Source organism: Delphinapterus leucas, chromosome 12, assembly GCF_059928025.1.
Source record: "Delphinapterus leucas isolate spDelLeu-1000000601 "Yukka" chromosome 12, BTC_Dleu_Yukka2, whole genome shotgun sequence".
In the NCBI taxonomy this organism is placed as follows: domain Eukaryota; kingdom Metazoa; phylum Chordata; class Mammalia; order Artiodactyla; family Monodontidae; genus Delphinapterus; species Delphinapterus leucas.
Window position 1 is genome coordinate 88,467,836 of NC_143140.1, and position 121,896 is coordinate 88,589,731.

Consider the following 121,896-nt stretch of genomic DNA (forward strand, 5'->3'; position numbering starts at 1 on the left):
ATCCTAAAAAAAGAGGAATGTGATTGTTTTTGAATTTGGGTATCCTAACCAGTCCAGGGTGAGCGATTCAAGTTCTGTGAAGTCAATTTCTGGCCGGTGATGACACGCGGAGAAAAGAAGGATGGTTGGTTGATTGAAGAAGAAACAGAAAAACAAGTGATTTCCCTCGAGAGCAAGATAACATGATGGTGATGGGTTGTTATTTCCCCGGGAGCGGGCATTTCCTTTTGGAGACCAGAGGAATAAGAAGATCAGCTTCGCATCACCCCGGTCGGTGATGCTTGGTGGGGGAGACGGGACTCCTGCCTTCGGTCTGGGAGGTCAAGAAATCAAGCGTCGTGCTTCTGGTGCTGGAGCGGGTGGTGCACCCAACTGCGTGTTTCCTCCACCTCCTTCCGCTTCTCTGACCCCAGTCACCTCCAGTGCAGGCGAAGTGCAGAGGGACAAGCATGCAAACTCACTTCAATGCCTGGATAATAAACTGAATTGAGAAAAACCTCAGCTATTAGTGCAAGCCTTGCAGAGAATGCAGGGACGAAGGCCTGGATGGGAGCCGATGGGCAAACACAGCAATTGCTATGGAAGGACCGAGTGAAGACACCCAGTCTGGAGTGACCTTCCGCTGTGCCCACAGAGGACTGGAGACCCTGCATTTACACCTCACCTGACCTTCGGGGCTTTGCAACCATCAGTAAAAAGATGGCCACTCTCGGATACACGACCCAAAGGCCTGCATGAAACCATTGCTATTATGCTCATTTTCAAAGGGAAAATTCCCTCTCTAGAGTGGGGATCTTTACCAAATTGCTTAGTTACCAAGTATGTGTTTGTAGTTATATTTATAAACTCAGTCCTTCCCTCCCCTATTTCAATCACTAGAAACCCTGTCGGTTTACGTCCCAGACACGGCTTTGAGATCAGGCTGACAGAGGTGCTCCTGTCTTAGAGCTGCACAGGGAGGGCTGTTCCCCCAGCACACAGCCATTGCCTTGTTCAGAGGCCGAGCTAACTCGTCACAAGCTGTGCATCCATCGTCTCACTCCCTTCGCGTCCCCAGTAGACTTGTGTTGAGCACCTACCGCACCAGCCGTTCTGCTGTGTGCTGGGGACGCGCGGACAGCGTGCAGTAAAACTCGACGACACACGAGGCTCAACTCCAGGGACCTGACATATCCTCATTTCTGTAATCCTCACAACAGTCCTATGAAGAGGACATCGATGTTCCCATTTCACAGAAGAGCCAGTAGAGACACAGACCACTTTAAGTAACATGGCCAATGTCACAGTGTGACTCAGTGTTGGCACCGCGATCTGACCCAGGAATTCTGATGGCAGAGCTCCTGCACTGTAATAAGGCCTCACGATCCAGCAGCAGGACCAGGACACAACCGTAGGTCATTAGTGCGGGGCAGCAGGCTGGGTGACCTCCTAGAGGTGGACTCAGGGGACCGTGGGCCACAGGCGGGCCAACTTTACCTGGGGTCCTCTGCACTGAAGAAACGATGTCCCCAGTTTCTCTCACTGGCCTTTGAGCCCCAGAGCCATCATGACGACGTCTCAGATGGACCCAGGGCTTCAAGACAAACTTAAGACATGGAGTGGTGAGCCAATGAAAAGTGGCCTCCAGTCTGTGTGCTGTGTGGACATAAGCCTCAACGTGGCCACTGCGCCTGTGGGTGGGTTCAGTGCCTCCACAGCTTTCTTCCTGGTGCAGCAGAGGGGATGCGTCGTCTAGAACAAGTATCGTTTAAGGCCGCAGCCCTGGACACCTCGTTGCCCCCAAGGAGCTGCTAGGCCTGGCCCCCTTAGCAGCTGGAACTTTCTCACCTTACCCTGTTGCTGAGCTCTTGCTTCCAGCCCACCCTCTGGACCACAGCATCCGCTGCTGTGGACATGCACAGGCCTTCACTCACAGACAGTTATCGACACCCATCAGGTTCCAGGCACTGGTCCAGGCGCTGGCAATACTGCAGTGAACAAAACAGGAGAATAACTGCCTTCGTGGCGACAGCAGAGGACAGATAACAGAGAAAATGCCTAAGTAAAATATACCCCCTTGCTCTCCAAATCGGAACCGAGTTCCTATGTTCGAAGAATGTCAGTCAGACGCTGAGGAACGCTTGTGTGGAGTGTGATGATAAAGAGATGCAAAGCAGAGCAGGGTAAGGGGAATGCAGGGTAGGGGTGGGGCTGCAATTATAAATGGCCTGGAAAGGCTTCACTCAGAAGGGGTCTCTTGAGTAAAGGAGAGAGTGAGCCATGCAAATAACAGCAGCAAGAGTATTCTAGGCAGAGGGAACAGCCAGTGCAAAGGTCCTGAGGCAGAGGTGTGTGTGTCTGTCACGCCAAATGTTCCAAGGCTGTTGGAGAACCATCCAACTTTCTCCCCCTGAGCACGGTATCCTGGAGTCTGAGCGGCAAGCAGCAGGAGGGCTTTGCAGTCAAACAGAAGTGGGTCTGAAGTCTTGCTCTTCCACATACCAACCATGAACAAATGAACTTCAACAAATTCCTTCAACTTCCTGAGCCTTTTCCCAGTCTGCCAAATGAAAAGTTATAGAACAGAGCTGGGGCCAAATAAGGGGCAGTTACACATGTGCTTCAGGGGAAAGGAGAATCTCACTTTATCCCAGGCTACCATTTTCTGGGGCAGGGGGCGGTGTAGAGGCAGGATTCTAGAAGGGTACCTGGCTTCCTCATCATTCCCTTACCCACCTGGACACACCTACTGCCAGGGGTAATAATAATGACAAGAACCTCACCTACCGCCAGGGGAAGGATGTGCAGGCCACTAAGCATTGTCATGCCTGCTGTCTCACTGGGACATCTCAGCCACCTTCCAAGATTGGTGGAGGATCACCCTTGCTATGCTACTTGCACGTAAAGATGCTTGAAAGGCAGAGTAGGGAGGTGACTTGGCTAGTCAGTGACAGAACTGGGAAATCAAGGCCATAAGATGGGATTTATTTGAGGGCACCCAAACATGAGTGGCCCCGCCAAACACGGGCCCTGCTTTTATATAGTTCCTGCCCAGGCAAGAGCCACCACCCACCACCCGTTCCCTCCTGGGAATGAACAGAGACATAAGTATTGGGCCTCCAGGAATCAGAAAAGACCGCACTGGAAGAGGGTGGAGCCCCACCCTTAGCTGGAACAATTCCTCTATCTTGATTTAGATGGAAGAAAAATGGTTATGGGTTTTCAATGTTTGAAAAGTAATGAAGAAGAAACGGCTAGTGTCTTGGTCCATTCTGGCTGCTGTAACAAAATACCATGGACCAGGTGACTTATAAACACAAATTTACTTCTCACAGTTCTGGAGGCTGGAAGCCCAAAGTCAAGGTGCCAACAGATTCAGCATCTGGTGAGAGCCCACTTCCAGACAGCAGACTGCCGACTTCTCACTGTGTCCTACGTGAGGGAAGGAGCGAGGGAGCTCTCTGGGGTCTCTTTAGAAGGGCACTAATCCCATTTGTGAGGGGTCCACCCTCATGACTTAATCACCTCCCCCAGGCCCCACCTCCTAATACCATGATATTGGGGATTAGGTTTCAATATATGAATTTGGGGGGATGCAAACATTCAGACCAGTGGTGAGTGTAAATCACCATGTGGAGAATGTGAGGTGAGAAAGAAAGAGAGACAGTGGTAGCCAGAGATGGAGCAAAGCCCAAGGAGTTGGAGTGTGTTCACACCTGCGAGGGGACAGTGAGGGAGGGAGAAGGACCTGCAAACACTGGAAGGAGGGTGAAGCCCGAAGACATGGGCCTTTAAGGAGACAGTGACCTTTGTGACATAGGTCAGTTTTCTTTTTCATTTTTCTTTTATATATACTTAAAGTGTGTAAATTGACAACGTGATATACATATACATTGTGAAATAGTCGCTACAATCAAGCTAATGAACACATCCATTCCCTCACATGGTAACTGTGTGTGTGTGTGTGTGTGTATGTGTGTAGTAAGAACACTTAGGATCTACCCTCTTTGCAAATTTCAATTATACAGGACACTGTTGTAACCTATAGTCACCATGCTTTACATTAGATCTCCAGAACCCATTCATCCTGCATAAATGAAACTCGATACCCTTGACCAGAATCTTCCATTTCCCCTACCCCAGTCCCTGGTAACCACCACTCCACTCTCTGCTTCTACCAGTTCAGCTTTTGTAGATTTCACATATAAGTGAGATCATACAGTATTTGTCTTTCTGTGTCTGGCTCATTTCACTTAGTATTGATATAATGTCCTCCACGTCTACCCACATTGTTGCAAATAGCAAGATTTCTTTCTTTTCTGAGGCAGAATAATATTCCCTTGTACATATAGACTGCACTTTCTTTATCCATTCATCTTTCAGTGGACACTTGGGTTGTTTCTCTATCTTGGCTATTATGAATACCACTGCAATCAACACGGGAGTGCAGGTATCTCTTCAAGATCCAGATCAATTCTTTTGGATAAATATTCAGATGTGAGATGGCTGGATAATATGGTGGTTCTATTTTTAAAGTTTTAAGGAACCTCCATTCTGTTTTCCACAGTGGCTGCATCGGTTTACGAATCTCACCGACAGTGCTCAAGGGTTCCAGTTTCTCCTCATCCTTGACAACGCTTGTTGTCTTTTGTTTTTTTTAACAAGCTATCCTAACAGGTGTGAGGTGATATCTCACTGTGGTTTTGATTTGCATTTCCTTCATGATTATTGGTATTGAGCACCTTTTCATGGATATGTTGGCCATTGTTTGTCTTTTTTAGTAAAATAGGTCGGTTTTCAATGGGAACTGGGGAGGGTTTTTTTTTATTTTATTTATTTTTTATTGACATATAGTTGATTTACAATGTTGTGTCAATCTCTGCTGTACAGCAAAGTGACTCAGTTATACATATACATACATTCTTTTTTTATAGTCTTTTCCACTATGGTTTATCACAAGATATTGAATATAGTTCCCTGTGCTATATGTTAGGACCTTGTTGTTTATCCATGCTAAATGTAATAGTTTGCATCTACCAACCCCAAACTCCCAGTCCATCCCTTTCCCAGAACTGGGGAGTTTTAGAACCAAGTAGAACTTTAGAGTGAAGCCATCCAAGCCCTTCAAGGGCTGGAAGGAGCTAACGCACAGTAAGGATCTGGGCTGCCCAAGGTCACGGAGTAAGGGGGTGGCAGGCAGAGCTCTTTTTCCTCCAGGAGAGAACTGCTGTTCAAGTTTTCATTCTTGTGCTTCTGAAAATAAGCATCTGACTGCCAGTGGCAAGTTTCATGGGGTTGTATTTGGCTGATAACCTTATATCTCTGCGTCCAAAGCTGAGTTAGCCACGCACGGCTCACGACCAATCACTCCCCAGAGACCACGGCCAGTGACGTCTGCCAGGGGTCATCCCCACAATTAGTGTGGTTGCATTTCTTTGTCATTGACCTGGAAGAAAGAATGGAGAACACACCCGTCTAGCTTGATGGATGCTGCCAAGTGAGGCAGGGAAGTTAACATCTTGGAAGAGAGATGCGGAATTCAGTCACTAGGATGAGTTAAACAAATGTTTCGAAGGGGGAAAAATCCGAAAAAACAAAAAACAAGATGAAGTTCACCAGGAATGAAATTAAAAAATAGCACCACATATGCACAGAGGATAAAGATTCGACAGGTAGAGCTCAGGAGGAAGAAATGCAACTATGAAAAGACAGTTGTTTTCAAAAGTCAGAAAATGACTTTTCCATTACCATCAGTTTTGGTCTCAGACTAGAGATAGTATTATATCTAACTTAGATCTTTGCTCTTTTAATTGAGCTTAAAAGAGCCAGGAATAAGCAAAAAAATGAAAGGAGATGGGAAATATACCCTACATAGGAAAGGTAAAGAATAGAACAAAAATGTTTGAGGGCTATCACGACCATCCCACAATTCTCTAGAAAAAGATATCATGTGAACATATCAATAAATGAACATAATGTCTTAAACTACTGTTTTACAGTGTTCAAAGAATAAGTATTAAGGAAACTGGTTTGTCCTTCACTTTTTCAAAGAATTACTGAAGCCAGGAGCGGTGGAGTTCAGCTGGTCTACAGAGAAGAGCCTGTTGCCTGGAAGAGTTATCAAAATAGATAGTCAAGAGACCGTCAAGAAGAGATGCTGCAGAATTTCCTTCCCTGGAAACTGTTAAAAATAAAAGCACTTGGTTTACTGCTCATGTAAATTCACATCTGGAGAGCAATTTGGTTATTACATGTCTCAAAAGGCTTGTAAATATTCATATCCCTGACCCCAAAATTCCATGTGCAGGACTTTATCACAAAGGCTGAGTTGTAATTCCCACTCCTTTATTTAATGGTTCTGTGACACTGGATATCTCTGAGCCTGATGGATTTTCTTGATCCATTAAATGGACTAAAAATATCAAATCAAAAATTGGTTTGAGATAATCAGGGTATGTGCCTATGTATAACTGAATCACTTTGTTGTACAGCAGAAATTAACACAACATTGTAAATCAGCTACACTTCAATAAAATGAATTATTTAAAAATAATCAAAGCAATGCATGTCCTATGTTTAGCATAGTAACTAAAAAATAATAATGTTAACAAATGATAGTTGTTTACAAGGCTGTTCTTATATGCGTCCACTTAATTATGTAAAACTAGAAAATAATATTAATTGGATAATAGGTAATAAATATATATTGGTAAATCCATGCTATAACAACTGTTTAACTACTAAGATAACACCAGAAAAGACTTGAAAAGTGGGAAAAGTTCATGATATATTTATTTGTGTATTCTGGTACATTCTCAACATATGTAATTTATAAATCAATCTGAAAGCAATACCACAAAGTTTTCTCAGGGGTTATATCTGGGTGGTGCAATAACAAGTGAATTTTTTTATGTTTATGTTTTTCTATATTTTCTGAATAACCTACAATGAACACACATTACTTTTGCCATCAAAAATTACGAATTGGGGGCTTCCCTGGTGGCGCAGTGGTTGAGAGTCTGCCTGCCGGTGTAGGGGACACGGGTTCGAGCCCTGGTCTGGGAGGATCCCACATGCCGCTGAGCGACTGGGCCCGTGAGCCACAGCTGCTGAGCCTGCGCGTCTGGAGCCTGTGCTCCGCAACGGGAGGGGCCGCGACAGTGAGAGGCCCTCGCACTGCGATGAAGAGTGGCCATGCTCGCCGCAACTGGAGAAGGCCCTCACACAGAGACAAGACCCAACATAGTCAAAAATAAATAAATTAAAAAAAAAAAATTACGAAGTGAATGTTCTATTTTAAATTTAGGTTCTAGAATTATCTAGCTTTCATGTATTATTGAGCTAGCATAACTCTGTTTTGAAAATTCCCTAAATATTGTTCAAAATAATCTCTGGGAAGAGGTTCAAGTTGGAATTTAGAGTTCTGCTTCAGAGCATGGAAAGACCCCCAGCCATTAAGTCCCCACCAGTAGCTACTAGGCAAGTATCTGCGGGAGAGAGATGCTTCCCTAGGATTTAAAAATGAAGTGGAAAATCACTTCTTTTCTGTTTCAGAGAATAAGCCAGGAGCTTGGCATGAAGCAAAGTAGCTCAAAGGCCAACCCCATCGCTTCCTTCTTATCATTTGCATGACAGGGGGAACAAACGAGATTCTTAGACGAGTGGGCGGGGCCTCATAGGAGACCAGTTTTGTTAAGATGCGGATTAAGGTTACTTGGAATAATCAAGCATAGTGAATAAATCTCTTATAACTGAGCCGGGACAGGAGTCACCGGAAGTTGTAGGTCTCAGATCTATAGACTAAGACCAATCGAAGATTCGCTCTGAGATCAAATGTTAGACCAGTTTTAGATTCAATTCTTTATTAATTATTGGTTTTTAGTGAGAGCAATATAGAAGCTAAGTTAGGAGTTTATTTCTTTTTTAACAGCTTACTCCATAAGAATATATACTCTACTCTTTAATGTTTGTATTTTTTAAATATAGTTTTCATTTTGTAAGTATGGTTTGGAAAATTCATTTTGTAAGTATGGTTTGGTATGATCTAGATCTCAGAACAGACACGTATATTACATCTTAAGAGTTAGGAAGGCAGAAAGGGGCTCTGATGGCTGCTGCCCCCTGGTGGCAAGGTTCCAGTGCCGTAGAGAAGGGGCACCTGTGGAAGAGACCCAGGTGACAGATGCAGCTTCAAGTTTAGAAACATCAGATTCAGGAATTCACACATAGTAAGACACAGTATCGAAGGCAGCAGGAGTGCTGACACTACGGGGCCGCCCACCAGCCCCTGACTGCCAACCTCTGGACTTCTTCTACATGAGAGATAAAGACGGCTACCTTATTCAAACTTCTGCTGGGGAGAGGGCTTCTCCGCTGCTCCCAGTCAGACCTAATTCAAAGCAAACTCAACCTGACATAATAAGCCCTACAGCCTTGCAGGTGTAATCTTTAAGTTGGGGAAAATGTAGTGATGCAGGTTATGCTAATTGAGTCCACTCGGAGGGACTCCATCAGTGTCAGCAGTTAAAGAAAATACAAGACCGCAGGGTCTAGCTCCAGGCAGAAATTTCTAGCATGCTTTACAATGCACAGCATAAACTGATTTAGCTCAATCCTAAACTCACTCCCACGTCAAAATTCCCTCCCTTTAGGAGAGGTCCACATTCCTTTTGATCCTGGGTGAAATGCCTGTAGCTGTCCTCCAGCCCCGCCCATTTTCCAAGTGGGACAGTGAGGGAGGCACTGAAGACCCTCTCTCCAACCACAGTTCCTGTTCAAGATCAGCTCCGTTCCTGAGCCTTTGCTGGGACTTGTCCCCTGTCCGTCCCAGTTCCTGAAACATCATCGTCCTTCAGAAATGAAGTTGCCTGAAGACGGAAAAATGAATTAACGCTTTGTAACCGAATTCCCAGACAGTCACAAGGCCCAGATTAATCCTTTGCTGAGATTAGTGAGAGGGGTAAACTGAATATGGGTCCCCACTGTCCTCAGACCCACACGGCCTATTCACAGGGCATCAGGGTTCACGCCCTTCAGAATACACACTTGGGGCTCCCTGGGGTCACCAGTCAAACATTTCTGTCTAAAACACATCAGGGCCCATTTATTAGCTGTAGCAAAGCTCCTCATTTTTTCTTTAAAAACAAAAAATCAAAAACTCGACTCAGCATGATTTCCCACATTTATCAAGGGCCACTGGGGCCCTCGCCAGCCGACTTCTGAGTCACCTGGTGCCCTTCAGATTAGTAACAACACACTCTGATTATTCACACGCAAAATATTTTTAGAATACTGTGTAGCTGTTAGGGTGCTTGTAAACACAATGCGCCCCTGACCCCCTTCCCAGAAATAAGAAAACTCTAACCAATTAGACAGGACTTTCTCCTAAACAGCGTCTGCCCTGAATCCCTGCATCCTTCAAAACCTCCTAAGCATTCACCCTTCACCTCTCTCCAAGAGCAGGGCCCATGGACACATGATTTACATTCACTTCACCCTACTCCTAAAGTTCCCACCCAGGGCCTGATGCCTGCAAGGATGGGCCAGCCTGCCTGCAGCCAGGGAGCTCTCATCCCCCTGCTGCTGGAATAACACCTCCCTCTTCTATTTTTCCCATTTACAGAGAACCTCTCAGCCTTGTCCTGTCCTCCGTGCATTTGGAACTGGCTCTTCTTCGGCCCTGGCTCTCTTGTGCTTCCATGTGCTTTTCTCTGGCAGGTCTTTGATTGCGGAGCCACCTGCTTTTCCCACCTCTCCCTTCTCTGAACATCACTGGAACATCTCTCTAAGCAGATGTGGTTGTATGAGATAGACTGTGTTGAGGAAGTGGGAAGATCTCACATTTATTGAGCATTTATTATCTGCACATAGTACATTTTTTTGCCCCTAGTACATTTTCTCATGTAATACAGCCAATCAACGTGGTTTGTACTGATATTTCCATTTTATGAAAGAGAAAAACTGGGGCTTTGGGCTTCCCTGGTGGCGCAGTGGTTGAGAGTCCGCCTGCCCATGCAGGGGACACGGGTTCGCGCCCCGGTCCGGGAAGATCCCACATGCTGCGGAGCGGCTGGGCCCGTGAGCCATGGCCGCTGAGCCTGCGCATCCGGAGCCTGTGCTCTGCAACGGGAGAGGCCGCAACAGTGAGAGGCCCATGTACCGCAAAAAAAAAAAAAAAAAAAAACCTGGGGCTTTGAGTGGATAGGAAAATTTACCAAGATCATAGCATGTGCTAAAGTCGGCATTCAAATCCAGGGTTGTATGACTTCACAGCCTGTCTTTCCACTACAGTCTAAAATAGGATATCTCTAAAAAAAATAAATTAAATTAAATTAAATAAGACATCTCTGACAAATACATTAGAAATTATTACTATTTACCAGTTACCTAAAAATGCAATTCAATTAATTTTACTCTGGATCCATGGAATTAAGGCAGTGAGGGAAATAGTTTGTCTAATTTGGAAAAGAGAGAGAGTTGGGTTTTTGGAATTCTTTTAACTTGAAGTCCCTTAAGAGAGTAGCATGCCAATTTTCAGGACCAAGCTAAGAAAGAAGCATTTAAATCCTAATTTCATTTTAAAAGAATTAAGTGTTTTATTAAGGTCTAAAATAGAGCTTAAGACATAGAGTCCAAAGTTTAACTATCCTGAATTTAGGCAGACGCAATACAACCAAAAAGAATTTAAGTAATAATTGGGGGAAATATTTTGTAAATTTAATATATAAAATAAAGTTTGGCAGCAGAAAATTCCACTTCACATTTGTTATGCCAGCAGTGCCTTAGCTACATCCTTTTAAACTCATACTTTAGTTTCTAGAATTGCCAACTTCCTCCAATACCGATACTTAAGGGAAAGGAAAGGACATTTGCTTTCTAATATGCGCCTTCTTTGTTTAAAGGAAAGGAAAGAAGGAGGGTTAGCCTCGGTGAACATCTCTAAGATTCTTGTTACGTATGTGGAAAATGGACTGAAATTGTCAAGAAATTGATTTCTATAAAACTGGGAGGTCTCCAGGCAGGAGTGACTGTGGGTTTATTCTCAGCAGTTGAAGTCACTGGTTTATCCTTTTTATGAAATTTTTCATCTTCAGCTTTCAGTGCTGTTGCCAAGTTCCATGAGAAGATGCTTAAAGACATGTTACTGGGAGCAAAGGGCCCCTCTGTTGTATGAAAGTAATCTCCCCAGTCCCCGCCCCATAACGCCAAGGTCTTCAACAGACACATAAAATCCATAAATTCCATTTCCGTATGTGGCCTGGAATGCTTGTTGTCTTCACGCTATTGTATCTGCTATAAATATTTGTGTTCTGGAAAAGCAACCGCTTATAGCTCCATAGGGAGCATGAGCGACCCTCGGCCTTTTGTCTCTTCCCATTTGTCTCATCACCTCCACTTCCTTCTCTTCTGAGCAGCTTTAGGACTGCAGAAATCCGTAAGTGAGCACAGCTCCACTGTACCAGAGAAAATTCCAGTCCCAGCCCAAGGCCCAGAAGTGGGATACAGTGGGGTGCCCCTAGAGCTCAGGCTTTATCTCCTCAGCATCCCGGGCTACAGCCCGCCCACGTCCCACCGGAGGAGAGAGGCAGAGAAGGAAATTAGGGAGGTCTAACCTTTACTGGGAGTGGGCGGGGTGGGACTAACCATTAGTCCTGAGCCTCCAAAAACTCTAAATTCTGCTCAGCCTGCCTGCCTGACAGATTCCAAAATACTGTTGGCTGTTTCACCACACCAGGGTGCTCGTCTCACATCTTCTTAAGTAAATACAGATCAGTTTTGTCATGAAGTATCTTAAACATACAGAAAAGTAGAAAGGATAATATAACAAACACCCGTTCTGCTCACCCAGATTTTTAAAGCACTGAGGACACAGAAACGTCTGGGCAGGTGGACGTTCTAGGTCAGCTTTGCAAGTCAACCCTGCCCCTGATTCACTCCACTGTCTGTTTTGGGCCACCCAGGGGTTTGCATGGGATGTATCAGCTAAGGCGTGTAAAAAGCATATCTAATTCTTCGAGCTGACATCTGCTTTCACACCCAAAATATACCTGCAGCATCACCAGATGGAGGCCCTGAGGAAAGACTTCTTAGGCACGGATGCATCATAAATTGTGCTGACTTCAATGGTCACGATTATCCTAATTTGGAGCTGAAATAAATCCCCAGGCACAATCCAATGCAATTGTCTCATTTTACATATGGCAAAAAAAATGACCCTTGTTTTTCCAAAGAAGATGTACAGATGGCCAACAGGCACATGAAAAGATGCTCAACGTCACTAATTACTAGAGAAATGCAAATCAAAACCACAATGAGACATCACCTCACACCTGTCAGAATGGCTATCATCAAAAAGACAAGACATAACAAGTGTTGTCAAGGATGTGGAGAAAAGCGAACCCTTGTGCACTATTGGTAAGAATGTAAATTGGTGCAGACACTATGCAAAACAGTATGGAGGTTCCTCAAAAAAACTAAAGCTAGAACCGCCATAAAATCCAGGTATCCCACTCCTGGATATTTATCCAAAGAATACGATAAACGTTAATCCAAAAAGATATAGGCACCCCTATGTTCATTGCAGCCCTATTTACAATAGCCAAGATACAGAAGCAACATAAGTGCCCATCAGCAGATGAATGGGAAAAGAAGGTGTGGTCTGTCCATGCAATGGAATACTACTTAGCTATAAAAAGGATGAAATCTTGCCATTTGGGACCACATGGATGGACCTTGAGGGCATTATGCTAAGGGAAATTAGTCAGATGGAGAAAGACATACCGTATGATTTCATTCATATGTGGAATCTAAAAAACTAGTAAACAAAAACAAAATAAATGAACAAACCAAGCCGAACAAAAGCAAACACATTGATCTAGAGAACAGAGTTGTGGCTACCAGAGGGGAAGGGGCAGTCAGGTTGGGGGTGTCAAAATGGGTAAACGGGATCAACTTTACAGTGATGGATGGAAAGTAAATTATTGGCGGTGCACACGTTGTAGGATACACAGAAGTAGAACTATAATGTTGTACACATGAAACATATAATGTTATAAATCAGTGTTACCTCAGTTAAAAAAATGAGTCTCAAAGGGGTTAAGTAGTGTCCCCAGGGTCACACAAATACTTAATGGAATCAGGACTAGAAGCTCGTTCTCCAGGACCACTCAGTCTAAAGTTTTTCCTGTCATCACAAAATATTGCTTTCATGAAGAGTAAAGTGAAATCCATGTGTACTTGCTTTAACCATTGACAAAGCTAGTTCAAGGAGCAAACGTGGTATTGGCTGCCCTGCCTCTTTTTGCAATGTTTGCTTTCTTTCAACCAGGTTCCGGGGCCCCAAGCTCTCTCCTGATTGCCCAGAATCGGCCCTCTGCAGTTTGTCCTCTGGGCTTACCTCACTTACCCCTTCAGCACCATTCTGGTCTCCTTCCCTCTGCCCTTTTCTGTGCCTGGCTACTCTGAACAAGGAGCAATCCCTACCAATATTACACTGTTGGGTGGACGGCCCACTGGTGGTCTTCAACCCTCACTGCACTAACACACCCCCTACCACTTGACACCGAACCTCCTCCCCTACCATCATGGACCGGGACCAGCTGATTGGGCCTTCTCCTGTTCTCCTTCCCTTCACTATCATATAATGTAAAGGCAGTATCCAAAATGCAAAAACACACAAAAAGAAATCATATACTGTGATAGAGAAGGAAAAGACGGAGCTCAATCACTAATAGAATAACCTAACACTGGAAAATAAAGAATAGGCTATAATTCTCATTCTTCTCTTGAGCTTATTTCCAAGTGACTGAATCTCCTGTACGTTTGGTAAAGGCAGTGAAAGTGAATCTGGAGATACCAAGAAGACTTACACACCCACACTTTCATGTCAGGGAGAAAGAGACACCTGGACTTCTGGTTACCTGGGGTCTTGATACTCAACATGAATCCAGACTGCGTTTCCCAGGTGCCTCCTGACAGGCCCCTGCTCTGCTTTCACGGGCACGACCTCACTGCAGGATGATAACAGTGCCTGACTCCACGCAGCCTGGACGACGGGAGCAGAAAGCCATCTGCCCTTGGTATTCAGAGCTCCTCCATCAGCCGCCCCAGAGCTCTGGAGAGACCTGATCTCCTGCCGTCTCTGGCCTCAGGCAGCTGCCCACTGCTTTCAGATGGACTCATGGGTTGGAGTAGCTGAATGCAAACATCCCTTTAACTTTAACATCCTAAGACTCTCTGATTCCATTTTTTGCAGAGCTGGGGCCCCTGACATTCTCGGAGGCGTTTCCCTGAGTTGGGCCCACTAGGCCCTAGAGAATCCCTCACTGGCCCAAAGAATCCCTCTTTTCTTCTCCTCACCTTAGTTCCCAAATCCTGGCAGCTGGGCGAGAGAGGAGAAAACATGCATGTGTTTGTGAGGGGACCCCCATGAAAGGGACAGCTCGCCACCACTGACTAGAACATACTGGGGACCAGGCTGGTCGCTGGTCCTTTCTGAGTGCCGCAGAGACCCTCATCACTCCCTCAATCCTCTCCAGAGAGGCAGGTTCAGAGATTACGCCGCCTCCAGGCCCTTCCACGCCTGTGCAGCCTGACAAGTTACTTAACCTCTTGCAGACTCAGTGGAGTCTAAACGAAGGAGGACAGTTAAACTTAACTCACAGGGCTCTTTGCAAAGAGTAATGGAGAAAGTATGTGTAACTCTCCTAGCACAGTGCCTGGTACACAGGAAGCAAACAGTATGAGCTGCTATCATTCACCAGCGGGGTCACGGAAGCTGAGTAATCTTGGAAGTATTATTAGATGGGTCCAAAGCCATCTTGCCTAGAGTTTTCTCAGCTAAGCTGAAAACACTACCATCTATAAGGGTCCATTCAGCCTAATTCCCTTTCCAGAGCAGGCCCTCAGACTTGGGTTGTGTTTCACACAGTAGTTCCATAAATCTGGTGTAAAGCATCCTTCCCTTTCCTTTCCTATATTTTTCTTTTTCCAGCCCTTTGGATACTAAAGAGAGCCTCATCTAAAACTGACTTTTGTGATCCCAAAGCTCGTAATGACTTATATCAAAAGCTTTCCCCTCACCTTCTCTCGTGAACCGCAGCCTCCCTTCTGACAGCTCACTGGTCCTCGAGAGGCAGGGGGGCCTGTAAGTCATCTCAGGTATAGAAGCTAACGAGGGGCCACATCACCTGGCCCCAGTGACAGGCAAACAACTCCCACGATGAACATTTTACAGCTGAGCTGAAGAAATGTAGCTTCTGCTCTGGAAATGAATCTGATAAATGGGTTTTCTTACTAGGATTCTCACCAGCTACCCTGATGCTTCTTGTCATAAGACACATATTCAGTATCCATTGATCCTGAGTCAGTTAAATTCAAGGAATCCCAAAATAAGGTTGCTGAATCCTTGGGTGAAAAATGTACTTAGAGGCAGTGTCACATTTATGAAATAGAAATTCTATTTTCAAAATCATTTCAACTCAACACATATTTACTGAGTACCCTGTGTGCAAGGCTCGAAATAGGCATTTTCGTGTACATTTTCTTGTTTAATCCTCATACTCCCCCATAAGCAGATTTTCTTCTGTTTCAGTGAGTATTTCATGAAGGCAAAAGTGAACGGCAGTACAGGGCAGCACCAGAGGCAAAAAAAAAAAAGAAAAAACTGAATTGTTATCAGTTCAGTATAGCATTCATACCTTTCTCAACTTACGTGATCTATGGAAAAAAATGTTTCATTAGTGGCACTAATATTCCACATAGTTTTATGTAAAAACGTTTGATTAAAGTGGTTTTATTCTGAGCAGACAAATTTATGATAAGCCTTTAGTTACTATTTTATTTGCATTGTCTTTTAAGAAGGCAGATGGGTAGTAGAAACTGAGAGAGCTCCTGTGCGTCACCAAGATTTTCAGATTTTAATAGTCTGCTCAGTGTGACCAAGACACAGCAGGGCCCAGGAGGGGGTCTCACTGGAGTGACTGTTAGACACAACTGAAAGCAGGACACACACGAATCCCTCCATCCCTCCAGGGGGTCTGTGTGGAGGCTGACTGTGACCCTGGGGTGCCGATCTCAAGTGGCGACACCCAGTTGTGAAATCCTAGATAGACCGGGGGTGGGTGGACAGCTGCTGTCAATTAAAAACAGCCCAAGGAAATGATCGTTCTTATTGCTGGGTAATTTACAGCGCTCTCTCTGATCTTCTGCCCTGGGAACCATGTGCTTCAAGACATCTTGCACTGGGATGAGAACGCCCGGCTGCAATAAAGCCTTATTTGGGTTACTGTTTATTCAGATGACTGGAGGCCTCCCCAGCCTGGGTAAGTGGATTTCAGCAGGGTTTTGACAATGTTGGGAAAGCCGGTTCTCGGGTCTTGCCGTGTAAATAAAGACACATTTCTGTACCATCCAGTTGTGGGTTAGCCCCTTGGTAAATTGCTGACACTCCGCTGAACTCTTGGGGGCTCAGGATCCATCACTGGCTCCCCCTCCTTCCACCCAACAGCCTCATTTATTATTCATCCCTTTTATCGAGCTTTGCATCCACATATTGTGTATGCTAATTTTGGATATTAAGCTAAATAAGGCATCAGCAGAAGGCAAATCTCCTGGTACAGATGGACCAAATGAAAGATAATAATTTCTGTCTTTTGCAGGGATTAGGCCATTCCTTCCTGCCAACAGTGCTGTGGTGGAAAGCTGCCTGTGAATAAGTATGTATGTTTCAACTCACCTGGGGTGCTATTCCCGACATGTGGATGCAGCAGGGCCTGTGGCCTTTGGAGGGGGTGTCCAGGAGTGTGTCCTCCTCGGTGGCTGCCGAAGCAGAGGAAGGCAGTCCTTCCTGTGTCTGTGCACGTCTGGCGATCCTCCGCTTCCCAGTGGATTCTCCTGCGTATTTGCTGACAGCAGAAAATGGCAGTATTATTTCTCACTGTAAATGGCAATTTCAACTCCCTGGTTTCTAATCTGCCTCCTGAGAGTGCAGTCAGGCTCCCTTTAGGTGATCAACTCTGGGATTATGTTGATGCCTCAGGAAGAGGATAAGCCTTATTCCCTGCCCTGGAGGTCCTGTCTGAACTGTTGGTCAGTATCTTAATGTCTGGTGGCTTGACATCAAGGTCTGAGTCAGCCTGAAGTAACCACCATCTTCCATACAGACCTGAGCTAGTCCAACAGACCAGACATTGCATGTTTAACAAACGCCATCTTTTTCCAACTGATAAGTGCTTGCTCTTCAAGCACGTATCAGCCCAAGTGTTAACCTCCTCTGAGAAGCCTTCTTGGGCTCTCAGGCAAAGTCTGTCATTTGCTTCTCCACAATCCCATAGCACTGCACGTGTCATTAGCACGTATTGCTCTCTGTTGCAAAGTCTACATAATCAATTCTCTTCTAAAATATAAGATATTAAGAATGAGAGTCAGACTTCTTTATGTCTGTGCCCCAGGGCCTACATAAAGACTGGCACATTGCTTGTACTCAACTAATTAACGTTTAAGTGTAGGGGTTTTAAAACAGGGATGAATGGTTGGATCTTCTGGGGAAATTTTTCAAAATGCAGAGACTTTGGCCCTTCCCAAGACCTAATAGATCCAATCCCTGGAGCTGCATTTGGGTAATTGTGTTCTGGAGATGCCTCCTCAGACGAGTCAGATGCTGCCCGTGATTAAAAGCCTCTGCTCCTGAGATGCTGCTCCAGATTTCATGCGCTCACACTACTGACATCACTCGTGGTGTCTGGAAGCAGGAAGTCACCGTGAAGAACCCAGGTTCCAGAGCCAGAGGGATCTGGATTCAATTCGTAGCCTTAGTCTATGAGTCTATTGCCAACCAACCACGGGAACTTGGGCAAGTTCCTAAACCTCTCTGAGCCTTGACTCAAAGTTTGTAAAAATTAAATGAGACTATGCATAATACATAGTAGACACTCAAGCTGGTACTGATCGTGTCTGTAACAAATCAAAGTGTCGGGCACATTCTTTCCATTCAATCCTATCTATCATAATAATGATGATCTTCCGTATATTTGCAAAGCTTATTATTCTACTCACAAAATGTTCATGTCACTGATATCGTTTAAACATCTTAGTTACTCTGAGGAAAAAAAGGTAGAGAATGTCTCCTCTACTCACTTTATACATGAGGGAATTTCATTTAATGGAAGTGTAAAGATTAGTGTAACATTAGCTGTAAAGATTAGCGTTTCATTCGGGAGAATGAAAAGGTAGAGAAAGAAGACCTGATTACGATCAAATCAATGTAGACTTTTAAAGACTGTTATTTAGTATATGTGGAAACCTACTGGCCAGGTAATTCAAAGACATCTTTCACTAAGCGTCTTTATAAGGAGAAGGATGGTTGGTAAGAATGACTCATGTTTACTTTCATCCTTGCTTTGCAGGTAAGGAAATATTCACAGATGTTATAAGGATGTTCCTTCCATCTGTCAAGCCCATCATTTGGTCTGATGGGACTGATGCCTTACACTTCACAGAGAGCTAATAGGTAATGGCTCAAAGCAAAGAGATCACAGGGAGGACAGGCATCCAGGCTGTGCTTGTGCTGATCCTCCTTCATCTTCGGAAGCCACGCTTTCTAGAAGATACTTGGCAATAAAAAATAGAAGAATAAAGATTGGGAGAGTTTAGGAGAGGCATCAAGACTGAAAACAGAACTGAAATACTTCAGCTATCTTTGATAAAGACCAGAAATCTCAAAGCATAAAACATTTTCAAACTTGCAACTGAAATGGAAAAAAAAATGAACAGTAAGAAATGAAAGCATGCCCAAAGCATTGCCTCAGCTGTCTTGGTGTCCTCCTGAAACAGCGTTGAAAGTCTCTGTGCTGAGAGAAAAGCCGCATCTGGGTGCTTTGGAGGCGTCCCTAATGACCTCATGCTCCTTCACTGAGCTCATCTTGGATGGCTTCATGAATAAGCAAGTCATCTTTCATGTGCTGCTTTTAATATCTGTCCTTGTTTTCTGGCTTCTCTTGCATAACCTCCAGAATGATGTCAGTTCCAAACTTCCCTGAAAGACTATTTCTGGGGAGCTCTCATTTTGCCATTCTGATTGTTTATCAGTAGACTCTGCTGAAGTCACCCCTTCGGTGAGTTTTTCCATGTCATGCTCCTCACGGGTAGCTGTGATGGAGACTGGCTGGTTGATCTTCCAGCTGCGTCCCCTTCCCTCCTGGGCATCCAGCTACTCCATTTCCCAGCATTAGGGGCACCCATGTGACTGAGTTCCAGGCAAAGGATGTGGGCAGAATGATGGACCCTATTTCCATTCTGGCCCATGAAATCCTCCCAATGCAATATGAGTTCTGCTTCAGTCTTGTTGAGTTTGAGGTGCCAGTGAGACATCCAGAGCTGTGTGTTTGGAGTTCAGGAGAAAAGTCTGAACTTGAGATCAAATCATTGACAGAGATGTGATTGTCCAGAGGCTAGAGAATGGTACCTCCAGAAGACCACCAGCACTTAATAAGTAAGGCTACCCCAAAAAGCCAGCGATGTATTCTAAGAAGGAAAGAGAAAAAGAAGAACAAGGTGAACTTTTCATGGAAATGAAGGAAGAAGAGAGTTTCCAAGAGGTAGTAATCAATAGTGACAACTTTCACTGAAGGTTGAATAAAATGAGGGGAAAAAAGGGTCTGTTAGATTTGCCAGTGCCAAGGTCTTTGACAGCATTGCCAGCTTCTGGTGGGGGCTGGGGAGTGGGGGCTTGGGGGTGTAGAATACAGTCTTCAAGAGTTTGAGAACTGAAGGAGAAGACAGAGTGTAGACAGGAAGTGTAGGTTCTTGATGTTTATGAGGAAAGGAAGACAGAAGGAACATAGTACAGAGAAAGGTATTTTAGTGGGAAGACAAAGTAAACTGGAAAATTGATCTGCATTATCATCCCAATTTGTATGTGGTGAAAAGGGTGGATAAAGAGAGTGAGAAAGGGCACACATACAAAAAAATTCAAACAATAATATACAAAAATGTTAAAGGTGATTATCTTCTAGTGGTAAGTTGATTCATGGGTTTTATTTTCCTTCTTTGGACTTTTCTATATTTTCCAAGTTTTCTACAGTGACTACTGTATTACATTGGTACAAGTAACAGGTTTTGGTTTTGATTTTTAGTGACTCAAGCATGATTAAAAGCAAAGATCGAAGAGAAAGTGGTAAGAAGAAAAAGTGGGGAAGAAGAAGTTTGTGAAGCAAAATTGTGAGGGAGGTGGGAGAGCAGCAATTCAGCTTAGTGGAGAATGTTCTCGTCTGATACTTTATTTTCTCAAGGCTGTGTCTGAGGAAGAAACGGGAAGGCATGGGCTGAAGAGTTCAGAGCTGGGAATTGACAAGAACATGGAAACACGTGATCAGCACTCTACCACGCACCCACCACCAAGAATTAGTGCCTTCCTGCCAGCAGCTTCTGATCTAGATTGTCCTACCTTGTCTCCTGGACAGACTTCTTGGGGCAGTACTCCTCACTTGTTAGCTGTCCTCCTCCCTTCCTTCTACCAAAAAGTAATTTTCCTGTTCATCCCTATGTGGCCCTCCTCCAAGCTGACATTACCTAGCACTCCATGAATTAATTCACCATGTGAAGCTGACAGTGAATAATTACTAATACTATTCCTTCCTACTGATGAGAAGTTGCATTTTAATAGAAGACATTTAGAGCCACGTGTTTTAATCAAGAGGTGGGCATTTCCACCTCTGTGGTGCTTGGGCAAGAGAGCCTTTTTTTTATTCCAAAGGAAGGGGAATGGTGGTTCCAGTTTTCTCTAAACCCACCATCTAGGTAAAGGTGCAACTTGTTTCCAAGTGCGGACAGCCACACTGATAGGTGGATTCTAAATACTCATCTGTTACAGAACACTTTAACTAACGGAAAGACAAATAATTTCATAAGAAAAGAAGATTGTATCCATCACATGTGTCTTTCAAGGACCAGGATAAAATAAAGATCTTTTAAGAAAAACAAAACCTGAGAGAGTTTGCTAGCAGCAGAGCCTTACTAAAGGAAATCCTTAAGCATCTATTTCAGGAAAAAAGGATATTATTCCAGATAGAAAGAATGAGATACAGAAAGAAAAACAAAGAAAGGGGAACATATGTGGGTAAATCTGGAAAAACATTGATATATAAAATAAGAAGAATGAGATAATAATAATAATGTTCTTGGGGAGTAATTTAAAAAATAGAAATAAAATACAAAATAACAATACCACAATGTTAGAAAGAGTGATTGAAACTGAAGTATTTTAAGGGCTTCATGTTATCTGGAAAGAGGGTTTAGTGTTGATTAACTTTACATTTTGATAAATTATGTATATTAAGTTTCTATAGTAGCCATGAAAAGAATAGAAATAGAATGCATAACTCTTAAACTACCATAGAAAACAATGAAATGAGAAAAACTAACTGATCAATCCAAAATAAGAAAGGAGAGAGAAAGGAGAACATGGAAATGATAGAACAAGTAGAAATTACAAAATAATATAAAATATGGACGTTATAACACAAAATTTCAGTAATCACAATAAGTGTGAGCAGATTAATTTCTCCAGTTAAAGACAATAATTAACAGACTTTTTAAAAAGAAACACATTAAAAACAAATGGAGGGCTTCCCTGGTGGCGCAGTGGTTGAGAGTCCGCCTGCCGATGCAGGGGACACGGGTTTGTGCCCCAGTCCGGGAGGATCCCACATGCCGCGGAGCGGCTGGGCCCGTGAGCCATGGCCGCTGAGCCTGCGCGTCCGGAGCCTGCGCTCCGCAACGGGAGAGGCCACAACAGTGAGAGGCCCACATACTGCCAAAAAAAATGGATACAGAAACATTAAGAGGAAAAGGGTAAAAATATATATGCAGATGAATACCAGTCAAAAGAAAACTATTGTGGTTATGGAAATTTTAGGAAAAAAATGGACTTTAAAGCAAACAATGTTGCTATAGGTATTGGGACACTACTTAATGATAAAAGATTTAATTTGATAGTAAGTTAAAATAATTCTAAACTATTATGCACCTAATCACAAGGCCTCAAATACATAAAGCAAAAGTTGACAGAAAATATAAAAATAGATAACTCTACCACCATTGCAATAGATTTTCATATCATACTCTCAGAAATTATGAGTCCAAGCATTCAAAAAATCAGCAAAGACATAGAAGATGTGAAAATAAAACAATTAAAAAGTTTAACCTACTAAATGGATAGAAAATTGTACCTAATAGCTACTGAGAGTATTTATAAAAACTGACCATATAGTGCTGCATTATGCAAGTTTCAACACATTTAAAAGAATTGGTATCATACAGAACACATTTTATAACAATGCTATCAATAAAAATTACTAACAAGGGGCTTCCCTGGTGGCGCAGTGGTTGAGAGTCCGCCTGCCCATGCAGGGGACACGGGTTCATGCCCCGGTCCGGGAAGATCCCACATGCCGCGGAGCGGCTGGGCCCGTGAGCCATGGCCGCTGAGCCTGCGCGTCCGGAGCCTGTGCTCCGCAACGGGAGAGGCCACAGCGGTGAGAGGCCCGCATACCGCAAAAAAAAAAAAGTTACTAACAAGGACATCACTAAAACTGCCATATACTTGAAATTAAGAAACACTTCTAAGTAATTTATAGATCAAAAATAATCAGAATGAAAACTGAAAATATTTTAACTGAATGGTAATGAAAATACTTCATATCAAAGCTTTCAGGATGCAGCTAAAGCAGAACTTAAATGGAAATTCATGGCCTTAAACATTTAGATTAGTGAAAAAGAAAAGCCAAAAATTAATGATATAAGCATACATCTCCAGAAGCTAGAAAAAGAACTGCAAAATAAATTCAAATTCAGTAGAAAGAAGAAAACAAAGATAAGAAGAAAAATTATGAAACTAAAAAGAAATATACAAGAGAGAAGAACAAAGTAAGTCCTTTGGAAAGACTAATAAAATGGCAAACTTTGAATACAACAGATAAAGAAAAAAATAGAAATTACAAACACAATCAGGACATAAAACACATAACAGAATATTAGGAAGAAAGTTTAGGAACAAAGTTGTACAAATAAAATTTATAACATAAATGAAATAGTCAAATTTCTAGAAAAATATAACTTAACAAAACAGAGTTAAGAAAAAACGAAAAACCTTAATAGTCTAGTAAGCATTAATGAAATTCTAAGCATTAATCAACAGCTGTTTCCAGGAACAGATAATTTACATTTTTGTACAAACTATCCTAGAATTCAGAAAATACGGGAATGCCTCCTAAGTCATTTTGTGAGGTCGGTTTAACATAGATGAAAGAGAGAGGGAGAAAAAAGAGTGAGAGAGGATTAACAATATAGAGTGTGATTAAGAATAAGGTGTCTTACAGATGGCCAACAAATGCATGAAAAGATGCTCAACATCACTAATTATTAGAGAAATGCAAATCAAAACTACAATGAGGTATCACCTCACACCAGTCAGAATGGGCATCATCAGAAAATCTACAAACAACAAATGCTGGAGAGGGTGTGGAGAAAAGGGAACCCTCTTGACTGTTGGTGGGAATGTAAATTGTTACAGCCACTGTGGAGAACAGTATGGAGGTTCCTTAAAAAAACTAAAAATAGAATTACCATATACCCAGCAATCCCACTACTGGGCATATACCCTGAGAAAACCATAATTCAAAAAGAGTCATGTACCACAATGTTCATTGCAGCAGTATTTACAATAGCCAGGACATGGAAGCAACCTAAGTGTCCATTGACAGATGAATGGATAAAGAAGATGTGGCACGTATACACAATGGAATATTACTCAGCCATAAAAAGGAACGAAATTGAGTTATTTGTAGTGAGGTGGATGGACCTAGAATCTGTCATAGAGAGTGAAGTAAGTCAGAAAGAGAAGAACAAATACCGTATGCTAACACATATATGTGGAATTTTAAAAAGCGGTACTGACGAACCTAGGGGCTGGGCAGGAATAAAGATGCAGACGTGGAGAATGGACTTGAGGACATGGGGAGGGGTAAGGGTAAGCCGGGATGAAGTGAGAGAGTGGCATGGACACATATACACTACCAAATGTAAAACAGATAGCTAGTGGGAAGCAGCCGCATAGCACAGGGAGATCAGGTCAGTGCTTTGTGACCACCTAGAGCGGTGGGATAGGGAGGGCGGGAGGGAGGCTCAAGAGGGAGGGGATATGGAGATATATGTGTACATATGGCTGATTCACTTTGTTGTACAGCAGAAACTAACACAACATTGTAAAGCATTTATACTCCAATAAAGATGTGGAAAAAAAAGAAAGAATAAGGTGTCTGTCACAGATACAGAGAACACACTAGTGGTTACCAGTAGAGAGACAGAAAGGGGAGGGGCACACTAGGGGTAGGGGATTAAGAGGTACAAACTATTATGTATAAAATAAGCTACAAGGACATATTGTACAACACAGGAAATATATCCAATATTTTATTTTTTTTAATATTTATTTATTTATTTTGGCTGCACCAGGTCTTAGTTGTGGCATGCGGACTCATAGTTGCAGCATGTGGACTTCTTAGTTGCAGCATGCATGCAGGATCTAGTTCCCCGACCAGGGATCAAACCCGGGCCTCCTGCATTGGGAGCGCAGAGTCCCACTACTGCACCACCAGTGACAGCGACGTCCCTAGCCAATATTTTATAATAACTATAAATGAACTATAACCTTTAAAAATTGTGAATCACTATACTGTGCACCTGTAACTTATATAATATTGTACATCCACTATACTTGAAAGAAAGAAAGAGAGAGAGGGAAGGAGAGGGAGGGAGGGAGGGAGAGAGGGAAAGAGAGGGAGGGAGGAAGGGAGAAAGAGTAGGAAATAAAGATCCTTTATAAACTGTGCTTATTGAACAAACTGGAGTATTTGAAACTGTAGCTGTACCTGTTGTCCTCCCTCAGCAGTGATTTCAGCAAGAAATTTCAAACCCTAAAATTGGATGCAAATGTATGCAATTCCAAGGGGGACTGGAAAGTTGGAGGGTCCTCTGTTCCACTCAAGTTATCACTAAGACATCTGCTTTTCCCCTACATATGGCCCCCTGGCTCTTGGTGTCATATTTGGGACACAGTCATTTTTTTAACTCAGGCTCAGAATACCTGTCCTGTCTACTCCTACTTCTCCAAAATAAACTACTTCTTTCCTCAACCCTTTTCCTCTCTCTTGTTCTTGCTATTGTAGATATTAATGGCCTGCTACATGCAGCTTCTTAACCAATCCTACCAAAAACGCAAGTTACCTTAACCTCAAGGACAAAGAGAATTTAATTTTTTTAAATCCCCTAGGAGGGAGAAGAGAAATTTTTGTGTTCCATCCTCCTAGTGCATCAAAGGATGAAGAGAAAAATGAAACTGTTTCATTTCTTATGGACACAGTCCAGGCATTCATTTGCTATCACACTTCAATCGCAAATATTTATTGAAATCAGTGGTGTGGGAGCCACAGGGCAACTGTGCCCTCCTGCTGGTTGTGATGGGGCGACTGGGGAGGGCGTGCTGATCGAATGCTTGAGACGGGAGCACCTCTATCCTGTCACTGTGAAGGAAGCCTGGGAAGGCAAGTGGGCAAAGGATGGACTCCACAAAAATCACACTAAACAGAGTTGTGTAGACTTTGTTCCACTTAAAATGCACTGTTGACATTCTCTTATCATTAAAGAATATTCAATCTTACTTGTAATGGTGGCTTAGTCATCCGTACACGTACATAACCTCATTTTGACAAAACAAGCCCTTATTGTTAGATATTTGCTTTGTTTCTTATTTCTGGTTATTGTATGTAATGCTTCAGTGATCATCCTTGTAAAGAAATATGGCTTGTACCCTTGATATTCCATTTGGATGCATTCCTAGAGGTAAAATTGCCGGGCCAAAGGATGTAAAAGCCTTTTCTTTAAAAACACCGATAAACGTGACAAAAATGCCCTTCAAAGGCTTGTGTCAATTTACATTCCCACTATCACTAGAGCATGTTAGACCAAAATCTTCAAAGGCAGATGTCTTTGTGCTCACGAACCGCTCAACCGCAGTCTAACAAGATTTTCCTTGCAAGCATCTCTTAATCGGTTTTCACCACAGCATTACATGCTTTCAAATGCCAATGGTTTCTTCTTTTCCAGATGACAATACTCTGGGTAAACAATTTCTGAATTTGATAAATGGTAATCAACTGATATATACTGTGCATCTGAATTCAAATGAGTAATAAAAGCTAAGCTGTAAGTATCAAATACTTCATACCAGGCCTCGTTCTAAGCGCTATACGTGTGGATACATAAATCTTCACAGTTCAATCAAGTAGGTGCTACTACTTTTTGCAGATGAGACACAAACTATAAAACCTGACACCACACACCCCCCAAGATTTTTGTATTCTAGCTCGTAGGAAAACCCCTCAAAACACCTGACTGTCAAAGTTTCTTCTGTTCCCACTTTAGTCAGTCCCTTCCCAGGTGGGGGCTGTGATGTCCTCATCTCTAACTGAGCTCCCTTCTCCCGGCAGCCACCTGGTCCACACCATCCCGAGCATTGCCTTGGCCCCAGATCACTGGCCGCCTCACAGGGGTGATTTCCTGGAGACCGCTCTGCGCAGAATCGGGGTGAGGTCACCCACCGCCCTTGGCCTGAGGTTGTTTCCACGTCCGTGTCATCTTGGTGTTGGCACCTGTGGATATTTTTTCTCATTCGACTGGAGATTTTCCTGTTTCTTGGTATGATGAGTGATTTTCTACTGAATCCTGGAGATTTTGGGTATCATGTCACCGAGGGCATGTGATCTTGGAAATGCCTGAAGGTATTAAGCAGTGCCCATGCCACACTTCCCGTGGAAGACTGCTTTCAGATGTCACTGATTTACCATGGCTGTCACAGGGACAGACCTATCAATCTTCTCGCAAGATTTTCAAAGATGGAAGATCATAAGATAAAGATAGTTTGTTCTTTCCCTCCAATGGGTGTCAATTATTATAAGGAAAAGAATCTAAGAAAAAAGAACTTTAAATGCCCTCAAAATTATCAAGTTTGAAACACATTCCTCAAAGGAAAGAAAGCCTCCTGTTTCTTGTTTCCATACCTCCGACCTATAAAACGGAAAACGCAGAGTCTGCCAGACCTTTTGCTAAGAGTTATGTACTATGACAAAGCCAGTTGTCACTGCCCACATGAAGTCATCTGGGCCTGAGCATGTTAGGCGCCTGGCTTAGAAGGGCGTGTCATTCCTTGAGCTATGGAATATTGTTTTGGCAAAAAGCAACTGGCTGTCTGCTCTCACCCTTAGGAAACCATCCAATGCCTCCCCTCCTCCAGTTCATTGTAAGCACGCCTTCGCCTTAGAATCGCTCCCCTTGCCCTGGACATTCTCTGCCGAAACGTTCTTCTCCTGGGAGGGGGAGGGGTGCTCCTGATGGAGCAGAAAGGTGTCAAGGTGACTGGCCCCTGATGAAGTAGCCTCCGTCTGTGCAGCAAGATGCAGTAGGTCTACAGCCCCAGCTGGCAACCTTCAGAAGAGCCGTTGGTGAAAGGGATGAATACAAGGTGCTCTCAAGAGGGGCCAGGACTCCGAAGCCTTCCTCGAGCAGAAGGGCCTGTGTGCATCCTGCCAGCTCGTACTTTTTCAGCTAATTCTACTTGAGAGCAAACTTGCCAGAGAAAATGGAAAAGCACATCTTAGAGATAAATCAACATCAGTTCCAAGGTCCTGTTTCAATTGTTTTGCTTTGTGGTCTGCCCTTGGTCGTGATTGTATTGCAATGACCTACTGCTGCTCTCCTGGGCGCAAGGATGAGGTCTGCCCTCGAGAGTTAACTTTCCACCTGGGTCGTCTGTCATAAAGTAGGTCCCCTTTTAGAGAATCACAGACTTTTAGAGCTGGAAGGAATCTTCAAGATCAACTACTCCAACACACTGCTTTTATTGAGGAAAAGATGAGGCCCAGAGACATTAAGTCACTAGCACACACTTACACAGCAATGCAGTTGCAGAGGCAGGAATGGTGCAAGGGTCTCCAGAAGGTGCAGGATCCTTTCTACCTCAACATGGTAGATCCCTAGACTCTCTACAGTGTTTGGTTGAACCTATTTCAAATTTGGTTCCAAGTGTTTTCCTTTTAAATGGAGATACCTAAAAATAATTCAAACCTCTGTGTACCTTTCTAAATTTCTTTACTTCTTTGGAGCAAATAATAGACTACTTTAGAATTTAAGCCATCAAAATTTGAAGCATGCCTATCCTAACCCTATTCAACTGAACCAAAGGATTTCAGACTTTTGAGATATTTGGAACTGATTTCAGGTCAATTTCTGGTTTGAGTTTGGCATCATAAGCAAACATTTCACGCCTGTCCTCTCCTTTGACGTATTTGGAGCCTGGGATTTGTAGCCATAAACATTCACCCAGCATGTCGTCCTTATAACAAGCATCACGCTAACCATCATGGTAAAGATGGGATCAGTATGTTGGATATACTGAGGACATTCTAGGCCAATAACAGAAAGCCAAGAAAGCAGTTTCTAGATAGGACACATGCTCAACCTAATGTAGAACATTCTCAAATAACACACTGGATCTTGTACATTTTCCATAAAGCAATGATTGGTCCATACCTGTACTAACAGAAAGATAGCTTTCATGTTTCTTAAAAAAATATGTTCTTTAGATAAAGGGCAATTGCTCATTGAATAAAATCTTTCACTGAGTGTATATTTCGGAGACACTATTTGTCCCAGACTTGCTATCTAAGACATCAATGTCTGTAGTGGGATGAAGGATGCCCCCCCAAAGAGATGTCCACCCAGAACCTGTGAATGTGACCTTATTTGGTAAAAGGTTCCTTGCAGATGTGATTAAATGAAAGATCTCAAGCTGAAGAGACAATCACCAATTATCTGGATGGGTCCTCACTCCAATGATGTAGCCTTATGAGAGGAGAAGAAGACACAGACGTGAGGGAGAATACACAGAGGAGAAGCTGGTGGGAAGATGGTGGTGGAGGCTGGAGTCATGCTGCCACAAGTTAAGGAATGCTTGGAACCACCAGAAGCTAAGGGGCAAGGAAGAAATCCCCCCTAGAGGTCACAGGGAATGTGGCCCTGCAGATATCTTGATTTTGTCCCAGTGATACTGATTTCAGACTTCTGACCCCAGACCTGTGAGAGAATCAATTCCCTTGGCTTGTGGCCACATCACTCCAGTCTCTGCCTCATTGTCACATCATCTTCTCTGTGTGGATGTCTAATCTTCCTCTGCCCCTCTCTTACGAGTACACTTACGATGGCATTTAAGACTCACCCAGATAATCCAAGACAATGTCCTCATCTCAAGATTCTTAATCAATCACACCTGCAAAGACCCTTTTTCCATTTACAGGTTCAGGGATTAGGACCTAATATCTTGGGGGCGGGGGAGGGGCGGCAATTAATCTGTCTACCATAGCTCCCAAATCTCACCGGCTTAACACAGCAAAGACCAAGGTGGATAAGTACCTTCCTCCATCTTGTGGTATGCCACCTGGGACACTTGGCTGCCAAGGTCATAGCAGCAAGGAAAGAAAAGAGATAAGAAAGGATTCCAGGTTTTTAATTACCTTCACCTGAAATTGACTCACATCAATTCCACTCACAGTCCATTGGCCAGAACTAGTCATGAGGCCCCAACTTAACTGTAAGGAACGCTGATGAAACGGAGCAGGACCTTATGGTCCTTCCCCATCCCCGCCCCCATGTGCTCCGCCTGCCTTTTGTCTGTGGAAATACTTTAGCCAAGGAATAAGTTTTATCAGAGAAATGAGAAAATGCAGTAACAAAGGAAAACAGTCCAACAAGACTAAATAATAATCGTTTAGTCGTTAAGCAGTGTCAAGGACCATTAATTCCTCCTCAGGGGCTATAGATAATATTCTGAGCCACATCCTGTGAGCTGTCTTGTAGATACTGAAACGCCCACCAGGTGGAAGAAGTTAACTACATGATGACCAGGCTGTAGCCATGACATAAGCTGCCACAATTCCAAAAATTGGCCTCAAGGAAATGGGAACAAACCGATCCTGGAACTGAAGATTAACTCTACTTAAAACAGTCAAGATGACGCCCTTCAGAGCACCACATGACCAATTTCAGGATGATAGTCAGAGCTGACTGTGCTGTTTCTGCATGTAGCCCCCTCCTTCTGCCTATAAAAGCTCTTGGCCCATGATTGTCAGGGCAGGGGGGAGTCAGCCTCTGGACAGGCGTCTGCCCTCCCCCCACCCAGTTGCCAACATCCAAAATAAAGCAAACTTTCCTTTGCACCAACCTTGCCTCTTTACTGGCTTTTGAGGGGTGAGCAGGCAGACCCCACTTTCGGTTCCACTGACATATGTAAGGGGGCAAATGGATACTTGGTGGGCACTAACGGTCTTTGCAGCATGCTGAGGTCAGAAAATTATACAGAATTTGTGCCGTGGGAGATGCTACTGCTTCTCTCACCCAACACAGTTCACTGCTCCCTCCGCTACAGCAACCCCCTCCTTTGCAGAACTGCTCCTCCTTATGCCATGTGGTTCCGGTTTCAAAGGTGGCAACATTACCCAGTCTGTCCAACTAAAGTCTTAGTGTGGAATTTTCCATTTCCATGTTGGAAGTTGCACTAAAGTTGGTACAATGCAATTTTGACACTAAGTGCCCAGAGTCAGGTCAAATTTCATAGGTTAAGGGCACAGTCCTCTACAGATCACCCTCACTTCAGGCACCAGCTGCAAGTTGGGGGTCCCCAAGCCACCCATACTTCTGACCCTCTGCTACAAATACAGGGGTTCCCACCACCTCCTCAGGTTCGATAATTCACTAGGACAACTCGTAGAACTCAGGAAAACACTATACAGCTTTATTATAGCAAAAGGATACCAACCAAGGCCAGCCAAATGAAGAGACACATAGGGCGCTATCTCAGAAGGTTTCAAATGCAAAGCTCTTGTGTCCTTGGGATGTGTCAGTCTTCCAGGACCTTGACATGCTTACCAGAGTTTTTATTGGGGTTTCATTTTATAGGTATGTGATGGGGTCATTGGCTATATGATTGAACTCAATCTCCACCCTCTTTCCCCCACAGGAAGTTGGGCTGATATCACCTAGCTCATAGCCCCAACCCTCTAATGGCCCTTCTGGCACAGCCAGCCCCCATCTTAAAACTGTCTAGGGGCCAACCATGAGTCACTTCATTAGTATAAACTCAGGTGTGGTCCAAGAACCTACAGATGAATTAAAAAGACACTCCTATCACTCAGGAAATTCCAAGAGTTTTGAGACTTTCTTCCAGGAACCAGGGACAAAGGCCAGCCAAATTCATCATACAACAGCTGGGATGATAAAAGTCTGTAGCTGCTGCTACCAGGTCACCTGCTTTCCACTCATTCCCTCTGCCCACCCCTGTCATCTACCACACAGAGGAAAACTCCTGTAATAAGATAGAATAAAACCAACACAAAGAGGGAAGATGAGAGAGTGAGAGCAAGCCCTGACAACATAGTTTGATCTCATTGCAGCCCTGTCTTTCCCCCTTACAGGAGTCAGTAAATCTCAACTCTTACTTAAGCCACAAGGAGTTGAATTCCCATCACTTGAAACCCAAAGAAATTAATATCCCTTCAGGAACATACCATATGATTGAAGGGTGACATATACAAATGAAAATTTACATAATAATTTTCAACAGTTTAAAAATAATCATACCTTCATTTATGAGTAAGTACTGGAAGAGGAAGACAGAACTGTTCTTTCCAAGGAAGGTCCAGGAGCTATGACATTTACCTTTATTCTAATTCTCACTTTATTCAACAGGATGCCAGTACTTGAAATGGCAGGACAACATCACTATGAAGCATATTTAAAGGCAGGAGGAACACAAGGATCTTATTTTATACACCAAGGTGTTTCCCATCATCCTCAAGGGAGGGGAGTCTGTTGGAAGTACAGTGGAGTCATAAAATTCTGAAAATACATATTGCTTTTAAAAATATTGTGTATCTTTCAAAGTCGATTAAAAAGCATATATATTTCATTGAAAGAAAGGTGGAGAGCAACAATGACAAATCACACAAGCAACAACATCTTCCTCTTCCAAAACACTGGGAATCACTACTTTACACAATAGGGGTGTTTCTGAGAATCTCTGTGACGCTCCTTGATTTGGGTCCTGTTTCACCACTGATTACCATGATTATTTCAGATCGACAGGCTGCTGCATTCAAACTGGCAATCAGCTGCGTGTCATCTCCCCACCAGCCCTTGCTGGGCCAGTAAGTGAAGCAAAAGCGAGTACTGACCAGGCATCGCTCCTCCAGCAAGTATGTTTCGTGACCCCAGCAGAATCCTAAGTTCGTAGTGGGCGTGATGAGTGTCGACAGGCTGGCAGAGCCCCACTTTGAGCATGTCTCATCAACGTCACCCAGAAAGCCTCCTGCCATGAGGGTGAAGCTGTGGGCTTCAATGTGAATCGGCAAGGTTCTTGGAGACAGGCTCCACCTCCAGCATCAGACCATAGAGTCTGACGGGGAGCTTTGGTCCTAAGGATGTCCTTGAACCTGAGAAAGCTGGACAGGATCTGAAGCGCCTGGAGGGTGGGTGAGAGTGTGATCATTGACAGTTGACAGGCTCAGAGACTGACATTTAGTGTCTGGCGAAATTATCTGTTGAATGAATCCCGCCAACTACACGCTACGACATCCTTTGTAGTGCAAAGGATCCTTTTACTAAAATGACATCACCTCCATGGGTCTGTAATTTTGGTAAATTCTGAATCCTGGGAATAACATACCTCAAACCTGAACTTTCCATGATGACCAAGTGCTTCCAGTACTGTGGTTTAGAAAACTGGAACTTCAGAACGTACACCAACAGCACCTGGGAATGCCAGCCAAAAACAGTCTGCCCAGAGGTGGGACTGGCAGAGACTTGAGAAATGAGGATGGTAACTACCATTTATTTGTTCTCGGTACGTGCTGTGTTAAGAATTGTATAAATATTAATTCTCACAATGACCTAACGTGGTAAATATTGTTATCCTCATTTTATAGATGAGGAAACTGAGGCTCAGAGCTGTCATCTACTGATAAATAGTGGAACTAGGATGTGATTGCTTGTTCAGCTCCAAAACGCACATTCCAAACACCTACTCCCAGGTAGCCAACACTGCTAATTGCCCTCCAACTGCCATTACCCACCTCTTTAATACTTGCAGAACCCCAATTGTATACTAATTTTATATGAGCCAGCACCCCTTCTCCCCATGATTCAAGTAAAGTATCATTGGTCTAAGCCAGCGCTGTCCAAGAGAAATGAACGTGAGCCACAAATGCAAGCCACATATGTAATTTTAAATTTTTTAGCAGGCACACTGAAAGAAGTAATATAATAGAAACAATTAGTTTTTATAATCTGTTTTAACTAGCCCAATATATTCAAAATATTATCTTTTCAATATGTAATCAATTTTTAATTATAAATGGAATCCTATAAAACTATAAGGTCAATAAAGAAATGAAAACAAAGCACATGGATAAGAGTGATGCGGTGAGGAGGGTGCTGCCTCAGGGTGATCAGCACAAACTTCGAGCAGACACAGAAGGAAGTGAGGAATGAGCCATGTGAATTCTGGGATAAACCTCCGAAGTCGAGGGAAAACCAAGTGCAAAGATCGAAGGTGGGACTTCTGGGGTGGTGGGAGTCTGAGGAGTATCAGGAAGGCTGCTGGCATCTGAAAGAAGTAAATGAAGGGAAAGCATAAGGGCTGAAGTAGGAGAGATGGGGTCTGAATGAGGTAGGGCCTTCCAGGCTGCTGTAGAGATGCTGGCTTTTATTATTATTTATTTATTTAGGCTGCACCAGGTCTTCGTTGCTGCATGCGGGATCTAGTTCCCCAACCAGGGATCGAACCCAGGCCCCCTGCATTGGGAGCGCCTAGTTTTACCCACTGGACCACCAGGGAAGTCCCAGGATGCTGGCTTTCAATCTGAGCAAGATGAGAAGCCACTCGAGGGTTCTGAGAAGATAAATGGTATGATGTGTGACACCTTTTAACACTCTCATTACTAAAGTGGGGCAGGACTGAGCAGGGCAGGGTACAATCAGAGACCAATTAGGAAGCTCTCTAGCTAGGCAATATCCCAGGTGAGAACTGATCATAGCTTGAACTGGGGTGATGAGAAGCTGTCAGAATCCAGATATAATTTGAAGATTGTTAGTGTTTGGGAGATATCAGAGAAAGAGTGGAGAAGCCCAAGATTTGTGGGTAGAAGAAGTGAAAGAATAGAGTTGCCATTTACTGAGATGGGACAACTAGAGGAAGGGCAGGTTTGGGGCGAAGAAGAAATCAAGAACTCACTTTTGATGCATTAAGTTTGAGGTGCCAGTCAGACATTCCATAATCAAGCTGGATTTGTGGATTTACAAGGTGGATCTATGAGTCTGGATCTTGGTGGAGAGGTCCAACGTGGAGGTCTAATGGGGGAGTCATTAGCACATGAATGATGTTCAAAGCCATGAGACAGGATGAGATCACCAAGAAAGACAACAAACAGAGAAGAAAGGTTTGAGGACTGGCCCCAGGGTATTTCAATATTTGAAGTCCAGAAAACCAGAAGAATCCCAAAGAGAGACTGAGAATCAATGTCAGCGCTACAGGAGCGGAACAGGAGAAGCCAAGAAAAAAGTGTTTCAGGGCAAAAGGGCTGATCAAGTACATCAAATGCTGCTTATGAGTGAAGAAAGGAAGATTATCCACTGGGTCTGTCAGCACATCAGGAAGCTTGATAAAAGTAGTTTCCGTGGAGTAAAGGGCAGGAAGTCTGATTGTGCTCAGCATCGGGAAAATGGAACTCAAAACCACAGTGAGATATCACCTCATACCTGTTAGAATGGCTATTATCAAAAAGAGAAGAAATAATAAATGTCGGCGAGGATGTGGATAAAAGGGGACCCTTGTGCACTGTTGGTTGGTATGTAAATTGGTGCAGCCACTATGAAAAACAGTATGGAGATTTCTCAAAAAATTAAAAAGGACACCATCATATGACCCAGCAATTCCACTCCTGGGTATTTATCCAAAGAAAACAATAACTCAAAAAGATACATGCACCAAGAACCTACTGTAGAGCACAGGGAACTCTACTCAGTGCTCTGTGGTGACCTAAATGAGAAGGAAATCCAAAAAAGAGGGGATATATGTATGCATATAGCTGATTCACTTTGCTGTACAGTATAAACTAACACAATATTGTAAAGCAACTATACTCCAATTTAAAAAATTGTTAATGACCAAAAAAAAAATCTAACGTAACTTAAAAAAAAACAAAAAGATACATGCACCGCCCCCCCCATGTTCATTGCAGCACTATTTACAACAGCCAAGACATGGAAGAAACCTAAGTGTCCATCAGTGCATGAATGGATTGTTTTTATATGTGGTATATATATACAATGCAATATTAGCCATAAAAAAGAAAATCTTGCCATTTGCAACAAAATGGATGGACCTTGAGAGTGCTATGCTAAGTGACGTAAGTCAGACAGAGAAAGACAAATAGCGGATGATCTCATTTATGTGTGGAACCTAAGAAAAAACAAAACAAGAAAAGCCCAGGCTCATAGACAGAACAGATTCGTGGCTGCCAGAGGCAGGGGTGAGGGGGTGAGTGAAATGGGTGAAGGGAATCAAAGAGTACAAACTTCCAGTTATAAAATAAATGTCATGGGGATATAATGTCCAGCATGGTGACTACAGTTAATAATACTGTATTGTACACTTGAAAATTGTTAGAGAGTAAATCTTAGAAGTTCTCATCACAAGAAAAATATTTGTAGCTATGTGTGATGATGGAGGTTAACGAGATTTATTGTGGTGATCATTTATCAATATATACAAATATCGAATCATGTTGTACACCTGATACTAATATGATATTAAATGTCAGTATAGCTCAGTATTTTTTAAAACCTGATTGGGGAAGATTCAAAAAGAAAATTGAAGGAATAGAAAGAGAGTTAGTGAGTCGGGGTAACCATTTGAAGGAGTTTTTCTATAAAAAAAAATAAGAGGACTTCCCTGGTGGCGCAGTGGTTAAGAATCCTCCTGCCAATGCAGGGGTTCGAGCCCTGGTCCGGGAAGATCCCACATGCCACGGAGCAACTACGCCCGTGCGCCACAACTACTGAAGTCTGCACGCCTAGAGCCCGTGCTCCGCAACAAGAGAAGCCACCGCAATGAGAAGCCCGCGCACCGCAGCCAAGAGTAGCCCCCACTCGCCGCAACTAGAGAAAGCCCGCGTGCAGCAATGAAGACCCAACGCAAGCAAAAATAAATAAATTAAATAAGTAAATCTATTTTTTAAAAAGTCAATTGAATTTAAAAAAAATAAGAGAAACAATTCTTTTAGGGTAGAGGTTTCGGGGCTTTTTAAAAATATATTTATTTATTTGCACTGGGTCTTAGTTGCGGCAGGTGGGCTCCTTAGTTGCAGCTCGACAGCTCCATAGTTGTGGCATGCAAACTGTTAGTTGCAGCATGCATGTGGGATCTAGTTCCCTGACCAGGGATCAAACCCGGGCCCCCCACACTGGGAGCGTGGTGTCTTATCCACTGCACCACCGGGGAAGTCCCTGTTTCAGGGCTTTTGTATGTGTTTTTTTGTGTGTGTATCATTCAGTAGAGTGGAAATATGACTTTGAAGAAAGGGAAGAGTGAAAAAGACACAAGTGAAATTTTTAGATAGACATGATGGGGGAGCACCAGTACACAACTTGGAAGAGTGAGATTTAGGCAGGAACACAAACAGCTCACCCATGATCTCTCGTTATGTAAACGGATAAATTGTGCTGTTTAAAACATTTTATTTGATTTTTCTATCTACAGACTGAACAACATCCTAGTAGAAACATTTCACTAAGAGACCCTAAAGGATTTTACCGAGTGACTTATATGATCAGTAAAGACATGGACTTGGAAAACCAATAGACCAACAGGCAAAGCAGAGATTCAGGATCTTCAGAACAATGAGAGTCTCATCTGCCCTGGGAAGCCACCAGATTGAAGCCCAAAACAAGAGGGTTTCAAATGCTTTAAGAATGTATAATTTAACTCTGTTACCAATTTGTCCTACCCTAATGACTCTCAATAAAAACAAAGGGCTGAACCTCTCCCAGCAAGTACATTCATCCTGTTCTGAGGTCATTCCCCTTGAGTAAGAAGCTCCCTTGGAAGTGGGTGTGTTTTTTGGCAGGAGGCAGCAGGAAAGAGTCCCTCATTCATTTCAGTAGAAGTCCCCTGACTCCAACTTAAATTCAGTGGGGTTTCCCGGAGGTGGGAAAGGGAAGTCAGTTTTAAGGATAGAGAAATGAAATAGCGTAAGGGATGGGGACTCGGCGTTTCCAATGCAGGGGACACGAGTTCGATCCCTGGCCGGGGAACTAAGATCCCACGTGCCGCAGCGAAAAAAAAAAAAAAGAAGAAATGGCATAGGGAAATTAAGAGCTCTGCATCCACATTTCCAACGTGGAGGGTGGGGTTTCCCCACACAGCCAAGCGATGCTCCATAACACCAACTGGGTGTCCTACAATTCAGCTCCATTCTGACACCATCTACCTGGAGAGAGCATCAGATTCCACAGGTAAAGGGTTCAGTCCTACAAAACTGCCCTCCACTTCAGATGCCAAGCACTAGCCCAGGTTGCTACCCGTGCTTCTGACTGACTGGTTACAAACTGGAGGTTCGAACGATCCCCTCTAACTCAGGTTGCCAATCCAAGTCCAAGTTGTTACCTATACTTCTGAACAACTCGCTATAAGTCAGAGGTTCCCATGACCCACTTTTTGGGTTCTATTACTTGGCTAGAGTAGCTCAGGAAACTCAGGAAACCTATTTACTCCCTAGATTACCTGTTTATTACAAAGGGTATTAAAGGATATGAATCAACAGGCAGATGAAGAGATACGTAGGACAAGGTCCTGAACAAAGGTGCTTCTGTCATTGTAGAGCTTAGATCCTAGCCTGGTAGTACTTGGAAGCATTCTGTTTCCCCAGTCTGGAAGTTTGCTGAACCCCCTTCTTTTGGGGGTTTTATGGAGGCTTCATTACATAGGCATGCCTGATGAACTTATTGACCCTTGGTGACTGATTCAACCTCTAGTCCCTCTCCCCTCCCCGGAAATCAGCCCCACCTTCTAGTCAAGGCACTTTGGAAGACAGTTTGGTCATTTCTTAGAAAACTAAACATACGCTTACCATACAATCCAGCAATTGCACTTTTAAATATTTACCCAAATGAACTAAAAACTTATCTCCATAAAAAAACCCACACTTATATGTTCATAGCAACTTTATTCATAATTGTCAAAGCTTGGAAGCAACCAAGATGCCCCTCAGTAGGTGAATGGATAAATAAACTGTGGTATATCCAGGCAATGGAATATTATTCAGCACTGAAAAGAAATGAGCCATTAAGCCATGAAAAGACAGAGAAGAAACTTCAAAGCATATGACTAAGTGAAAAAAGGCAACTGAAAATGCTACCTAACTATATGATGTTCAGGAAAAGGCAAACAAGGTAACAGGTCAGTGGTTGCCAGGGATTGGTGGAGGCTGAACAGGCAGAACACAGAGGAACCACACTACACGATACTGTAATGGTGGATACGTGTCATTATACATTTGTCACAACCTGTAGAATGTATACAACACCAAGAGCGAAGCCCAATGTAAACTATGGACTTCGGTTAATGATAAGGTGTCGATTGTAACACGCATACCACTGGGCAGCTGGGGAGTGGTGATAGTTGGGGAAGCTCTGAGTTGAGGGGCAGTGGGTATATGGGAAACTATGCATTCTGCTCAATTTTGCTGTGAATCTAACACTACTCTAAAAAATAAAATCTATTAAATTAAAAAAAAAAAAAAGAAAATTTCAGTTTGCTTCAGTTCAGGGAAGTTTTCTTTTATTGTTAGTATAATAGTTGCCTCTCTTTTTTCTCTTTCTGCCCCTACTATTCACAATTCAAGGTTTTAGAATCTACCTTCCAAGTTTCTTACCATTTGCTGTCTATCTCTTTTTCTCTTTGCCCTAATATATCAAGACATTTCTTACCTTTGATTTTCTGGGATGCTAATTCAGATCTCCACGGTGACTTTCCTCTCCTTCAATTAATCTACTGAATTGTATTTAGTTAGGAAATTACGATTTTCAGCTCTGGGATGTCTTTTTTGTGCTATATTTAAATCTCCTTCCATGCCTTTTTTTTTAATTCAAATTGTTTTGTCTCTTCCAAGAGCTCTGTTTATTTTGCCTCATCTTCCTCTCTCTAGCGCAAGGTCTTTAGAGAGCTCTTGCTTTTCTTCAGTGGCTCCTGGTTTCACACACCACGATGGCACCTGCCTCAAAGGCAGAGGACTCTGGCCTGTGTGGTCAAGGTCACAGAAACAGAGGCTTTCGGTCCATGTCCAGCTTCAAGGGCAGGAAAGACCCAATCCACCCATTTGGTCGCCTCTTGGCCTCTTCAGGTCCAGGGAGCCCAGGCCTGCTCACAGAGAACTCACATCAACCTTCCCCCAGAGAATCCCGTAGAACCCAAAGTCCCCTTGCACCCAGCTCTCCACTAAGCCCAGCAGTTGCTTGCCTCAGAGGAAGCGCAAAGAGGCTAGAGCGGGGGCAGAGGGGAGGGGAGCTATGTTCACTGGGGAGGCTTCCCAGGGTCCCAGCATGAACCCTTAGACAAACCATGACTTCAAATACAAGTCCAGGCAGGAGCAGTTTCAGGAAGTCCCCCAGCCGTCGGGTGGCACACACTATTCTCTCTTTGTTGTTGATGGTATTTTGTTGTATCATGTTAGCCTTTCAGGGCCCTTTTCTTATAGATAAGCCAGTAGGTTCACATCCAAGTACTGCACGCCACGAGGCACCCCTCAGATCATCCTGTCCAGTGGAGTCAGCAGGCTCTCCAAATCCATATCCCTCAACTCTACGCTGTGCGTTTAGATTTTATCTTCAAAGTATCTCTCGGATCCACCCACCTCTCCTCATCTCTGCCTCTATGATCTTAATGCAAAAGCCACCATCATCTCACCTCTGTCCTGGTCCCTACACTGGCCTGCTAAATAGTCCCCTACAATTATTCTTTCTTCTTGCAACCCATCCTGTGGCCCTGATTAAAACTCTGCTACAGGGCTTCCCTGGTGGCGCAGTGGTTGGGAGTCCGCCTGCCGATGCAGGGGACGCGGGTTTGTGCCCCGGTCCGGGAGGATCCCACATGCCGCGGAGCGGCTGGGCCCGTGAGCCATGGCCGCTGAGCCTGCGCGTCCGGAGCCTGTGCTCCTCAACGGGAGAGGCCACAACAGTGAGAGGCCCGCGTACCGCAAAAAACAAAAAAAACAAAAGCACTGCTACAGCACTGTCCCCTTGTTGAGCTGGCCTGGAGTGAGGAAGGCGATGCCTGCCTGACGCCCACCTGGTGACACACCCTCATTCCTTCCTCCAAGCCCAACTCCCAGGGTTCCCAATGGCCTTTTCCTTCAGAACCACAGCCTAGGTCTAAACAGATACAACCATGCTTTAGCAGTATTTTACAATAACCAGGATATTTCCATTTAGACAGTATTCTATACACTAGTTCTGTGATCTTTATAAGGAAAGAAATATGTCAGGATTATGTGGGACTTATTTTCTAACTACTTTTTGCAATTATTCAACCTTCTTATCATGAGCATATGTTTTATAATTTTTTTTTAATGTGCACTAAGACAAGGAAGTGTATTGCCAAGGCGCCCCTCTCACCTGTGCGTTAAACATTACCCCATCTCCTCGTCTTTGGTTTGTTCCAGAAATCACACCTCCCACATCCCCACCCCCCACCATCTCTGCTTGAGCCTCACTTTCCTGCAGAACCTTCCTAACAGCTCTGCGCACGCTAACCCTGCCCCCCAGTCCTATGCTCTCATGACGCAGTGCGTGTCTCTTTGCCGCAGACACTGATTTGGGTCCTGTTGCGTTGACATGATGAATATCTACCATCCCTACAGACAGTGAGTTACAAGAAGGCATTATACTCCCACCACCAGGCACAGAAGAGGTAACTGGTCAAGATGTGTTGAATACGTGAAATAAAGATGAAACGCACATCTGAATAGTTCTCTGCAGTTTGCAAAGTGCTTTGGTACAGAGTATAACATGTGACCTTCACAGCTTCACTTTGAAGATGACATCAGCACCCCTTTCTACAGAGGACAGAACGGTTTTCTTTGATTTAGTTCTGTTTTACTCCCCTGTGACTCCCCTGTGGTTTTTTTTAAATGCTATTTTATTATTCCCACTCTAATCTTTATTATTTCTGTTCTTAATCTTTTTTGAATTTGCTCAATTGCTCTTTTCCTCACTTCTTAAGTTGAAATTCAGCTCACTGACTTATTAAACATTTTTAGGGACATTTAAAGCCAAAAGTTGCCCTCCATATATTGCCTTAGTTACATCCCACAAACTGGGGTAATGTTTTTGGTATTATTCAGTTCAAAATATTTAAATTCCCCATTATGATATTTTCTTCGATCTAGGAATCATTTAGAAGTACCTGTTTAATTTTTAAAATACTTATATCACAAAAACTTTTTTGGATATCTTTTTAGTTGTTGCTCTCAAAATTTTGCTGTATTTTGGTCACACTTTTTATTACTGATTCTTTAGGTTTTTTTTTTTTAATTTTATTTTTATTTTTTGCGGTACGCGGGCCTCTCACTGCTGTGGCCTCTCCCGTTGCAGAGCACAGGCTCCGGACGCTCAGGCTCAGCGGCCATGGCTCACAGGCCTAGCCACTCCGCGGCATGTGGGATCTTCCCGGACCGGGGCACGAACCCACGTTCCCTGCATCGGCAGGCGGACTCTCAACCACTGCGCCACCAGGGAAGCCCCTCTCTGGGTTTTTTGAGATTTCTTTTATGGTCAAGTATATGACCAATTACTTTTAAATGTCGCATGAGTGCTTAAAGCCTGGAGTTTACTTAGGGTGACCCACTTGGGTAGAGGGCTCTGGGACTTACAGTTTACCTGATATTCCTCTTGAGAAACAGGTTTATAAAAGGGGTTTTTTTTTTCTTCCTTTTTAAAATTTATTTTATTGAAGTATAGTTGATTTACAATGTTATATTAATTTCTACTGTACAGCAAAGTGACTCAATTATACATATATATACAGTCTTATTCATATTCTTTTCCATTATGGTTTATTATAGGATATTGAATATATTTCCTGTGCTATACAGTAGGACCTTGTTGTTTATCCATTCTATGTATAACAGTTTGCATCTGCTAACCCCAAACTCCCAATCCATCCCTCCCCTAGCCCCTCTCCCCCCTTGGCAACCACAAGTCTCTTCTCTGTGTCTGTGAGTCTGTTTCGTAGATAAGTTCATGTGTCATATTTTAGATTCCACATATAAGTGATATCATATGGTATTTGTCTTTCTCTTTCTGACATACTTCACTTAGTATGATAATCTCTAGGTCCATCTATGTTGCTTTCGCTTCCTTTCTAATAACACTGTAATAAAATGGAATAAGTGTTTCTGCTGATACTAGTACCTTGTTTGAGTCATTTGTGCCATCCGCTGTGTTAATTAGCTGCTTTACAAACATAATCTTAGTTCACTCTTACCATACCCTTAGAGGGTATATTTTTATTAATGTACTCATTTTACAGACGAGCATACATGGCACATAGAGGTTAATCAACTTTCCCAAGTCAACTCCGTGACAGAGCTTGTTCTCATCTGGGCTTCTACGACTCCCATATCTGTGCTTTTAAGTACAGCCTGCCGGACCATTCAAGGGAGTGAGCTGCCAGGTCTGCTGGGGCTGGCGCTGTGCGAATTAGGTAATCCCCTCACCTCCAGCTAAATGAATCTGAGCCCTTTTAGGCTGTGGACAGCTCAGAAAAAAAGATAACACATGATTCCAGCAGGGTCTGTTTTCCCCTGTTTGGTTTTACAACAGCAAATTATCTTCTCCTAATCATTTTCAGTTGGGATTAAATCAAGTTTCAATTGTTCATTAAAATCAGAAGGGCTTCCCCGGTGGCGCAGTGGTTGAGAGTCCGCCTGCCGATGCAGGGGACGCGGGTTCGTGCCCCGGTCCGGGAAGATCCCACATGCCGCGGAGTGGCTGGGCCCGTGAGCCATGGCCGCTGAGCCTGCGCGTCCGGAGCCTGTGCTCCGCAGCGGGAGAGGCCACAACAGTGAGAGGCCGACGTACCACAAAAAAAAAAAATCAGAAGCAGTGTGGGTGTTGGGATGAGAGCAGCTGGAGTGGACCTCACTGTCCCAGGTGTGACTCCTTCACCTTCCAAGCGAGGGGGACCCTTCCCCATCTGGGCCACAAGAGCAGTAACACGCATCGTCTCTGTTTTAAAATTTATACAAGCCAGGGTTGCATATAATGAAATATAGATATAATAATACCATTAAGATAGAAACAGGAAGCAAAGGAAAAGAGAAAAATCAGTACACCAAAAACCTGAGTTAATATGCTCACTTCACGTGAGTTTTCAAATTCACTATGAGCTTTCTGGTAACTTTGGCAAAAAAAAAAAATTAAATAAATAAATAAATAAATAATTGCATACATACATACATGTATATGTATATATGGTGGGTTCTGTAATTTGAAATAAATGAAAAAAGAATGCATACCAGTTCAACAAGAGAGACTTTTTTTCTGATAGATGATCACTAAGATCCCTTCTGGCTATGGATTTTACTTTTATATTATTTTTTTACGTCTTTACTGGAGTATAATTGCTTTACAATGTTGCGTTAGTTTCTGCTATACAACAAAGTGAATCAGCTATATGTACACATAGATCGCCATATCCCCTCCCTCTTGAGCTTCCCTCCCACCCTCCCTATCCCACCCCTCTAGGTCATCACAAAGCACTGAGCTGAGCTCCCTGTGCTATGCCTGGCTGTGGATTTTATAAGTGCTCAAAACAAATGAAATTATCTCTTTGCATTTGGTTAGACTTGTTCAGATTGCTTATCTATTATTGACTATAAACATCACCTAACACAGATATTAAACTAACCCATGTAGAAATAATCAGCCTTACAAATATCTAAGAAGCTCAAAGCAAAGCAACTATGAACCAAGGCTATATAGTGAAGGGTGGTGGTCAAAATTACAGGCTCCGTAGTCAGAAAGATCTGGGATTGTTATGAATATTAAATACATCTAAAGAGTTACTGTAGAGCCTGGTATATAGTCAGTTCTCCATAACCTATTATTTTTACGTAATGGTGCACTTACCTTTCGCTTTGGACATGCTGTAATACAACCCAGTGATCCCACCATCTGTCTCATAATCCACAGACTGAGCATACTTTAAACCCAGACTGCCTGGCTGCAAGCCTTGGCTCTACCATCTACCAGCTGTTTGTCCTCAGGCAAATTCTTAACCTCTCTGGGCCTCAATCTGGGCCTCAATTTCCTTACATGTGAGATGGAGATAGGAATGATATCTACCTCACAGGATTGCTATGGTGATTAAATGAGGAAATATATGTAAAGTACTGAAGGCAACGCCTGGCACGCCATAAGAGCCATGTAGATATTAGCGACTATTATGGTTATTTCCCAACAAAAAATAACATACATATCCAAAACACTATATATTTTGGAAGATCTTTCCTAAGGGAAAAAGAGCCAGGAATTGAGATGGGAACTTGAATGATATTTATGTTTTCAGTGGGGTTCTCGGTGGGCCAGATAAGATGCCCACATTCCAAAAGCTAAGAGTTTGTGTTCTGAAGGTGAAACTATTCCCATGTGTGAATAATTCTTGAAATAACCTTGGAATCCCATGTGAACATACAGAACTTTTTTCTGTCATTAATTCACAGAGACAATGCGGTCATGTGGAAATCAACTATTTTTTTCCAAATAATTTACCTGCCACAATTTAATCTAGAAGCTGGCCAGCTAGATAGCACTCATGTGGTTAGTGGTTAATCAATGAGATTTAATTTGCCACCTTCCCTAGAGCGGACCCACCCTACCCTGGAGACCACTGGAATGCAATGCAACCGTCAATACGTTTTTTAATCTTTCTGCCTCTGTTTCTCCTTCTATATAACTGAAGAGCCACTTACATGATGAAATGAGATCACACAGGAGTAAGATTCCTCCCAGCACAGTGCCTGGCCCTGAGCAGACCCTTGAGGGCTAGGTTTCCATCTCTTCCTTTTCCTCACAGGACGTGGCCTCTGTGGGGAACTGAGTCTTGAGCTGGTCGACCACCCTTGACCCAGTGAGGGTCTGCGGTCAGGGCGAGAGCTTAGGGGGCCGCAGGGCTTGACTAAGCTCAGACCCCTACAGACGCCTGAGTGGAGCGGCAGCCTGTCGGGTGGGTTTGTGGGACCCGGGAGGGCCCACGTGGAAGGCGGCAACAAGGGGGAAGATGGTCTGAGCCCCTCCCGGGAGGGTCTGCATCGCAGGGTGGGTGCGTGGGCAGTGAGGTGGGTCTGAGGCAGCAGAGGCTCCTCAGGGAAGTTCCGAAACGTCTAGTGACAAAATCGCCCATCCCACGGCATCCTTACTGTTGTTTCTAATTAATTCCATGAATCCGTCAGGGTCGCTGAGGTCACTTTGAAAGGAAGCGTGGAGAAGTGGGCGGATTTCCTCTCTCACTGTTGGGTGACTGATAAAGCAATCTTGTCTTGTTTTCTGGCATGGGACTCTGTGAATATTTAAAGAAAGAATAGAGACTTTTCATACAACCCAAGGCCTCTGTTTTCAGACTCCGGAACTCCCGGGAGGACGGTACCTCCACAGCTCTTTCCCATCCAAGTGAGAAAACAAGAACGCTGCTGGACGCAAGCCTCCAGGTTCCATGGAGGCGCTGACTTCATTCGTGATTTTTAAAGCATGATCTGAAAACTCCTCCGAAAATGGAGCTAACGGCCCATGTGTTCACCTTGGTCACTGGACGAAAACAGAAAAGGAGCCTCTTTCATTGAAATGAAATACTTTGAGCCTTGGGTGCTTCGCAGTATGGGAGCCCTGCTGTGGTGGATCCTGCAGCAAGAGCTGTGGTAACTCAAGAGACCCAGGAAATCACCAAAGTCAGGAGGAAACTCCAGCGAAGACGAAGGTGAAGCGTGGCCCAAGTACATTAGCTCCAGGCTGGGGGGACTTTCAAAAGCTGAGCAGGGCTGAGGCAGCTTTGCCTGAGTTCCCAGAACTTTCCTTACCCTCCTGGTCGGGGTACACAGCATAATTTGTGGGTCTGGAAAAAGACACATGCTCACGTCACAGTGAGAATTCCATTCAGAGCTACAGTAACCTCGCGATTGCTAAAAACAGGGCTCAAATCAAGCGAACCTACTCCTGTTGAAACCGCTATCTTCCAGCTGAAATATTCGTTTTTTCATGGTCGGTTTCTAATTCGTCATTACTTCTTCTCGAATTTATCATTCAAAATCACTTAAATCAGAAGTTTGATTTTGACCAATCAACAACTTCTAAAGGAAGTACGGTCTTCATCCTTCCCTTATTTTCCAAAAGCGCCATCACACATCCAACGTATCATTCAAGCAACAAATATGTATGCACGCATCTAGCACATTTCCTAGGAGACCAAGCCAAGAACAGAGTCATGTAAACAAGACACTAGCACACGAAAAGTTCAATAACAAGGCTAAACAATGAACACTGCATGTACAATGAGAAATCTATGTTTAATTCGGAAATAGTACTAAGATAAAGCCTGATTTCAGTGCAGAGAATCAGCAATGATGCCTGGAGTGGGCCGGAAGTCTTGTGAGAGAGATGAATATTGATTTGGGCCTTTAAAAATAAGGAGAAGTTGGAAAATCAGAGAGGCTAGAAGAAGACATTCCAGAACAGAAAAATTATGTAAATAAAGGCAAGAAATCTGAGCAGCGTTGATAAAGTTTCGTAAAGGAAAGTTTTGTAGCCTGATACCAGAACCAACCCGGGACGGAATTAATAGGGAGAATGTATCCCTACCTCCCCTCCTCTGCTGTTTTGCTGCTGCCCCAGGTTCTGGCACATGGGGCCAGCTACATAATGTGCAGAACCCAATGCAAAATGAAAATGCACAGCCCAGTGGGGTGGGGAAGTGAACCTCCCCTTCCCTTGGGCCCATCTCCCCAACGCACAAAAAATGGGAGACCCCCAAGGGATTGCAACCTCTGTGTGGGACATGCTGGGTACCTGGACCAGGAGTGGGTGAGAGGCCACTGCCTTGCCCTGTCTCAGATGCCATGGGGCCTGCACTTGACTCTGATCCTCCTGCACCTACAAACAGGCCCCGCCAGGAGTAGGAAATGGCAGCGGAAATGGAGCATGGACCTCCACCACCAACGCCCCAGGGCAGAGGGCGGCAGGGATCCCAGGCAGAGGTGTGGGGAAGGGGGAGTGGGGCAGGACCCAGGCCCCAGGAGGCTGGGTGCAGGCAGCTAAAAGCCCAGAAGAAGAAATTGCAGGACAGTCAGGCAATTGTGAAGGGTCAAGTTATGCTTTGAATGACAACATAGGTGATGAGTTCTAGTTATTCCCCTCCACCCCAGAGACCACCAGGACAGTGACTCTCTCAGCCTGGCTGACCCCATCCTGTCACTCTTTAGAAAAACCATCTACCAGCTAAGAGGTGATGAACAAAATCAAATCCTTTCATTCAACATCAAGTGATTCAATGTGCAAAGCCCAAAACAACTTTAAACCTCAGGTCTTCCTGTTGCAGTTTATGTAACTTTAAGAATTTTCCCATTTTTGCACCCCTCCTTTTATTTAGTCTACCGGGAAAAATGGTCAACTATCATATTTGCAACGAAAAGTCCTTAAGAGAATGAGTATCAATCTTTTTGAGCTCCTTCTGTCATATCCTTCAATTATTGGTGCATTGCTTAATTTTTAGATCATTTCATACCTTCCAAAAGAAATTCTGTTAATTTTTACTCACCACACCTGAGAACATTCTGGGTGATTCTAGCTAAAGATTTGTCAATTTTGTTTATCTTTTCAATGAACCAGCTCTAAATACCATTTCATTGATATTTTCTTTTGTCTTTTTAGTCTCTATTTCTTTTATTTCCGCCTTAGTTTTTGTTATTTCCTTCCTTCTACTAACTCTGGACTTTGTTCTTCCTCTTCTAGTTCCTTGAGGTGTAAAGTTAGGTTGTTATTGAAGATTTGTCTTGTCTCCTGATGGAAGCACTTATTGTTATGAACTTCCCTCTTTCTTTTATTTTTTAAATTTATTTTATTGAAGTATAGTTGATTTACCACATTGTGTTAATTTCTGCTATACGGCAAAGTGATTCAGTTATACATACATATATATATATATATACATTCCTTTTCATATTCTTTTCAATTATAGTTTATCACAGGATATTGAATATAGTTCCCTGTGCTATACGGTAGGACCTTGTTGTTTATCCATCCTATACATAATGGTTTGCATTTGCTAATCCCCAAACTCCCAATCCAACCCTCTCCTTTCCCCCAACCCTCGGCAACCACAAGTCTGATGAACTTCCCTCTTAGAACTGCTTTTGCTGCATTCCATAAGAGAATTCTAGAATTTCACTCTTTGTTTCAGTTGTCCAGAGAGAACCAGAGGCCCAGTAGCTTCCTGAAAGTGGGACAGGGCTTAAACACAAACAGAAAAGTCTTGGTTCGTGGGTTTGGGGTCACCTGACACAATTCCAGGAGGAGCATCTGGAAACACACCTGAAGTTCCACAGAGGACGATCCCTCTGTGAAAGGCTCAGAGGGGTGAGGGTCCCAGGGGGACAACACAGAATGCCATTCACCCATGAAAACTACATCTCAGGTTTCCACAGCAGAAATAAAACATATGTGGCATGCTAATCTTGCCCTGTTTTGTTGCAAAGACCTCTGACTGACCTTAAAAATACATAAAATAGACATGTTGGCCATCAGATGCATTATATTCCCGAATGAACCAAATACTCTACTGTCAATTATCTGATACAATCAGGCTGTTAGTCCTTCAGGCTTACAACACAAAGTTTCTCTTAAGGTAATTTGAAATCATACAGTACTTTCTTTGGCTGATTTTTCCCCCAACTTTTTATTTTGAAAAATTTCAAACGTAGAGTAAGATGACAGAATGGTACAATGAATACCCATACCCCCTTCACCTAGATGCACCAACAATTAACACTTTGTCATATTTGCTTGATCAAGCAGTATTTAACCTTAAAGGCACATGGGATGACCCTTGAGAAGGGTGAAAAGAACCTCACACAGACCAGGACACTCTGATGTCATGCCAAAATGTGACCTCCCAGTTGTTAGGTGTGTTGAGATGTCTTTGGACCTCTCCTTGGCTGAGGCTTGACTGCTCATTCTGGATTAAGAAACAGGGGAGATTAATTGAGGAAAAGCGTGAACCGTGCTTATGCAAATGTATTTGAGAAAATGTCAATAAATTCAGTAAATATAAAGTTTATTTTCGCTTACTGGTATCCATATTTAAAGCAAAACACTTTTTCAGCATTTGTATATATCATACATTCACTCACCAAATATATATGAAGCTCCCACTCTAGCTGTGCCCAGCACTGTTCTGGACACAGGACATGGCAACGTGGTGAGCTCAGACCTCACGACCTTCACCATAGAGGGACTGGGACCAATGACGAGCTAGTACAGGAATGCCACGTCGGGATATGTGATCTGGAGGAAATGAAGCAATACTCGGGGTGAGGTTAGTGACTCCAACTCATTCCTTCAGGGTCACAGGCCCAGTGAGTGGAAAGAGTCAGCAACCCTGTTCCAGAAACAAACAGGAGGAACAGAGGTGGGGGCAGGAGGTGAGACCAGAAATCATCAGGGCCAGATGTGTAAGGCCTCATTGCGCCTGGCAAAGAGCTTGGATTTCATCATAAATTCAGAGGAAAATCAAAAGAGGTTTTTATGCAGAGAAAGGGCACAATCTGACTTAAGTTGCAAAGGTTCCTCTGGCCGTTGTGCATAAAAAGTGATTATAGGACGTGTATTAGCTTCTTCAGCCTGCCATAGTAAAGCACCACAAACTGGGCGGCTTAAAACGACAGAAACTTATTGTCTCACAGCTCTGGAGGCTAGAAGTCCAAAATCAAGGTGTTGAGGGAATTCCCTGGCAGTCCAGTGGTTAGGGCTCCGTGCTTCCACTGCAGGGGGCACAGGTTCAATCCCTGGTCAGGGAACTAAAATCCCACATGCTGTGTGGCCGGAAAAAGAAAAAAGATCAAAGGTCTCGCTCCCTCCAAAGTCTCTAGGGGAGGAGGATTCCTTGCCTTTTCCAGCTCCTGGTGTCCCCAGGCAGCCCTGGGCTTGTGGCAGCATCGCTCCACTCTCCACCTCCATCCTCACATGGCTGTCTTCCCTGTGTGTGTGTGTTTCCATGTCTCTTCTCCTTATAAGAACACCAGTCAGATTGGATTAGGGCTCACCCTAAAGATTTCACCTTCAATTAACTGCACCTGCAAAAACCCTATTTCTAAATAAGGTCACATTTAAAATTTCCAGGGGGTAGGACTTCAACATACCTTTTAGGGCGATGCAGTTCAACCCATGGCAGGGGCACAGTAAAAAGCAGGGGACTGTCCGGGGCTCCTGCAGTGTACAGGTAGGAGGAGAGCAGCTGCGATGCCTGGGGAATGAAGAGGGGAAAAAGAGGTAAGATACAAGTTACCTTTTGTAAGTCTACCCACAAGACTAGTGGAGTGTGAGGGCAAAGAGCAATCAGGAGTGCCTTCTAGAATTTTGGATTACACAACTAGGAAGACAGTGGGGCCATTTATGAGATGAAAAAGTTAAGAGAAGGATCAAGTTTGGAGAACAAATCAATAGCTGTATTTGAAGCATGTTCAACTTGAGAGGCCTTTTAGATGCGCCCATGGACCTGTCAAAGAAGCACTTGAATCTACTTGTCTGGATCTCAGGGGAGAAGTCAGGACTAGAGCCCACGAGCCACAACCACTGAGCCTGCGCTCTAGAGCCCACGAGCCACAACCACTGAGCCTGCACTCTAGAGCTCATGAGCCACAACTACTGAAGCCCGTGCACCTAGAGCCTGTGCTCCGCAACAAGAGCAGCCACCGTAATGAGAAGCCCGCGCATGACAACGAAGAGTAGCCTCCGCTCGCCGCAACTAGAGAAAGCCCGTGCACAGCAACGAAGACCCAATACAGCCAAAAATAAACAAACAAACAAACATTTTTCAAAAATCCAAAATAATCCTATAAGAAAGGATCCAGCTCTGTTTTTTGATGTTTGACTGCTGACAGCTCTTTTTTTTTTTTTTTTTTTTTTTTTTTGCGGTACACGGGCCTCTCACTGTTGTGGCCTCTCTCGTTGCAGAGCACAGGCTCTGGACGCACAGGCTCAGCAGCCATGGCTCATGGGCCCAGCCACTCCGCGGCATCTAGGGATCCTCCCAGACCGGGGCACGAACTCATGTCTCCTGCATCGATCGGTAGGCGGACTCTCAACAACTGCGCCATCAGGGAAGCCCAACTACTGGCAGCTTTTAAGCCTCATCCCTCCTGCTGCCCCTTCCACCCACATCGAATAAAAAAGCCCGAGTGCTCCCTCTTTTGGTCCAGAGGGAGAGTCAGACCACAGAAGCCTTCTTCCATGCCCAGAACCAAGCCTGTCTCTCTTCCTTTCTCTCTCAAGACATTTTTGGACCAGCTTGGGAAGCCTATTCCGCCCTCCCCAAAAGCCTCGTTATGTGGGTAATAAACTTTTCATACACCCTCCTGGTGCGAGTCTGGCACCATCGGTCTCAACGTCAAAATCCGGTTTTGGGTGGGAGGGAGTCCGTCTCGCTTGTTCAAAGTGGCTAAAACAAAACCCAGGAATCAATCACAAACTATTGTTTAGAGAAGAAAAGAAACATTTAGCCCTCCAATAGAAAAGATAGAAAGCAGCTGGGAACACTAATGAAACAGTGTCCAATAAAATAGCTGAATCCACAAGACGGGAACCCCACAAGCCTGGGACCACTCAGACCCCGACCCCCTTTGCAGAGGGAACGCAGAGCCGTGCCGGCAAAGCTCGGATTAAGAGCTGGCTGGTAGCTAGCCGTGTTCCAATTCTACAAATCAAAATCTAAATTTGAAAGAGAAATGTTAGTAAATTATAGAAATTTGCCTTACGTGTTTAGGGGCCAGAGGATGGGTGGGGAGGCCCAAGAGATGGAGACAGGGTTATGAAGCACAGAGTATGAGGTACAAAAATCACATCCTCCCACTTGTGGAATAAGACGAATGATTTTACTACCTGGAAAGCATCTGTCGCTGTGGTTTTAATAATGTTTTTTCTAAACCACTTACAGTTTTCAGGCTAAGCTTTCTCAGAATCAGTAATCTCTAAACATGTGTAATATCTTGATTCTACACCCTGCTTTTTGTACTCGTTTGGAGGAAATATGCACCAGATTACAGAAAGGTTCATCCAGGCCAGGGGTGGGGAGAGGGGGTCTGGTATAAAGGTCTCCACGGAGAACATGAGAAAACACAGCCCTTGTGCTGGTGCAAAAAAGGGGGGGAGGGGCAATCAAGGAACTTTGAGTTATGCTGTAGGAAGGATGAGAGAGCTGAGTTCCAGCCCTGCTTTTCCACAACTGACCTTAGGAAACTCATTCAACATCTCACTTCCTCAATTTCTCCTCCATAAAGCAATGAGGTTCAAGTGGATGGTCTCTGAGGTCTGAAATCACTACAGTTCCGTAATTCATGGTCTCTAAGCCAAAAGCATCAGGCTTAAAAAATTACAAAGAGAGGAGACGTGGCCAGATTCAATCCCCTTCCAGCACGACTTTTTTTTTTTAACTTGTGAATCCATCTCAGTGAGATTCCAAGTCTCAGACCCTACAAGGTCCCCCAGTAAATCCTGGGGGACCAGCAGCCCCTGTTATTTCTGGGGCTGGAGTCGATGGGTGCCAGCCTCCCATCTCTGCCTCACACCCCTTTGGAAACCACACCAGTCATGAGGTGAATGGGAAATAACTCAGCCCTTCCAGCTCCTGCAGATGTTGTACGGGGTTTCTCCACAGGAGCTGCCAAGATGCTAAGCCCCTCTCTGTAGTTGCAAGTGGCTGCTCTCGAAGAGACCCAACCAGAGGAGGGATGCAGTGAGGCCAGCCCCAATGCACAGAGCAACCGTAGCCAAAGCTGACTTAAACCCACAGAATGTGGACCAGGAAAAGGCTTGTTTCCTCTCCGTTTTGAAGGCATGAGAGAAGCTCCTGAGAACCAAGGAGTCAAGTTCAGAATGCCCTGAAGAATCTATATTTTAATATTTTCTACATCACGCTGTTGACCAGCCAGCCGCCTGGCACATCTGTTTCTAGCTATGAAACCATTCGTGGAAAACACTCTAGCAAACGCTCTGCTCTCGCCTCTGCTTGAATCCCCGCCTCAGGTCACTCCTTCTCCTCCAGGACCCCAGAAAAACCAAGACAAATGTGGCTGCTCCGTGGTGAAGGTGAACTAGGTCCTATTGACTCAAGGTAAGACTCTGCAAAAGTCATCACTAATTTACATCTAAGCTGCATCCAGTTATTACCAGGAAATAGAGTCAGGCTTTGCCTCCTGACATGATGGCTTTTTCCCTCTTGTGCCAAATCACGAGCCGTGATCTTCCTCCTCGTGATGGATATATTGTTATGGAATTAGCTCCTCCCTCTTCCCTGAAAATGGAGAGATCTTCCCCCCCAGTTTTTAAGCCCTTTTACCCCTCATCTTGTCTACGAAGGTCTTCATCCACATGGAGAGGGTGGCGGGCCTGCGAAGCTGAGGGGCATCATGCCTGGCCAAAAGAAAGAGGACTTTCACTTTTGATTACAAGATACACCCACAGGATTAGTGTTGCCCTCATGCTATTTACATAATTCGAAGAGCCAATCAAATATGGAAGGTGCATTCAGTCTTTGGGGAACTAGGATTAAGAGTGAGAGATGTCCCTCTGGCTTAAGAAGAGCCCATGGTTAGCAGGCCACCTCTGATGAGAAGTTCCTAGTCCAGAAACACTGCCCCCCTGCACACACACACACACACACACACACACACTCTCACACACACAGCACTCAGGAGAACAAGCCCATGATTTGCACATGAATGACAGCATCAGGACCTTCGACAAATAACAACAGTTACTCCCGCTTGTCCTGGGCGTTGCCAGGTACTGTGCTGGCCATTCTCCTCTCTGGTCCCAGATTCTTCACCTTGGTCCCCTCTTTGCTGCCCCTCTTTCCCCAGCCCTAACACCCACATCCACAGTCCCCTCTGATAGGTGTCAGTGCATTTCCATTCAAAAAGATGGATAGAGTGACTGGGTATTCGTCATATTTGGACTACAAGTTTTCTAGGAAAATACTGGTCATAGGAAAATGTATCCCTAAAATCCCAAGAACAAAAAAATTGGTGAACAATACCATTTAGGCATGTGAATTAGTGAAAAATAAAATAAAATAAAATATGACACAAATGCGAATTCCCTGGAGGTCCAGGGCTTAGGACTTGGCGCTTTCACTGTCTAAGGTTCAATCCCTGGTCAGGGAACTAAGATCCTGCAAGCCATGCAGCACAGCCAATAAATAAATTAAATAATAAATAAATAAATAAAATATGACACAAATGAACATACCTATGAAACAGAAACAGACTCACAGACATAGAGAACGGGCTTGCCAAGGGTAGAGGGGAGGCTCAGGGGGAGGGAAGGATTGAGAGTTTGGGATTAGCAGGTGCAAAATACTGTATAGAGGGTGGATAAACAACAACCTCCTACTGCACAGCACAGGGAACTCGATTCAATATCCTGAGATAAACCGTAATGGAAAAGAATATGAAAAAGAATATATAGGTGTATAACTGAAGCACGTTGCTGTACACCAGAAACTAACAACATTGTAAACCAACTATACTTTAATAAAATTTTTTAAAATGTCTGACATGCCTTTTAAGTTCTGTGCTGTAGTACTAGGGTTAAAATTGACATAAGTGGTTTTTCTTTGTTTGTTTGTTTGTTTGTTTGTTTTTACGGTACATGGGCCTCTCACTGTTGTGACCTCTCCCATTGCGGAGCACAGGCTCCAGACGCGCAGGCTCAGCGGCCATGGCTCACGGGCCCAGCCGCTCCGCGGCATGTGGGATCTTTCCGGACCGGGGCACGAACCCGCGTCCCCTGCATCGGCAGGCGGACTCTCAACCACTGCGCCACCAGGGAAGCCCGACGTAAGTGTTTTGAATATTTCAAATGTTACTCCTTTTCTTCCTTCTGTCAGATCTCATCTGGCTTTCCAATCCCGATCACCCCTGATGGTACACACCTGATCCTGTCAAACAGGGTACCTTGGTCCTTTCTGGTGTAAGATTCAGTCTGTTTCACATTATAACTACCCCTTTCCAAATCCTTCCTCACATCCTATTTCTCCTCAGCTTCTCCCCAGTGATATCTCAGGCCTGACTTCATGACCGTGTGTGTGTGTGTGTGTGTGTGTGTGTGTGTGTGTGTGTGTTCAGTTGATGGAAAAGCCTGTTCTGGTCCTCATAGCTGCTATGCTGACATCTTGAGGACATGCTTCTGCATCTACTGCCAGGGTCTCAGAGTTTTTAACGCTCTGATGTGTATTGTGAAATCTAGCACTTGACAAAAGTGCTCATTGGCTGGGGCACTGCTGGTCCTGTGCATCAAGTGCTCTCCTCTTTAACGTGGCTAATAAGCCTCCTTGGAAGCCTGACATTGTTTTCAGAGTCATTAAAGACCATGCATGAAATATCAGCCTCTGGCAAAACTAACTCCAAATAGTTCCCTATTAATAAGTATGTGTAACAGTCCCACTGGCAAGGGATGACGCTGACCGCGTGTAAATGACTAACTGGTCTCAATGTAACTGCGACCTTGTGCAGCTGAGCCCTGAAGAACACGAGGTGCTTTCGAGCTGGAACACTTCAGAACTTAGAGACTGTCCTTGCTGTTGAATTATAAAGAGCTTGTCTCACTGGATTAATGTCCCCCGTGTTCCACACTCAAATGTAGTCTTAGCTAGAAACCTCGGCTTAGACACCCATTGCCCTGCAAGCCCAGAATGATCATCTATTGCCAAAAACCTGGTTGGGTTTTCCAGAAAGAGCCAATTTGCAGATTTGGGGATGCCTTATCTTCCTCTGATTGCCTCCTAGCTTCTTCCCCATTCTACTCCACCAGATCCTTCCAAGAAGGAGGAAGTGAAAGCTCTTACAGTCCAACAGAGCAAGCCTTCTGATGCCTTTCGCATCTCAGGTCTGCAGTAAATATTTGTGGCTGAGAAAGATGCTGAAAACTGCTGCCCTGGACTAATCTCAGCCTCATCAGAACCAGGTGAAGGAAAGGGAAGGGAAAGGGTACTAATTTTAATGTGTGCAAGCAGTGCTGGGCAGTAGCATAGTGTAACTTGTTTATTATCTCTGTGTTACAAATGAGAACGTGCAGGCTCAGAGAGGCTATTGAACGTGTGCATGATCACAGCAGTAGGAAGGCTATGATTTGAACTCATGTTTCTGACCCAGAAACTTGTGCTATTTCCACCAGATCCATTGCTCTGTGTGGTCCTTGACTACAAGGCAAATGAAAACAGAAGAGGTTTTTTAATAGACACCTTTATCAGACTGAAGAAGTTTCCTTCTCTTCCTAGTTAATTGACAGATTTTACCATAAATGGACATTGAATTTATCAAATGCTTTCTCTCAGTCTACTGAGATGAAACTATGTTTTGTTTTTGTGTGTATATGTGTTTTTTTAGTTTGTTAACATGGTGAATTACATAGATTGATTTCCAAATTTTATAACAACTTTGCATTCCTGGAATAAATTATTATATTCCTGGCCATAATATATAATTCTGTTTATATGTTTTAGGATACCATTTGCTAAAATTTTGTCAAGACTTTTTACAACTATTCTCATGGTAATATTCTTTCCTTATAGTGTCTTTTTGTCGTTTTATTACTGTTTACTATTTATTAAAAGGTAATGTCAAATAACATTGTAAATCAACTATACTTCAAAAAAATTGTTTAAAGAAACTTTTTTAAAAAGGTAAGGTTAGCCTCATAAGGTGACTTATGAAGGATTCCCTTTACTTCAATTGTCTGGAAGAGTTTAGGTAGAACTGATATAATTTTTTCTGCAAACGTTTGTTATGATTGATCAGTAGAGCATCTGGGCCTGTAGTTTTCTTTGTGGGAAGGTTTATAACTACAAATTCAATTTCTTTACTAGACTTAGGACTATTTAGGTCATCTATCTCTTTTTGAGTGAGCTTTGGTAGCTTGTATTTTTCAAGGACTGTATCCATTTCATCTAAGTTGTCAAATTTATTGGAATAAGATTGTTCAGAATAGTCCTTTATTATCCTTTAATATCTGTAGGGTCTGTAATGATGCCACATCTTTCATTTTTTTATATTGGCAATTTGTGTCTGCTCTCTTTTCTTCCTGATCAGTATAGCTAGGGTTTATCAATTTTATTGATTTTCTCAAAGAAGAAGGTTTTGGCTTATTAATATTCTCTATTAATCTTCAAGTTAATCTCATTAATTTCTATAGTTTCATTTCTTCTTCTTACTTTAAGTTTAGTTTGCTCTTTTGATTATTTGTTTGTTTCCTAAGTAGGAAGCTGAAATCATTGATTTGAGACCTTTCTTCTTTACTAATATAGGCATTTAGTGCCCTAAATTTCCCACTAAGTACTGAATTAGTGGCATGTCACAAATTTTTATATGCTGCATTTTAATTTTAGTTTAGTGGAAAGCACTTTCCAAATTTCTCTTTTGAATTCTTCTTTGTTCCCTGAGTTTTTTTTTATAAGTGTGTTGTTTAATTGCCAAACATCTGGGAATTTTCCAGAGATCTTTCTGTTATTGATATCTAATATAATTCCATTATGATCAGATGGCATATGTTGTATAATTAGAATTCTCTTCAATGTATTGAGACTTCTTTTATGGCCCCATATATGGTTGATCTTAGTAATTGTTCTATGTGCACTTGAAAAGAATGTCTACACTGTTGTGGTTATGTGAAATGTCAGTTAGGTCAAGTTGGTTAACGGTGTTGTTCAGGTCCTCTTCTATATCCTTGCCAACTTTTTTGTCTACTTGTTCTATTCATTACTGAGAGAAGGACATTGAAATCTCTGACATGATTGTAGCTTGGCTATTGATCTTTGTAGCTCTACCAGTTTTTGCACTATACATATTTAAGCTCTGCTATTAGGTGCATAAACATTTATGATTATAATGACCTCTTGATGAACTGACATCTATATCATTATGAAATGACCTTCTTTTTTTTAATTTACTTTGTTCTGAAATCTACTTTGTCTGATATTAATGTAGTCACCCCAGCTTTCTTTCAATTGGTGTTAGCATGATCTTTCTTCATAGCTTTACTTTTAACCTATTTGTAAATTTATAATTAAAGTGTGTTTCTTGCAGATAGCATAAAGTTGTGTCTCACTTTTTATCCAATCCAACAATCTATTCTACTTAATTGAAGTATGTATCAGTTTGCTGGGGCTGCTGTGACAAAGAACCACAAAGCAGGTGGCTTAATCAACAGAAATTTACTGCCTTACGATTTTGAAGGCTAGCAATCCAAAATCAAGGTCTCAGACAAGGTGGGCTCTTTCTGAAGGCTGTGAGGGAAGGATCTATTGTTTAATTTTGCATGGTTTCTATTTCTGTGCCTTCAATCTTTTCACTAAACTGTTCTTCTGTAACATCTAGTTTGTTGTCAGTCCCATCCAGTATATTTTTCATCTGAGACATTGTAGTTTTCATCTCTAGCAGCTCTACTGTAGTCTTTTTTATAACTTCCATGTCTCTAACTTTCAAACATCTATATAGAAAACAGCAATATTCATAATATTAATCTTTTAATGTGTTCGTTCATTCTAATCTCACTATAGTCAGTTCTGGGTTTGTTTGTTTGTTTTCTTGCGGTATGTGGGCCTCTCACTGCTGTGGCCTCTCCCGTTGCAGAGCACAGGCTCTGGACGCACAGGCTCAGCGGCCATGGCTCACGGGCCCAGCCGCTCTGCGGCATGTGGGATCTTCCCGGACCAGGGCACGAACCCATGTCCCCTGCATCGGCAGGCGGACTCTCAACCACTGCGCCACCAGGGAAGCCCCATTTCTGGGTTATTTTTAGTTGACTGACTTTTCATCATGAGTTGTGTTTCCCTTTTTCTTTGCATGCCTGGTAATTAGGTGTCACTTTTTAATTAGGTGTCACATATTTTGAATTCTAATCTGTTAGGTAATGTATATTTTTGTATGCCCATAAATATTCTTGAAGTTTGTTCTGGGACGCAGTTAAGTTTCTTAGAATCTGCTTGATCCTTTTGGGTCTTGCATTTAAGCCTTGTCAGGCAGGACCAAAACAGTGTTTAGTCTAGAATTAATTATTCCCCACTATTGTAATCAAATCCTTCAGAGTACTCTATCCAATTCTCCATGAGTTATGAGTTTTTTCAGTCTGGCTAGAGGGAAGAGGCATTATTCTTGGCCCCATGTGGACACTGCGTACTATTTCCTCTAATCCCTTCAGACAGTTCTTTCCCGATCTCAGGCATCACCCATCCCTGGCCTTAGCTCCATGGGATAGTGTGAAGGCAGGAGACCCCTCAGACTCTTCCCAGCCTCATGAAGCTTTGTATCTGTTGGCCTGGCATGTCTGGTATCACCCCATAAGTCGACAGAACTTCTCCTGCCACAGTTAGACCACTTGACCTATGAACCCCACCCCACCCTCTATCCTATTTGCTTCTGGGTCCTCACCTTCAGCTGGACAAACCCCTCTCAGTTCCTTGTTTGCTCTCACTCGTTTCACTCTCCCAAGCGATAATGGTGGCGTGCCTAACTGGGCAGCGCCCATCGGTGAGGTCGGGAATGGGGTGGGGCCCCCTTCCTGGAAGCTGGCTGATGATCACGAGAGCGGTTCGTCTGTGAGTGGAGCCATGTCTAAATGAGCACCTGCTTCGGATCCAACATGAGAAAGGGAGTGGAGTTCAGTGACGTCAAGAGGCTGGTGGAGAAGACAGAGGGGGAACTCCCTGGCGGTCCAGTGGTTAGGACTCCGTGCTCTCACTGCCGAGGCCCCGGGTTCCATCCCTGGTCAGGGAACTAAGATCCTTAAGCTGCGCGGCACCGCCATCAATTTTTAAAAACTTAAAAAAGAAAGAGAGAGAGAGAGAGACAGGGACCAAGGTGCCCCTGAGACAGTGAGTCAATAACAACAGACACTTACCTTTCGATCTCAAAGAAGCTAGAAGTACCATCCAGAAGTAGACACTCTTCCGATATTGCCGTTAGCCGACCCTTCTTCTGGGGCCCTCCCCAGATACTCATCAACCTGTGGGGACACAAGTGCCCTGCTGGCCATGGCTCCAGACCTCCCTCCTCCCACTGAAGCTAACTTTCTGCTTCATCTACTTCTGCGCACATCTGTACGGCCACAGCTTTGACTTCATCTTGAAGCGGGCGCTCACTCTCACTGTTGCCAAACGAACTAGCGGAAATAGAGATGGAACCAACCCCACCCCACTCGACCCCAACAAGAGTGCTTGTCCCAGCCTTTGGCATGGCCTTAGTAAGGCTCTGCTGACAACTAGCCTTCAGACCAGCATCACCCCCTGCAGACCAGAGATCAGACTGGTAGCCCCAGGCCTGGTCTGGTCTTCAGAGGTATTTACTGGACCACATACTGTATTTACATCTTTAATTTCCAAACCTTTAAATGTCAGGAGGGTTTTTGTTTGTTTGTTGGGTTTTTTTAAAAATTTATTTATTTTTGTCTGCGTTGGGTCTTCATTGCTGTGCACTGGCTTTTCTCTAGTTGCGGCGAGTGGGGGCTACTCTTCGCTGTGGTGCACAAGCTCCTTATTGCGGTGGCTTCTCTTGTTGAGGAGCACGGGCTCTAGGCCCACGGGTTTCAGTAGCTGTGGCACGTGGGCTCAGTAGTTGTGGCTCGTGGGCTCTAGAGCGCAGGCTCAGTAGTTGTGGCGCACGGGCTTAGTTGCTCTGCAGCATGTGGGATCTTCCCGGACCAGGGCTCGAACCCATGTCCCCTGCATTGGCAGGCGGATTCCCTGCACAAGCAGGAAAGCCCTGTCAGGAGGTTGTTACATTAAAATATTAATTTGCAACCTATCTTGAAAAATTAAAAGCTATGGCAACACTGGATTGACCTATGTCAATGATGACTTCCGTCAAATAAGCACTTGTGTCCGGGTGGTCACATTCTCCACCTGCTGGCTTCACTCATGTAATTTACCTGTTTGGTCCCCATAGGCATTGGAGATCGCTACCCCTGCCACAGGTGGGATCTTGTACAGGATAAACATAGGCGGACGCTTTTTTCCTCTCTTTGTGGGTGTCACAAATATAATGTCCAGATGTAAGACTCTTTTTTAAGGGAGCAAGGGCACAGAGCAGTCATAGTAAATTATACACTAAAGACAAAACTCATAATTTAGCATCAAGAAGTACTCCTTTTAGGCTTTTCCTCTGGGCGCCTCACCTGCTTCAATTCTCAGAACTATGGTCTGTCTTTTGTCCTTTTCTTTCTTCTTCAAGATTTTTATTCTTAAAAGATTTATTTTAAAACACTTATATACGGACACACAAGTTTTTGGCCACAGCATTGTCATTCTCTGCTTTGAAATGAAAACGGTATGGAAAACACATCACAAGCAAATTTTGAACCTTAAGAAAATGCATATTTTAGCACATGTTTTCAATTATAGTGGAATGAATTTGAAGCTATGGAGACCCAGCTTGGCACAGTGAACAGCTGGCCTGTGATCATCCCCACAGCTTTCATCGTCTGATACAAACCAGCCTTCCAAGCAGAGCCTTCTGAGGTCAGCTTCCAAGTGTCATCTGGCCAAACCCAAACTTTTGACGAAAAGAGGAAAATATGTATTATCCAGCCCTCAAGCTCATACAGAAGAGAATTAACTCAGGACATGAGATTCAGCCACTTCATTTCTCCTGCCCATTGCGTCTCAGAAGCACCAGCCTGCCTTTCTACCATCTTTTGAAACAGGAAAGCCAGTTAGAGTACAACTTTGTTTTTATACATGTATTGGCTTAGAGAGATGGTTTGCTTTTAACACCCATCCAAGTTGAGTGAGTGTCTTTCCTGAGTTAAAAATGGCACAGTGTTTTTTTATGGCCAAATGTATTCTTTCTTTGAGTGTATTATAGGCTGGAGGATCCCAGAGGCCAACACTAGACTCAAAGGATACTTGACAAGCCCAGGAGGAGTCAAATTAGCGTGTACCAGGTAGACTCCAAAGGGTCACTGGTTTCAATGACTTCCCAACCATTCTTTAAGAGGCTGGCAGTTCCACAGAAGTTCTCCTGCGCTGCTTCAAGAAGGAAAAACCAAGAGTAAGGACTCAGTTCCCAACCCAGGCTTCAACTAGGGCAGCTCTGGGGTTTTTGGGGGGTTTTTTGTTGTTGTTTTTTGGATATTTATTTAATTATTTGGCTGCACCAGGTCTTAGTTGCGGCACGCGGGATCTTCGTTGCAGCACGCAGGATCTTTTTTAGTTACGGCATGTGGGATCTAGTTCCCTGACCAGGGATTGAACCCAAGCCCCCTGCATGGGGAGCACAGAGCCTTAGCCACTGAACCACCAGGGAAGTCCCGGCAGCTCTGTTTTAATATTAGCCTACTTGGAGTAACATTTCATTTAAGGAAAAATCTGATGGATAAAGAGTTTGAAAACCACTGCTTCAGGATATATACCATTTGGGCAACCTCCCCTCTTAAAAAAATGGTTTTTTTAATAAGTAGCACACATGACCTAATATAACTATCCCTTGCTATCTAGTGCTGTCTGCTTCCTAAATTTAGTTACAGGAATCCAGACAGACACATCAGGCTGCTTCTATTGCGAAACTGCTGCTAGGCTCACATCGGCAAGTTCATACTGAATCTTCAGTTCATCATGTCATTTTGAGCTTTTCCCATTTTAATCACTAAGCTTCAATCATGAAACTTAGGAAGGATTACTGACACCCAGAAGGAGGATCTGACAAAAGACTCAACCCATCTGACCAATACTCAAGTCACATCTAATACTCAAACCCCCCTCCAATCATCATTCTAACAAAGAAAATGTTTTAAAAGTTTTCATGCATTTGGATTTCTGCTCATGTATGGAGCACACAATCGGAAACACAAAAACACTTGGTTACCCTTCAGCTGAGAAACTGAGGAACGTGAATCCTCCTGCAAGCTGACACAATAAACCATTCTCCACTACAGCACCTTAGGTAACTGGGCTAAGCAAAAAGCCACGCTCAGGGTCTAAAGGGAATGGGACACCTCAGGGCACTGGGACCCCACCGGAAGCCCTATATCCATGTTCCTCAAATCTAAAGCTAGAAATCCTGACCAAACAAGTTCAAATATACTTTGGGGAATATTTACACTGAATATTCAAAACCAGGACCAGCTTGGAATGCCCTGATTATACACTTGGCAGAGTCTTAAGTCCCTATCGGAAGTGTGGATACCCAGAAGGGAAGCCTAGATGTTAGGAGGAGCCCGGGGAGGTGGCCTCGCCATTGTCTGTCGTGAGCCCTGAGTTTCACAGCTGTTTATCACAGGTGGTCCCTGGACAGGTGCTGGCTGAGTCGGGAGAATGCCCTGCGATGCTCAGGAACACGGTCAAGGACTTGTATTTGGAACCAGTTCCTAACACTCTTATTCCACAACCAGAAAGTCCTGCGTGGCTTTTCTTTTGAAAACAAAATCAACATTTCTCACTTTGCATTCCTTTTTGCCAAACATGCAGGTTTCTTTTGAACATTTTCCATCTGACCCAACCTCAGTTAATTCTGTACATATTTTCAGACCAACTGTAGCAGACACTCCCCGTTCACCAAGAAGAAGACATAACGTGCACGTGAGGTAGGTCAAGAGGAGGAGCGAATACATAAGAGCCCAGGATAAGCTGAAGGACAGAGGCCCAGGCGGTGACCACTGCCAGGGTGACAGTGGCTAGAAGGCAGAGGCTATAAGCGAAGAAAAGCCCCAAATGTATGCCTTTCCCAAACCTCAGCTGATCACCAAATTTCAACTTGTGTTTAAGGTTGTTCGTGTTCTCGTAATTATAAAAGATGACTGAGGAAAGTTTACAGCCTTGACTCCTGTTAAATCCGCCCTCTGTGATCTTAGTTCCTCCATCCAGGACTGGACACAGACACACCAGCACCTACTTCTGGGACTGCAGTATAGATGTCTGTGTTTAACAAGAGAACAGTCATGTAGGGTGACTTTCTCAAATCATTACATAGAATTATGGAAACTTTGGCACTAAGGAAACTAAGTTTTTGGTGAAAGTCCAAGAGAGAAAAGATATCGATGTAAAAGTTCCATTTTTCCTTTATTCTCCCATTTCATGAAATCATTTGTTTTCCTTCTTTTTGTCTTTCTTCAATGATTATTTAATCACCATAGCTCCCAGTGGGGAAGGCAGGAGACTTCCAGCTTCAGAATGAGGGTGGGAATTGACATATAATTTCCAGATATCCATACTGGTCCAAAAGAGCAGCCAGGATGCCTAATTGCCCCATAAGTCACACATGTGAAGGCCTGAATCCTTGTTTCCTGGATCTCGAAAGTGAATTTTGTCAAGAAATTCTTTCCAATATCATATGGAGGTCCCTTCTCCAGTTCAGCCAAACAGTAGGCTCACAAGGTGAAGGAGTGAGTATCAGGGACTGGAGAGAACTGAAGGAAAGAAGTTGAAAATTGGCAGAAGGAAAGTTAAACGTTCTCATTGACCCCGGGCTCTCAGGTGCACAGGTATTAAGTCACAAAGGGGACACAGGTGAGCATTGTTCATGGTCAAAGGGCAGAGCAGAGGAAGTGAAATTCAAGGAACCAAAGTATTAGCACTTTATTCTATCCCATCAAACTTAGGAAATATTATTTATTTCCTGATTTCGCTAAATAAAATGCTTCTAGAGCTAATGTTGCATTTGGTTTCTTCATTTCTTTTTTCCTACTGATATTTCAATTCTCGATTGGATGCCAGAAAATGTTAAATATTAGTTCCCATCTTCATAAATATTAGCATCTTAATATTAAAATATGAAAGGTAGAGAAGGAGAAAAGCTTTCCTGAGAGCACTAGTTCCAGAGGGAAATTCAGGGATGAGAGATAGCTCTAGGGCGTTTTGTTTTCCCTGCATCCTCCCTTCCAGGGTCAAGCAGCCAACTGCTCAATGGGATCCTTTATCCACCCAGGCAGGGCCAGTGCATTTCGTCCAGAGTAGCATCTTCTCTCAGGAATAATGTCTCAGTGCAAAAAACAAAACAAAACAAATAAACAAACAATGACTTTTTATCCTTTCAAAATGTGGACAAAGAAAAATACAGGGTGGAGATGGAGGTTTTGCAAATGAAAGCCAGGTTTCTGCACCTTTTGTTAAGAGTTTTTAAAAGATGCTATGCTCTCAAGATTATGTATTAGCAATCACATAGCAATCAGTATTATTTCCATTCTTATAATATAAAGACAGCCCCAGACCTGTGAGCCTCTGATCCCAGTGGGGTTGTGGAGTTATTACCTTCAGTCAGGAAATCCTCATGTCTGTAGACTAAATAATAAATAAATAGATATATGTACCACTTTTTCTAATGTTTGCCCATGCTTTATAAATAATAAAATGCAAGCTTTTATTCATATTATTATTATTCAAATTCATATCAGCTTTCACAGTTGTATTTTTTGCACTGATTTGACGTAAAAAATACACATAACTGCCATAAAGCAGATTAACTGGAAATGTCAGATTTCTTTCTTTTCTTTTAATCAACTTAATTTCGATTCTGAGTTCCCATCGCTCTTGGATAGGCAGGAAATTCAAGCTATTCTTCTCCGGGTTCCCCTCACCCACAAGCAGCGCTAGTGCTATGTCATCAATTCTCATCCATTCTCCACGGTGATTTTGTTAAGTGTGTAGATCTTCAGTGAGTTTAGGTACCACCAGGTGCTTGGGATCCAGTCCCACTGGGTAGAGCTCACAGCTGCTGAGGGCTGGCACCTGTCAGGACCAGGACCCCAGACCTCTCTCCGCTCTGGGCCTCAAACAAGAAGTAAAATATGTAGCGGAACAAACAATATTTCTAGCAATTATTCTACTATCGCCTTGTATCAGCATCTAACTAGAAGACATTTCTAGCAATTATTCTACTATCACCTTGTATCAGCATCTAACTAGAAGACAGAAACCACACTAATTTTAACAGGAAGACTTTATTATAAAGAACTATTGACTATAACAGAAGATTAACTATAAAGGGATAAAGAGAACTCTAAAAAATCCCCAAGGGATGGAGGAGAACGCCTAATGAAAGAACAACTTGAAAAGGAGAGCACCCGCCTCCCGAAGGCTGGGATTCAGATCTCATTGGAAAAAGTGAGTTTGCAGCCCACTGAATGGTGGAGAGATTCTCTGGGCTCCCCTGAGCCAGAGTTGACCCACAGGGCCTGGGCAAAAGTTAGAAGACAGGGTAACATGGCCTGGGATTGGCAAGCTGGGAGCCTCCCAGTGGGGTGCTGGTGCACTAAGATACAGACTAGGAACTGCAGCTGGACTGGCAAGCAGGAAACACCCCACCGGGATGAAGGCGCCTCGAGGCTAAGAAGCCAACCACTAGGCTGCCTGCTAGACCTACCAGCAGGGATGCCACTGAAACTCAGTGGAGGTGAGCACCTGGATTCCCTCCTTGTGCCAACTTACTGCCACAGTGTGATTTAAAAAAGGAATCACACCAGAACAAGGATGTGCTGCCCATCCTCCTTTACTGTCAGTCTAGCACTCTACTGACAGAGCTTAGCGATGCGCCGGCCATGAAGGGGGAGATGCTTACAAGGCCCAGCTCCATGATCACAGAGCAAGCAATGAAGTGTGAATTTAGCACTGAGTAGCAATAAAGAGACAACTGGCACACATATGAAGAGTCCTGAAAATGTTTATGTTACAACAAGACCTCATGTTCACAATGATTGGGAACTCATGATCAACATTAAACAATAGTAAGTTGCCTTCCATTTGTTACCTGTTTCTAAGACCAGGATTCCACCTCTGGTAGATGTCAGCTCTATGGACCACAGTCCCCCACCTTCCAGAAGGACCTGGAGCAGAGACTCCTGTTTTCTTTTCCAGGACCCAGTCCTTGTCTCACCCTTCCCCCAGGGTCCATCCTTGTTACCTAATGCCCAAGAACCTGACACATTTAACAAATCTCCAATGTGAGGATTACACTTACTGCAAAGTCTATTTGGGGATTAAAAGGCAAAGACTAAAAAAATTCATATATATATCACCTAATCAAATTTCCTGTGAAATTTTTATTAAACCTCTTTCTTGGTACAGTTGCATATATAACAGAACTTCCAAAAGTAGCTCACATGCTGGAATATATGCTTCTCTGACAAGAAATAAAAATTAATTATGTTGAACCACTGCAGCCATCTACAAAGAACATGCTTCACTGTTACAAATCATACACCGGCCTGCCCAAATGTATCAGATTAGCTCTGATGGAAATAAAGTAAATTTTGGCACATTTTATAATTTGGAATTAAAAGTCTTCCCTGGGGCTTCCCTGGTGGCACAGTGGTTGAGAGTCCGCCTGCCGATGCAGGGGACACGGGTTCGTGCCCCGGTCCGGGAAGATCCCACACGCCGTGGAGCGGCTGGGCTCGTGAGCCATGGCCGCTGAGCCTGTGCGTCTGGAGCCTGTGCTCCACAATGGGAGGGGCCACAACAGTGAGAGGCCTGCGTACGGCAAAAACAAAACAAAAAAAGTCTTCACTGGGTTACAAAATGCTTATGAATTTTACTGAGAGAAATAAATATTGTAAATAATGAGGAAAAAACATCATGTGCAAACAACACAACCCTATATCATGAGGAGTAAAATTTCAGATTAAAGAATTAGAATTGATGAAGGTTTTCAATGAAGTGATCAGAAGCGAGAAAATGTTTTTTCCCATACACCAGCAAAAATGTATATAATAAAAGGGAAAAAGACATTCGACTAGGAAAGTATCAACAATGGTAAGTACTTCAGAATAAAGAATCAAGAATTTCTATACCTTTCTGAAGAATGACTAGTGTCTAAAGAACGTAATCAAAGACCTTCTTGTAAGATTTAGGTCAGTGTCTAACACATAGGAGGCTCTCAAACATATTTACTGAATTGACCGGCATTGAAACCCTAACACATTTTGGTAAACTGACTTTGGTTTACCCAATCATATTTGAAGATACACACAGTTATATGTCACGTCTGAGTTTTATCCACAGGGTTCTAAGCTTGATGATTTTGTTGTCTAACGGCTTTGGCTTGAGAAAACCCCCAGGGCATGTGATTGGAATAGCACATTTGTGTAACAGGCAGAGTGGGGTGTCCAGTGGAATGTCCCTCCAAAGCGCAGCAAAGCTGGGGCAATTGTCTGGGCAGAGAACCAAGCTTGGGGAACATTATGAAAAGCTGGTCCAAAGCCCATGTAATCAACACCTGCACACCCTCACAGGCAGCAAGGTGAGGGGCAGGGCCTGCTCATCATCTGGACTAAAAACGCATCTAGACACAGAGTGTACAGCTGGCATAGTTAGAATATGGGTAAGACCCTAGATTCCTCAAAGCTTCCCCATATATGCGGACAGACGAGGTCACATCAGTTGTAAGAATTACTGCACTGGTTCTGGCCTGTCTTTGCCGATTTGAGACCCCTAGTCCTCCAGCCCTGCCCCATGCCCCCCCATCTTTAGTCGTCCTCACCCCTCAGTCTCGGTATTTCTTCCACCCCCTCCATCTCCACCATGAGCTGCGGGACCCTGCCCCAGCTGCAGTTGGGCTCTCCTGGTGCCCAAGCTGTTCTGAGGCAAAAGAAAGCAGGATGTCTCATCACCCACTTGAGTTGCATGTGGGTGAGATTACTGGGGAGATTCCATGGTTCTCCATGTCTTACAGGGATTGTTAGTAAAACAGCTTCCAGGGCCAGATCATTTAACCAGGGAGACAAATCTCAGCATCCATGGTGAAACCTGGAAGTACGTCTCCCCTCCAGTGACGGAGACTTTCCCACCCTGCCTGGCCCCTCTGCAGACAGGCAAACACACTCGCCTCCACCTCTCCCATCGTCTGTTTGCCAACAAGCCCAAATTCCAGCATGGTCACCATTCAAATCCCAGGAGCCTCCTCATTGGTGGGGCTTCCAAGAAGGGGCTGAAAGGATCGACCTTCCTTCCCCACCCCACAATCGGTGCAGCAGCCCTCTTCCATAGTCTCTGATAAGTGAAAGAAATATCAACTCAATCTTGTATAAAATACTCTGCAAATGCAGCTGTAAGGCAAGTCCCTGGCCTTATGCCCTTGTAGCTTGATGCCCATCTTAGACCCTCCCATATGAAATCCTGGCATCTCTGCCTCCAAGGATTCCCCCCACCAGACAGGCTTCAGTGGGGCCTGTCCAACTCCAGTGATAGATTTAGGGGAACATCTCAATTCCTCAGAGATTCACACCAGGACCCTCAGCACCTCCAGCCTAATGTCCTGCCATGAACAGCAGGGAAGCAGGAAAGCCGTGCTCTCCCAAACACTCTCTCCTTCCCCATGCGGTTTCCGAGGTGCACTTTCTAATAAGAATTCTATTTAATAAAGAACTGGAGAACAATGGATATTTAAAGAACAAGAATTTTGAAACAGTTGCTCATATCTGAATTTCCATTTGGCATTTGGAGCAAGGCGAATTACGGTTGTCTGACGTTTTGATCCAAAAGGAGGACCTGAATTATTTGGAGAGGTTTTTGGTTAGATTTGAGGGGGGTTGGGTTGGTTGTTCATTTGCGGGGGGAGTGAATTTGTTAGCTCAGTCGTTGGTTGGAATTTTAAATGATGGAGGCTAATTTAGCTTTGACAGAGCAAATTTGCCCGTAGGTACTGATTTGAGGGAAAAAAAAAAAAGAACATGCAAACAAATGCAGTGACTCAGGACTCAAGAGACTGGGAGGGAATATAAAACTATCCAGGGAAGACACTTGAAAGACGTGCCATGAAATTTCTTCTGCACTAGTTTATTCTACCTTTTTACTCATGGAAATATTTTCTCTCACGGGTCATTAACATGTTTTGAAAGGATAAAGGAAAGAAAACAATAATGTATAAGTTGAAACAAGATATATAACATGGAAATGCAAATATTTCATACTCTCGTACCAAAAAATGCATCATTATGTATAGATAAAACAATATTGTGACACCACTTCCTCCCCACTGACCAGATTTGGGGTGCAATATTTTCTATTTAAGGTCCCCAAGGTAATTTACCATCAGATTGTCAAGGTCTCCACCAGCCTGGCATGGGGAGTTTACTACTCTACATTCCAAAGGGCATTGGGACATCTTGCAAGCCGATAACAGAACACCATGAGGAGTGTAGCATAGACAAGGAAGCACCTTAGACATCACGTCACTGCTGCTCAGAGCCTCTGCCTCCTGCTGCCTCTTCAAACAGTCCTTAATCTTTCTCCTCTTCGTAAATATTCACAGCAATTAACCCAAAATATGAAAGATGTGCATGCATACCTCCAACTTTACAGTGTTTACAATAGAAAAATGAAACAACCTGAATACCCAAAAGTTGAAGAATGCTTAAATTATGGTATCCCAACCCAACAGACTACTACGAAGACATTTTAAATGATGAAGATTACGGAAAATGGAAAAATCAGGGCACCTCACATCTTTTTTTTTTTTTTTTTTTTTTGCGGTATGCGGGCCTCTCACTGTTGTGGCCTCTCCCGTTGCGGAGCACAGGCTCCGGACGCACAGGCTCAGCAGCCATGGCTCATGAGCCCAGCCGCTCCGCGGCATGTGGGATCTTCCCGGACCGGGGCACGAACCCATGTCCCCTGCATCAGCAGGCGGACTCTCAACCACTGAGCCACCAGGGAAGCCCAGGGCACCTCACATCTTGAGCTACAGGGTGGCCATAAGGTCTGGATCCATAGGCAAATGAACATAGGAAATGATTTATTGACATTACATTACAATGTGTGATGTATGAAATGACATCACATGTTATATTCAACGTCTTTCTCTCAGGGCAGTGCACAGGAAAGTTGCGATGGACACAGTGCATTGAGGCAGCATTTCCTCCAGCCCCTGTGCCTGCATCTGTGATGATCTGTGCCTCCAATTTTCACTAACTAAACCTGTGCTTTTAGCAGATCCCAGAAGAAGCGATCAAGGGTGTTTAGACCTAGCAAGCATGTAGCCTTCTCCCACTGGCCACATCATCCACTCTGGTTTGGGAAATGAATCTGCTAACCACTCTGGAGTAATGGGGTGACGTGCTCTCACTCAGTGATCCTCCCCAGCCCTTCAACTGCAGGCATTAATTATCGGTCACTTAAAAGTAGTCAAATATGTCAGACAGTTGCCTATGTAAGCAGACTTTATGGGCACTCTGTCTATGGACCCAAGGTTTCTGACATATCTGGACACGGCTTGAACACTCTTCAAGTACTGACCAAAAGTACCAAAAGCCTCCTGGAAAATGACTCATCTTTAAGAAGAAAGGAATCAGGGACTTCACTGGTGGTCCAGTGGTTAAGAATCCACCTTCCAATGCAGGGGATGTGGGTTTGATCCCTGGTCGGGGAACTAAGATCCCACATGCTGTGGGGCAACTAAGCCCGCATGCTCTAGAGCCCACGCGCCACAACTAGAGAGAAGCCCACACGGCGCAACAAAGATCCTGCGTGCTGCAACTAAGATCTGAAGCAGCCAAATAAATAAATGAAAATAAATATTTTTTTTAAAAAAAGAGAAGAATAAAGGTATCAGTGTTTAGAAGCTTGGTCCAAGAAAAACTCTTTTGGGCTAAAAACTTTTTTGGGCTAAACTCTTTTGGGCTAAAAATCTCTTTTGGGCCAAACTCTTCTGAAGCCAGTTTATCTCTCTGGTTGTCCCCAGAAAAGCTCTCCAACAGCAAGATTTCCTGCATCCTAGAGAGAGCAGGGCTGTGAATAAAACTGACCGAGATTTATAACAATCCTGGGAAGACATTGCGACACAGCTGTGCTATCTTAAAATCATGCAGCGTGGTGTAGCCTGACTATAATGCCACCAAGACCATATAGCTACGGCCCCAAACACCCTTGGGTAATGAAAATTAAGAAACACAAAGACCATTTGACTGGCAGAACCTTAGGAGAATCATATTATGAGCATCAAGAAATATTTGAGGGCTTCCCTGGTGGTGCAGTGGTTGAGAGTCTGCCTGCCGATGCAGGGGACATGGGTTCACGTCCCGGTCCGGGAAGATCCCACATGCCGCGGAGCGCCTGGGCCCATGAGCCATGGCCGCTGAGCCTGCGCGTCCAGAGACTGTGCTCCGCAAGGGAGAGGCCATAACAGTGAGAGGCCCGCATACCGCAAAAAAAAACAAAAAAAGAAAGAAATATTTGAGGCTTTCCTACATCATTTATGAACTCCAAAATTACAATAACTTCTTACCCATTCTTACACATATTTTACCCTCATCTCAGTGTACACTGTGGGTCTAGTATGACTGGCTGGTGTAAGGAAGTGGACAGAACCTTCTAAATAGGATGACTAAAATTTATCACCCAAATCAGGAAACTGCTGAGGATTTAAAGAAGCACTGTCAGAATTACGCCAGGACATCAGGTATAAGCCAGGACTGTCCCAGGCAAACTGGTACATCTGATCACCCTATAAGTCTGTGAGTCATGGGAAAGAACGCTTGTGTTTCTAACTTTAGCCTTTTGTTCTAATCGGGTTTTCATCCCATCACATGCTATTGCTCTTTCAGATACATCTTTAATCACCCAGAACAAAATCCAGGCTTTCACAGACACCTTGATGAACCCTGCCAAAACGAGAAAATCCAAAATAATAAACCAATATACAAAGATTTTTGACCTTTCCACCTGCACCCTTACTCCACAGAGATTCAGGGAGGCATGTTTTCTAACCAAAAGGAGGCAGGTAGTTCAAAACCATCCCACCTTAGAGGGCTGCCTCTTGTTCATTCAAAAAAAAAAACAGTTATTAAATGCCAGGCATCCCTTGAAGTGTTGAGTGATGCGGCTTTTAAAGAGTCAGGACCATGACCTGACTCACTGAGTCTTACTTACATTCAGAGATGAATAAGGAATCAAACATATCATGCAGACTACCATGAACCAACAGAGTCTACTTCAGTAAGAGAGCGCAGGAAAGACACCTCTGAGAAGGCGACGTTTGATCTGACTGCAGGACAGACACTGGCCAGGGTGACAAGCCCCTTTCACAGGTCAAGTTAACTTTGTTTCCAGCCCTACACCAGCTTTTCCTGTTTCCTCCCAGTTTGCATAGATCACACATGTTAAGGGCAGTGGCAGTGACCCCGCGATGGTTTTCTCACGAAATCGAATGAATACAGATGAAGAGGAAAAGGTTTTCATTGCACATTTGGGAAGACCAAGGAGGTTGGAATTATCACCACCAAGGAGTGTGGCTTTCATCACCATGCTCCTCGGCAGTCCTTGGCTTAGGGATAGTAAATGAAGTCTGCACCCAGTGGAATGCCGAGGACAGGCAGGTGCTCGCAGGACTTATGACCACAGTCCTTTCCCAGGGCAGCTTTTTTTTTTTTTTTTTTTTTGCGGTACGCGGGCCTCTCACTGCTGTGGCCTCTCCCGTTGCGGAGCACAGGCTCCGGACGCGCAGGCTCAGCGGCCATGGCTCACGGGCCCATCCGCTCCGCGGCATGTGGGATCTTCCCGGACCGGGACACGAACCCGTGTCCCCTGCATCGGCAGGCGGACTCTCAACCACTGCGCCGCCAAGGAAGCCCCCCAGGGCAGCTTTGAGCTCATGTCTGTGCTACAGCTGACGTGAGGGGTGGTTGTCTGAACCCGTAATATTCCCAGCATCACAGTCTCCACTGGCCACCATCCCACTGACCCATTCATTCTTGTGGTTAGATTATTCCTGGTGTCTAATATCTATTCGCCCTGCTGGCGGTTTTACACTGAGATTTCTTATTCCACTGTTCAGGACTAATTAGAATAATCGAAGCCTCTCTCTTCCAAACATGAGCCCCAGATCGTTAAATCAGCATCAATCTGGTTTGGGTCCTTATCATCAGCTTTCCACATTCCTCTTTTTTCCAAACTTTAGGTCGAGATTGCTGCTCTCCTTTCTGCAATATGTGATTTTTGGAAATGTAACAACAAACAAAGTCTGAATAGCCTTCTTTAGCTGCAGCCCAGAACAGCCCAGAAGGAAATGGGATAATGAAGCATGTTCTTCTAGTCAGCCCGGGTTTGTTACCAGGTCCAAATGTGGCTTTTGCCTTTTATAATACTTAGATCATATCATTGACTCAAGTTCCATAGCTTAGCCCACACTCCACTTTCTTTCTCTTCCATCCAAAGCCAGTTATCTATAATGGCATATTATATTGGGCCATTGTTCACAGATAATTTACCCAATTGTTCTTTATTAACACTCCTTAGATTGTTTTCAAATGTTTTCTCCTATTTGCCAACATAGGTAATATATTTTTCATTCCTCTTCTACATATTAAAATACTGTTGGGACTCCACCGGCGGTCCAGTGGTTAAAAATCCGCGTTTCCACTGCAGGGGAGGTGGGTTCAATCCCTGGTCAGGGAACAAAGATCCCACATGCCGTGCAGCGCGGCCAAATAAATATATAAAATATTGTTATTTGCCATATTATTTGAATCCTAAATATTTTTTCCAGGTATTCTTATCATTTAACATTCAAGTAATGCCCCATAATACTAGCAAACTCTAAAATAGCACTTATTATATGTTCCAGGCACTGTTCTAAGAACTTTACATTTATTAACTCATCAAATTCCCTGACAACCCTCTAAATTAGGTATTATTATCACATTTCACAGATGAAGAAACTGAAGCACAGACAAGTTAAGTAACTTGCCCAGTGTCACACAGCTAATAGTGCTGGGCCCATAGCAGATCTAATGCATTTGCTCTCGGCACTTAAACTTAATAATAAAATTTCACATTTTTTTGTCCGTGTTTAGTGATCATCAAATTCCCTACTTATCTCTTTTCTGAAACAGAAGAAATAGATCATACCCCCCAAAATCATAAACATAGTACAAATGTCACCCCCTTTGGATTTACTGATTAAATTGGATTGGCCGTACCTCTGCTCTGCCAAGAGAACAGGTAGTTCCCTTGCAGATAAATGACTTAGATACATTAGCTTTTCCAGGCCACCAGCCTACTATTTAACTCATTAACATTTAGGAGATTTTTTTATCCAAATTTTCTAGCTTGGTGCACCAAACTTTTAAGTCTACCTCCAGCTTCCCTTTCTTTTCTCATCCCTTAATCTTCCCTATGTGTCACCAACCTCCTGTGGCCTCTTCTGTTCATGCCATTAGCCCAGAATGCCCTCCCCCCTCCCCCAAATTTCTTTCTTTTTTAATTAATTTTTCTTTTTCTCAAAGTTAGACCTGTATGTAATTTTTTAAGAAAAATAGTTCTATAAAGCTTACAATAAAGAAAAACAGCAGTCCCCTACCCCATTTTTCCCCAACGCAAGTCTTAACTACTTTCAACTCTTTTAACTGTGTCTTCTCCATATTTCTAAACAGTATGTTTGTTAAATGGATTAGGATTATGTTCATTTTCACATAACAGAAAACCTTTCTACAGTGACAAACAAGTAAGGAATTTAATTCACGCAAAAAGAAGCCCAGGTGTAGACATTCCAAGGCAGGAATAATCTCAAAAGGTTCTTCAGAAACCAGGCTCCCACCTCTCCATTTCACCATCCTTGCTGGTGACTTTCATCTACATGGTCAAAAGATGGCTGCTGTACCTCCAACCCTTGTGTCCACATTCCAGGAAAAAAGAATGGGGAAGAACAAAGAACTCTTTCCTAGTAAGGCTTTGCCTTTTATTTGAAAAGGGATATCCTCTGCAAGAACTTCTGCCTATGTCTTCTTTAGTGTTCTCAAAATTATCAGTTATTAAGGCTTGGGGGGAGGGGGAGTTTTCTGCTCTTCATATAGTGTCTCTATTTCCCTCAAGTTCCTTTTTTCTGTTTATGTCTTTGTCATTTGTTTGTTACTGATATGTCTTTAATGTTGGAAACTTTCCCCTAAGTCTTGTAATCTTTGTCTCCTCTTCCTATTTAAGAGTAAATCTCAAATGAAGTGGTTGGAATATCTGTGTATGGGCAGGACTCGTGGACAGGGGACTCCACAACAGAGAAGCTGGAGTGTAGTTTTAATTTGACACATATGGTTGTCAGTATATGAACATGTTTTCTCTTGGGCTGCTTAGTTTCCCCAGAGAGAACTCCTCCAATATCCTGTTTAGGACGTATAAGCTTGGTTGCCAGCATCCTGAACATGGGTGGAGAAGGTTCTAAGGCATCTCACTGTCCAGCATGTAACCCCCAGCCTTAAATGTGCCTGGTGTCCTGAGTCCAGAGCGCGTGTGATCCAACATCTTCTGCGATGGCATGGGTTGGGGAAGGAACCTAAATACCTCTGCAGACATTCAACCAGCCCTCCCATCCCAGCCCCACCTGCATCCTCAGAAGTTCCTGGTCTCCAGATCCTGAGCCTTTCAGGGGCCCTGCTGCACAGAGGACCCCTGGCCTTCCTTCTCTGCCTGCTTAGGTTTCAGCTGTGTCTCTCTGCAGGTCGATTCCCACTCACCCAGATGTTTTTTGACTTCCAGAATATCAGGTTCCTCTCTTCTGTTTTCTTTACCAGTTATAATTTTTTTAAGTTTTTAAATCACTACATGGTAGTTTGAATGAAGATTCCTGAGAAAGCACAGGCCAAGCCAGAGTCAGTTTTTAGGTACCAAGAATGCAGAGTCCAGCTCGGTGCTTTGTGACCACCTAGAGGGGTGGGCTAGGGAGGGTGGGAGGAAGACACAAGAAGGAGGAGATATGGGGTATATGTATATGTATAGCCGATTCACTCTGCTATAAAGCAGAAACTAACACCATTGTAAAGCAATTATACTCTAATAAAGATGTTAAAAAAAAAAAAAGGAATGCAGAGTCGTTTACTCATGTATTACCTGAGGAAAAGTTAGAAACAGCCTAGATTTCTAAAAATAGACCAATGGTTATAAATACATGATGGGATATTAAGTAATGGTAATAAATGGGGTTTTCAAGAATTTGAATGCCATGGGGAAATGGTCAACATAAACCACTAAGTAAAAAAGCATTATGTTCCCAAATATGTAACACATTTGTTGGAGAAAAAAACAACTAGAAATATCTCACCTAAAAATATCTTAGAAATGGTTGTTAATGGTTGTCTTTTTGTCTTTGTTTATTTTTTAAAATCATCTAAAATCAGGATACTTTTATGACCAGAATATCTATTATTTTTAAAACCTAACTCCTTTTAGCTGTATAGCACAGGGAACTATATTAAATTTCTTATAACAATCTATAATGCAAAAGAATCTGAAAATATATATATATATATATGTATAACTGAATCACTTTGCCGTATACCTGAAATTAACACAATATTGTAAATCAACTATACTTCAATTTTAAAAAGCTAAAAGAAAGAAATAAAAAAGAATGCAGACATGTGAACATGTCTGCTCCTCTGTGAAGCTGTCCCCAGCTTCCTGTCCGTTTTACCCCACCCAATAAATTAGCCACTTCCTCTCTTTTATTTCCATAGCACTCTGCACTTACTTCTGTCATCCCCCTTATCACTCCACATCATGATTATGGTCAACATCTTGAGTCATTAGGTAAAAGTTAATTAAAATCAAAAGAGATGCCACTATACACTAAGTTAAAATGCTTGACCAGGTCAGGTGCTGGTGATGTGTGAGGCAGCTGCTGGTGGGACATTTCTTTAAGAGCTGGACACACATCTACAATAAGACCCAGACCGTCCACTCCTAGGTATTTATTTACCCAAGAGAAATGGAAACATGTCCATACAAACTTGCATGCAAATATTGATATCAGCATTCTTTGTAACAGCTGAAACCTGGAAACAATCCAAATGGAAATCACTGAATGGATCCACAAACTGTGGCATATCCGTACCATGCAATAGTGCTCAGTAATAAAAATGAGCGAACGCTTGATACACACAACCGCGTGGAGGAATCTCAAAATGATTACGCCAAGTGGAATAAATTATACAAAAGAGTACATGCTGTGTGATTCGTTGATACAAGTTTCTAGAAAATGCAAACTAATCTATAGTGATGGAGAGCAGATCAATGGTGGCCTGTGGATGCGGAGTCAGAGAGGGACAAAGGAGGGATTGTCAAGGGCCACAGTGAAACTTTTGCAGGGATGGTATGGCCATTGTCTTGAGTGCAGTGATGGCTTCATGAGTGTATAGGTCAGACTTTTGAAATTAAAAACTAAATGCATGCAGTGTACTGTATGTTAATTACACCTCAATACAACCCATTTAAAAAACAGTTTGGTGTTGGTGCAAGAATTGATAAAAAGATCAATGAATCAGAATAGAGAGCCCAGAAATTGACCTGTATTTATATGGGAACTTGGTATATAATGAAGATGCCATTACCAACCAGTGGAGAACCACCCAATAAATAGTAATAGGGCAGCAGACTTTCCATACTGAAGAGTTAAATTAGATGCATATGCCTAAAACCAATACCGGATTGATCTAAGAGTCAAATACGACAAGAAGAAAATGGCTTAAAATTATTAGTAAAAAGTATAAAAGAATATATTTATGACTTTGGGGTAGGTAGGAATCTCTTAAATAAGACATAAAAAGCATAAACAATAAAGGAGAATATCGATGTTTGACTCCATCAAATGTAAAACTACAATTCTTCAGGAGATACCATAAATAGAATTAAAAGAGAAGTCACAGACTGGGAAAAAGTCTTTGTCCTACATAGAAAAAACTGAGGATTAATATCCAATCTATGCTTCTTTAAAACTTACATTTCTCAAATATGACCCAGCAATTCCACTCCTGGGTATGTATCCGAGAAAAAACAAAAACACTAATTCGAAAAGATACATGTACCCTAATGTTCTTAGTAGCATTATTTACAATAGCCAAGATATGGAATCAACCTCAGTGTCTATCAACAGATGAACGGATAAAGAAGAAGTGGCATACACACACACACACACACACACACACACACAAACACACACACAGTGGATTACTACTCAGCCATAAAAGAAGAATGAAGTTTTGCCATTTGCAGCGACGTGGATAGAACTGTAGGGTATTATGTCATTTGAAATGAGTCAGACAAAGACAAATACTGTATGACATCACTTATACATGGAATCTAAAAAAATACAACAAACTAGTGAATATGACAAAAAAGAAGCAGACTCACAGATACAGAGAACAAACTAGTGGTTACCAGTGGGGAGAGGGAAGGGGGGAGGGACAATAAAGGTAGAGGATCCCAAACTATTATCTATAAAATAAGCCACAATGATACATTGTACAATACAAGGAATATAGCCAATATTCTATAATAACTATAAATGGAGTATAACTTTTAAAAACTGTGAATCACTATATTGTACACCTGTAACTTATAGAATATTGTACATCAACTTTGCTTCAATTTAAAAAAGAGCTTACGAATCAGTAAGAAAAAAGCAAACACCCAATAAAAACATGCAAAGGCAATGACTAGGCAAGCCCTAGAGGATCCTTCCAACAAGGATCCTTCCAAACCTCCAATAAACAAAGAAAAAAAAAAAAGCTCAACTCCATTGGTAATTACAAGAGTCCAAATCAAACCTAGGACATAGCACCTCACCATGAAACTAGCAAAAATTTAAGAAGCAAAAATAGCTAGAGTTGGAAAGGATATGGAGAAATAAAAATTCTCATTCCATCCTGAGGGTAAATTTTGAACAACTGCACTGGAGAGAGAGTTGGCACTATCTAATAAAACTGAAAATATGTTTATCCTCCAACCCAGTTATTTTATTTGGCTGAGGTGGGGTGGGGGATGGTGGTGACAATGACGGTCCAGTACATTGGCACCATCTGTGTTCCCGGAAAGGTCTAGACTGTCTCCATAAGCTCTCAGTTACAGGTAACTCATCTTCCCACCAAGCTGAGGAAGGAGATGGGACCAGAATGAGGTTGCCCAGAAGATGAAAATGAAAGGACCATTTCGTTATTGCTCTAATTTCTGCTCTTTGATTTTCCACGCTGCCTCTTTGGAATATTGACACAGGAGATCCTCTTTTCCTGCCATACGCTGCCCCTCCCCACGATGAGGCAGCCTTCATTCCATGTACATGACTGTGGCCACAATCCTTCTCAGCCATCGGACAACCATCGGCCTGAGTGTCACGCCTGAATGGGCGAAACGAGGGGAGAGAGTTTCCACCCTCACCAGCAGAACTAAATAGCTTTACCACAAGAAAATAAACAATCCAACTTTTTCCATTTGTAGAAGAGAGCAAAGACAGCTTTCTCAGTCTGTGGTATCAAGTATGCTGGTCTCCTGTGAAAATTACCTCACTGACCCGCCCTCACCACAGCTGAAAGTTGGAGAGGTTCCCTCGTTGGGGGTTGGGGGGGGCGGTGCCAGCGTAGCCACGCTTGTCACCCGCTGGCCCCTGGTGTGGCTTGATGTGGGTGTGGGATGGAGCAGAGCCCACAGCCCTGACCTCACCCGTGCCCTCCACGGTCCCCAGAGCCCAGCAGCTCCAGACATCCCACTATTTCAAGGAGAGGGATGTCAACACGTCATCATCCTGTAATTACAACACAAAGTTACAAATATCTGTGTGCATCCATCACCATCAAACAGATTGTCTTTAAGTGTTTGTTGGACATTTATTTATTGAAGCCAATATTCATTGATTGATCTTCTATCACTGTAAATGTACATGTAAACAGGTTTGTGACTAGTTCATTTCCACAGACCAACACAGAGTCAGTGTTTTGCGGGGGGAAATTGGCAAGTTTCCCACTTTTCTGCAGTTCTTTTTCTCTCTTTAGGTTTCTTTGGGGACTTTCAGATTTAGATGATTCCAGAAGGCAAACAAAGAGATTTGATTTAGGACAATACAACCAGTTCTCAGTAAATAGAACAATGTGTGCAGCAGCTTCCGCGGGCCTTGACTTAGGACACCCTCACATCACAAAAACACAGGGACGGTTGGTGTCATGGGGGTGTTGCCTCAGCCTCACACCACCACCTCCTTCCAGGCACTCTCCACCTGGGGGAGCAGGACCTATGTGTGTCCAGTGACGGAAGGACCCACACGTCCTTGGAATGACTCCCATTGCTGATTTATTCCAGCGGTGGTGCAGGGCCCTCTGTGAATCAGATTCCTGCCTGGCTCACCTACCCATAAATCAGCTCTTATTTCAGTCTGAACCTTCCAACCTCACCAGCTCAGACTCAAGCATGAGCAGGCAGGACTGCCAGAACGAGGGCCTCCAGGAGCATAGAAGTTGCCATGTGCAAATTTAAAAGGGTCCTCCTGCAGGTACACAAGGCTCAGGGCTAGACCCACCGAAAGGCTGATCTCAGCCCAGCTCACCTCCTCAGCCACAAACCTTCAGCCTGTGCAGAAAAGGTCATAGTTTTCCACGGTATCTCTGGCCAGAATCCCTCTTCTTTCACCTCAAGACCATCTACTAGCCCAGTTTTTCTTATCTTATCATTACCACCCTTCTCCCAAGAAGCATTTTTAGACCTTTTTTTCCCCCAAATTGCCCCCCTCCCATAAAGTTTTAATACCTCATATATACTGTACCTCTACTCGTGGACTGAAGCCCTTTGGAAGGCCATAAACCATTGTAATAATCTAAGATTTTTTACTTCCCACGAACAAGTTTCTGTGATTTCCCCCCATCGAGAGTGCATGTACTAACTGTTACTACAGTGGAGTCTGTCCTCTATCACCAGAGGAATCCACCTGTGCACAGGGAGGGAGATCCAAGTCATCAACAGCACTAAAATGACCAGTTCCTCACACTAGTCCCAGGCACCCTCCCTGCCTGGCTGCCCTGGACAGGGCACTGTCCCTGGCCCCTCAACCCATGCTCCATGCCCACTTCCCATGCTCCCTCTGCCTTCACTAACCTCCACGCTTCCCCTGGTTTCCTTCTACTCCCACAGGCTCTTTCCTGGTGTGCAGGAGAGAAAGACTCAGCTCGCAAGGAAATCTCATAATCTTTGAATACTCCATGAAGCAAAACCTCCTAAGCCTTTAAGTTGGCAAGTTGATAAAGTAGTATATTTATTCATTCACTTATTTGTTGGTTCGGTTAATCAATCAACAAACATAAGGAGATGGTTCTGTGAGCAGAATGAACAAGATGTAGCCCTTAAGCACAGGACATGGGGGTTAGGGGTGCAGAGTGACTTCCAGAGGACCTGGTGCTTGACCAGGTCTTGAGGAGCAAACATGACCTGGTTTAGACAGTTGGAGGGACACCTGCACAAAGACGGGGGGACAGACGGAGCCTGACTGCTAAGCTTGGGAAACTGCACCAGAGTCCAGTGTGCTGAGTGCAGGATGAGTGCAAGGAAACCAGGGCCCTTCTTTGTATTTTATTATAGACTCTTAAAGTCTACTTTGTCTGAGAGTATTCCTACCCCAGCTTTCATTTCCATTTGCATAGAATATTTTTTTCCATCCTCTCACTTTCAGTCAGTGTATGTCTATAGCTCTAAAGTGAGTCTCTTGTAGACAGCAAATAGATGGGTCTTTTTTTTAATCCATTGAGCCACCCTATGTCTTCATTTTTTTGAATTTTTGAATTTTATTTTATTGTTTTATAAAGCAGGCTCTTATTGGTCAATTTTATACACATCAGTGTATACATGTCAATCCCAATCTCCCAATTCATCACACCACCACCCCACCCCCACTGCTTTTCCCCCCTTGGTGTCCATACATTTGTTCTCTACATTTGTGTCTCAACTTCTGCCCTGCAAACCAGTTCATCTGTACCACTTTTCTAGGTTCCACATACATGCGTTAATATACGATACTTGTTTTTCTCTTTCTGACTTACTTCACTCTGCATGACACTCTCTAGATCCATCCACGTCTCAACAAATGACCCAATTTCGTTCCTTTATATGGCTGAGTAGCATTCCATTGTATATATGTACCACAGCTTCTTTATCCATTCATCTGTCAATGGGCATTTAGGTTGCTTCCATGACCTGGCTATTGTAAATAGTGCTGCAATGAACATTCGGGTGCATGTGTCTTTCTGAATTATGGTTTTCTCTGGGTATATGCCCAGTAGTGGGATTGCTGGATCATATGGTAATTCTATTTTTAGTTTTTTAAGTAACCTCCATACTGTTCTCCATAGTGGCTGTATCAATTTACATTCCCACCAACAGTGCAAGAGGGTTCCCTTTTCTCCACACCCTCTCCAGAATTTGTTGTTTGTAGATTTTCTTTTGATGCCCATTTTAACTGGTGTGAGGTGATACCTCATTGTAGTTTTGATTTGCATTTCTCTAATAATTAGTGATGTTGAGCAGCTTTACATGTGCTTCTTGGCCATCTGTATGTCTTCTTTGGAGAAATGTCTATTTAGGTCTTCTGCCCATTTTTGGATTGGGTTGTTTGTTTCTTCAATATTGAGCTGCATGAGCTGTTGATATATTTTGGAGATTAATCCTTTGTCCGTTGATTCATTTGCAAATATCTTCTCCCATTTTGAGGGTTGTCTTTTGGTCCTGTTTATGGTTTCCTTTGCTGTGCAAAAGCTTTGAAGTTTCATTAGGTCCCATTTGTTTATTTTTGTTTTTATTTCCATTACTCTAGGAGGTAGATCAAAAAAGATCTTGCTGTGATTTATGTCAAAGAGTTCTTCCTATGTTTTCCTCTAAGAGTTTTATAGTGTCTGGCCTTACATTTAGGTCTCGAATCCATTTTGAGTTTATTTTTGTGTATGGTGTTAGGGAGTGTTCTAATTTCATTCTTTTACGTGTAGCTGTCCAGTGTTCCCAGCACCACTTATTGAAGAGGCTGTCTTTTCTCCATTGTATATCCTTGCCTCCTTTGTCATTGATTAGTTGACCATAGGTGCGTGGGTTTATCTCTGGGCTTTCTGTCCTGTTCCATTGATCAATATTTCTGTTTTTGTGTCAGTACCGTACTGTCTTGATTATTGTAGCTTTGTAGTATAGTCTGAAGTCCGGGAGCCTGATTCCTTCAGCTCCGTTTTTCTTTCTCAAGATTGCTTTGGCTATTCGGGGTCTTTTGTGTTTCCATACAAATTTTAAGATTTTTTGTTCTAGTTCCATAAAAAATGCCATTGGTAATCTGATAGGGATTGCATTGAATCTGTACATTGCTTTGGGCAGTATAGTCATTTCGACAATATTGATTCTTCCAATCCAAGAACATGGTATATCTCTCCATCTGTTGATATCATCTTTAATTTCTTTCATCAGTGTCTTATAGTTTTCTGCATACGGGTCTTTTGTCTCCCTAGGTAGGTTAATTCCTAGGTATTTTATTCATTTTGTTGCAATGGTAAATGGGAGTGTTTCACTAATTTCTCTTTCAGATTGTTCATCATTAGTGTATAGGAATGCAAGAGATTTCTGTGCATTAATTTTGTATCCTGCAACTTTACCAAATTCATTGATTAGCTCTAGTAGTTTTCTGGTGGCATCTTTAGGATTCTCTATGTATAGTATCATGTCATCTGCAAACAATGACAGTTTTACTTCTTCTTTTCCGATTTGGATTCCTTTTATTTCTTTTTCTTCTTTGATTGCCGTGGCTAGGACTTCCAAAACTATGTTGAATATTAGTGGAGAGAGTGGACATCCTTGTCTTGTTCCTGATCTTAGAGGAAATGCTTTCAGTTTTTCACCGTTGAGAGAATGATGTTTGCTGTGGGTTTGTCACATATGGCCTTCATTATGTTGAGGTAGGTTCTCTCTATGCCCACTTTTTGGAGAGTTTTTATCATAAATGGGTGTTGAATTTTGTCAGAAGCTTTTTCTGCATCTATTGAGATGATCATATGGTTTTTATTCTTCAATTTGTTAATATGGTGTATCACATCGATTGATTTGTGTATATTGAAGAATCCTTGCATCCCTGGGATAAATCCCACTTGATCATGATGTATGATCCTTTTAATGTGTTGTTGGATTCTATTTGCTAGTAGTTTGTTGAGGATTTTTGCATCTATATTCATGAGTGATATTGCTAATTTTCTTTTTTTGTAGTATCTTTGTCTGGTTTTGGTATCAGGGTGATGGTGGCCTCATAGAATGAGTTTGGGAGTTTCCTTCTTCTGCAATTTTTTGCAAGAATTTGAAAAGGATGGGTGCTAGCTCTTCTCTAAAGGTTTTATAGAATTCACCTGTGAAGCCGTCTGGTCCTGGGCTTTTGTTTGTTGGAAGATTTTTAATCACAGTTTCAATTTCATTACTTGTGATTGGTCTGTTCATATTCTCTATTTCTTCCTGGCTCAGTCTTGGAAGGTTACACCTTTCTAAGAATTTGTCCATTTCTTCCAGGTTGTCCATTTTATTGGCATAGAGTTGCTTGTAGTAGTCTCTTAGGATGCTTTCTATTTCTGTGGTGTCTGTTGTAACTTCTCCTTTTTCATTTCTAATTTTATTGATTTGAGTCCTCTCCCTCTTTTTGTTGATGAGTCTGGCTAATGGTTTATCAATTTTGTTTATCTTCTCAAAGAACCAGCTTTTAGTTTTATTGATCTTTGTTATTGTTTTCTTTGTTTCTATTTCATTTATTTCTGCTCTGATCTTTATGATTTCTTTCCTTCTGCTAACTTTGGGTTTTGTTTGTTCTTCTTTCTCTAGTTCCTTTAGGTGTAAGGTTAGATTGTTTATTTGAGATTTTTTCTTCTTTCTTGAGGTGGGCTTGTATAGCTATAAACTTCCCTCTTAGAACTGCTTTTGCTGCATCCCATAGGTTTTGGATCGTCGTGTTTTCATTGTCATTTGTCTGTAGGTAGTTTTTGATTTCTTCAGTGATCTTTTGGCTATTTAGTAACGTATTGTTTAGCCTCCATGTTTTTGTGTTTTTTACGTTATTTTCCCTGTAATTGATTTCTAATCTCATAGCATTGTGGTCAGAAAAGATGCTGGATATGATTTCAGTTTTCTTAAATTTACTGAGGCTTGATTTGTGACCCAAGTTGTGATCTATCCTGGAGAAGGTTCCGTGTGCACTTGAGAAGAAAGTGTTATCTGCTGTTTTTGGATGGAATGTCCTACAAATATCAATTAAATCTCTCTGGTCTATTGTGTCATTTAAAGCTTCTGTTTCCTTATTTACTTTCATTTTGGATGATCTGTCCATTGGTGTAAGTAAGGTGTTAAAATCCCCCCTATTATTGTGTCACTGTCGATTTCCTCTTTTATAGCTGTTAGCAGTCGCCTTATGTATTGAGGTGCATGCACCTATGTGGGGTGCATATATATTTATAATTGTTACATCTCCTTCTTGGATTGATCCCTTGATCATTATGTAGTGTCCTTCCTTGTCTCTTGTAACATTCTTTATTTTAAAGTCTATTTTATCTGATATGAGTATTGCTACTCCAGCTTTCTTTTGATTTCCATTTGCATAGGATATCATTTTCCATCCCCTCACTTTCAGTCTGTATGTGTCCCTAGGTCTGAAGTGGGTCTCATGTAGACAGCATATGTATGGGTCTTGTTTTTGTATCCATTCAGCAAGCCTGTGTCTTTTGGTTGGAGCATTTAATCCATTCCCATTTAAGGTAATTATCGATATGTATGTTCCTATGACCATTTTCTCAATTGTTTTGGGTTTGTTTTTGTAGGTCCTTTTCTTCTCTTGTGTTTCCCACTTAGAGAAGTTCCTTTAGCATTTGTTGTAGAGCTGGTTTTGTTGTGCTGACTTCTCTTAGCTTTTGCTTGTCTGTAAAGCTTTTGATTTCTCCATCAAATCTGAATGAGATCCTTGCCGGGTAGAGTAATCTTGGTTGTAGGTTCTTCCCTTTCATCACTTTAAGTATATCATGCCACTCCCTTCTGGCTTGTAGAGTTTCTGCTGAGAAATCAGCTGTTAACCTTATGGGAGCTCCGTTGTATGTCATTTGTCGTTTTTCCCTTGCTGCTTTCAAGAATTTTTCTTTGTCTTTAATTTTTGCAAATTTGATTACTATGTGTCTCGGCGTGTTTCTCCTCGGGTTTATCCTGTATGGGACTCGCTGCGCTTCCTGGACTTGGGTGGCTATTTCCTTTCCCATGTTACAGAAGTTTTCAACTATAATTTCTTCAAATATTTTCTCTGGCCCTTTCTCTCTCTCTTCTCCTTCTGAGACCCCTATAATGCGAATGTTGTTGCATTTAATGTTGTCCCAGAAGTCTCTTAGGCTGTCTTCATTTCTCTTCATTCTTTTTTCTTTATTCTGTTCCACAGCAGTGAATTCCACCATTCTGTCTTCCAGGTCACTTATCCATTCTTCTGCCTCAGTTATTCTGCTATTGATTCCTTCTAGTGTAGTTTTCATTTCAGTTATTGTATTGTTCATCTCTGTTTGTTTGTTCTTTAATTATTCTAGGTCTTTGCTAAACATTTCTTGCATCTTCTCGATCTTTGCCTCCATTCTTTTTCCGAGGTCCTGGACCATCTACCTATCATTATTCTGAATTCTTTTTCTGGAAGGTTGCCTATCTCCACTTCATTTAGTTGTTTTTCTGGGGTTTTAGCTTGTTCCTTCATCTGGTACATAGCCCTCTGCCTTTTCATCTTGTCTTTCTGTGAATGTGGTTTTTGTTCCACAGGCTGCAGGATTGTAGTTCTTCTTGCTTCTGCTGTCTACCCTCTGGTCACTCTATGTCTTTTGATTGGAGCATTTAGTCCATTGACATTTACAATAATTATTGATAGATATGTAATATTGCCATTTTACTGCTTGTTTTCTGGTTGTTTTTTTGTAGTTCTTCCCTGTTCTTTTCTTCTTTTAGTCTGTTCCCTTGTGGTTTGATGATTTTCTTTAGTGTTATGTTTGGCTCCTTTCTTTTTAATTCTTGTGAATCTATTGTAGATTTTTGACTTGTGGTTACCATGAAGTTTATATATGTTGACCTACACTGTATTTACTTGTTTTAAGCTGATAGTCATTTAAGTTCAAATACATTCTAAAAGATCTACATTTTTACGCTCCCTCCCTCACATTTTGTGTTTTTGATGTCATATTTTACATTTTCATGTCTACCCTTAAATGTTCATTGTAGTTATCGATTTTACAAAGTTTGTCTTATAACTTTCATACTTACTTATTTAAGTGGTTGATCCACTACCTTTACTGTATATTTGCCTTTACCAGTGAGATTTTTTTCCCTATTTTTTTCTTATTTCTTGTTATAGTTGTTTCTTTTTCACATGATGAAGACCTTCTAACATTTCTTGTAAGGTCAGTTTAGTGGTGAAGAACACTTTAAGTTTTTGCTTGTCTGGGAAACTCTTTCTCTCTCCTTCAATTCTGCATGATAATCTTACTGGGTAGAGTATCTTAGGTTGTAGGTTTTCCGTTTCAGCACTTTAAACATATCATGCCACTCCCTTCTGGCCTGCAAAGTTTCTGCTGAGAAATCAGCTGATTGCCTTATGGGGGGTTCCCTGGTATGTGACTCTTTGTTTTTCTCTTGCTGCCTTCAAAATTTTCTCTGTACCTTTAACTTTTGCCATTTTAATTATGATATACCTTGGTAGGGGTCTCTTTGGGTTCATTTTGTTTGGTGTGCTTTCTGGACCTAAGTAACTGTTTCCTTCTTCAGGTTAGGGAAGTTTTCAGCCATAATCTCATCAAATACATTTTCTGTGTCTTTCAATCTCTCTTCTCCTTCTGGGATGCCTATACTGCAAATGTTAGTACACTTGATATTGTCCCAGAGGTCCCTTAAACTATTCTCATTTTTAAATTTGTTTTTCTTTTTACTTTTCTGATTGGGTGATTTCCACTAATCTATCTTGCAGGTCACTATGTGTTTTTCTGTATCACCTAATCTGGTGTTAATCCCTTCTAATGTATTTTTCATTTCAGTTATTATATTCTTCAGCTCTGACTGTTTGAAACATAGTCTTGTTTGAAATATAATCTTCCCTCTTCTCATTTTGTTTAACTTTCTATGTTTGTCTCTATGAAATTAGGCAAAACAGTTACATATCCTGGTCTGGAAGGTGTGTCCTTGTGTGGGAGCATCTGTATGGAGTCTATGTGTGCCCAGTGGCTTTGATGGGAGTGCTGGAGCTGAAATGAGCACAGCCTACATCTTCTCTCTGTGTGTGCTGGCAGCCTCCACATTGGTGAGAGGTAAGGCTGGAGTTGGAGGGGCTAGAACTGGAGCCAGGTGTGAGCCTGGGCTTCTCCTATTGCAGGGTGGGGCCAAGGGGTTAGAGCAGGAGCCCTGATGGAGTTGGGCTTCTCCCTGGTGTGATGGCAGTCTCCACCTGGGTTGGGGGCATGGTTGGGGTCCTGAGGGGTTGAAGCCACACTTCTGAGCTGCCTCCAGGTCTCCGAGCTGACTAGAGGTTTGAGCTCCTCACTCCTTAGGGAAGATCCCCGAGCCTGTGATATCCCCCTCCTCTTCTGGGTCACCCACTAGGGGTGTGAGTCCTGAATAGACTGCTTCTCCTCCCCTCCTACCAGACTCCACGTGGTTCTTTCTTTACAGCCTTGGTTATAGAAAAGCCATCTGCTAGTCTTCAGGTGATTCTCAGCAAGAGTTGCTCAATATGTAGCTGTGTTTTGGGGGTTTATTTATTTATTTATATTTTATTTTTGGCTGCATTGGGTCTTTGTTGCTGCACACAGGCTTTCTCTAGTTGCAGTGAGCGGGGGTTACTCTTCGTTGCGGTGTGCTGGCTTCTCATTGCAGTGGTTTCTCTTGCAGAGCACAGGCTCTAGGTGCGCGGGCTTCAGTAGCTGTGGCTCGTGGGCTCTAGAGCACAGGCTCAGTAGTTGTGGTACACAGGCTTAGTTGCTCCGTGGCATGTGGGATCTTCCCAGACCAGGGCTTGAACCCATGTCCCCTGCATTGGCAGGTGGATTCTTAACTACTGCGCCACCAGGGAAGTCCTGTAGCTGCAGTTTTGATGTGTTCATGGCAGGAGGTGAGCTCAGGGTCTTCCTACTCCTCCATCTTGATCCCTCCCAAATAACATAACATTTTGAGCTTATATTTTTGTATTCTACAATATGTCAACAAATTAAATAGTGATATTCACAATAAACATTGTATAACTGCAAGTACACACACACACAGCCTACTTACCATAATCTTAACTAGAAGGAAAAAAATCACTGTTTGGGGAATGATGACACTTTACCAAAATTACTTTAACAGTATCTCCCTGTGGCAATGAAACTTAAATGCTTTGGGGTTAAGGTTTAGGATAAGATTTTAAAGGCCATTGTAATAACCATTAGGACCTAATAAAAATAATGAGCAAAACTTGTGATAAACAGGCATTACACTGAGGATATCACAATGGCAAACACTCCATATAAGTAAATAGGCCTATTAGCTATGCTGCGCTACAGCCAGGCATACATAATACCAAACATCTGGTTGAAAACTAAAAGTAATCAAATAAAAATGGGTGTCTCCAAGTAGTCATGGATTTGGAATATGAAATAAGATTTCACATGTTAAGTTCTCTATTCCATGGTCTTTCTGTAATACAGCTTTGCTCTTTATCAAAGTCAGAATTAAATTTAAAAACCAACTTTTAACATCTGTGTATTTTGCTACTTAAAAGCTAACATATTTTATTTGTAAACCACTAGAATTGCTCTATAAATAGAACTAGAAAAAAAAACACAAAATTGAATTTGAAGTCCCTACACTTTTTGTTAATATGGGCATTTAAATATTGAGACTCTCATACATTTTCAAGATACAGATTCCATGTTAATTTCAAAATCTGATTTTGAAACATAAATGCATTTCAAATGTTCACAGATGTGAGAGTTCAAATACTCAAATTTAAGATACATACATTCTCTGGCAGTAGTAAAGTGTATATTGTATTTTTGAAGAATTCACAGAACCCTTCAGAAAATGTTTGTGTAAAGTCAAGAAAAAAGTTAACTTGACACTGTAACTGAAGTCTGCCTCATGACTATTACAAAAGACTAAAAAACAGATAACTAACCTGTTTATTATAATCTAAATAAAAACCAATGTTTTAGATAAACTATCTGATGAATAGTCTAGAATATATCAAGATGATAAACACCATCTCTAAACAAAATTTTTAAATATTTGACTTAAGTGGAAAATAAAAAACAATAGTCCTGGCATTTGCCCAGGACATGCATTCTCAACTCTTTATTTTACATAGTAACTTTCATCTCAAGAATTCCAACTTAATGTTAAAAATCTTGAAAATAACCAGAGGCAAACATTCTGCCTGATTCTCCTCAAAGATCTCTATAAGAGATTATGTACCCATCAAAATTTAAAGACCAGCTTAAACAATTATATTGGGTTGGCCAAAAAGTTCATTCTGGTTTTTCCGAAACATCTTACCGGAAAACCCGAACGAACGTTTTGGCCAACCAACCCAATGCTTAACAAGTAACTCTTCTCTCTCTCTCTCTCTATCTCTCGATCTCTCTCAATCTCCATCTCTCTCTCTCTCTCTCTCTCTCTCACACACACACACACACACACACACACACCACCCCTTCCAACACACACAAATCGATTTTTGGGTCTAAATAAACAGGCAGTAAATAACTATTTAGCCTAATGTTTTTAAGTTACTGTCCTCTGATACATTTTTGGATACGCTCAAGTTTTTCTACACAATTAGTAAAACTTTTTTTCATTTCAGTAGTAATGCAAAAAATGTTAATGTAAGCGCTTTCTGGGCTATTGGGATGTCTGCTTTATGTCTGAGGATGCAAGATGATTTTATTTGCCATAATGTTTATTGATCACACGGTCAACAGGTAACAGCACTTACTGTTTGGTGAGCTTAGCAGAAATGGACTTAAGAGATTAAAAAAAGCCTTTTTTTTTTGCGGTATGCGGGCCTCTCACTGTCGTGGCCTCTCCCACTGCAGAGCACAGGCTCTGGATGCGCAGGCTCAGCAGCCATGGCTCACGGGCCCAGCCGCTCCGCGGCATGTGGGATCTTCCCAGACCGGGGCACGAACCCATGTCCCCTGCATCGGCAGGTGGACTCTCAACCACTGCGCCACCAGGGAAGCCACCAAAAAGGCATTTTTAAGCCAGTAAAGGTAAAAGGTAAATTGCATTGCAGATGGCAGAAGGAATATATATTTTGCAATATTTTGAGAAAAGGAGAGTGTTGGGCTACACTCAGGGAATTGGATTAACTCAGAGAATGATGTGGAACCTGCCAAGCGAAAGACAGGAGCAGGGAGCAGGCAGTGAGATGTTCACAAGGGGAGGCATGACCCAGGTTCACTGATGCTGTCCATTGGAATGGCATTGGTTTCATAATTGTGTTGGCACTAAATGATATATTTATTTGATTTTATAGTTGTATAAGATCTGCAAAAAATGAGATTTCTATATAGGTTTATATTTTTACATGTTCATATTAAATATTAAAAATTTTTAATATAAAAAAATTAACTGAGGGCTTCCCTGGTGGCGCAGTGGTTGAGAGTCTGCCTGCCGATGCAGGGGACACGGCTTCATGCCCCGGTCCAGGAAGATCCCACATGCCGCGCAGCAGCTGGGCATGTGAGCCATGGCCGCTGAGCCTGCGCATCCGGACTCTGTGCTCTGCAACAGGAGGGGCCAAAACAGTGAGAGGCCCACGTACCACAAAAAAAAAAAAAAAAAAAACTTAACTGAGTCTCCTGAATTCTTTTATTTACACACAGAAAAATGGGTTTTCTTATCAAATCTTACCATTCCTCTGAAATCTTCTTATCTGCCTTTCCAACAGATTGGCAGAGCAGGGACATTTCAGACAATTGCTAAATCATGACCAAAGCTGGGACCCCTGGCCCACATTTGCTGGCAGAAAATACAGTCTTGCAATGTATTCTTAAATATATAGATTTTTATCCAACAATATAATTGCTTATGGCTCTCTGAACAAAGGTTTCATAATGTTTGGCTCCAGCATTACAGCAGTAAAGAAAATAAAAATTATCATACTGATTTAATGTATTCATTCATTCAACCATTATTTATTAAGTATACAGGACAGTGTAGTGGGTTCTGGCGATGCAGTGCTGAATTTTAAAGCAGCACCATGGCCTCTGCCTTCATGAAGCTTATGGTCTAGTGGAGAAAATCATTAGTAACCGCACAATCATGCAGCCAACAAAGTAATAATCACTATGGTATGAGTTCTGAAGTCACCTACAGCTGCGAGGACGTTGTACAGATAACCAAGACAGGTCATCAACCTGATATTCTATTGCCAAAAAGGGGCCTTTGCTCTGATCAGAAAGTTGACGTAGACTAGATTTCTGGCTGTCAACACAAAGAACACAACCTGAAAAGTCACACAAGTCACACTTTCCATAGTTGTTCTGAAGACCCACCAGTTGTCCAGGGACTTAGTTGACCTGATACTGCAAGTTGAACAAAAGTTTCCCATTGAGGAGGAAGAGGAAAGAGAAGGAGAATGAGAGAAAAGGGAGAAGGAAGGAAGGAAGGGAGAAAGAAAGACAGAAAGAGGCTTCCCTGGTGGCGCAGTGATTGGGAATCTGCCTGCCAATGCAGGGAACACGGGTTCAAGCCCTGGTCCGAGAAGATCCCACATGCCACAGAGCAACTAAGCCCTTGCGCCACAACTACTGAGCCTGCGTTCTAGAGCCTGTGAGCCACAACTACTGAGCCCACATGCCACAACTAGTGAAGCCCAAATGCCTAGAGCCCGCGCTTCGCAACAGGAGAAGCCACCACAATGAGAAGCCTGCACACCACAATGAAGAGTAGCCCCCACTCGCCACAACTAGAGAAAACCCACGTGCAGCAATGAAGACACAAAATGCAGCCAAAAAATAAATAAATAAATTTATTTAAAGGAAAGAAAGAGGGAGGGGGAGAGAGAGAGAAAGAAAGGAAGGAAGGAAGGGAGAAAGAAGGAGGGGGAGAGAGAGGGAGGGAGGGAGAAAGAAAAAGAAAGAAAGAGAGAAAGAGGGAAGGAAGGGAGGGAGGGAGAGAGAAAGAAAGAAAGAAGGAGAGGAAGGGAGGGAGGAAGGAAGAGAGAGAGAAAGCAAGAAAAGAAAGAAAGAAAGAAAAGGAAGGAAGGAAGGAAGGAAGGAAGGAAGGAAGGAAGAAGGAAAGAAGGAGGAGAAAACTGAGATGCAATGAACAGCATCTTCCACACCCACACTCTCCACTGGCTCCCATCTCATGAAGAGTGAAAGCCAGTATCCTTCCAGAGGCCACAGGCCTAAGTGAACTACTCCCCCAGCCCCCAGCCCCTCGCTCTCCAGCCACGCTGGTCTCCTGGCTATTCCTGGAAGCCACCAGGAGCCCACCCGACCCCAAGACTTTCGGGGAGTGATCTTCCCCTGGATATCCGCTCCCCCCGCAAATCCCGACTGCAACAGCACAGGGGACCTCTGTCTTTAATGTTACCCCCATGTGGGCCAATGACGGCACGCCAATGCGCAGTTAATAACTGTTAAAATAGTTTTTGAAAATATGTTGAGTACTTACTAGGGGTCAGGCACTGTGCTAAATGCTGCACGTGAGTTATTTGTTTAATTGGTGCCGACACCCTGTCAAGGGTATTCTCACCCTACGCTGCAGAAGGGGAAACGGAGACTTAGAGAGATCAGGTAACTCGCCAGCGGTCACATAGGCGGCAAGGGGAACGACCAGGATTAGAGCGAGGATTCAAATCAGGAACATCTGTCCCCGAAGGTCAAGCTCTCAACCACTGTCTTATACGGCTCGCCCATTTAGGAAACGGAGCTCTACAAAACACCAAACGAATGCGGTGTGTGTGGATAGCACATCAGTGGGCCACCCAGTCCAAGAATGACTGCTAGGGGATCTAGCAAAACCTAGGGAACAGGTGCATTGCGTCACCTTTATCATGATAATAACAAGGAGGAGGAAGCCGACGAGAATGACAGTGAGAGGGCAAGGATTTCCATGGGAGGTACCGAGCATCATGCTTCAGACATACTCCTATAAATATTACTTCTTGGTTTTTATAAATATTGGTTAGCAGAGAGTTTGGGGTTTTACTCTGAGAACTACCTGAAGTGCAGATTATATATTACAAAGTACAGGCAGGTCCGTACCCCTTCACTCTGTCAGTTGGCTTGCGGGGAGGAGGTTTAGAGAATAAACTACAATGTGCACAGGCAGAAGGCCGTTCACTCTACAAGGAGGCAGCCCTAGAGGCAGCAGGAGACATGGTCTTCCCCAGAGGGCAGTGCTAGGTCTACTTCAGCCTGCAGACTAACGGACCCTTAAAGTCCAGTCGTAGGCCATGGACACGCGCAATAATTCTCACCAGGCAGGTGTCTTTAATGAATCTTACCAAACACTGTTTGTAGCCATTTTTTAAAATCTTAGTAAAGAGCCAGAAATGACTTGAAACATTTTAACTTTCAAGAAGTTTAAAGCAATTGAGCTATGCAGAGTCGTTAGCAACAAGCCTTGAAAACGACAGTTTAGGGACTTCCCTGGTGGCACAGTGGTTAAGACTCTGCGCTCCCAATGCAGGGGGCCTGGGTTCGATCCCTGGTCAGCGAACTAGATCCCACATGCATGCCACAACTAAGAGTTCGTGAGTTGCAACTAAGAAGGCTGCCTGCTGCAACTATGACCCAGCGCACCCAAAATAAATAAATTAATAAATTAATTAAATTTAAAATAAAATTAAAAAAAATAAAATGACAATTTAGATTTTCAAAGAAACTATCTTATGTTCTCTGGCAATAATTAGATGTCTATTAAGACAGCTCCTAGTTATTGATAATAAGACCATGTCATCAGCCTATGGGATAATGCTTCCTATTCCACTTTCCACAACTAAAAACATGTGTCATCTACGTTGAGAAAAATGTTAGACTAAAATATGAGAAGAAATCTCTAAAGGAAAGAGCGGTTGAAGTTGACCATTGCTAGACGTCAAGCCCTGTCGTAGGCATTAGTGATACAAAATGAATGACCGATTGCCACCCTGGATAAACCCCAAGCCTTGTGGAGAGAAGAGATCTAGAAGCAAATTGTTACAATATAGACCAGCGAGTACCAGGACCGAGAGAGGGGCAGATAGAGGGCAGGCGAATGACCTATTTGGCCTAAGGTGTCAAAAAAAGGTACCATTACACTAAATCTTAGAGAATAGTGGATTTTCCCAAGAGAAATAGATGGAGGGAACAAGTGAAATATTTAAAGAAAAAAGAACTGAGACATAGAACCTGCACAAATCTGATTACCTTCTCGTAGAAAGAAAATCCTTGGCAGGAAGTGGAGGGAGTCAAATCGAAAAGCAACATCATGGTTGACACCCACGCACGGTTGTCCTCAACTGCGGTTGGTGAAAATGTCTGAAAACTGAATATGGCATCCCGGTAACCTAAATAAATCAGAACAAAGGATTTGGAAAAAAAAAAAAAAAAAGGAAAATGAAGGCTGAGCTCTTGCCTAAAGGGAATTATTTTGTTGTAAGAAAGAGAACTGCTAACTGATTGAAATCGGCATACCTTAAAAACTCGCTGCTGCCTAATTTAGAGGCTTCCTGTTTGGAGCCTTTACAAGACTGCATGTAGGCTAAATACTCTATCCATATGGATCAGATTCGCAAACAAAGAAAGAAGTGTTCTTCCCTGCATCACCATTTCCACAGGCTCTGTGATGCAGGGAACTTCTAACTACACCGTGGCAGCTTCTAAGGGAGGGAACATGATTACTCAATGCAGTGGTCATTCTGGACTGGGTCCGTCTGCTGTAGAGGGCATCACCGGAACAAGAAGTGAAACTTGTACGGTATCTGAGGGTTACGTGATAGTGACACACGATTGCCAATGTTCTGACTTTGAAGGCCGTCTAGAGCTTGTAGGAGAATGCCCTTGTCTGTAGGAAACACAAAGTACTCGGTGGTGATGGCACCTCACAACAGCAACTAACTCTCAAAATATTCTGAAAAAGCTAAGGGCCTTGTACTATAATTGCAACTTTTAGGTAAATTTGAGATGGTTTCAAAATAAAAAGAATTTTTAAGTTTAAAACTTTAAAAAGTAAAAGATTATCTGTTCTCAAATGAACAAAACTAACAAGGTAATGTGTTCCTTTGGGGTGGGGAGGGGAACCCTTAATACTGTTCCAACCCACTCTGCTTTCCCATAAGTCCTGTTTATAGCAGAGCATGGAGGGGAGAAAAGCATAGAAATACTGCCACCTACTGGTGTAGAGCAAATATATTTAGGGTAAAAGAAAAAAAATCCTGAGGTTTCCTCTGGACAGGGGAAGAATAAAGCTTTTTATGGGGATTGACTTTTAAAGGCTGTTGGAGACCGAGGCAAACAGGCCCTTTAACCTTGAGGCCTGCATTAGAATTAAATCTGAGACTCAGAGCAGATGACAGATGGCTCTCTGGGTTTCAGATGTGTCCTGGGCGAATGGGGAGTTTAAGAGGAAGGGATACATTCAAGGGGTACAATAGAGACACAAAATTTTTCACTCCCCATCCCAGCAAACTTGGAGAAGATGAATTCTCTAGGGAAAAGAAGAAATGGGGAAGCTTCCCTGGTGGCGCAGTGGTTGAGAGTCCGCCTGCCGATGCACGGGACACGGGTGTCCCGGTCCGGGAAGATCCCACATGCCGCGGAGCGGCTGGGCCCGTGAGCCATGGCCGCTGAGCCTGCGCGTCCAGAGCCTGTGCTCCGCAACGGGAGATTCTCACAGAAAGGCTTAACCAAATAAAAATAGGCTTTTAAGGAAAAAATTGCTTTGTAAGCAGTTTTATGTTTTGGTACTGGGGAGGAAATGAAAGGGTGTAATTAAAACATGTAGATGGAGAAGTAAATCAAAACATTGGTGGAATTGCTTTAACAGATCTGGATATTTCAGCTTTTTCCTAAATGAAGACACTTCCCCTGGCCCCGACTTAGAACGTACACATCAAGGTATTCTTTCAGAATATAATGCACTGTTGTGGAAAGCACACTAAAGCAGGTAGAGGACCCCAGAACAGGCCACTAGAGTCCCAGGTACGAATCTGTCCCTGAGTCTGTATCCCCTCTGCCTTCCCTGCAGGGTGGCTGAATCAGACAAGATAAAAATTGAGAAGCCGTGTAAAACAACTTCTATGATAGCTATACTTAACAGTGCTCACTTCATGCCAGACCCCGTAAACTCACAGAAACCTGTTATGGTCAGCTGAGAAGCTGAGGCACAGAGAGGTCAAACAGATTGCTCAGAATCCCAGAGCAGTAGAGAGACTGGCTGTTTCTTGTCCTTTCTGGGCACAGGAGCAGAGCTAAGCTCTCTTCCCAGCCTTCCTTGTGTTTAGGTGCACTGTGGTCACCAGTAAAACAGCAGACACACAGGCGCCACCTCCAGGCCTGGCCCATAAAACTTCATACACGTGACCCACATGCTGGTTTGCACTCCACAGGCTCAATGACGGTGACAAGAGCTCCTCAGACGGCACTTACTGGGACGGCAAAGCAGTAAAAGCTAAAGAGCCTGGACCCCCAAATCACCGCGAGTAGAAAGCTCCGGCGCTAACCAGAAACACGTATACACTTTACCTGATTGAAAAACAACCTATTGTATTTGAGCCATTATATATTTGGAGTTTGTTGTCAAAGCAGCAGTTACCCAAATGAATTCAAATACTAGGACCTTGAAGTGGGTACTATCCCAGCCAAAAAAAAAAAAAAAATTCAGGGCTTCCCTGGTGGCGCAGTGGTTGAGGGTCCGCCTGCCGATGCAGGGGACGCGGGTTTGTGCCCCGGTCCGGGAGGATCCCACGTGCAGCGGAGCAGCTGGGCCCGTGAGCCATGGCCACTGGGCCTGTGTGTCCAGAGCCTGTGCTCCGCAACGGGGGGGTGGGGGTGGTTGGGGGCGCGGCAGTGGGAGGCCCGCGTACCGAAAATAAATAAATAAATAAATTCAAACTATGTGGCATTGGCTTAGTGGCCAGTGGGAAAATTGGTATCGGGAGCTGAAAAGTTGGAAAGCCGTGTTTCCCAGTGGCAGATCATGCGGTAAACCTGCTTCCTGCTGTAACGTGAAAGGCACAGCCACTGCAGCTCTAGAATGTTCGAGAAGAACCAGACTGACCCTGTGTGTTGGCTTTTATCTCCCCCTTTAGCAAGATGTCATTCGTGCCTTCAGGAAAGAACTGGCCGGTCTGCAAGCAGAAATGAAAGGAAATACAGTTCAGAAATTTGGGTCCTGAAAGCCTGGGAAAGCTGACTACTTCTAAATCCCAAACAGTAAAAGATGTTAAGACTGAAAACGGCTTTGAGCAAATGCTCAAGTCTCAGCCCCAAAGCAAGGATGAAGGATGTGGGCTTCCCCCCGCCACCCCCGAGCTTATTGTTTTAACTACCTTTAGCTCAAGGTAGCTGCTCTTACGCTGACGGGGTAAGGAAGCAAGGATAAAAATTACTCACATCTACGTGGATGGACCTAGAGTCTGTCATAGAGTGAAGAAAGTCAAAGAGAAAAACAAATACCGTACGCTAACACATATATACGAAATCTAAAAAAAAAAGAAAAGAAAAAAAGTGGTCCTGAAGAACCTAGGGGCAGGACAGGAATAAAGACACAGACGTAGAGAATGGACTTAAGGACACGGGTAGGGGGAATGGTAAGCTGGGATGAAGTGAGAGTGGCATGGACTTATATATACACTACCAAATGTAAAATAGATAGCTAGTGGGAAGCAGCCGCATAGCACAGGGAGATCAGCTCGGTGCTCTGTGACCACCTAGAGGGGTGGGATAGGGAGGGTGGGAGGGAGACGCAAGAGGGAGGAGATATGGGGATATATGTATATGTATAGCTGATTCACTTTGTTATAAAGCAGAAACTAACACACCACTGTAAAGCAATTATACTCCAATAAAGATGTTAGAAAAAAAATTACATCTAGTATATCTAGTAAAAAATTTTCATTGTGGATGTTTATTGTGGATATCGGCACGTAAAACTGGCCGCAAATGGGTTAGAAACCCACAAAGTTTTTAAGGCCAATGTATTGCCAAAGAAACGATGGAATCAGACTAAAAAAGTTTTTCGCTCTTTGAGTTTTTAAATAACCTTCAGACCTCTCAAACTTGTACTGGTAGAAATCAGGCCTTGAAAGCTATGCATTCTCCAAGTAGAGGAAACCGCCCATCACCTCCCCTAGATGAACCATGGAGACCCTCCAAATTAGAGCCTCCAGAAGGTGGAGCCACAGTCATGAGAACCATGCACTAAAGAATTCCTCCCAGAGACAGAATTCATATGCCTTCTGGGTTTTTAGAGTAAAATTTCAACTACCTATCAGTTATTATTCCTTTCCTACAGTAAAAATGATAAAGCATTGCAAGATTATAAATGTTTTTGACACACACACTTAATACAGACCTCCTTTGATGGTTAACAGATTCTTTTATTAATAATCAAAAAGCTTCACACTTACAATATGAAAATAAATGCTTCTTTAATGAATAATTAAATGAAAACTCTCCAGGACCTTAAAGGATTTTTAATATGTACCATGCGTACCTTAGAACACAGGGCATTAGCTTGCTGGGATCATTAGGGTATGACTGAAAAAGAGAGACAGTAATTTATAAAACAGTTACCGAACAGCTTTCCCAAACAGTAGTTCCCCTGAAATTAAAACAGGAAACAAAATTTGTATTTATACCTAGTTTTAGATATGACTGACAACACACATCAATCTTAATTTTATAATTTTGATGTTACTTTTTAAAGGCACTCCACAGAAATTCAAATCTCATTTTAGAATCATGAATCTGAAGTGTGTAATAAAGTTGTAACTTCTCAATATCAAAGTTTAATTATTACACAACAGTTCGAGCAACAGATACTATTTCACAGACAGTATTTGTTCTGCATCCTGTTCCCCTGCAGCACCAATCATGCTACGATTTTCGAAGCACGTCTATGACTACAGCAGGCACTGCTGATTCAGTCACAAAAATCCTTCCTGGGTGAACAGTACTTGCTCTTTCCAGAAGAAACGGTTGTTTTACCTTTTCTGTTTCTTTTCTATTATGAAAAACAGGGCTAAACAGAATCTTATAGAGTCTCATTTTCTGCTGGATGATTAAAATCTCTACTCTGTACGTTATCTTAGTCTCTTAAAATCCAAAAGTGCAGTGGAGGACAGCATGCTTTCCCTTGTTCTCACATGATACAATCAAAGCAAAAATAGAGCCCCATAGAAATTTCAACATTGAATTTCTTTTTAATCTTAAAGCTTAATGAGAGTCCAAAAGCTTTATATAAGTCAGTAGTCTCTGCATATCTTTGTTAGTTCATGATCTAGAAGACTACTTGTTTTCAAAAGCCCATCTTTCAAGAAGGTCCTATTTTCTCAATGGTCTGTTTACAGAGTTCACTGCCTTGTTTATAATATATAGGCATATATATATGTGTGTATAGGGTATATGTAAGCAGCGGTCACACGGCTCTCAGTTGTGCCCCATTAAAGCCATTTTACTGTGGTATAGAAAGGATGGCAATCATAGTCTCTGAAGTGTTTTCAATCCACAAGCACACACACATACACAGTTAACACTAGTCTCATCAACGCTGTCGACAATTCAGAAAGCCTAAATACTTTTCTAATTGAATTCTAAAAGAAAAGTGCCTTGAATTTAAATTTTTTTAAAAACTTCAGTCTTCAATATTGAAACTGCTAAGTCACTCCATTTTTCCATGAAAAAGAAATAGGATAATAAAGTTAGGGGGAAATTTTTTTAATGAAAAAATAAACTTGAGAAAACACCCTGTTACTAAAATAGGTTTAAGAAAAAAACCTACATAGAGGAAATATTCCAATAGAAGGTAAAACCTGTGCGGGGTATCAGAATAGCATTACCTGTAATCGTCAGATCAGAAACAAATGAAATCTTCAGTGACAGAACTGTAAAATATATTAGGAAATGTCCAGTTGATAAAAAAGGAGAGAAGATGATGAAGAACACGGAACACCTGACACTGTGAAGCCAAGTACAGAAAGGACCCTGCTGCACTGAACAGCTCCATTCGCAAAAACCCAACACGAATGGAACTTGACTGCCTTGTCACTATATTAGGGATACGGTTTTCCCTTTATTGGAAAAACCAATAAAACAATATAAAGCTTCTATAGCGATTGTACATTTTCTAGAAGAAACAAAAAACATCAAAATGGATGAAATAACTCAAAATCAAATCTTTGAAAACAAATGTTCCTCATAGAGGCATGCTCCTGACTGCATCCTGAAACCAATGTGTCTTTCATTACTTAGCAACGCAGGCCCTGACCCAGGTCTGGTTCTCTTGAGAGGGATGCTTCACGAGCAGGCCCAAAAGAAGAGGGGCAAGTGTCTGGCCGGCAGATTTGTGGCCCATCCCTATCACTGACTTTATTAACTAGGCCCTAATTTGTCCACTTTGAGCACTTAGACAACACACATTTCTATGTTTGAGGACAAAATTTCACAAAAGTCTTTTTCTGTCCGCAGAAAAATTCAGAGGCACTATTATTTCCTTCTCATAATAAAGCAATTCGCAATTAGCAATCAAGTTATATATATTTTTAATGACAAAATGGTTAGTGTTAACCCTGTAGAACCTGTGATCATAAGTAACTAAAGACCACTGGGTGATATCCACCCGAAGTAATACTGGACAGAGGATTACTTACAAAAAGAGCAATTTTCAATAGAAAACTGAATATTTCCCTTGGGAAATAAATTTAGTATTTTATTATTAAACAAATGGGGCAAAAGACCAGATTTTCTGTAACTGCAATAGAACAGGATTAGAAAGGCTTCCTTAGACACCCCAACAGTATAGGGATGAAACATCCTTCGTGGTTTTATGATGAAAATTATAATCTCCTAACTATTATAGCTCTCTGAAGAAAATGTTCAATCAAAAGATTAAATTATACAAAGCATTTAACATTTTCAAACAGTTGCCTAATAACAAGCTTTTAAAAGAGATTATTCACAGCACTAAATTATGTTTATCAAATATTTGAATAAGCCACACTCAGAAACACTACGATGGAGCAGCTTACTGGTATACGTGGTTCTCTGCACTACTACAAACATAGTCACAAAGAGCTTGATGCTCTCAGTGGAAGGCTGGCGTTTCACTTTTTGCAGGCCGTGTATCTCGCAGCTACGTTCTCCCAGCTGATTACATTCCAAATGGCTTTCAGATAATCAGGCCTGACATTTTTATACTGAAGGTAATAAGCATGCTCCCACACATCAATTCCCAGCAGTGGAATAAGACCTATTGGAAAGAAGGGGAAAGAAACAAAGGCTATGAATTTCACTCTACAACATTATCTTCTCGCTTTCAACTTTAATTAGCCTATGCACACGAAACTACCCTTTACAACATTCTCATCCATTTTTCAGTTTCTTATGTAAACAGGAAATTTGCATAAGAATAAATATCCTAGAAAAAGATTTTAAACTTTACTCTTTGGAAGAAAATGTGATAAATAGTAAAAGTAATTAAAACAGACTTGGGAAAATCAACTAACCACAGTATTTTAACAGCTATTCTTAAAATATCAACAGATTTATCCAAGAGCCAATTCTCAGTGGTCCTCAATAGGGGTCTCAGGAAGGGTGTGTTCTCTTTGTGGGTGTGGCTGAGGACCTTCCAAAGGTGTTGAGCATTTGGGGGAGTCTATGGAAAACCTGCTCTGCTCCCCTGGGCTGATGTTAGTCACAGAGAATACAAAGCGTTTACGATTATACACATGTATAGCTGAGTCACTTTGCTGTAGAGCAGAAATTAACACAACACTGTAAAGCAACTCTACTGCAAATAAATAAATAAATAAAAGAGCGTTTATGAGACATAATAAAAATTAAGTTAACAAGGAAAACTGAGTAAGGCTTAAGAAAGAGATACATTATTTAGTTTCTGAAAAGTGTGTGAAGAAGTAGTTAAATCTATAAAACATTCATTTAAGAAACCTCTCCAACTGAAAGCGCTCCTCTAGGAAAACAAGCATCAACCAGCATGTCTAAATCAATTGTGAGGTGCGTCACTAATAACTTATAATTAAGGGAACAAAATTTATACATGATTTTCCCCCTAGATAAATCACCATAACTTTCATTTATCTTTATTCCAATGGGCTTTCTTCAAGCAGGAGAGAAGAAGGTGTTGCTAGGACTGACCTGCCAATCACAGCCTCCTCGGTCAGGTACCTGACTCTTAGAGCACTCAGGGCTCACACATCTTTGGTTGCTTTTCCAAATTCTGTGGCATCTCACTTTCCCTAAAGAGCTGTTTAGATTCTGGCTAATCTGAACATATCCAGGTTAGTGAGTCACGTAAGCAAGTCTCCGGACATGTGTAGAGGTAGAAAATATGGCTGAGACCTACTGCTGATTGATGCTAAGGTATCACCTCACATCAAAGTTCCAGCAAACTGCTGGATCCTTATGACTATTTCCTAAAGAGCTTCTACTTCCATCTGGCTCAACATAAAAAAGGATTTGGTGAACCCAGCCTGCAGCTTCTAAGCCCAATCTTTTCCTACGCCAAAAAATCCTCAGGAAGGTAGATGTCTGGAAACCTGAGCTCTGGTCCCAGTTTGACCACAGGTGCTCAGCAGAGGAGTTGAGAGTCCAAGCTCTGAAGTCAGACTCAGACTATGTGTCTTTTCCTCCTTCATGTTGTTTATCTAATTTTAGTTTTTTATTCTAGTGCATATAATTATTATGTAGGCTGATACGAATTCTCTGTCAAATGAAGCAGAGTTTATGTTTAAAACATGTTTTGTTAACATATCTGTAAAACTACACACGCTCATTTTATAAAATATCAAGGACTTGGAAAGATTTTTGCTCCCACGAGACTCTGGGTATCATCTACTAAGATCTGTTCAATTTAGTACGTGCTCAGGGTAGGTTTAAACACTGCTAGTCTTCCATATTTCACGGTAAATGCTTTATAGTGAACCATCTCTCCCGAATAAACGTGTAATAATTCTTAAGCCTAACCTGTTGTTCCTTGCAGGGGATCCTGGTTAGAACAAGCAGCAATCTGTAAGCGTCCCTGTTCCTTACTGAAACCGAGCCAACCCCAGCCTGAGCCTTGGACACCAACAGATACGGTGGTCAACTTCTCCTTAAAGTTCTTGAAGGAACCAAAGTCATGTTTGATGGCTTCCAGCAACTCCCCTATTAAAAAAAAAAACCCCAAAACCACTCACAAATGAACAGATGGCAACAATTACAATAAAATATTTTATTATATAAAATATATCCCAATATTCTTGTCATACGGCCCCAGACACAACTAGAAACACATGGAAAACACTACATGACCAAGTGAGCCTACAAAACAGTGTTATTCCTGTCCTGACACCAGGGTCATAACATCTCACAATTTTAATTTACATGTTTGTTGCTGAAACATGTTAGAGGGATTTCTTCACTCACAGTGCTGTTTCCATAAGGAAAGAAATAATATTTTTCATTAGCTTTCTTTTTTCCCATCAACAGAAGATTTTACTTTGACTTCTACCCTACCTACTCTATGTTTCAATTTGGGAATAAAATGTTATGGGTGAGACTTGCTTCTTCTCCAAGGCAGCCTAGATCTTTCCTATCTCGATTATATCATTTTAAAAAGAGTGATGTTGGGGCTTCCCTGGTGGCACAGTGGTTGAGAGTCTGCCTGCTAATGCAGGGGACACGGGTTCGAGCCCTGGTCTGGGAGGATCCCACACGCCACGGAGCAACTGGGCCCGTGAGCCACAACTACTGAGCCTGCGCGTCTGGAGCCTGTGCTCCGCAACAAGAGAGGCCGCGATAGTGAGAGGCCCCCGCTTGCCACAACTAGGAAAAGCCCTCACACAGAAACGAAGACCCAACACAGCAAAAATAAATTAATTAATGAATAAACTCCTACCCTCAACATCTTAAAAAAAAAAAAAAAAAAAGAGTGATGTTGCCTATTAATGAACTAAGGGTACACTTTAAGAGTTATCACCCTTTTTATTCTGTAGCAATACAGAATACAATTCGAGGCTGAGCACATCAACTAAGTCAACTAGGCCCAAAGTATCACCTCTCTTACTTTATTGGCTTAAAAGTAGTCATCTGTTATAAGCACAAATGATGGAATAAAGTGGTACCAGACAACACAAAGTGGCAGAGCACCAGAACCTGCTGGCTGAGCACAGGTGTATCTGGAATTCTGGTAACTCACAACACCTCGAAAGTATTAAGTCACGGTCTGAAGACCTAACTCAGAAAAAATGAACTGTCCAGCTTCCCATACTTATTCCCCCATTCATCTTTACTTCCAAATGAAACTGCTTATGTCAAGTGCACAAGATGCCTTCTAGAAGATGACTAAAAACAAAAAAATGCCACAGAAACTTAAGGTACGTGCCAGAAGAGCAGAAACAAAGGAGGAGAGCTATATTTACACCCCACACCTCCCCTGGGGTGGGGAGGATAATTAAAGTTCTGGGTCTCTGCGTGCTCCACAGGAGGTCAAGTGAACAAGCAGTGGACAAGATCACCGGCTCCGTACTCCCTTGTTACCTGCAGTTGTCCTGGAAAACCTAATTTTCTGGGACAACCGACTCTTTATCAGTTAGGAAGAGTAGTAAACAACAGCAAAAGGCACTACTCTATAATAACACTTAATTTTTAAAACAGCCCTATTATTATCCCCATAGCATACAGATGAAGAAGGTAAGGTACAGAATGGCTAACATCTTGTCCCAGGGCCTAGAGCTAGTAAGTGAAAACTCATCTTTCCTAAAAACGAAGTTTCTCAGTCTTTCCCTAATATACAGTACGTTTCAACCGAAAGGTGACACTGTATGTGATACTGTGCGTGTGTATAAAATCTGACGATATAATTCCCTGAATGTATTCTCCACTCTTGCACGTGTCCCTCTGAAAGTTACAATTTTGTCGTACTGCTTGCTGTGAAAGACATGCCATTATGACACCTCAGGGAGAATTAAAGGTAACTTAAGAAAATCAAGTCATTCCTATCGTGCACAAGACGTAGCTAAGGTTGCACCAATCTAAACCAACCTTCGGGTTCTCCACCACCGTTAGGGCTCAGATTTGTCCAGAAAATGCTATGATTGATATGGCCTCCGCCGTTGAACTTTATTGCAGGCTGCAGAGCTACCTGAGCTGTGACATCACCTGAAAGGTTAAAGTAAAAACACATTTTTTAAAATTCTTACTTTTTTGACCATTCTATACACTATTTTTTTTTCTTTGTAAAACATTAGATAATTGGACCATTGTAACATCCCTATTGGTCCCAAAATTTCACAATTTCAAGACTCTACCCAAAAAAAAACCTTCCCCAAAATATTTGTCCCAGTGGATTTTCAGTTCAATTAATAATGTACCAAACAACTAGTGAGAAGCCAGCAGGGGTGGCAAAGCTAGTAGAAAATTCACTCCTGGGCTTCAAAGAACTCGGGTTTCTTGGGTAGAAAAGATTTCAGTAAATGAAATAAAAAGAGAACAAAGACAGAAAATAGTAGAATGCTATAAAATAGATGGTTCCGTATACAGACCACATGGAAAATGCTCAACTCCCATTTCTAGATAGACAACCATCCACTGGGAAATACTTCAACGTTACATTAACAAAAAACTCAACTCGTTCAAAACTGAACCCCTGATCTTCAACCCCAAACTTACTCATCCAAAGGCCTTCCCCACCTGAGTGAGTGCCAGCTGTTTCCTCAGGACATCTTTGATGATGCGGTCATTCTTCACGCTAGTCCTCTCACACCCCACATCAGCCCACCAGCACACCCACCAGCAAAGCCAGCTCCGGAAAACACCCAGAACTTCACCCCTTCTTCCTGCCTGTGGTGCCACCAGCAGCACCTCCGCCCCGCAGTCATGCCCCTCTCACTGGTCCCCTGCTTCCACTCCTGCCGCTACAGTCTATTCTCAACACAGTGGCCAGAGGGCTTCTCTAGACCCCCACTGATCACGGCACACGTCTGGTCAAACCCCTCTGCAGGCTGCTCTTCTCAGAGTGAACCCGAAGTCCATACAATCGGTACAGAGGTGCCCATCATCCGACCCTCTGCACCTCCTTGCTGGCCCAGCTCCGGCCACCACGGCCTCCTGGCGCTTAGGCGACAGGCCTGGCATGCTCCCGGCTTAGGGCTTCCACTGACCATTGAGGGCTTTGCTGGAACACTTCCCGGAGACAGTCTCATGGTTCACTCCCCCCATTTCTCCTTCAAGTCTCCACTGAAACATCAACCTCATCAGAAGGCTTCTCTAACCACAATATAAGATGGGCAATCCCCGCCCCGCGTCCAGACCACTTCCCCTACTTTGTTTTCCTCAGCAGGACTTCAGCCCCGGCACACTCCATATTGACTTGTTCACGTGTCTCCGCTAGGAGGAAGGCTCCAGTGAGGACAGGACTTTTGTGCACTGCCGTGTCCCTGAGGCCCAACAGACTGCCTCACGTGCAGCAGGCACTCGTGAATGCTGAACGGAGTTCCACGGAAAGAAAATTCTGACCTCTATACTTAAAAAGAATGTCATATTTGAAGCTGTTTTTACTACCTTGCTAAACATGGAGGCAAAACAAAATATTTTTCTTGATGCCTTCAAGAAGCTACAGACTAACGGAACTATTAGGAAAAATGGGAATTCCCTTATTCAGTTAAGTATTAAGTTCTTATGACTCACAAGATACCAAGAGGCAAAGTGAAGGGCACAGAGAACCACTGAGATCTCTGCCCTTGGGCGGCTTACATAATAGCAATCCAAGTTCCCTATTTCTGTTGTTGGGACACATGCCAAGAACACACGTAAGAAATGTCGCTTTCTAAAAAAAACGAAATGTCGCTTTCTGAAACAATAAAACCTCCAGTTTTTAGCAATTCAGAAAGGCGGAGAGGACCAATGATATCTGAATACACAGATAATCTTTGAGAGTTCTGTTTAAGATGTCAACTTTTGTTGTCGTTGTTATGTTTATAAAATAACTTTCTGACAGATCAGTGTTTCCCTTACTGATTTTTCTTGGAGAATCACCCTAAAAATCAATGTAGGCTTTATATTGTTTTTTAATAAGTCAACAATAACTAAATATTTCTAATGGGAAAGAAACATGTTTCTTGAGAACTAGTTTAATCACAATCTCTTAAAGTTTACTTAATCATTTTTTAAATTTTAATAGAAATTTGGGGGGGTTAATATCCGCTTTTAAGAACACTTTTCTGAAGCTCAACATTTTCACTGGCTTCATGGCCAATTTTCTCTGTTGAATACAATAAAAGTTAAGTACTTTTGTTTGAAAAGTATTTACATACTTAAATGCGGTAAGATTGATGATATTTTTCCCAAATTTTCAAACATGAAAATTTAACTCCTTAATGATTTTTAAAATTATTTTTTAAATAAAAGAAAGCTCTACAGACATTCATTAACTTATAGGCAATACAGTACAATATAATATAGTAAAGCTTTTTTTCCATTGGCTTTAATTAAACAAGCAAAGCTTTGACTGCACAAGAAAAGGACTGAAATTAAGCTGTTTTTAAAATATTGAAGAGAAGTGTTCATGGATGTCTGATGTTGTCATCCAGGAAACAGTTTCACAACTGGGATTTATCCCAGCCTCTCCCCATTACCACATTCTTCCCGCATTTGTTTTGTCCTAAATCACAGAACCTCTTCCCGTACTCTGAACCTTTTCCTTTACCGTACTTGCACTTGCGGTCCCTCTGATGATCACAAGTAAATCTTCCAGAATGTGGTAACTTCCTCTTCCTTTTGTTTACCTATTACCTCACACACAGACTGAAATACTACATTTTTCCACTAGATGTCCCCACTCAACAAGATGTCACAGTCTAAAATTCACTCAAATTTCACAGGACTGAAATTCGATAAAAACATATTTAAGAAAAAAATACACTTTTAACTGAGCAGTTTCAGCCATACATATAGCCTGGAAACACGTCTGTCAATTATTTCCCTCGTGCAAACCACTAACATTACTAACATTAACTAACAGATTCGAAGTGTAATGCTATTTTGTACAGAAAAGACTTAGTACTCCCATACATGCCCCCAGATGCAAAACACGAAAGAAGTCCACGCACGACTGGTTTTGTCACCTGAGCTCCTTTAAAAAACAAATACCAACTCCGTGTTATACTTTCACTTAATTCCAAAGATTAGCAAATAAATACAAGCCTGTCTCAGTTCCCCCGCGAAACGGTTCTTCTCCTTGTGAATTCTTCTCCCTAAGTCAACGCGCGAACACGTGCAGCGATCCTGCTGAAAGCAGGGGTGGGGCTTTGCGCAGATCCGCCTCGCCGCCACGGTTCCCTGTAACCGGTTTCTCTAAGTACGGCCGCCCGGCACCCACCCTTCTCCAGCGCCTCCCGATATTTCTCCTCGGCGATGTTCAGGTTGTTCACGTAGGCCGCGTGGTGCTTGCTGTGATGCAGCTGCATGATCTGCGCGTTGATGTGGGGCTCCAGGGCGCCATAATCGTACGGCAGGTCGGGGAGGCTATGCTTCCGCCGGGAGCCCAGAGCCCCCAGACCCGGCACCAGCTTCCTGCTTGTGCTGGAAAGACAGCAAACACAGCCCGATCGGCTGACGCGGGCAGCAACCGTTAAGCCGCGTGCCCGGCTCCGCAGACCCGGCTAGAAGGACCCGCGCCCCTGGGGGGCCTTCCAGTCGTTGGCCCCCTCGCTGTCCAGTCTTTGCCATTAAACTAACGCTGCGGTCCAGCGCCTCGGCGGCACCTGGACGCGCTCAACGGACACCTGCCCTCAGGCCCGGCCTCTCGCCACGCCCTGCGACGCCGGGTCCCCGAAGGTGCCCTGGACCTCGCGGGGCCGGCGCGAGAGGGTAGGCAGAGCGGGAGGCGGTGGGGGACAGCGGCGGCCACCGCGCCGACCCGCCGAGGCCACCGCCCGCGCCTCTTCGCCCGTGCGGCCGGGGCCGCGTCCCCGCTGCGCACGCCGCCCGGCGCCTCACCTGCACGCCGCCCGGCACAACATGGTGGACGCAGCCCGCAGGCCTCTTGGAGCTCGAAACGCACCGCCGCGCTGACAGCCGAGGACTGACTTGAGCTGCGCGCTGCGCAGCAAGTACACCGCCGCCCCCCGCGGCCCCGCCCCCTGCGCCCGCCTCGACCCCGCCCCCTGCGCTCGCCGCTTCCAACTCGGGGGCACAGGGGGCGAAGGGCCCCGAGCCCGCGCTCTGGGCCCAGGGAACGCGAGGAAGGGAGACTCGGCACTTTCCCCAGCGGCCAGACGAACCGCGGTGCCCCCCTGCGCGCTTCTGGGCGTATCGCCAAAGGAAAGGCCGCCGTCCCCACGCCGTGTGAGATGGTCCGGCCCCAGGCTCCGCCCCACGAAGGTACCTCCCAGCGCTGCCCGCAGGTGGAGACTCAGCTTGCGCCTGCGTGTGAGGGAATTGTTGGGAGCGGAGTCCTTGCAGCTTCCCTGCGGTTTCGGTGGTGCAGCCTCGGGGTCCGGTGACCCCACCCCCACCCCCGGAAGAAAGACTCGTGTTTCCCTGAGAGGCCTCGGAGCGCCCCAGCGGGCCTGTCAGGTCCCCCAGGAAGGCGGGCCCTGGCGCTGGTATGGTGTAGGGCCAGTGTCCCTCCAACCACTGCCCGGAGTGACCTTTCTTTCCCAGTGAACTGACCTTGGGATCTCCGCCAGGCCTGATAATAGTGTTACCGTGCACTCACGACGTGTCAGGGACTGCGCTGCAGGGTTTACATACATTTATCTTTATTTCACCCCAGGAGAAGTATCATTGATTCCAGGTGACGGTTAATGAGCTCAAGGAGCTTGATGAGCACGTTGCCCAGGTCACACCGTTAATAAGTGAAAGAGTCAGGATTAGAACCCAAAGTTCATACTTTCTTGATCACCAGGCCTTAGCAGTCAAGTCTTCAGTGCTTGTTGGGAGAATATAAAAGAAGTACAACAGAGGATTCTTTCCTGCAGTGTCCTATATCTATGAGCTGTAAGTATCAAATGCTTTCTCAACAATTAACAAAACAATCCTGAATTGTGTAACTCTTCCCTGTAAAGAAGTTAGGAAAGCTTTACACTGTTACTGGCCTGAGTTGGGCCTTTACTGAATAGAATAAAATGAAAGGAAGCAGATAATAGGTGCCGAATAGAGTTTCAGTTACTTTCCTGCACCCCCTTCACAACCCTCACCCCACCCCTGCCCCAAGGATGACTAAGCTTTGGGAGGACAAGGGGGACAGAAAGGGGAACCACGGAGCAGGGCTTCACAGAAAGGGCGGGGCTTGCTGACAGTCAGGTGAATGTAAGAGCATGTCACCAGATGCAGGAGGAAATTCAAGTTGGGACCAGCTGATGGATGTCCTTAAAACTCAAACATGTGATTAGTAACAGGAAACTGAAAAGCACTTTAGCTGAAGTGAAGCACATTGAAAGCAGTTTTTCAGGCGAGCAAGTCTGGCATTGATTTGAGGGGCAGGCTAGTTAGAAAACTGTTGCATGAATCCTAGCATGAGGTTCTAAGAGCCGGTTTTAGGGTAATAGCTGTTGGAACTGGAAGGAAAGCATTTTGAAGGATGAAACAACAGAATTCAGTGACGGGTCAGTCACTAATAAAAGGGCTTGTTCCAGTGAGAACAAAATATCACTATTAGGACACTGTGCCCAGTCAGGCCGCATCGATGTACTTCTTGTTTGTACTAATGATGACACTTTGAGATTTAAACTGACCACACTCCCCCCACATGCCCTTCTGAGCATGCAACAGATTGGGGTGTGGGGAGGTGACATTAGCAGTCAAGTAAAAGTGTCTCTAACATCATATCTCTCATCAGCTACATCCTTCCAGAAGACGACCCCAACTGCAAGAGTAACCAGGATTGAGACCAAGGGCTTGGGGGTTATAGGAGATATTGAGAAATTTCTTACACTCAGTAAACAGGCCTCTTTTTCTTTTATAGTTGACCACTATAAGAAGTACTCATTCAGTTGGCCCAAGGTATTAAATTACTGTTGACTGGAGTCTGTCCCAAATTCCTCTGGCCAGCTCAGGATGTCATCTGCCACATCTGGGCACCATAATTATGGATTTCCCTTCAATAAACTTCCCAAGACTACTTCACAGCCACCTTCAGACCCACCACAGTCTGGATCAACACATTGGCTGGAGGAGGAAAAATGTGGGTTGAGAGGAATTCATTCTGAGCCAGTTATTAATTGCATTCGTATTCTAATAACAGGTCCAGCTGCAGTGTCTCAAACACAGAAGAGCGTATTCCCTCGTAAAAGAGATCTGGAGTAGGTAGTCCAGGGCTGGGATGAAAGTGCCATGAAGTCATCAAGGAACCAGGTTTCTCTGTCCTCAGAGTTGCCTCATGATCCATTAAAGCTTCTGGAGCACCAGCCATTTCACCTTCTTTCCATGAAGAGGGAAGGACAAAAGGTGGGCCTCCCTTTTGTCCCTGTCTCCCTTTTAAGGATCCTCTGTAGTAGATTCACCCAACAAATTCCAATCAGAATTTAGGTAGAAGGCTGCGCCTAACTACAGAGGAGGCTGGAAAACATAGTCATTTACCTGTGGACATTTCCAGTCCGAAAAAATGTGGAGGACTTCCCTGGTGGCACAGTGGTTAAGAATCCGCCTCACAATGCAGGGGACACGGGTTCAAGCCCTGGTCTGGGAAGATCCCACACTCTGTGGAGCAACTAAGCCCGTGCACCACAACTACTGAGCCTGCACTCTAGAGCCCGCGAGCCACAACTACTGAAGACCGAGAGCCTAGAGCCTGTGCTCCGCCACAAAGAGAAGCCACCGCAATGAGAAGCCCGCGCACTGCAAGGAAGAGTAGCCCCCACTTGCTGCAACTAGAGAAAGCCTGCACGCAGCAAAAAAGACCCAAAGCAGCCAAAAAATAATTAATTTAAAAAAAAAAAAGAAGAAAAATGTGGAATTCCTTAACTAAAGGGAAAATGAATAGTGGATTGGAAAATAGTCTCTGCCACATATCCTTCTACAAGACATATTTTCACATGCTTGGTTATGAGCTCTGACCATTCATGGAATGACTTTAGCTACACTCTCTCTTTTTTCTCTCTCTCTTTTCCTTTTCGTCCCTTGTCTCACAAATCTTATGCAGGCAGGAATCTAAGTGAGAACTGCCGGACCAACTTCCCTTTGCGTAACTGGGATTGCTAATAGGGCCGAGAGTAGTACTTAAATTGCCAAAATGAACTCAGTGATCTAGGCTAAAAGAGAAAATGATGGTAGAGATATAGTATCATTAGCAAAGGTTTCAAAGTGAGCTTTTCCCCCACATCATCGGGCTAATTATAATTAGATTGCATCCTCAAAGAACACATTAACTACTAGAACGGATAGGGGAAGCTTGTCTCAGAATAGAAGTGTTTTATTGAACAAGATGGGTGGTCAGTTGATCGTATCCACAAAGGGCGAAGGGAACTGACGTAATTGAGTAGATCCTCAGTGTGTGCTGGGTACAGGTTCTAATGCTCCACATCATCTCGTAATTCACACAGCATCTCTGTAGAGTGGCTTATTATTCCTCTTTTGCACAAAGATAGTGACTTGACCAAGGTCACACACAGAGCCAGTAGGTAGTAGAGCTGGGCTTCGAATGGACTGCTCTATTAACACTGACATCACTGTGCCTTTAAACAGCTGCCACACCCTCTGCCACATCCCTTGCACCCAATAAAGTTGAACTCAACCCTGTCTTGTTTGCAGCTCAGTGTTTGAAACTTCCCCCTCCTATGCTGTTTCCCAGCTTATTCCTGTCTTCTCAACTCCTGATTCATCTCCGGCCTCAACTCTTGCAAACGATTCAGGTCCTAGCTCTTGGCCCTGAGGCTTGAACTGGTCCTCTGTTCTCCCTTGGGTCATTTGCCCCTTCAATCACATTTGCTTCTTAGCCTCAGGGAAGACCCTGCTTCCTGGAGCTTCCCTTGGCACCATCCCACCTGACTGACTTTCCCACCCTTGTCTATGGAGAGAATTAGACTGGCTGGCCATGAACCTGAGAAACCAGAACAGAATGGAGGAAGGGTGAAAAGAAAGGTGGTCTCCTATTTAGAGTCCAGGAAATGCCTCCATAAGATCCCTCCATAAAAACGAGGCAATGTCCGCCCCTTTAGGGGAATGAACAACCCACCATCATCATCACTCCAGGCGTGTCAGTCAGGGTTCTCCAGAGAAACAGAACGGCTAGGTTGGGTGTATATATCAAGAGAAAGATGTATCATAAGGAATTGGCTCATGCAATTACGGAGGCTGGCACAACCAAAATCTGTAGTGAGGCCCAGCAGGCTGGAGACTCAGGAGAGCCAGTGGTGCAGCCAGTGTGAAGGCAATCTGATGGAGAATTCCCTCTCGCTTGAGGGAAGTCAGTTTTTGTTCTATTTAGGCCTTCAACTGATTGGATGAGGCCCACCCACATTTGAGAGGACAATCTACTTTACCCAGAAATTCACTGACTTAAATGCTAATCTCATCCAAAACATCCTCCAAGTTGACACCTTAAACTAACCATCACACCAGGTAAAACACAACATGGGCAAGGCATTCTGTGTAAGGGGTGGGGAGATTTGTTAGTCATTATACCACAGAATTCCAATTAATAGCCCAGGATTTATCATGGAGTGAGGTTGAATTCATGGGCACAGTTCTAAGAATAACTCTCAAGCGCTACCCAAGATGAACTGACACTGACCACTGAGGGCAATGACCAAGCACAAGGAGCTCAGGCCAGCTACGTCTTCTGGCCAGCATACGCCAGGGGCTGCATCCCCACCCTGAGGGATGCAGAGGAGATATGCAGGATGCACGGCCTCACATACCACGGAGGTTCATGCCAGAACTTGGTCCATCTCAGGCATGTCCCAGCACACTCCCCATCCTGGCCTGCATCACCTAACTCTGGTGCTGGCTTACATCTGCACTGGCCCTTTGGTGGGTAATTGGATAAAAGCATGTACAATAAGCCTACAGGTATTTTTAACCTTAAGATATTAATTTAGTTTAAGGAACTAGTCAGCTTTTCGTTGGTATAAGATGCTCTGGCTGACTATGAAAGAAGGCTGATCAGTAACTCTTTTATTGCGTTTGAAGAGTAGCCTCTCAGTGACGCACAAACCAGCAGATCTCCTGCTCTCCACATTTCGCCCCAAACACTCCGGTCCCCCTTGAGCAGATATCTTAATTTTATCCCAGACCAGTTTAGAACTTAATTCAGCTATCATGGGCTGTATTGTGTCCCCACCCAGATTCATGTGTTGAAGTCCTAACCTCCAGTACCTTAGAATGTGGCCGTATTTGGAGACAGAGACTTTTTTTTTGTATCAGGCACTTTTTAATTTTTTTAAATTTATTTTAAATTTAATTTTTACTTTATATTGGAGTATAGTTGATGTACAATGTTGTGTTAGCTTCAGGTGTACAGCAAAGTGATTCAGTTATACATATACATTTATCCATTCTTTTTCAGATTCTTTTCCCATATAGGTTATTACAGAATATTGAGTAGAGTTCCCTGTGCTACACAGTAGGTTCTTGTCGGTTATCTATTTTATATATAGTAGTGTGTTTATGTTAACCCCAAACTCCCAGCCTATCCCTCCCCACCCCACCATACTAAGCAAGTCAGACAGAGAAAGACAAATATCATACGACATCATTTATATGTGGAATCTAAAAAAAATGATACAAATGAACTTACAAAACAGAAACAGACTCACAGGCTTAGAAAACAAACGTATAGAGACAGAGCCTTTAAAAAGGTAGTTAAGGTAAAACGAGACCACTGGGGTGAGCGCTAAACTAGTGTGACTGGTGTCCTTATGAAAAGGGGTAAGAACACAGACACACACAGGCCACGACAAGACACAGCAAGCAGCAGGCCGTCTACAAGCCAAGGCGAGAGACCTAAGAAGAAACCAACTCTGCCAACACCTTGATCTCAGACTCCCAGCCTCCAGAATTGTGAGGAAATAAATCTCTGCTGTTTAAGCCCCTCGGTCTGTGGTGTTTTGCTACGGCAACCCAAGCAAACTAATACAGCAGGTCAGTAGTTTCTGTAAGCCAATCTGGTTATCAAAATGTCAGCCATTGTGGAGTTTATCATCGCAATCACAGAGTCTCCCTTCCCACCTGGGACTCCCGCTGGCCCTCCCCTCTCCTTCAGAGGCTGACTGCACCCACCTGCAGGGAGAGGAAGGGGAGTCTGCACTCCAGAGGGATGGCCCTTCTCGGAGGGCTCCCACCTAGGTGTCACCTGGCCCCAGGTCCTAGCGACGCCAGCTTCAGCCACAAGGGGCTGAGGGAGAAGTGCAGTCTCTCTTGGCCTGACTCAACTCCATTTTAACAGTCCCCACATATGGCGAGTTTTCGTAAAGGAGACATGTCTGTTTCAGCCTCACCCCGACTGGCTCTCTGCCACAGACCCCCCTACCCCTGCCCAGGCAGGACCATGCCTCTGTTTGGCCCCCGGCCCCTGTTCCGGGTGAATGCTCCTTTGACCAGTCATGCAGCGTCCAGGGCAGTCTGGTTCATGCTTCCTCACCACGCTCCCTTTAAGACCAGCTGGTGCCCACACCTTCAGAAACGTGGTGACGAAAAGTGGGCTCTGAGGACTTCCCTGGCAGTCCAGTGGTTAGGACTCCAGGCTTCCACTGCAGGGGGTACGGTTCAATCGCTGGTCGGGGAACTAAGATCCCACGTGCCAAGCGACGTGGCCAAAAAAGAAAAGTGGGCTCTGGTGTCCAAGTTCACCCTCAATGAACAAGCTGCATTCACCCCCTGACCCCCTTTCTCCGAGGGCGTGAGGGGGGAGCAAAATTGGGAAGGATCAAGCCCGACACTCTGTTAAAGCCCGAGGCAACTCTTATTTCTCCTCAGTCCCTCTTCTGTATTTCCTGATGGGAAAAGCTGCCCAGTCTGCCCAGCGCGCCCGGAACAAGAGCCTTTCCACCTCTGCTCCAGGCTTCAGGGATTTCATAATCTTGCTTTCAGTAGCAGCTGCCACAATTAATTGAGTTGGAGGGTAGTTGAGAATGGATTTCAATGAGTGCTTTAAACTCACGTTCTACTGTTGCTCATCAAACCACCTGCACGGACAGTCCTCTGGGTGCTGAGCTTGCTGTGAGCTCGGGGTAGAACGAGCCATTGCCCTCACCCTCGGGAGCTCTGTCATAGTCCTGCGGAGCCTGTCACCCAGGAAGGATAGTGGTGTCTGGGGGTGCTGACAGGAAGGCCTGAGGCCACTCAAAGACTGGAGACTGGGGTCAAAGGCCAGAACCTAGAGAGCAGGGGGTTCAACCTCAACCTCAGTGCTGCTGACACTTTGGACCAGATAACCCTCCCGCTGTGAGGGCTGTCCTGTATATTGTAGGCTATTCACCTGCCGCCCGGCCACGCCACACTAGATGCCGGTAGCCCTCACCCACCTCCACTCGTGACAACAAAAATGCCTCAAGCGTGGCCAAATGTTTCTTGGGTGCCAAGTCATCCCAGTTGAGAACCACTGTCCTAGAGGTAAAACTATTAACAAAAATGTCAAACCAAGTGAGTTAGTCGGCAAAGAGATGCCAGATCACGGAAAGCAAGGTTGAGGAATAGAATGAGGGACCAAGAAGGGCTCAGAAGGAGATCAGAGAGGTCCAGGCGCCAGGTGGGTGATGCTCTGGGCACAGTTGGCCCGTTGCATGTGATGCTACCCCAGCCCTTCCATGTTCAAGTCTTCTCAGCCTCAATACAGTCCTGGCCTGAAGCTTGGTCTGATGAACTTACAATTAGTAGCAAGACAAATAACTTCTAAGGGTTAAAGAAGTTTTTAGTAACTGTTACTAAGAAAAACATAGTTGCAGAAAACCTATAAATTGGAGCAAAGTTAGGCTAAACGATGCCAACAATCTGGGAAAGAATGTGTGTACCTGCAAAAAAAAACAACCATACATCATCACCCACAAGTTTCTCAATCAAAAGGGTAAACACAGTTGTGAAAAATTACTAATGTCCTTTGGGAGGCATTATTTGAGCAGCTGTGAGCAAAACATTGGGGCATTGGGCAAAGTGGGAAAACAGGACAGTGAACCAGATTTTCTTTCTCTTTCCCTTTCGTTCTTTCTTTCTTTCCTTTCTCTTTCTCTCTCTCTCTCCCCCTCCCTCCCTCTCTCTTCCTTTCTTTCTTGACATCAATGGTTTAATGGAAGGGGGAGGGAAGCAAGGTCCTGGAGCAACACCCCACGGGTGCTCAGCAGGACATGGAGGCAGCCTTCACCCCCAGGAGGAAGGGGAGATGACCAGTTGTGGGGGGAATTGACTTCAGGTGGGCTCATTAGTTACCAGGGAAACCAGCAGAGGGGCAGGCCCCTCACCACCCCTTTGATAATAATAATCACCGGCTGGGGCCTGGGGCTAGTAGTAGGAAGGTCAGTCATGTGAGTAGGTGTAGGTGAAGCAGGCCCTGGTAGAGCAGGGGATGGACGAGAGCAAGAGAACTGCCATCCTGAGTGGCCTGGCCACACGCTCCACCCCTACGTGCCCTGCACGGCCCTTATGATCCTGGTCCACTCCTCTTCCGCGATATCCCTGGGGTCAGGTACGTAGGGGGCCCTGCAACCAGATACCACAATACAATCCAGACAGCCGCAGCCAAGGAGTATCAAGGGTAAGATACCTAGCATGCTCACAACAGTCATTTGCCAGGATGTGGGCAAGTTTTGGAGCCAAGCACTTACTGGGTCAATGGAAAGGGAGTCAATGGCAGCAGTATCCTGTCCAGCTATAAGGAAGGCAAGGCCACCCCTGGTTTTCACAAACCCAGAACCACCTCCACGGGGAGGGGAAGGCCTGGCTTCAAAAGAAACATTCTGCTGCATGGCACAGCCAAAAATAGCAATAAATAAATAAAAGAAACATTCTGGTGGCCTAGCCAGGGGTCAGCAGTCACAGTACAGATCTGTCACCCCATGCTATGTTGAGTGCCATTAGGGGTGGACCCATTAGGTCTTTCCAGACAAGAAACCAGTTAATCCCACTAGTTGGACTTGTGTGTCCAGAAGCCAGCCTATTCCACTCCACATAGCGTATCCTCGGGGGACTCACGGGCAGCCAGTGGTGCAGCAACATTTACCAGCGGGGGTCCTTCTGATGCACTGGCACGCGGGACGGGAAGATGGTGAGAGTCTTTCTCCCCCACTGTCTGTAACCACCACAGAGTCAGTCACAGTAGCTGAGTCATGGAAGTCCAGAGGAGGATGACAAAGCCAGCTGGCTGCAGACCCAGGAATCAGACTCATTTCGCAGCGTGGCCAGCCCAGCTAGGGATGAAATGGAAGACATCTAACTGGCACAACAAAACCAGATTTTTGGTTAGGTGAAGACCAACAGGTAAACAACCACACATAATAATAATAAAATAACAACAACAGCTATTGTTTACTGAGCACCTACATACCAGAATCTTTACTAATTGGTTTTGTTTATTTTTTTTTTTTGCCACACCACGTGGCATGTGGGATCTTACTTCCCTGACCAGGGATCGAACCCGTGCCCCCTGCATTGGTAGGTGGATTCTTAACCACTGCGCCACTAGGCAATTCCCCTAACTGATTTTGTTTAACTCTCATGAATAGTTTACCAATTGTTACAAATAAAGAAATTGAGATTCAGAGACATTAAGTAATTTTCCTAAAGTCACTGAACTAGAAACAATACAAGATTTAAACCTAGGTCTGTTTGACCGCAAGATTCATATGCTTTTTCCACTATACCATGCTGGTTCAGGCAGAAGAAATACAGTAGAAGCTTTTTAATAGACAGTCTATTTCAACAACTTTCTAGATTAACAGACATTCTCCTGTTCGTCTGTAGAGCATTGGGACGGATGCCCATGGCCCACGAATGATCAGGCCAGAGCACTCGCCACTGCCCCCAACAGTTTGAGTCACTTTACCAGGAGTCAGGTGTATTTGCTCCCAAAACAGATTCACTTCTAGTCTTACTTATTTACTAGTTATTGAAATTATGTAATTTAATTAAGTACTCTGTAAACTGACAAAATGAGTGTGAAAAGAAAGGAAGTTATTTTAATGAAAACTAAATTGAATGCTTTGTGAAGACAGTAAAGGTGAGCCACTAAAAACAATCGCTGTTCAATTAGATGTGGGCAAAACAAGTATACAACATCGGGAAAATCATGAAATAGATAAAGGATCAGATTGCTGTTTAGGTGTCTAAGTTCCCACTCCACTTCAGAGAACTGAAAATGGAACTCACAGGCCATGCATCAATTCTGTCTCTTCATTTGAAAAGTATTGAATGAATATGCATTTGCTTGTTTATATTAAAATGCATTGTTGGGACTTCCCTGGTGGTGCAGTGGTTAAGAATCCGCCTGCCAATGCAGGGGACACGGGTTCGAGCCCTGGTCCGGGAAGATCCCACATGCCACAGAGCAACTAAGCCCGTGCACCACAGCTACTGAGCCTCTGCTCTAGAGCCCAC

General features: G+C 43.4%; 1 protein-coding gene and 1 long non-coding RNA gene across 5 annotated transcripts; both read right to left on the reverse strand.

Annotated features, from left to right (window-relative positions):
* Positions 1-37,275: 37,275 nt before the first annotated feature.
* LOC111167551 (uncharacterized) lies at positions 37,276-100,619 on the reverse strand. 2 transcript variants are annotated; one of them, XR_016395271.1, is made up of 6 exons: positions 96,583-100,619; positions 60,352-60,456; positions 53,795-53,868; positions 50,601-50,704; positions 49,593-49,746; positions 37,276-49,417 (listed from the first exon to the last, which is right to left on the reverse strand). It is a non-coding gene; the product is annotated as an uncharacterized LOC111167551 (long non-coding RNA). The 2 variants fall into 2 exon arrangements; XR_016395270.1 differs by having other exon boundaries at positions 49,593-50,704.
* A 114-nt stretch (positions 100,620-100,733) lies between these two features.
* On the reverse strand, positions 100,734-111,459 carry SOD2 (superoxide dismutase 2). 3 transcript variants are annotated; one of them, XM_022560536.3, is made up of 5 exons: positions 111,370-111,459; positions 110,750-110,952; positions 107,416-107,532; positions 105,358-105,537; positions 100,734-103,624 (listed from the first exon to the last, which is right to left on the reverse strand). In XM_022560536.3, exons 1-5 carry the CDS (start codon positions 111,390-111,392, stop codon positions 103,479-103,481), a joined length of 669 nt encoding a protein of 222 aa, XP_022416244.1. In that variant the 5' UTR covers positions 111,393-111,459; the 3' UTR covers positions 100,734-103,478. The 3 variants fall into 3 exon arrangements, with proteins under 3 accessions (XP_022416244.1, XP_089778352.1, XP_089778353.1); XM_089922226.1 differs by having other exon boundaries at positions 110,750-110,982; positions 111,370-111,407; XM_089922227.1 differs by lacking the exon at positions 105,358-105,537 and having other exon boundaries at positions 110,750-110,982; positions 111,370-111,441.
* Positions 111,460-121,896: the final 10,437 nt, after the last annotated feature.

Bases quoted from the DNA above. Each gene is read 5' to 3' on its own strand.
- SOD2 (XM_089922226.1), bottom strand. From the start codon at position 111,392: ATGTTGTGCCGGGCGGCGTGCAG. The intron at 110,983-111,369 runs GTGAGGCGCCGG...TGCCCGCGTCAG, and splicing joins TTGTGCCGGGCGGCGTGCAG to CCGATCGGGCTGTGTTTGCT. The intron at 105,538-107,415 runs GTTGGTTTAGAT...TTTTTTTAATAG, and splicing joins CGGTGGTGGAGAACCCGAAG to GGGAGTTGCTGGAAGCCATC.